The sequence below is a fragment of the Phyllostomus hastatus genome, unplaced genomic scaffold (genome assembly GCF_019186645.2).
Source record: "Phyllostomus hastatus isolate PE091 unplaced genomic scaffold, TTU_PhHast_1.1 phas_scaffold_1066, whole genome shotgun sequence".
Lineage (NCBI taxonomy): Eukaryota > Metazoa > Chordata > Mammalia > Chiroptera > Phyllostomidae > Phyllostomus > Phyllostomus hastatus.
In genome coordinates this window covers 28,549,504-28,689,593 of record NW_025334004.1, presented here as the reverse complement: position 1 = coordinate 28,689,593, position 140,090 = coordinate 28,549,504, and the positions used below count along the sequence as shown (strand labels likewise).

The window sequence follows — 140,090 nt, the reverse complement described above, 5'->3', positions numbered from 1 at the left end:
TGCTTTTGCAGCTGCCCCACCCCCAACACCGGGTATTTCACCAGATCACCAAGGGTGAGCACCCCTCAGGTGACCCCAACCGTGGACCCGCCGTGACCTCCATCGTCCCATGGTTGATCCTGGGAAGCTGCCCGATTTCCACGCCGAGGGCGTGCGTGCAAAGCTGGCTTGGAGTTCGGCGGGTGCTTGGGAGGGAAGGGGGCTGTCATTCTATAATCAGGTGTTGTTTGGAACTCACAGGCTCTCTTGCAGGCGCCCCAGTTCCTGGGGTTGTGTTTCGCCACAGACACGGTAGTGGGCTGTTGGGAGCCAGCCGCACGTTCCCAGTCTGGCAGGCGGCGGGAGAGGTCCCTGCTGGCCCAGCGGAGCACGTCGCAGCAGCGTTGAAGGGGAGCCAAGGCGCACTTGACTACACGACTGCTGCCGCCGCACACGGCTACAGCCAGGGCTCTGTGCTGTGGCTGGGGAGAGGAAACAAACCCATCGGCTCCAGACCTGGAGGACCATCCATCTTGCTCCTTGCCACGCGGAGACCATACACATGGGGGCGGGGGCTGTAAAAGGACCCCCCGCCCTCGTTTTGCCTTGCCCATGTGACCTGAAAACTAGTTGAAAGAGCTTCCATCCGGGCTCTACATGGGCTTCACATCCATCTGTGCGACGGAGGGACCTCATCGGGGCATTTTCTGATTAAAAGGCTCTGGAATGTTCTTAAGAGAATTCCAGAACCTCACGGATACTTTAAAAATGTCACATTTCATAAATAACTCAATTAGTAATTTTTAACTAATGGTTCAAGTTGGTGGATTACCAAGCAAAGATTCCCAAGTCGATGGCTGCAGCTGTTGGCAGACCCAGGGATGCTCAGATTCATTGTGGGAACATCTGAGATGCGTCAAGACCGACCTGCAGCCCTTCCGTGTGCACCTGAGCCTTGGGGGCTGGGAGAGGCCCCTCCCCTTCCCAACCTGCCCCCCTGCCCCGGCCCTGGAGGAGACACTGCTTGGAGGGAGGATAGAAGAAGAGCTATCAGGAAAGCAGGCAGGATGTGCTGAGTACCAGACAGTAAGACCTAGACAGCATAGGATTGAGGACTTGCCAGGAAGCCTGCATGGAAGAGGTGGGCTTTTACCTGGGCTCTGGTGTGGGAGTTGGAGGGCTGGGGTGGACGGGACGAGAATGGAGTGGGAGACAACAAGCACTTACAAGGGGTGCAGCAGACGGACAGATTTGGCTGGTGCATGGGGTTTGCCTGAAGGGGCAGAGCAGGACCAGACAGGACACGAAGGATGGGCCCAGGTTGTGGGGCATTTAAAGCCAGGCGACAGGGTTCTGGCTGGTGCCCTGGGTGCAGTCAGGAGCAGAGCTCCGGGGCCCCCGCTGTGCCCTCGCTTGCCCCCTTCCCTGGCTCCTCCATCTTGGCACTGCCATCCACCCAGTTGCTAAGGCCTCAAGCCAAGGAGTTGCTTCAGTTCCGCTGTTTTTGGCCCTCCTCCCCCTCCCGCCCCCCTGCAGCCCATCAAGAGTCCTGTCATCTCTGTTTTCAAAATATATTCCAAACTCAGCCCCTGTGCATCCCCTCTCCAGCCCCCATGCCGCTCCAGCGCTCCATTGTTCCTTGGCCGGGCGAGCACAATGGCTCCTTCACTCTCCCTGTTTCCATCTCCCCACGGCGGCCAGCGGCAGCGGCGGGGAGCGAGCCTTTCAACTGTAAATGAGACCGGGGACAGCACGGCTCTCCCACTGTCCTGGCTCCCCCAGCCCCTTCACACTGGGGGTGGGGGTGGGAGGGTGAACCCCCAGCTCCCTCCCCAGCTGGTACAGGCCCGCAGGACTGGCCCAGCCGACCCCCTCCCCCCCTCCCTTCCCCGTCTCTGTCCCTTTCCCCATCTCCGTCCCGCCTGGAGTCACAGGGCCACATCCCCCCTTGGGCCCACCACAGGGCCTTTGCACTTGCTGCAAACGTTGCCCAGATCTCTCCTCCCCACGTTCTTTCTACTGCCCACAGTTTCACTCTTCAGGTCTCTGCCCGGACACCCTGCCCTCCGACAGCCTTTCCTGAGCACACCCTCCGGGCGGCCCCTCCCGCCGCACCCAGTCCGTCTGCACCCTTGACCCTGTCGCTTTGCCTCCACGGTAGCTCTCACTCCATCGACACCTCTTTTCCTGGTGACGAATGCCAGTTTGGGTTCTGCAGGCACACAGAAGTCACCAGCTCTTCTTGTCATCCCAGCCATCCAAACCTCAGTTCTGTACACGCGCCTACCTTCCTCGGGACAGTGCTCAGCTTGTTCAGAGATAAGCTTCCTCCTTGCCTTTGGAAGCATCTTTTGCGCACACTTCTTAGGCACTTGATCTTAAGCTCTGTGAAGTGCCTGTACTTTTTCTTGCGGGTTTCTGGCACGGCAGGATCTCTCTCCTTCTCCTCTTCTGCACCCTCCGTGGTCTCAGCCGGAAGAGAGCGGTGCAGGCAGGGCGGGGGGATCTTTAGGCACGGCCAGGAGCCTGAGGGAGGTGGCGGCAGCTGCCGGTGATGCAGAGAGATGTCGGTGTGACTGTATTCCGTCTGTCCAAAATGTGTGTGTTGAAGCGCTAAACCTCAGTGCGGCTGTATTTGAGATTGAGGGCCTTTAAAAAGGTAGCTGAGGTTAGAGGAGCTCGTAAGGGTGGGCCCCTAGCCCAATGGGACTGGTGTCCCTATGAGAAGAGGAAGGAAGGAAGGACACGTGGGATGCACCAGCCCAGGAGACACAGCGAGAAGGCAGGCACATGCAAGCCAGGGAGAGAGGCCCCGGAAGACACCAACCTGCTGACACCTTGACCTTGGACTCCGGCCTCCAGGACTATGAGAAAATAAATATCTGTTAAGCCCGCCTCCCCCGACTGGCCTGTGGCACTTGGTACAGGCTGCTACGATGTGGTTTGTTAAGCCAGTGCTGGCTGCGGGTGGAGAAGAGCCTGGGGCAGAGCAAGGTGGGACGGAGGGAAAGCGGGAGGGACCACAAATGCGTGACTGGGAGTTGGTGGAGGAGTCCAGACGGGAGACAAGCCAGGTGTCACCGGGAGTGCCCACAGTGGGGCATGGAGATCAGGGGACAGCTGAGGAGCTGGAATGGGCAGGGCTGGGACACTGGGACACTGGGCAGATGTGGGGTAAGGAGGTGGCCCGGGAGGCAGGTAAGAATGTGGGCCTGCCCGGGTCACTGAGTCAGCGAGACCTGGCAACACCAGGCTTCCTTCCATCCCCACATTTCCACGCGGACTAGGACGCGGGAGCAGGGAGGTCATTGTTCTGAGACTTCCTCCCTCTGGCGGTGCGGCCTGGGGCCCATTGTTCCCTCACAAAGGGGCAGTGATCAGTGGGTTGTTTGCAGCCTCTGGTGCCAGTGCGAGAGGCTGCCTCCTTGCCCCGCGCTCCGCCGCGTGGGGTGCCAGATGGTGCGTGGCCTCGGCTCTCCCGTGGTAGCAGAGGAGAGGCTGGGGCTCGTACCTGAGTCACAGAAGAGGCATTGAAAGGCTGTGGGCGGGCCGGGGAGGCCGAGGACCAAGCCGACAGCACTGGGCTGGCACAGGCTGCTCCTGGGCCCATGGGCAGCGTGTCTACTTCTCTGAGCTTCAGTCCCACCCTCCTTCCTTCCACCCCTTCCTTCCCTCCCTCTGCTTCTCCCCTGCCTCCCCTGTCTCTCTTCCTCTCCCTTCCTCTTCTCCCACTTCCCTTGCACTCTCGTCACTTGCAGCTGCCCAGCCCGCACAGCAGGCGTCTGTGGCTCCCCACCCTCCGTCTTCCCCTCCAGAGCCCTGACCCCCACGTTAGCTCCTCTCCGGCCAGTGTCCCCACCCCAGCGCCCTGCACCCCTGTCTCCAGACCAGCCCTCGCCTCTGTCTTCCTCCCATCAGAACTCACCTGTCCCGAGTCCCCCAGCCGTCACAGCCCTACTTCATGGATGGATGGCTCGGCGCTTGGCTCAGCGACTCATTCACCAAACTCAGTTAACCGGTCCATCTGGTCTCCCTGGGCCTGGTCCATCCACTGGGGTCACTGACCTAACATCCCTCTCATGTCAGGTTGGCATTGTCGGGGCTCTTCCCTGTCCCGATCCCGTGGCCCCAGGTCTAGAGGGGGACGTCCTGTGGCTTGGGGTCTGCCCCATGTCCTCCTTGGGCCGAGCGCCCTCACTCTCCTAGGGGCCCACAGGTGTTCCGCCTCCTGGAGCCCGGGGCCAGGGGCGGGCATGCTCTCCTGGTGGGGGCTGGGCCGGAGGTGCCCCCGTGGTCTATGAAATCTGCTGCTGGGAGGCTGCCCTTCCTGCCCCGTGGGCACAGCCAGGCTGCCGGGGCGCTCAGCCGTTGGCACGGGGATCCGGTGTGGAGCTCCGGCAGGGGGCAGCGTGTGGAAAGGGTGGGAGTTCGGGCCTCCCCTACCCTGCCTTGGGCTCTGCTCTCGGTCATGTGTCGACTGTTAGAGTGACTTTGGGTATCACGTTACTGCCGCACGGGCTGCACCGTGCTGCGGGGGGTGGGGAGGGGGGCTAATTCCCCTCCTGGGGCCACCTGGGCCAGGCCCTGCGCCATCTGGTCCCCCAGCTGCTGCTCCAGCATCTACCAGAGGGCGGTTACCAGAGTCGCTGAGAACGTGGAGTGCGCCCAGGCACCGGGAGGATCCTGCAAGTGGAGGAGAATGCTCACCCCGCCCCAGGGGAATGTGAGGGGTTCGCACCCGGCTCCCTATGGCGAGCCCTGCCCGCCCTCCGCTCCCTGCCCCCCGCCCCCGCGCCCTCAGCGGCCCCAGGGCCCTGGGCCTTAGCCCTTTCCTGGCAATTAATGGGGCAGCAGTTTCCTCCAGGACATGGGGTGGAGGGCCAGGTATCATGGATCTTCACAGGAAGAGGAAAGTTCTTGGAAAAGGAATCAGATGCGCATCCCAGCTAGGGTTTCAGGCCCTGGTGTGTAGGGTGGGTGGGACCGAGCCTTGACCTGAGACTTTATAGCGGGGGGTGGGGAGGGGGCCGGTGGGGAGGCAGGTGGGCCGTGGAGGAAATAGCCAGTCTGAAGCACGTTTGAAAGCTCCTCTTCTTCACACACAGGGCGGAGGGGCTGCCCGGGCAGGCGGGAGTGGGTGAGCGTTCGGACAGGTAGCCAGGCACAGGTGCTGGGCACAAGGATGGCCGCCTTGGTTGGTGGCAAATGGAAGAGGAGGCACCGGAGGGAAGGCCAGTGAGAAGGAAATGAGGGCTTTCTTCTCAGAGCAAGAAGTCCGGGCAGGGGAACCACCTCTGAGGAGGAGCTAGCTGCCCCCAGGAATCTTCCGTGGAGCGAGTGGTTCGCAGGTGTGTTAACTCAGTTAATTCCCACAGGATTAGGCACGGGCGATGTTTTATGCCCATTTCACAGATGCAAAACCCAAGGCCCCTTTAAGGATGCAGTCATTCAAAGCCCCAGTGTGGCCACCATGAGACGGAGCCCGGAAACATATCTGTGAGCCGCCTGCATTTTCCCCGGCCTTCCAGGGGATTCCGAGGCTCGCTGTGCTAGCCACGTGTCCGGGGTCGTGTGGTGCCGGCCATTTTACAGAAAAAGGACCATTTTTTACTCTAAAAACTGAGACGTGGCATCTAGGCAAGCTCCACAGAGAAAAGTTGTCAGCACCAGATGACCTTCCAGAAGTGTTCTGTGGATCCTTCAAGCAACTAGTTCCTGAGCACGGCCGATGGGCCGTGTTAGTACCACGTGGACCTGGCCTGTTGACGCAGCGCCCGGCATCGGGTAGCTGGTGGTCAGTGGGGGCTCCAGCAGAACCAGGGCCGGGCGGCCGTTCCCGTATCTGCTGCCGTCCCCGTGAGGTGAGACCTGGGTCTTCGCAGGACTCCGCCGACCCAGGGCTTTCAGAGCTGCCGCACCCTGGTCTGGTGCCGTGCAGACCCCAGGCCAGAACCCAGATACAGAATACCGGCAGCGGCAGTTTAGTGCTCGCCGTGTGCCGGGCGTTTCCGAACACGCTTCCCACGTGTCGCCTCCGGAATCCTCCCAACCAGCCTGCGGGGCAGGCGCTGTTAGTGTTCACATGTACAGATCGGACATTAGGGCACAGAGAGGTTTGGTGACTTTCCTTGATCACACAGCCGGGAAGCGTTGTAGCCCGAGATAGAAGCCCAGATGGGTTTGTTTTCTTTTTTAAACGTTCTACTTTGGAAAGTGTCAAACATATGCACAAGCAGAGAGAGTTTCCTAATGCACCTCCGTGAGCCCATCGCCCGCGTCAGCCCCGACCAATACGCTACCGTCTTGTGGCAGCTTCCTTCCCCACACGCTGTGGGTTTCTAGAGTAATTTAACCCTGGACATCATGCCATTCCACCTGTACATAGGTAAGTTTACGTAGCAGGCGAGGACTTTTCTTTTTTGTGTGTGTGACCATAATACGATCACCACACCCCCAAAATGATTCTTTATGTCATCTAATACATCATCCATGTTCAGGGTTTCCTGATGCGCCCCCCAAAATGTCCTTTTGCAGGTGGTATGTTTCAACTGGGGTGCAACCCCCCCCACACTGCTTTTGGTCAATGTTTTTTTAGTTTCTTTGATCTCTAACCATTTCCCACTTATTTCTCCCATGCCATTTACTTGTAAAATATTCTGGCCTTTGCCGGTTGTATCTCGGTGGTGTCACTTCGCATGCCCCTCTGGCCCTCACGCGTCCTTTTGACTGGGAGTTGGAACGAGAGGTAGGACTCCACTCGGCTCCAGTTTTCTGGGGAGACTCCTTCCCAGACACCATGCCTCCTCTCTGTCGTGCGGGCTGGTGGTTCAGTTTTTAACCATGTGAACTTGGTCCTGAGGGTCCAGGTCGTCTCAGGTTGGTCAGCCGGTAACATGGCCATCCCCCCCCCCTCGTCTCCCAGCTGTCTTAGTGGCCAGCAGTCACCAGGGAGCGCTGTCGAGGCCCATTCCCTGGTGCGGGACTGGGAAATGACGATTTCCTGTTCCTCCCATTGCAGTCTGCGTCCGCTTGAGCTTCCTCCCTGAGGGGCTTGTCCACATGGATGGCTCGCTGGCATAGGCAGGTTGACCTCGCTCAGGGTTCGTGCTCTGAGTCTGTGCTTCTCAGACGTTCGCGTGTGCTCCCGTCCCCTGAGGCCGTGTGAAAATGCAGATTCTGACTCGGTAGGTCTGGGGCGGGCCTGAGATGCTGCGTTTCTCATAAGACCCCGAGTGACAGAAACGCTGCTGGCCCGCGGACCGCACCCTGAGCAGCAAGGCCGACCGATGTCCACTGTGGCTCTCCACTGCATTTTTCCGACGGGTTCTTCCCTCTGTGGAATGAGTGGCGGATCTGTGCACGGACAAGCTGCCCAAACGCTGAGCTGTGGTTTCACACCCTTGTGAAGGCTACGCCAGTGGTTTGTAAACCCCTCTCTCCCTTCAAAGTCACCTCCCTGCTTTAACCTAAGCTCCAGAATGTGTTGTTGTGACTTTGTTGTTATAGCTTGGAATTTTCTGCCCCAGCTGGCATGACTCAGTGGATTAAGCACCAGCCTGCGAATCAAAGGGTCGCTGGTTCCATTCCCAGTCTAGAGCACGTGCCTGGGTTGCAGGCCAGGTCCCCAGTAGGGGGCGCACGAAAGGCAACCACACATTGATGTTTTTCTCTCTTTCTCCCTCCCTTCCCCTCTCTCTAAAAATAAATACATAAAATCTTTAAAAAAGGATTTCCTGAGAAAATTGACCCGTCATATACTGAAGGTACAATTTTTAGTGTGTGTGTGTGTGTGTGTGTGTGTGTGTGTCACATTTTATTAGAGGCCCCGTGTTTTCCTAAGGGAATGACGGCTACTGGTGTGCCAGGAGCAGAAAAGCCATCTTCCGGCGCCGAGTTTCTGCAACAGCCGAGGACCTGGCCAGCCCTGTGTCCAGGCCCCGTCTTCTGTTAGCGGTAACTGGGTGTTGCTTTGGGGAGCTGGCTCCCTGAGGTGCTCTGCTCTCACTTCGTCAAGGGGTGGGCGGAGCAGCCCCTGAGTTTGTGAGTTTAAGTGTTGAGTAGAGTGACATCAGGATGAAGCTGGTTGGGGCTGATTTACTTCAACCGCAGTGCTGAGAAGGGTCGGAGGGATTCCTGGCCAAAGAAGGTGGAAGGATATACGCATCCCCCCTAACTTCTAACGAAATAAAATGAGGAATCCCCTCTGTGTCTAGAAAAGTCACGGCCTTGTGAAGAACCTGAAAACTGATGGAGTGCGGCTCCTGGGTCCAAACCTATATCTTTCCAAGAAAAGAAAATGTGGTGAAACCCAGCATTTTTACTAATACTCTTCAATTCAAAGAGAAATGGGATCTCTGGAAGACGAGGCAAGAACAGGCAGCCCTGTGAAAAGATCTCTTGAGCTTGGAAGGGCCTGAATGTCACCTTGAAACCCCGGGAGGGGCATTGCCAAGGCTCACCATGTGCAGGAGGCCAAAACCCACAGACACGCGACGCGGCCTTGGCCGGATGGACCAGACCTGGACGTGTGGCACTCAGCGGCATCCCGAGAGAGAGAAAGGCAGAGAGAGAGAGAGAGAGAGAGAGAAAGAGAGAGAGAGCGCGCCCAGGCTTTCAAGGAAAGGTCACTGGCCAGGCTCCCTACCTCATGCCCCGCCCCCTCCCCATCTCGGCGTCCGTAGTGTAGAAAAGAGGGGCGAGCTTAGTAGAGTGCACCCCCAGAGTGGAGCCTGCAGGCAGGGAGCCCCAGCTCATGTGAAAAGGGGGTGGTCACGGAACATTCTCCCACTGTTCAGAGTAGAGAGGTGCAGACAGAGCAGTTCATGCAAACACCTTGCAGCAGGCAACAGCGAATGACGGAAGTGAGACAGAGCTGGCAACAAACAAACAAACAAAAACAATAGGTGAAGGCCCTGCCATAAATGACAATATACTCTGGAAACTACCTATGAACATTTTGAATGACAGAGGAACTTGATAAGACTATGCATGTAATAAATCAAGACCTCACAAATGAGATGGTGCAAAATAATTAGGGAAATTTTAAAAGATTTCAGGCCAGAGGAAACACACTAGGTTTAAAAGCAACATTGATGACAATACAGTAGTAGAAGTAAGGGGTGATAAAGGCACCCCTGAAACACCGGGTTATGGACGTGGAAGGACGGCTGAGATTATCCATTGTAAATACACAGGAAAAAGGCGAAGATGGCAGTGGATTACAGTAGGTCACAGGAGGAGATAATAATAGCTGTGGGGGACAAAGATGACCCAAGATAATGGTAACCGATATCTCTGAAGAAGGGACCCAACCAATGAAATCCGGGAAAACGTACCCAGGGAGAGAAACCCTCAGAGATAAAGTGCAAACCTTTAGATCAAAAGGGCATCGGGAAAACATGATATGTAAGTTCTGACATTAAGCTGTATCCTGGATAAGCCATTGAACTTGGAGGATAAACAAAGACTTCTCAGACAGAAGCCGACGAAGGGAAAAAGTCAGGTGTCCCGGATTCATTAAGTGAAGACAATGGAGCAATGTCTGGAAGGTTCTGAAGGAGGGAAAGCAAAATCCAAGAATATTAAACCGATGCGAGTTGTCATTTCAGCCAAAGAACAGCAGGCAGACCTTGGAGGGGGAAGAGGGCGGGGCCCACGTGGTCTTCTGGGCACGAGCCCAGCCAACCGAGAGGGCGAATGCAAATGAAGGCCTCGGGAATAAAATGCACCACCAAACCCTGGGAGGTGGGGGCACGTGAGTTCCAGTGTCCAATTTCTTCTAAGAATAAAAACAAAAATCAAAATTAAAACAAAAATTTGAAAACAGTTTAGTGACTCTAATTCATGGCTTTTAATCACCGGTGTTTTAAAACTTTGGAGGAATCTGTAAGAATGTATGTATTTTTAAACATGAAAACACAGCCTCAGCCTTTGATGGGCTCATCTGATTTATTTAAAACATTTTTTGGCATTGATTTTAGGGAGCAAGAAGAAGGAAGAGAAATAGAAAGAGAAACATCGACTTGTTGTTCCACCTATTTATGCATTCATTGGCTGATTCTTGCGTGTGCCCTGACGGGGGATTGAACCCGCAACCTTGGGCATATGGGGACTTATGCTCTAACCAACTGAATTACCTGGCCAGGGTGAATGATTCATGTTGATTAAACACTTCTTATAAAGCACACGTATAACACTTTTCCAGGAACAACGAGTCTTTTTTAAAACAACTTGAGTGCTTTAATTAATTGGAAATTGGAGAATGATTCCCTCTCACTTACTAATGTTGCAGTGTTTCACTGCTAGTGGTGCTGAACGTTTTTCTGTGCCTCTGCTAACCAGCGATCGAATGACCTTCGCCGAAGTGTCTGTTACGTGATCTCCCACGTCGCAGGCCTTTGTATGTGCTCTCTGCCTGCGCCGCCTTCACTGTGCTGCTGCTTTGCCGCAGATACTGTTTCCCGTCTTGTTTGTATACTCATCTTTATGATGAAAATAATGTTATTCTAAATAAGGCATGAGCATCGCAGAGAAACCCCATAACATAAATAGAAGAAAAGAGAAAAGCCACACAATCTCACCAACTCAGAAACAGCTTCACGGCTTCCCTTGACACCTTGGCAGACGCCATCTTTCCAGATGCTTCTCTATATAAATAGCAGCTGGGACTTCTTTTTTTTTTTTTTACAAAGTGTCACAATACCACACTGTATTGCAATATGGTGCAATACATTGCAATATGTATTAACTTCCTAGGAACATCCTCCTTGCCCTTAAACGTTCCCCTAAAGTTTAGTGGTTACACTCTGCTTTGTAACTTGGCTCCTTACTTTTAGTTGATTCACTCTTGGCTGTGGAGACAGTTTCCCGTCTCTCGCTGTTACAACCCGAACTGCAATGAAGGAGCTTTATAAGAAAGTTTGTGTGCACGCCCTTGCTTCTTTCCACATAAAGTTTTGGGACAAAATCTAAACACATTTTGAGAAGATGTTTAACACGTACCACAAACTGCCCTCTGAGAGGACTGACCCAATTTCAGTGCCACCAGAAGGAAGTAGGTGGCTGTTTTTGTCCCCGCGACTTGTTAAAAAGGCATCCCCTGGGTTTCTTCAACTGTCTTTCTTACTGGTAAAGAAATAGGGTTTTCCTAGCCATTCTTCACTTCCGTCCCAAAGATGAGGCTGACTACACAGAAGGGTTCTTGCTGGCAAATTTTGAAAAACTGGTCCAAAATTCTATTTCTCTGTGGGCTTTGCTGAGGCTGGCAGTCCAGGCGGGAGCTCACAGCAGCACCTCCCTGTGGGTTCCCACCAGACCGGCCAGCCAGGAGCACCGAGTGAAAAGGAGGCGACTGTTAGACGGCGGAGGAGAGCCTGCGTTCTGCTTGAGAGGAGACCTGCGGGGGACACTCTCCTCTCAGGATCCACTTCATAATGTCACAGAGGGACGTTTACTCCAAAACCACGGAAGCCACGCCAAGGCCCCGGGCTACAGGTGCCCTCCATTTAGAGAGCTGGCATCTCGGCTCTGACCCCAGGGCGCAGGTTGTGAAAAGGAAGGGGCGGGACTCTCCAAAAGACACAGCGCAAGGTGGGAATGCCCCCGGCCAAGTCCTATATGGTCTCTGTTTCCGGTTTTTGAAAGACAGCTGTTGAAAAGGAGCCCGAACTATGTATTTCCCTGCACATAAGCTCTGTTCGCCCTTCTCCCTGGCGCTGACCTTGAAGTTGAAGATGTCAGACAGGATGCCCAGCCTGACTCACGTGATTGATTGGTGGCCGTGGGGAGGGCCCACCTCGCCCTTCACGTGGGCCCCTCCCCTCCCGTTCCCTGGCCCTTGGTCGCGCCAGCAGTAGCGGGCTGGAGAAAGGCCCACATGTACGAGTTCTGGCTGGCGGGGCAGAAGGAAGCCGGAGGAAGGCTGGGCTTGCTGAGGGCCCCCTGGCCACCAGAAAGGAACAGAGGAGTGTTTGTTATTCTTTAAAATGTGTCTCTTAAGCATCTGGCAAGTCACCGCATATGAAAGTAGTGCACGTTCCCGAGGAAGGAGGGTTTGGGTGAATAAAGCTGCCTATTCACGGGTTGGCCCCGCGCGTCTGACGGGGACAAGGGTCAGAAGGACGAGTGCCTGCGTGACAGTTGTTCCCGGGGAAAGTGTCTCATGCGCTGCCAATCCGCATCCTGGGTGGGAAGCTGGCCGAGGCCCCCCCCCGAGTGCTCGGCAGCGGCAGTGCCCCCTCCACCCAAGTCACCCAGCGTGGAGCCACTTTCCACGATTGACTCGGAGGCCCAAACTTTATTTCTTTGCTCTTGAACTCAAGTGGGGGTGTTGGTTCCCAGCTTCCGACCTGAGTAAGGCCGCTCACTGTGTGGCTGTGCCACCACGGGCAGGTTGCTTGGCCTCTCTGCGCTTTAGTTTAAGCATCTGTCAGGAGCAGAGGGTTGGACTTGCAACTGTGAAAACCTTGTTTACATCGGGGGTTGATAGACGCTTTTTTTGATCTAGCTTTTTTTTTAAGATTTTATTTATTTATTTTTAGAGAGGGAAGGGAGGGAGAGAGAGAGAGACATCAATGTGTGGTTGCTGGGGCCTGTAGCCTGCAACCCAGGCATGTGCCTTGACTGGGAATCAAACCTGCGATGCTTTGGTTCGCAGCCTGTGAGCAATCCACTGAGCTACACCAGCCAGGGCTAAATCTAGCTTTTGTACAGCTGGCAAGAGAAGAAAGTTTTGTTATGTTTTGAAATCATGGAAAAAGCCAAAAGAAGAATGTTTTATGACGTGCAAAAATTGTATAAAATTCATATCATGCTCGATGAGATGAGCCAGACACAAGAGAATTGATGCTGTATGATTCCACCTAAAGTAGTCCGATTTTGCAGGGACGGAGAGCAGAGCGGCGGTTGCCGGGGTGGGGGAGGGGAGGACGGGATGGTAGAATTTCATGCGATTGGAGCTGCAGTTTGGGAAGGCGGGAACATCCCGGACGTGGGTGGCGCTGACGGTTGCACAACAACGTGAATGAACGTAACGCCGATGAACCGCACACTCCTGTCTAGTGTAAGTTTTACGTTATGTCCACTTCACCACTATAATAAAGCGTACATGTGTGTGCGGGGCTTGGGGTTACACCTGGCAGCAACACGCTCTCGGTGAATACAAGCCCTTTGTGTACTGGAGGGTGACACCGGATGACAGTGAACTGGGGCAGCACTTGCGAATGGAATGGGTGTGCTCGCGTTGGGCCCCAAATCTATCGCGCACACACGAGTTCCCAAGGGCAGCATTTCCCGGACTGCGCATGCTCCCCAGGCTTCTGGCTCACCGACGCTCAGCGGGAGCCGATGGGTATTGAGATTTTCCTCCCCGCCGAAGGGAGCCAACACCGAAGGAACAAAGGAACGTGCTCGAATTCTTCCTAGTCCCTGGGACCCTGGTGGCCAAAATATGGCTCCGCCCCCCACAGTCCCGCCCAGCCCTTCCTCAATAAGACTCAAGGAACCAGCAGCCCTAACCGCCCCAGGGATGAGTTCGCAATGGGAAGGCATTGGCCAGCCCGTTGCTTGGTTTCTTCTAGTGCTAGGAGCAAATAGTTTCCTTTAGAGACATTTAAGAATGTTGCTGCTGCATAATTAGTTGTCTTAAAACCTGCCTCTCCAATGCAGTGACCTCCTATTCTCAGTAAGCTTTTCCCATCTCTGCATTTGGTTTCCGAAATAATTACATTACAGCTAAATTAAGAAGGAGTGATCCGTTTATTGCTTGAAGAGGCTTAATACGTTTCTCCCAGAAATGTATGTAGGACCCCAACAGTCCTTTCTAGGCTCTGGGGTGGGCAGGGAGGGCAAGAGTTCTATAAGACTTCTCCTCAAGGTAAAAAAAAAAACACCTTTATCTCTGTTCTTCTTCTTTTTTTAATCGTCGTAAAGAAACACACATGGAGAAGCCCTGGCTGGCGTAGCTCAGTGGATTGAGTGCGGGCTGCGAACCAAAGTGTCGCAGGTTCGATTCCCAGTCAGGGCACATGCCTGGGTTGCAGGCCACAGCCCCCAGCAACCGCACATTGATGTTTCTCTCTTTCTCCCTCCCTTCCCTCTCTAAAAATAAATAAATAAAATCTTTTTTTTAAAAAGGATCCCTTTTCTTTAAAAAAAAAAAAAGAAAAACGACACGCACATGGAGAAAGCCAGATGGAGCCCAGCATTCACGTGTCTTTACCCAGAGAGCCCCGTGCTCGGAAGCTGACCAGGACGGAGGCCGTGCTCACACGCGGCTTTCACGAGGGGTGCTCACGACCACCACGTGGACGACCACCACGTGGGCTGCACCACCGCAGCTCCCGTTCCAGCCGCGGGGTTTGCCACAGTCTGTGACCACCCCCGGAACCGCTGGGCCGGAACTTCATTCCGTCCATCAGCATTCTCCAGAAGGCAGCTTTCTAGCTGGGGGGGCTCAGCCCCGCCTTTTCCTGGCAGCCTCGCCAGGAAAGTGGGGTGTGCCTTTTGCCCCAGTCAGACCCTTAAAGGCCCATTTGCGAGCTGAGAAACTCTAGCCTGTTTAAAAGAAACTCAGTCCATATGTAACCCCCCGACAAGACCCAGGGCGTGCTGGAAATTAAAAAACGATGATCACACTTTGTTTGGGGCATGGGAGGGGGGAGTGGAGGGGCACTGGATATTTTATTCTTAGTAAGGAAAGTCCTGAGTAAGGCGCAGATCTGAAAGAAGTTCTGTAAGCACTTTTACAGGCAGCATACTAAACGGACACGTTTGGGGGGAAGCGTGGCAGTAAAAGACCGAGTTCTTTTGTCACAGAGGTGAGCTGACTGCCCGCAGTTGCCAGGGAAAGGCAGGAGAGGTGAGGGCACAGGTAGACATTGGGGGGCGCCGAGTGGACGAAGAGTGTTGTGATGTGTCGTCGGCAGGGTCCGTGTCACGTGTGCTGCGGTATGTTGGCAGAGGCTGGCAACTGGCTTTCCCAGCCGAAGAGAAAGCCCCGATTTACAGAGGTTGCCACTCCCGTGGTGTGAATAGTCCTGCCACGGGCAAGTTCAAGCTATCCACGGGAGCTTGCCAGACGTGGCCTTGGCAAGGGACGCTCGCCGCTGGCTCCTGCGAGTCAGGAGGCGCCGGCTGCCTCCGTCGCAGGCGCGAGAGAAGCGGATTCTCCAGGGTTTGAGGGATGAAAACGCACAGGAGGGGCAAGGCCGGGGGGTGCATCCGCGAGGCGGAAACTGGCTCAGTTATTCAGGAGCAGGGCCGTCGCTCAGCGTTTCGCGCTGGAGGTGGGACATGTCGGCAGGGACGTTTGGGGCTCCTTCTGAGATTTCCGTGCCTTAACAGGCAGAGGGCGGGGTCACGGCTAGTTCTCGCTGGACTGGCAGCAATGTGACAAACACTGGGCACAGTCAATGACAGTCAGGAGCTCGGGTGCGAGAGGCAGTGTCCCCCCACTGGGCCGGGCACAGCGTCTCTCTGTCAGGCCCCGTGTCTAGGAACAGACAGAGAAGCAGGTAAGTATGTGATGGTGGAGATGTGTCCGGGGGCAAGGTGAAGGACACTGGACCCCGACCGGATGTCTGCGCCGGGCACCGACCATCAGGACGGTCGGGGAGCTCTGAAACAGGCACGCCGGAAGGAGACGTGGGAACCAAAGGAAGCGTCGCTATCACAACCGACATCGGCGTGCTCACCACCGCTCGTGCTGTTGGAAACCACCGCTGACGTCTCGCACGTCAGGGGAAAGGGGCCCCGGAGACCACCTGCAGCCCCAGCACCTGCACTGACTGCCGTGTGGCCTTGGGCAGGTTTCCTAACGTCTCTGAGGTTCACTGTCATCCTCTGCAACACGGGACCTTGCAGAACTGCGGTGACTGAGCCCCTCTCCTCCCAGTGCCTCTCAGTAGGGCTACTGGCGTTAGGGCGAGGGGCTTACGTGTGACCCTGAGTCTGGGGTCTGAGCGGATGGGACCCTGACCCTGCATTTTCCTGACAGGCAACGTTACCTCCGGTTCTCCTTAACCTCCACGGCACTCACCAGCTGCACGTGTTTTCAGCAGTCACCGCAGGGCTCTCACGTGCCTGGGACAACGGCCCTGGTGGACGCCTGCTATTCTGACATAATCAGTCATAGTGGCCTGTTTGCTACCAAAGTGTCCCTGATTGGGCAGTGATGTGTATTGTCACTTTCCCTTCTTTTATATTTATGCTTGTTGATTCTAGAGAGAGAGGAAGGAAGAGAGAGAGAGAAAGAGAAACACTGATTTGTTGTTCCAGTCATTGATGCATTCATTGGTTGATTCTTGTGTGTGCCCTGACCAGGGACTGAACCCACAACCTTGGTGTCTCGGGACGATGCTCCAACCCACTGAGCTACCCGGTCACTTTCAATAGTTAACATTTTTTTAAAGATTTTATTTATTTATTTTTAGAGAGGGAAGGGAGGGAGAAAGAGAGAGAAAGAGAAACATCAATGTGCGGTTGCTGGGGGCCATGGCCTACAACCCAGGCATGTGCCCTGACTGGGAATCGAACCTGTGATGCTTTAGTTCACAGCCCGTGCTCAATCCACTGAACTACACCAGCCAGGGCTAACAGTTAACATTTTTTAAGTACTTACTACCTGCCAGATAATGCGCTCTATCAATATGATTTCATGTAATGCTTTTATTTTCAAGCTGCTTTATTTAGTCATTTTCGCTCGTGAAGACCTATGTTGAGAGGCGGTAAGCTCACGAAAATAGTGACAGAACAGAGGCTCAGACCCAGATCCTGGGTCCTTCCGACGCCTATGTCTCCGTTTCTCACAGCCACCACGCTTCGCTGCCTCGGCCTTGTCCAGCCCCTGCACATATAGTTACAGAGCGCCGGTTGTTCCCTTCTAGCCCCGTGGTTCAGAAGAGGTCTCCAGGAACAAGTTCAAAAAGCTCTGCACGTGAAGGTGGTTCTTGCTCGTACGTAAAAGCGGCATTAATTAGTCCCGTGCCCACGGCACACACATGGGAGGTCTCGGCGCACGTGTACGGACGGGGCACCTCCAGACCTCAAGGAGCGCGGCAGCGAGTGAGATTTGCCTTTTTAACTTGATGCTTCGGGGAGGCCGCAATAATGTGAAACATTAGCTTAAGTAAAGCACCAATTAAGTAGGTGTGTTTGGCGCAGGGCAGGTTTCTGCTTGATAATTGTTCTTTATCATCCGCAGATGTGGGTCAGATTCCCAGCGATGCCCAACCCTGATGCCAAAGAAAACCAGGGAGCCCTCCCAGGGTCTTAAAGAGACAGCGCAGCCTTTTTGGGGGCCGCTGGGTGGCTCCACACAGGGCCTTGGAGATTAAGGGCAGAAACGAGGGATCGAGTGGGGGGGTGAGGGGGAAAGGCGGGACCCACGGCCCCTTCAGGGGAGCACCTGTGTGTCAGGCACTGTTCTAGACACGGGCTTTGCGTGATGTTTGTGCAAGGCTTCTCTCTGACTCCCGGCCACTGTCTTTTTAACTGCACACCCATTCCTGTTGCACTGAGTGCCTAGGACGAGAGGCCGCGCTGGCTCTCCAGGGCTTCCTTTAGATCCCCAGCACAGAGTCCTCATCAGCGTATTTCAAGGCTGGGCCAGCTCCAGGCTTCTAGATCTGACTGCTTGCTCCACTGGGTTGGCCAAAAGGTTTGTTTGGTCTTTCCCGTAAAACAGCTCTAGGAGCACTTAGCTGTCTTCAACTTCATTCGAAACAATTTTGCTAGATTGTATTGTGACAGCTGTCCTATCAGCGAGCATTAAAAAAAAACTTATCAAAATTGGTGAATTTTTGTATAGCCATTTAAACATTGCAGATAGAAGAAAATATGCAACATTTTTAGCATATGATGCTTTATTATCTCAAGGAAGGTAAAAATGCAACAGAAATGCAATGAAAGATTTGTGCCGTGTACGGAGAAGGTGCTGAGACTGATCGAATGTGTCAGAAGTGGTTTGCGAAGTTTCTTGGTGCTATTGACATTCTGGCCAAATAATCCTTTGCTGTGGGGCTGTCTCATGCACTGGAAGATGTTTAGCAGCTCCCCTGGCCTCTGCCCGCTAGAAGTCAATAGCGGGAGACAGCCGACACATTCAAAATACCCAAATCAATGAAGTTGTTGGTGAAGATGAAAGTGTGCCTTTCGTCTTACGGAGACAACTGCACGGCCCTTTTGGCCGACCCAGCAGAAATGTGTGACGCGCACAGACTGACTGGAGGGGTGCGGGCTGGTCAGGGGGTCCTCCAGTCACCGAGCACTGTGCCTGTCGTACTCATTTTACTGGGGAGACACCTGTCACTAAAATCTGGGGCGGAAACCCGACTTCGAGGACATCCGTAACGGTGGTGTTCATTGCCCCGAGCTTCCAGATAAGAGGGTGCACGGCCATGCCAGCCCGAGGTCCCCCACCAGGTGCTCGTGGGGGCGGGGTTCTCCCCCTGCCCCTGCCCCTGCCCCTCCCCTCCCCCGACTTCTCCGGCCAGCGACCTCCTCGGATGAGTAAGGGTTTCATTTCAGAATGGAGACTCCGCCTGAACTGACTGGGCCAGTGAATCACTCGAACAATGGACTTGGGAGTGAACCCCAAAGGGGCAGTTTATTTTTCTCCCTGGCCAAGTGTCCATTTACTGGTGTGAAACTCAGACAAACCTTGGCATGGCATTTGCTGGCTGGGTCATTTCATTGCGTGTGGGACTGTGTCAGTCAAACACGGCAGCAGACCGCGTGAACGCCCAAATCACGGGTTCACAGTGTGCTACTCTCTCGGACGGGACGTTGCAGCATCGAAATCGTTGTGGCTTTTTATTGAAACACAGAGCCAGGAACCTGACTCGCTTTTGCAGTGCGGGCCTGCTCCACGGCCCCATCCCCACTTGTAAGGACGCATGGAACGCCTGTGTCCCCAGCTGACGGGGACATCTCCCGTTCGCCGCTGTCCCCTGGCACCCCCCGTGCTCGATAAATGCTGACGGAGTGACTGAACAAACAGATCCGCAAGCCAGTGGAACTGCCTGGAGTGTCTTGGTAATTTATTCCGTGCTTGTCCACACAAGCCTTTTTATCCAATGCTCCACCACCTCCCAGAGAAGCCTTGATGTGGAGACAGACCGTCTTTTCGGTCTCATTTTGATTTCAAATCTGCTTTGGGAACAGCTCGCAAAAGCAAGTGGAAGAGTATGCAGGGGCAGCTGATGGGCGCACCGTCTGTCACGATGGCACGGTGGCGGCCCGGTGCCCCGGGCTGCCGTCCGCAACATGGCCCGGCCCTCGCGTGCCCTGGAACAGCCTTGTGCTGGAGAAACTCACGTTCTGGAAATCTGGTGCGGGTTTCACAGTCCTTGTTTGGGAGGCAGTTAGGGCTGTTTCTGACGCCTGTACCCATCTCCCACTGCCTTTCTAGGCATGGATAGGACTCTGGGGTCTGTAGGGCGTCCGCAGGGGCCCAGCTCAGAGGTCCCTGCCGGGCTACGGCAGTCCCTGCAGTGTGCGTGTGTGCGGTCAGGCAGGGATGGGAGAAATGAATGAAAAAACGAAAGCACGTGGGGGCTTCTCGTTTCCCACACGCCCCCATCTATGTAGATGTACATTACTGCAGGTGACTTAAACCCTAGACTTAGGCGCCACTTTATTTAGATCACTGTCGCATAGCACACAGGTGTTGGAAAAATCTGTTTGGAGCTTAGGACTGAAAGGTGCCGACAGGAAGTGGGTTTCTCGTCTGATCTCCCTCGCAGACGGAGGCAGGCTTCGCCGTCAGTGGGGGCTTCCTGTCTGCACCGGGCGCGCCCCAACCCAGAAGAAGAGCAGGAAACGTGGCCAGACCAGGACAGCCGGGCCAGGGAGGCACAGGAGGCAGGGAGGCACGTGTCTCGGCTACGGAAGGAAAGGCGGCCACATTCTCCGTTTCGGGACCCTGTGCCTCCAAGCCATTGGCCTCCCTGCCAGTTCAGTGTCCACCCAGGACATCCAGGGCGTGACTGAACCTTCCTCCCAGGCTGCTGGGAGTCCCTGGCGCACCAGCTGGTGTCTGCAGCACCTTCACGACGCAGCCCAGTGGGTGTCTTCTCCAGCCCCTGCCAGCAGCCACCTGCGGCGGATTAAAGATGGCTGCACATTCCCCACCGCTCCCCCCGTTAATTGGGGGAAGCCTCTTCCCACCGCCCTTGGACTTGGGCTGGGCTGATTGCTTGGATGGATGGGATGTGACAGAAGAGGTGCCGTGTGGCTTTTCCTGACTCGGGGTGCTCCTGCTTGGACCCCCGTGCTGTGCTGTGAGGGGTGGCCATCAAGGGCACTTAGGACTTGTGTGGACAGCCCACCTGAGCCCCCCGAGGACAGTCGTTACAAGCTGCCCGCCACATGAGCGAGACAGTGGTCATCCCAGCCCAGTTAAGCTCCCGGATGTGTGCGGAGGGTCCCCCACCCCCACTGCCCCCCCCCTCCAGCTGAGCCGAGTCAACCTGCAGAACTGGGACCGTAGCCCCTGCCTGTTGTTGGAAGCCACTGTGTTTTGGGATGGGCAACAGGGGATTCCTGAGACCCCCAAAGAAGGGCTTGCTAACGAGATTTCTGAGGGCTGGGAACAGGTTTTCTCCATCTCTTATAAAGTGCCGTGTTCGGCTAGGATACACATTTCCAACTAAAACCGCACCTGGTGGGAGAGTTCTTGAATGTTAGCGCCAAGGGGGTCCCTGGAAACTTTGTCACCCACCTTTCATTCCACAGGCGGTGACGTTCCTGGTCCCAGTGTCACCTGGCAGTCCCTGCTCTCACTCCGGCACAAGAGGACAGAGGCAAGGAGGTGGGCAGACGTGGGGGGTCTAAGGTGCCTCGGAGTCACGACAGAGAGGCAACCCCAGCTTAAAGGCCCCTGGTGGCTTCTCACCTGGCCTCCCTGACCTCACCTGCTGTAGGCGGAGCAGAGGCCATGGCCACCTCCAGGGCCATCGGCAGGGTCCCCCGGCTTGTGCCGCGGGCCCACTGGGGGGTTCCCTGGAAGGGTCTGCTGCCTGGACTCCCCCTCCCCCACGGCCCACAGGATGCATTTCCTCCGAGCGGAACTTGGACACGCAGGCCCAGAGGAGGGGCCCATGAACTCCATTTATTAACCGGCTGAGAGGAGAGTAGCCGGGGACCCTGGGCCTCGACGCGAGGGAGAGTCAAACATCGCCCCATCTGTTTATTTTCTCAGGTTTCCGAGCGAGTGTGTATTTCTGCATGTTTAGAGATTGGCAGCCCTGGAAAATGAAGTTTATTTATCCACCAGATACACATCATATAAACAGCTGCAGACGCCCCCACCCCCAACCCCCCTCCACCCCCACCATGGGGCTGCGGCTCCCCACTCTGCTTGCTGCGGGCTCTGCCCTCGGCCAGGCTCGGGGTGAGGGGCCTGTGGGGGGTGAGGGCCTGCATGCTGGGACCCTGGGGGGCCGGAGACCAAGTCTGCACTGCAAGTGGAGGTGGCTTCACAGTCCCGTCTTACCCACGCCCTGGGCGAGGTGCTCTCGATGGAGAGATGGCCGGCCGGCCCCGGGGAGACCCTCCTGCAGGAGGTGAGAGCCTGCAGGGGCACTGTCTTGGGGGGGGGGTGACACTGGTGACTCCCCTCGGGGGCACCGTTCCACCCCAGGCGAGACTGCCTGTCTCTCCCGTTCCCTCCCCCCCCCCAGCGACAGCTGTCCCTTGTCCTCTCGGCTCTGCTCTCCTCTGTGCTGGGGGAAGAGTGTTTCCGGGAACGAGGCAAGGTCAGGATGCTGAAGTGTGTGGAGGTCTCCTCCGAGAACTGCTGCTGAGGCCGGGGCCCGCTCTGGGTCTGCACGTGGAGGCACTAAAAAAACGGAGCGAGATTCCTGGGCCGCTGATGGAATCTCTCAAGCCTCTCCTCCTTTGCACTTGAAGGCGAGCCGACGGAAGAATAATAAACACGCGGGGTGGAGTGGGTAATCAGCCAGGACCGAGTCTTGTGTGCAACGCAGACCCCCCAAAGAATGCTGGCCCCTGGGAGGCTCGCTTGGCAAGAGGGTTTGGATGTCACTGTTTTTTTCCTTCTAGGAAGAGCGGGTCACGCTTACGAGATGGATTGTGATCGGACCCGGGTAGGCAGAGGGTGAAGCTTCTTGCCTGAAAATGACGCTTCCTTCTGAACCCTCCGGCCACCAAGTCAGCGCCTGGCTTCACATTCACTCCTCCCTGGCGGGGTGCAGCGTCGCATCTGCATTTCCAAATGGGAGGCCCCCTGGCCAGCCAGCTGGGCAGCAGGGTTTCCAAGGAGGCCCAGCCTCTCCGTTCTCCATCTTTAATTGGCCTAACCTGACAATGGGCGCAGTACCTGAGGGGCCGACTTCTCGCACCGGTGGGGCTTGAAGCGTGGCCGGGATGTGAATTTTGGCGGCCCAAGAGAAGGGAGACGGGGTCGCAGGAAAGGAGAGAAGCCCGAGCAAAGGGCCGGGTTGCAGCTGAACTAGAGGCGGGAAAGGAACAGGCAGAAAGGCGGGTCTATTTCTCAGGCTCCGCCCACCCATGCACTGCTGGCCCTGTCCAGGCCCACAGGGACCCGGAGTGGTGAGTCTAGACTTGGCTGATGCCAGCAGCTGCTACTGGTCAAGTACCGGCCAGGGTGAGGCCCCATGCTCGGTGCTCTCCTGGCACGACCTTGTGCTGGGTGGCACTGCGTCCCTCCACGTGTAAGTTGAAGTCTGGCCCTGGTATCTGTGAACACGGCCTTATCTGGAAGTAGAAACTTTGCCTATGGAATCCGGTTAAGATGAGCTCATTAGGGTGGGCCTTCATCGATATGACTGGTGTCCTTATGAGAAAGGGACAATTTGGGTACAGACATTTGGAGAAGGCCAAGTGATCGCGGAGGCGGTTATTGGAGGGGTGCCGCTGTAAGCCACAGAATGCCACAGAACGCCAGCCACCCCCAGAAGCCGGGAGAAGAGAGAAAGGATTCTCCCCAAGGTTTCTGAGGGATGGTCCAGCTGACCCGTGATGTGGGACATCCAGACGCCTCAACCATGAGACAGCGCATTCCTGTTGTTTTAAGTCACCTTTGTTTCAATAGCCTGGGAAACGAAACACCTTGCTTTACCTCTGACTCCATTACTCCGTCTGCGGAAGGCAGAACATCACGCCCACCAAAGACGCCCACTCTCTCACCCCCAGGACCTGGCCAAGGGACACCAAGAGAGGGAGGCCAGCTGGGTGCACCCACTCTGATGACATAAGCAGGGAGAACCTTCTCCGGCAGGAAGCCGAGAGGTGCGGCGGCAGAGGGAGAAGTCGGAGGGACTCCGGGAGTGAGTGGCACCTGACGTGTTTGCTGTCGCTGGCTCTGGATGTGGAAGGGAGCTGAGAGAGGAGGCCCCGTCCCGCCAGGAGACAGCGCCTGAGCTCCGTCTGCGGCCCCGAGGACCCCCGTGCTGCCGACAGCCTGTGTGCGCCTGGGAGCGGATTCTCCCCCCTGAGTTTCTAGGAAGGAACGTGGCTCTGCCAGCAGCTTCATTTCAGCTGAGCCCACCCAGCCCTCTGAGCGACGGAACTGTGACACGGTGAGTCTGTGTTGTTTCAAGACACTCAGCCTGTGGTGATTTGTTACAGCAGCAGTGGGACACTAATACTCCACCCATAAAGCAGAAGTAGCAACCGAGGCAACAGAGAGAGGACCCGAGGTAACCTTCTCCCAGTTCAGAAAGCTGCTCAGTGGGAAAGCGGGCATAGGGGCCCAGCTTGGACTGAACCCAGTACCCGCTGCTTACCTTTCTGAAGCTGAAGGAACTAGTGGCAAAGGTGGAGGATGGGTAAACTGAGCCCAGATACAGAGAGTGTCACTGGACGTGACATGATGGGTTGGCGGAACGGACAGGAGGGAAGGGCAGTGAGGATCTGTGATCTCCTGGGCTGGTGAGTGGGCGGCAGACACGGGTGGGGTCCAGAGAAACTGCCAGGCACGCTGCAGGTGGGAGCAGGAAGCCGGCCCTGAGAACCGGAGCCCGGCAGCAGAGCAGGGGCCAGCCCTGGAAAGCCGCCAGAACAACAGACCGGATGTGCGGGGGCACGTTTGTAGCATGAGGTTTGTCTGCTTCCATATTGGACTGAGGATGGTCCCCGCATCTTTGCAGGTTTTGTCGGGCAATCAGCTCCCCACAGGAGGGCAGAGAAGGCTGCCACCCCAGGCTTTGTGGCCAGCACCCCCACCCAGGGTCACACAAGCCCTGGGCCGGAAAGCAGGAACCAGCAAGACCGATGAGACACCATTCCTTGGGGACATGGCCACTGGGCTCTGAGAGGTGGATGGTGGCCAGGGTTCCTCCCGAGGGCAGGCGCCAGAGGCCGGCTGCTGGGTGCCTGTAGTGACTGGTCTGTTGGGCTCGCAGTAAAACTGCCTGTATCCTTGCCTGGGGGAGGGGCACTCGGAGATCCTTCAATGTCCATGAAACTGGACAGCCATGCATTTCATGCTCACACGTGATGACCACCCATCATGGCATCCCGACAGCACAGAGGTGACACCGTGCTTACTGCCGCATTCAGGGGGAAATGTGGCTTTATAGTAACTATTATTGTTACCACCAAACATTCAAAAGCTCTGTCAGCGCATAGATCAATCACTTCAAAATAGGCCCAAGTCTGCTGTGCGGGAACCCTGGAAACCAAGTCCAGGGGGAGAGTGCTGCAGGGTTTCCAGTCGGGCCTGCCCTGCCCACGTGTATTGAGGGCTTTTCTGGCGTAGGCCAAGGTTGAAGAAGGCAGCTAGTTCCCAGGAATCTCTGGGGAGAAGCCCATCTTCCACCCTGGCGAGGTAACTCGGTTAGAGTGTCATCCTGAATACACCAAGGTTGCAGGTTCAACCCCCAGTCAGAGCCTATGTAAGAACAAATCAACCGCCTGGCTGGCGTAGCTCAGTGGATTGAGCACGGGCTGCGAACCAAAGTGTCGCAGGTTTGATTCCCAGTCAGGGCACATGCCTGGGTTGCAGGCCACGGCCCCCAGCAACCGCACACTGATGTTTCTCTCTCTTTCTCCCTCCCTTCCCTCTCTAATAAATAAATAAATAAAATCTTTAAAAAGAGAGAGAACAAATCAACCAACGAATGCATCGGTAGGTGGAACAACAAATCAATGTTTCTCTCTCTCCCAAACTGAAGAAGAAGGAGGAGAAAGGGGCGGGGGAGGAGGAGAAGGAGCGGCCCATCTTTCTTGGACTCGCCCCAAGCAGCCTGCTTGCGGGACTGGTTTCTGCCCAGCGCAGAGTGGTCATGGGAAAACCAGAACACTCGGTTCAACCTGAGTTCCAGGCAAACAACGAGCAACTTTTTCACGTGAGTATGCCCCACGCCATATTTGTTCATGCAACATGGGGGAACACTCACACTGAAAACATTATTCATTATCTACCTGAAATTCTGATTTCACTGGGTGACCTGTTTTATCAGCTAAGTTTGGCATACCCCTCACCCAGTGGTGTGCTGAAGTGGCGTCTTGTTTTACTTGCACAGCATAAGGCCAACAAATATCTCAATCCCTCGTATGATGCACACAGAGGAATTTCACCAAGAAAATGGATGGATCCATTCCTTGTCCCCAGAGTACAGGACAAAACGATGCCTCCCCAAATAAAACAAAGACTCTGTTGATGGTCTCGAGGAGCTAACCCTGGAATGAATTTCTACGTGGTATTGTGAAGGGAAAGTGAGCAAACAGTCTTCCCTAGACAGCTTGGGCTGCTGCTGCTGGGATCAAGACTATTAGAGAGGAATACCGAACACGGTAACCTCCAATATTCACAGCCAGCAAGTAAGGACACAGAGGCTCAGGAAGGCCGCATGACCTTTCGCGCAGCAGAGAGAACTAGCAGGAAATAAGGCCAGGATTAGGACAGGGCTACAAAGGGAGACGTCTGAGTCCCTCTAGTCTGGAAACAATGCCGGCTATTAAATAAAATGTATCGATCATTTGCTATGGAGCCAGGGCCATCGGGCAAGCCAATCCGTCCTAACTGTGCTTTGGCAAGCACCGGGGTCCCTGCTGCAGGCACGCCTTGACGCTGAGCGCTCACCACCTGCACAGACCGAGGGACTTCAGGCTGAGGCCAAGTGCAGGCGGGATCGCCCTTCCTTCCGGCCAGCCGGGTCACTCCTCGAGCGCTCCGCGGGGTCTCCCCAAGCCCTGGCACTGCGCATCTCCCCATCCACCCTGTGCGCGCATCGGACGCCTTCGGCCACACGGGGGCGCCGGCGCCCGCCGCTCGCCTCCCCGCGCGGAACCCCGGAGAACAAAGGGAGCCCGGGGACCTCCCTCACCTGGAGCCACCTGCTCCCTGGGGGGCTGGCCCGGGCGCCACGCGGCATCCAGCCCCCGGCGAAGGAGTTAATTCTCGCTCAGCGCTGCTTTTTAGAATCTGTTAAAAAGAACTGCTTGCTTCCCCCTTGACGGCCTTTCTCCCCAGGCTGGGGACAAAATACAAGAGCTCCGGGACTCTAAAAGGGTTACTGCGCTCGTGGTTTTACGATGCGTCCTGCGCTGTATTCCCCGTCTCCTCGCCGAGTCCGCCGGGATCCTGGCAGCATCACCTTTCTCCCCTTTGGTTTATGAAAGTGAACTTCTTTTCACTTTCCTACGCTTTCCTACGCTTTTCATTTTCACTACGCTTGGACAACGTAGACACGCAGCGTCGGGAAACAGTGTGACGCACCAAACGCAGAAACCAATATGGAGGAGACATATACCCTGCAAACCGGGTCATCGCAAGAAAGGCGACTTCCACCACACTGCTGGGTCAGCCCGGCCCTGAAACAGCGTTTATTCTCTCATTTCTAACTATACCTCATCGACTCCCTGCAGGACCCTGTGTGAGTGTACCCGGAGGCCTTGATCGGGAGACCCCCAAAGAGGCTGAATTACAGTCACCAATACTGAACGCGTATCTGTGGCAAGCCTGTTGGGCACAAAGGCGGCCCAATAAACTGCGGGGGACTAGCCAGGCAGGGTGCCAGGCCCTGGAATCCGGAGACAGGCTGGGCTTCCCTGGGTGTTACAATTCAGTGGTTCCCAGCTGACCCCTCTCCCCCAAATTGTTCCCCAAGGTCGACTTCACCGGGGCTTCCCTAGGCTTTGGGTCTGCTGGGCTTTCCCCTCCACTGGATTCGGGGCTCTGAGTGCAGGGACTTGGGTCCCAAAGGATTGGAGGGAGCTGCAGTCCTCACAGAGGGGAACTTGGGGCCCACGGATACTGGCACGGAGGCCAGGGCTGCTTCCAGCACCGACCCCCCCCCCCCACGCCGCCCTCAACAGGAAGATGATGCTTCAAAACCAGCACACCTTCCTTCCGTCAGCAATAATGGTGTCTTTGTCCACCAAAGACCTGTTCTGGGCATCTCCGGCACGCTTCCCATCTGAGCAGTAGAGTTCTGGTCCTTAAACCCTGCTGGCAGCCCAAGATGAGGGACCGCGTGTGGATATTGGGGGAGAAAGGCAGGAGCAGTTCCTGAGGGTGTCCCTGGCTGTGATCTTCTTGGAGGAGAGAGGGGAAGCAGGGGGGAATCTCCAGTGAAGTCCCATAGAATGCTCTGCCACAGTGGCAGTTTCCTGGCATACCTGTGACACCCAATTTGGTGGCCCTAGCATTGTGTGGCACTGAGCACTTGAAAGCATGTTGGCTGCCCTGGCCAACTCAGTTGGCTAGAGCATCATCCTAATACGCCAAGGTTGCGGGTTCGATCCCAGGTCAGGGCACATACAAGAATGAACCAACGAATGCATCAATAAGTGGAACAACAAAGTGATATTTCTCTTTGTCTCTCTCTCCCTCTCAAATCCCACCCCCCATCCCCCTGCACAAAAGCCTGTGGCTGGTGCTACTGAAGAGCTGAAGTTTACGTTTTATTCAATTCTAAATTAACTTGAAATGATCACACTGGCTACTGGCTGCCAGATTGGACAGTGCCAGCAGAGCTCCAGGCAGTGATGGTGGGCGTGGGTGCGGAGGGAGCAGAGGTGGCCACAGGATATAACGGTTCCTCTCTTCCCGGTTTGCACAAGAACTAAAACCACGTGCATGTTTCCTCTCCAGTCCGCTAGGAGGCGCTGTGGTGGTGGAGGTGGTGACTGCACATTGGGGGTGGTGGGAGGGCTGGGAGCCTCAGCCAGGCAATGATATGCCATCAATTGCCCTTAAGCAGCAATGGGACAGGGATTAGAGGACTTTCCCAGTGGACCGGGGTTGGCGGCAGGGTCGGTCCCTAGGCTATGGTTTCAAAGAACTGTAAAGTGGGTGTTGACTTCGGGCAACGCGGCCGCTCTTGGGTGACGGGTGAATGAAGGACCACCTCTCAGTTTCTCTGGAGACAGGGGATGCTTGGAGGGGCTGGAGATCATGGACAGATTTATCTTTTCATCTCGAAGAAGGAGACCTCCCTTATGCAAAAGAGGGTGAGGCCAAGGCGGAGGGAGCGAGTTCAGTGAATTTTCCAGAATTTTGATGACGTCGGGATGAAAACGCAGGTCTTGGGCGCCCAAGCCTGGTGCTGCTTCTACTGCACAGTGTTGCCTGTCAAACGCCCTGTGACCTTGGGCGTTGCGGACATCACATCCGTCTGGTTTGGCCAATCAGTGAACTGGTCAGTTTCCCCTCCCACATTCCGATTGGCAGAGGCTGGGCAGGAACTTGCAGCAGGGTGTGGGTGTGGGGGAGGGGGATGACCAGGGACCATTATTGAAGTCAGAGGAGAATGTCCCCAAATAGCCCCCTTCCCGCTCTCTTTTTATAACAGTTTCTGCTTTCCTTGAACCAGAATGCAGTCGAGGTCCCCGAGTTGCCCCTTCACTGTGTTTCGAGTACCAGACCTGGTCTCCCAGTCGTAAACAGCATATATGTGGGGCCGATTGTTCGGCTTTGATTTCTCAGCCTTTAGCAATTTTTCAGAATTCTCCATTTCCATTTGTTTTTATATTATCACTCGGAATCACTTTATGAACCACAAATGTCGGCCTTAAGTCTTCCTTTATTTTGAAGGCTGCAGGTGCGTGAAGGAGATGTCTACCAGGTTTATGCACCTGAACTTGAAGCTTCTTGGAAACGCAAACTCTCCCTGGAGCACTTGGAGAAAGCACTGGACTAAACCCACAGTGAGCGGGTAGCCGCTCTCTTGAGAGAGGAACATTTCGGGAGGCGATGAATTCTGCTCCAAATGTTTCGATTTGACACGGAGTGGAATCACCTAGAAAGGGCCCCTCACCTGGCACGGAGTGGCGAAACAGGTTGACTTGCTCTGGTGGCCACTGGGATGAATCCCAGCGGGGCCTGGAGACCAGATTTCTGGTTTCCCAGCCACTGACTGGGGGGTGGCCTTGAGCCCCTCAGGTCCCCCCCTCTCAGCCCCACTTTCTTCCCTAGTAAAATGTGGGGTTGGTGTGATGGTTTCACACACACTTCCTCACCTTGGGGCCCCGTCTCCTTGGGAGGCTCATCCACGTCACTCAAGCCCCTTGGAAATCCAGTCAACTGTGAGGGCAGGGGCATCGGGCCCATTTTTACCCAGATGTTCCTCTTGTTCTTAAAAAAGCTCTCCTTGGGGGGAGGGGGATAAGCTGTTCACCAGTGTTAAAACTGCCTTCTGCCTGGCATCGCCCCCATCTCCTTTGCCTGCCCCCCCCCCAAGGACTGCCGCAGGGGGCAGTGGGGACTACTGAGCGTTGCACTGCCTTCCATTTGGTGGCATTTGATGGTTCAGGCTACCTGCCCAGGCCCCGTCTCAGCCCAGGTGAGTCTTGTGTAGGCACCACCAGGCCTTTCAGCTGGCGCAGCGGGGTGGGGTGGGGGATAGGCAATTCAGAAGTCACTGGCCCCACCCTGTTTTAAAACCAGGTCCATAATGACATGCAGGTGGCATCACTGGGTTCTAGGGTCTTCACTTCAGGCCTCCCAGTGGTCCCAGGAGGAGGAATAACAAGAACTAATACTAATGAGCTAATAGTCATCATTGGGAACACGTGGCCTTTCCCATGTGCCAGAGAGTTTCTTTAGCACCAAGAGGGGCATCCGAATAAAAAAAGTCTTGTCCAACCTTAATTCACTCAGTCCTCTTCATGATCCTGTTAACTCAGGACAGGTACTATTATTTTCCTCATTTGACACCTGAGAACATGGAAGACTCAGAGACATGAAGTCCCTTGCCCGAGGTCACACAGGACCATTGAGTGAAGGGAGCCACACCTCCTCGGTTGGAACCGAAGCCCTTTCGCCTCAGAGTGAAGCAGGACTTCTAGAAGGACTCTGGCTCCAGGCTTTGAGATTCAGTTCGAAGTTCAGAATCACCGGTGAAGTTCAGTGCCGGGACCCACGATCCCGCCTCAGTGAGAAGCCACAAGTTCCCAGGAGTGCCGACTCTTACCATAACCCCTGGACTGTTCCGTATTTCTCCTTCCAAATGCTTCTTTTGTGCTATGCGCTTTATTGAGATGTAGCTTAAAGCTTCAAGAAAGTCATAGTTCTGCAGAGAGCGCAGAACCACATTAGAGGGGCTCATTAGCACTTAATTAGCCTTCATTCATCTAAGGCAAGGAACAGCCACCCATTAACAAACAAATTATTAAAGGAGAAACCCCACATCTTTGAAGGGGAGAGGTGCAGGCCCCACCCCCTTCCCCCGCTCCTCTCCCGTCACCAATGGGCTAGTGGCACCCTTGGTCCCTGGGGACTGCGCACCACTGGTGGCCGGGTGTCACTTTTCTCCCATGCATTGGTGTATCATCACTAGAGTAAAAAAAAAAAGGGGGGGGCGCGTCTTGAGGGCTTTTGAAAAAAAAAAGGAGGGGTGGTGACTACTCAGGACATTTTGTAAAGGGAAGAAAATGGTGAAGAAAAGGGTGCCCAGTGGGGGGTGGAGGGCCTGTGAATGCGGCCTTGTCTGGCGGGTCTTTCAGCCGAAACCTGGTGCTGGCACTCGGAGTTCAGTTCAAACTGTCACCTTTAGTTCTCGCGGGCTTTCCTGCCTTCGGCCCCGAACCTCAACAGATTGGGGCTTATTTACCTATTCACGCTCGCCGTGGAAGCTCATTAATAGGCTTATTAGCAACACCATTCACGGGAGGCCATGGGCACAAGGGGTTCGAGCCACTGGAAGAGGGACGAGAAAAAAAACTGTAAAGAGATTATTTTCTCATTCAGAAGCCTCGCTGGTGTGAAAGCCGCCCTAGACCCTCTGAGGTTACTTGAAGCCTAAATATGATGACAGAATTAGGTGTTTTTAAAAAAATTCCAAACATGCTTGTGCTTTTCTCCAAACGGAGGAGTTTGCTGTTGCAGGCCACACTCCCTCCCAAGGGGACACTCTGAAGGGGGGAAAGCATCTCGTGATGGATGGGTGTCTTTTCTTCCCGGTGAAGAATGAATTCTGTAGACTGCGCCTGGACGTTCAAGTCCATGTTCTTATTTGTCATTTTCAGGGGAAGGCTTCCTTGTTATTCAGGGGACACAAAGCTCTCGGTGGCCGGGCTTAGGGACGAGGGCTTCCTGATCCGGTAATTTATGTGAGAATGTGCTCACAGCACTTTCAATGGCTGATGGATATGCCGTCCCAGGATGGGAAAGGATCTGCCCGAGACACTCGAGTTTCCCATTGGTGGCGAATGGAAGGATGTGAGGGCCGGCCTCTGTTCCGGACAGGCGGGCGTTCACAGCTCTCTTTGTGACCGGGGGTCTGAGAACTTGTCAAGTATTTGTTCGTTCTCAACAACCAAGGTGGCAGTGGGTCTCGGAGGGTCCCCTGGCTGAGGGGTCCATTCACGAAAAGGTCTGGGACTGCCTCGGGTCAGAAGACTTGGCCAACGCATGCCCCCAATCATACGGACTGATACTTTTGCTTGAGAATCAGACCGTTGTCTGTGCTGTCAATTCTCCAACAACGCAAGTTCATGTCCATGTACTTAAAGTCTTTCAATGGATTTGACATTCCTGGCTTTTAAGTAATGTAGGTAAAACCTTTCCTGTGATGGCTCGTGAAGAGAAATGATTTTCCAATGATGTGGCACCTTGAAAAAATATGTTAGCCCCTGGCTGGTGTAGCTCAGTGGATTGAGTGTGGGCTGCGAACCAAAGTGTCGCAGGTTCGATTCCCAGTCAGGGCACATGCCTGGGTTGCAGGCCCCTGCCCCCAGCAACCGCACATGGATGTTTCTCTCTCTCTCTCTCTTTCTCCTTCCCTTCCCTCTCTAAAAATAAATAAATAAAATCTTAAAAAAGAAAGAAAAAATATGTTCATGAACGTTAGGACACGTGTGCTGCTGGTGACCCATGAACAACCGCATTTCCAAGGGTGGGAAGAGCCGAATTTCCAGGCCCATTTGGTTCTCTCCGTCCACCTGTCTGTAGGCCTCGAGAGCATTCTAAAGCACTTCTGGGTTTAATGACCTTTTCGGAGGGATACAAATGAAAGCTTTTTTTTTTTTTAAAAAAAATCTATACTGTTCTCAACCTAAGCATGACTGCTTAGGAGCTAGATGACAGAGGAGGGAGAGAAATTATATGAAAAAATAAATGATCCCGCAGACACAGTCAAGGAAACAGCGTACACAGAAATAGGAAATGTGACCAGTCACAGCCTGGAGTTCAGTGGAAGAATCTATCAATAAGATTCAGAGAGGGGAAGTGATTTGCTTGTCATTCAGCTGCGTGGAGTAGAACTGAGTCTTTAGACTCTTTAGGATTTCTTTTTATTAGTCCAGATATATATTACTAAACAACACACTTTGAGTGGCAGGTTTTTACTTTTTCTGAGAGAGTCATATGCAAAGTCAGGCTCTGCCAGTAACCAGCTACGTGGCCCTGGACAAAATGCGTACCATCTCCCGTCCTCAGCTTCCTCATCGGAAGCTGAAACTATTACTCTGAGGGGTAGTTGTGCTGGTTAAAAAGAATATTCTATTCAGCATGACCTACCCAGAGGAGGGCCTCCATAAATACTCGTTTCTTCTCTCATTGCTATTGTTTTGAAGGGCAGAATAGTGAATGTCCTGCAAACATTTCCAAGTTGCTTCCTCTCCTCTCCAAGTTTCAGTTGCATTAAATTTCTCCCTCCAATTTCGTGTCGAGGTATTTTACAGTCTCTTTAGGGTTAGGGCACGCATTCTGTCATTTGTCTTCTGACTTGAAACTAAGCAACGTAACGCAATCGCCGGCAAACCGTTGGTCAGTGTAACTGCCGAGGAACGGGAAGGGACCGGGCCTGAATCACGGAGGATGCTGCCGCATCTCTCGTCCCGGATCGTGGCCCGATCGTGGCCCGGCCCCTAGTCTTCCGCGCTGCCGTCTCGGGCGGCTCTCGGGCCTCCGGAGCCGCGCAAATCGGGGCGGCGGGGCGCGCGGCGCTGATTGGCAGAGCGGGCGCCGCGGTCCAGGAAACGTCTCGAGTTTCAGCGGGGGCGTGACCCGCCGGGAGGGGGCGGCGGCGGCTGCAGCGGCGCGGGCGAGGCGGCGGCGGAGAGCGCGGCGGAGAGCCCAGCGAGCGGGCGGGCTGCGGGTGCGGAGCGGGCGAGCGGGCGAGCGGGCGAGCGAGCGCGGCCGCCACAAAGCTGGGGCGCCGCGAGGTCTGCGCGCGGCATAGCTGGCCCGGCGCGGCGACTTCTATCCAGGCTGGCGGGGCCCGGGCGCCCCGAGGCCGCAGCTTTCCTGCGCGTTCTGAGCGTTCGCAAGTTGCGAGCAAAGTTTGGTGGAGGAAAAGCCAAGCCTGAGTCCTTTCTTCCTGTCGCTCCCCAAATCCGTGGGCAGCCCGCGGGCGTCATGCCCGCGCTCCTCCGCAGCCTGGGGCTCTCGTGAAGCCTCGGAGTCTTGGCGCCGGCGAGGACCCCAGAACCACTTTTTCCTTTTTGGAGTTTCCCCAGAGCTTGTCGCTGGCTCCATCCTGATCCACGCCGGGCGCAGGGGCAGAACCGATCGCCGAGGAGCGTTGCCATTCAAGGTAATCGCCGTGTCGGGTGCCTTGGGGATTCTCGCCAGAGGGGAGAGCGGGCGCCGTGGGCGCCCGGGACGCGGGGTGCACCGTCTCCCGAGCCAAAGGCTCGGGGGACTGGCACTGGAAGCTGCTCCCTGTCCCTCCCTCTGTGGCTGCATGGGTGATGGCGGAGCTGGGTGCGTGCTGGCGGCCGGGGTTTGGGAAGTTCTACCTCTACCACCCCCATCCAGATGCTGACATCTGCCCCTGCCGTTGGCTCCCCCCTCCCTGTCAAACTCCCGCGGGCTCAGCCCCACCGGCCGGGCGCGGTCCTCCGACCCCAGAGCCCGCGGACGAGCGGCAGGGCTGCCTCGCTGGTGGCACAGCCCCGCAGATCTGGGGCTCAGAAGGGCATCTTTGGGGTCCCTTATTCCAGAGCCCGGGGAACGCCCACCCTGTCCCGTCTAGGCCCCGGCGGGAAACCTTTCCCCTGGAGGGAATCGCTGGAGTTGGGCGGGCAACATCGCCGTAGGGTGCGCGATGCTATCAGGGCGGCACCTTTGCGAGCCGGAGCTGCTTCGGTTCTACGACTTCAGTGCCCGGCGCCCCGCGTCCGCAGCGCGCCTGGGGCTAGGGGGCGAACTGGACCGACTTTTTCGAGTTCGCTGCTTGCTGCCGCTCAGAGATGTCGAAAGCGCAGGCGAGTTCTAACTTGCGCGCTCATTCTTTCAGCGACCGGGCTGCGCTGGGGAATCCGCCGAGGGCCCCGCGAGACGCTGGCAGCGACTCTCCCGGCCCGAGGGCTGGATGCAGGGGTCCGGCCCGGGGGCCACGGGGCTACGCGGTCCCCTCGCAGCCCGCTCCCTCGCAAACTCTTCTCCCGGCCTTCCTTCTCGCTCGATTCAATAAAACCTGCCCTTAAAGGCAAACCTGCTTTCACACTCGGGGCACCCATTATGTGTTTGGTGTGCAACGCTATCAACATTTAAAACCCTATTGTCCCCTTGGTCCCAAATCCCTGTAAATCTTCCTCTGGCCTCGACTCATTTTCATCTGAAAAGCCTGTTTAGTTTGAATAGAAAAGCAATCAGGCGCCCCTCTCCCTTTCCCTGGAATGTCAATTAAAATGCAGATTTCTTTGAGCTCTTTAGCGCCCAGAGAAGGGGGGAAAAACAGGATATTCCAGGCAAACAAATGAAAGAAATGCTACAATGAAGCCGAGTTGGTGGTGGTGAGAGCTGCCGCCAGTTCGCACGGGCTTGCCCGCATTCGCAGAGCGCTGAGGGCTGTTCTGGGTCCGCCTGTATTTTATATGTGTGTTTCTTGAGATTTCAGTCTGTTGAGGAAACTCCACCCCCCCCCATTAGACCCCTTGATTGCTCCCTCTCCCGTTCAGCCCTGGGGAGCAGGGCAGTGCCAGGGCGGCTTTGAGCCTGGAGATAGATCTGCACCCTGGGTGGGGACCTGGCGCCCCCCCCCCCATCCCCGACCCCATAGCACTGCTGACTTTCCTGCTGTGAAATCTCCCAAGAACAAAGCGCAGGAGAACGCCGCATGGGCAAGCCCTCCGGCGGACTGACATACCTGCTTAGAGGTGGAAGCTAGTGAAGGCGGGCACTGTGTTTTCTTACCTTTTTGGAGTTGGGGGGGCGGGACTTTGGGAATGTTCTGGTAAATTGAGGAGCCTCGGATAGCCCCAGCATGGGGACCACTCCCCACTCAGGTTCTCTCGATTGCCACTTTGCCTGTCTCCCGGGGCAGGCTTGTGCCGAGGGTATCGTGGACCAGGGGAGCGGGTGGTCGTGAAGAGCCATCCATCACTGGGAGGATGACAACTCCTCCCACGGCCGGGCTGAGAAGAGAGTTCCCTTTCAAGGGGAAAAATAAACACGCTGGGGCTTTCACTGAGGCTCAGACTCCAGGAAGGATTATGGTATTGAAGGCAGGAAGCCGGGATTGTGGCCGCCAGCGGCATGCTGGGCCTGTGTTCCCAACACCGAGCCCCGGGATCTAATTATCCCATCTAGGAGGTCCTTCCGTGCTTTCGTCCACTCCAGCGAGGGGTCGTGCGGACCTGCTGCCTCAGGCCTCCGCCTTCCGGAGGTTTGGAGAGGGGGCCGCCGTGGGGCCTGGGCCTGGAGGTGGCTGTGATTCCAGTCTCTGGTGCAGTCGGATGGGATGAATGAATGGCTTGAGGTGTGGAGCCCAGGCCGCTGTCCACCTTGCCCTGCGGAGAGCAGAGAAGGCTCCTCTGGGGCCGGGGCGGGTGGGTCAGGGCTGGGGCAGCTGCCTGGGCTGAAATCTGCTAGGAGTTAAGGTTGCGGGTGAAGTTGTCAGAGGCAGAAAATTCCCATGCATTCTGGAAATGCTTGGTAAATCAGTGAGAATGTTTGTGTACTTACCTCCCACGTGTATGTGGAAATAGATGCGGAATTATCTTCTGAGGCTTTTCGCTTTAAGAGGAAAGAAAAGTTGGGAGGAGGAAAAAAAAAACAACCCTTGCAGCTATCTGAAAACACAGGGCGTGTATACACAGATGCACACACACACACACACACACACACACACACACTCTTTTGCTGGGAAGCACACCATTTCACGTGTGCTGTCTTTGAAGCAGAGGTTTTTTCTCCCTGGAGATGGTGCGGCACCCTCTTTCTCCCCACGCATTTTAGCCTCTAGTTGTGGCTAAAAGCAGCCGTTTCTCTTACGAAGCTTTGGGGGGGTGCAGGCAGTGTCGACATCCCCTGTCATAATTCGAAACATCAAGCTGGCATGCAAAAAGCATGGGTTGAGGAGGTTTTTATAGGAAAGGTCTCATCCCCCTCCCATCCCCCGTCTTAGAAAATGTGGTTCATTCATAGCGTTCACAGAACCTGATTGTTTTAATCAAATTCGCTCAAGTCTGTGTGTTTCAGCTCAACCCTTAGTAATTGATACTGAACAAATGCAAAAGTTCTTTGAATATGTTAAGCTTGGAAAATTCTCTTTGCCTTGGGATTGCACGGGTGAACAGAAGGCTGGGGCGTGGAGCGCCCCCTTGTAAAATTTCCACTCTGAGATTTTAGCCAATGGGTCAGCACAGTGCAAGTCTCTGGCCCAATCGCACACTACGCCAGCCATTGGCATGGCATCGTCACGGATAACTCCCCGCATTGTTTACCAGAGTTCGCCGGGGCTCCGTTTTTAACCCCCTCTGTGTAGGTTGAAGACCCCTGGGCCCGGGCTGCCCTCGGCCACCGTGGAGGGGGGTCTGGGGCTTCACGTCTCTCTGTAGATCAGCTTCTTCCAATGCACCGCGGTTCCGTGCGTACCCCGTAAGTGGCCGCGTGGTGCAAGACTGCAGACTGTTTCCGCACTTGAAAATGAATCCTGACAAGTGTAAACTGGTGGGAATTTCTGGTAGCTTTCCTGGGATTCTTTACATTTTCCGGTCCTCCTTTCTTTCCGTACTGCAGTGCAGCTGGAGCGCCCCGCTCAGCTCCAGCCCCGCAGAAATAATTCTGGAAGCTGCCTCCCCGCCCTGCGGTTCAGCCTTCCAAAGCCCACGTGGCCGCCCAGGGGACGTGAACGAGGCTGGTGATGCCAACCCGAGCCCCGTTAACTCGCTTTTCTCGTTGCCCTTGAAATGAAGGTCACGCGCTTCTGCTCTCGGAGGGCGGCGAAGGCGACGTGGGGTAGGACAGAGCACCCTCTGCCTTAACTGAAGTGGCCGCACGGGTCTGTGGCCTGCGTCCTCTGTCCTGTAGCTACGCTTCCTGCCTCAGTTCCTAAACAGTATGCTCTTACCAAGACCAGCCTCACTCGTTTCGTGGACCTGTGTGGTGGAAAAAACGCCTGGGACTCGGAGGCGAGGAAGGCAGGCACTCGCAGATAACGGAGAAGCCGGTTCGAGCCCCCTTGGGTTTGATGAGCGGGCGTTGGGGAGGACCGCACTGACTCGCCGCGTCTCTTTCCTCTAGAGGCTGCAGCAGAAGCCGCGGCAGGACCATCGGCGGCAGCGGCGGCAGCACCGTGGTCCCTGAGCCCACCGCAGGCTGAAGGCGTTGCTGGCGGTCCATGCGCGCAGGGGAAGTGTGCAGATGGGATTAACGTCCACATGGAGATATGGAAGAGGACGGGGCATCGGCACCGTAACCATGGTCAGCTGGGGCCGCTGCGTCTGCCTGGTTGTGGTCACCATGGCAACGTTGTCCCTGGCCCGGCCCTCCAGTTTAGTTAAGGATACCACGTTAGAGCCGGAAGGTAAGTTATTTAATGTCACTCTGCAAGTACCGTGTTGGTTTTGGGATTTGTCTGGGGAAGTGGCACTTAGGTCCGGGCCTGGTTTAGAACCAGCTGCCCTTGCGTCGGAGAGGCGTCTTCTCGGAGCGAGGGAGAGGGGTCGCTCCTCCTGCCCCAAGTCAGGAGTTAGGAGAGAAGGTTCTGGATGCCAGACTGCAGGCAAGAGTGTTGGGTTTGGTGCTTTCTCGGGGTGCGTGTTTCTCTGTGCTGGGAGGGGGAGGCCGGCCGTTCGCCTTCCTCCAGCGCCCAGGCGAGCTGTGGAAGGAAGGGCACGTGTGTGATCAGGGCCAGCTGGAGCTCCCTGCGGTGGTCGAGAGGCCTTCCCGCAGAGAGAGTCTCGCTTACGCTGTGAAGAATTGCCATTTCCCGACCCAAGGAGCCACTGAGGGAAATTGCCAACAGCTGAAATGCTGACGTTTTCGTTTCATTGTCTATGGACAAAAACAAGCTTTTGAAGTTCAGCCCAGAGATCCTTGACATGTTAGATTTTTTTTTTTTTGAGAGGGGCCTTGTGATTCACCACACTTAAGCAATACGTCATAGAGCAGCGAAGTCTATTTTAGGTAAATGTGAGAGCGAGCATGCCTGGGTGTCTCCCACACCTGCGAGAACTCCCGGCTCCAGCAGGGCACGCGCTGGGTGGGTCGGCGTTGGGAGTTTAATTTGCAGGGCCTCAGGGCAGGCTGTGAGCACAGTTGGGGCCGAGTCACTCAACTGGGCAGACCGGACCCTCTTTCCCAGGTCCTTGCGTGCCGCCGGCAGCCGAGCCCCTACTCGGCGCAGCGTGGAAATCTGTCATCAGCAGAGAATATTGGTGGCCGCGTTATTTTTTGAGTGGTAATCCGAGAATAAAGCGGCAGATCTCAGCACTCATCGCCGCTTAATGAACCTGAGTGCCGAGAGCCCACCTGGTGCCTGCCTGGTTCCGGGCGCCCGCCGGGGTCCCGGGGGGTCGGGGGTCAGCTCAGCTGCTCTGGGAACGCACCCCGGGAGGAGGCTGCAAGAGGACAGGAGAAGCCCGTCCAGGACGGGATGGGAAGGAGGGTCCCGAGGGAGCCCCGCCCCCACCACGCGAGCCCCATCGTGAGAGGACAGGACAGGTCTTCTCCCAACCCGGAGGCACTTCGCTGCCCAGAGTGGTCAGGTGATCTCGAGGGAGACCGGCGCCCTTCTTCCAACACAGGTGGGGAGGCTTTGAACAAACAGGTGTGGTGACCTCGCAGTGGCTTCCCCGTCTCCAGGAAGTGGATCTGGTGAGAGTCGGCGTCCCAGGCTCTGTGGCGACACCGGCGGGACTCCCTCCTCGCGACGTTTGCTGGGACACAGGCGCAACTGCGATCCGCCACGGTGATGCATTTTCAAAGGGCTTAAGAGGTGCCTGGTGTCCGAACGCCGTGCCTGCACTTCTTTAGTTTCGCTAACAATTAAAGTGGATGTTTCCCTAATTGCTGGCGTTCCCCTGAGCGCGTCTCGGTGCACAAGGAGGCCGCTGAGCCGGGGTTTCCAGCGGTGCGGGCCCAGCTACGGCCCGGGTTGGGAAAGAACTGTCATTTCTCATTTAGACTTTCAGGGCAGCATTATGGGGAGCTGGTTTCAGCGTAAAGTGTAAAATGGTCCTGAAGGACTGCTTTTATCGTCTTTAATTATTGAAGAAAGTTTAAAGTGTGTGTGTGTGTGCATGCAGGGAGGAGGAGGTGAGGGTGGGCGGGGAGAGACGGTGGGCAGGGACGGTTCTTTGTGCAGAAATTGTGTCCAGCAGTGTGTGGTTGACAGCTGGTCCCCCCCCACCTGGGACCTGAGGATGCCTCTGGGGCTGGGGAAAGGCCCACGAATCCCCTACAATTGTAGGTCATGTTTTCCGATGTCCCTCTGTGCGTTTTTCTGGGTTCCTAGTTTCTATGACGTTTGCATCGGGGTTGTGAGGGGTTAAAAAAAAAAAGGAAAAAGGTTCCGTGGAAGGTATAAAACCTGCGAAGAGGAGGCTTTGGAAACGCATACAAACTCCTGGACCTCCGTCTCTCTCTCTCTGTTACCTGAGGGTTTGATCAGATGATCTTTAGGGTCTGTTTATTGATGTCACATGAGTATTAGTATCCTCAGAAGCCTTCTGACCGCCTTCCTCCAAAGGTTGCCGGAGCAGAAAGAGCGGTCGGCCCAGGGCCCAGGGCCCAGGGCCCAGGGTGGGGCATCCAGTAAGCCCTCGGGACACATTTTTGTCCTTTTCCCCGGCGAGCTCCCTGTCAGTGGCCACGAGGCGAGTTGCTGCATGGTGGAGGGGCCCTCCCTGTGTCCAGGCAGCTGTGTTCGCTTCCTCCACGGTCTGCCCTGGGCCGGTCTGCTAGCCCAATACTGGCAACGGCCCACAGGAGCCCCGAGACGAGTTCTTCCATCCCGGGAGTTGTGCTTTGGTGTCAGAGGTGGTTAGGAAGGAAATCAGTTTTGATGAGTAAAGAGTTAGTAACAACTGGAAGCAGGAGGCCTGAGGTGCTTCCAGTTTAGGCCGTGGTCACGCTGAGTCTGGGGGATGGGGGTGGGGGGAGGGACGGGGTGGGGGGAGACACTGACCCCCCCCCCATCCATTTACGCCCTCCTTGATACTGTAACTGTAGCCTTGGTCAACAACAAGCTCAGCCTTGACCTTGCATTGCACAAGGCCTTATCTTGGAAGACTCTGTGGTTTGGAAGCTAGGGTTAGATAATGCCGATTGGGCTCGGACGCCAGAGAAAAATGTGTCCAAAGAAGAAGGTGACTTAAGTCCCAGGAAGGAGCCTGAGCCCTACCCTAGCGGACCCTCTTCTAGTCAGCTCGGCTTTGTGCTTGTATCGTGTGTCATCATATCATACCACGTATCATATCATATCACCTATCATCATATCATGCGTCACATGTCATCATGTCATGTTGAGTATCATCATATCATGTCATCTGTCTTCTGGACACTTTCTAAAATGGTAACAGTAGGGTTGGTTCTACTCAGCTGTCTGAAGAAAACAGTCCCTAGGAGATTTTAACTGTTAATATTCCAAATAAAAAATGGATATTTTCAATCGGTCATTCATCGTAGGGGACCAGCTGGAGGGCGAAAACTCAGTTATTGAGGCAATGGAGGATAGTCCTCAATGCCAAGTCCTGTTCCCATTGATTAATAGCCTAGTTATTTAAAGGACAGTCGAGCCTGATTGCCCCGGGGAGGAGGCAACTCTTACTTTCCCCGTTCTTCCTGACTTTGTCACCTACTGGGGTTAATTAAGTCATTGTTGACGTTAATGACATCTTTGTTTACACCAGCCCAGTAGGAGCCAAAATAAAAGGGCTTTTCCAGCCCCAAACCCTTAATTGCTTTCCCACCCTTCACAAAGTGTGATTCTGAAAAGCAACGACCTGGGAAGAAAGTAGTTTGCTTGTTGTTGTTGTTGTTGTTGTTGTTTTAACCAGTTTTTTGGGGCAGCCTTCTAGGAGGGGATGCTGTCCCGGACCAACCTGAGCTGGTCCAAAGTTTACCAGCCGAGGGGTTGAGTGAGGGGTCCGCACGGAGTCCCCCCCCCAACAAGTCAGATTATTCCAGTATGGTTTATGCCCTTTGTAAGAGTATTGTAAATGCCATAACATCAGCCATACGCATTTAATTGCAAGTTAAAAGAAAAGAAGAAAGAATATATCCGCATACCAAGAGTGAGTGATTTAAAATAATCTTCTGTTTTGTATTATCTGCGTCTTTGTTCCTCAGTGCGAGTGTTAATGTTCAAGAGCTGACTGTAACTGGATAGTTAGCTTAGGGACAAGGGCTTATTCTTGGTCAATTAAACCAAACGCAGGCTTACGCAGTTAAACACACAATGAGGTACACATTCCTTATTAGTATATAAAGTATTTCACAATTCATAGACAAAGAGCTGTGTTTAATATTACTTCTAGAGCAAAAATTTGGCAAGCCCAGGGAACCGGTATGTGTGTATACTTTCTGTCCTGGCTCCCTCCGACCGAATTAGGTGTGTTCCGTCTGTTTGTTTTTAACCCCTTCAAACACCGAGCGCCTCCTCTGCGACCAGTGCCCCCCCCCCCACCCCGCACACCATCCAATCAGAGATATTTTCAATACTAGACTCAACGAGTAATTACACGGTCGTGAAATAACCGAGGTGGTGTCGAAACAAGACACGTTTTCTTTCATGTTCACATTCTCCATAAAATGTATCTAGCAGCCCCTCCAGTTTGCAGTCTGGTGCGGTGTTTACTTACCCCCGGAGGGGGCAATTGTTAAAGGGCCACCACCCCCTCTTATCAGAGTGTAGCCTTTAAAGGAAAGGGCGGGAGATCGGCCGTGGGGTGCCCGTGTGTCCGACGAAGTAGGAAACGTCCGTACCACGTGGCACCATCCTGGTTGGATTCCCAGCGAGGGGACTCACCTTGGTAGGCAGTGAAGCGATCGTGTTTTTGAGAATGCGTTAGACTGTCCCTCGGGCGGCTGCGACCCGGTGGGCTCTGTGTGGCTGGGCACAAATGCCCGTGGTCTTTTGTTATTACCCTGTGCTCCTCGGAGGATGACTCTGGCCTTAGGTTTTGCATTGCTTTTATACTTTCGCTGTGTCCAGGTGGGATGCACGGATAGACGGCTCTGCTTTCCCAGCTCTCCTGGCAGGGAAAGGCTTGACGTTGCTAACCCCGCCTGTCACACCCGAGCCCCGCCTCCTCCTCCCTGTCTCGCCTTCTCAGCGTAGTTCCTTTTAACTGGCAGGGACTTGTTGAAGCCTATATAGTGCTGAGCGTCAGGCCTGACGTATAAAGGGCTGGAAGTTTGGCCTTAGCCGAGAACGTGGGTTTCTGATCATTATATCCAAGATGAGCAAACCCCTAAGGACTCAGCTTTGACCCGAACAGGAGCTCTTGAACTGGAGTTTTTAAAGCTATGTATAACGCGTGTTCCGTTTGGGGGAGAACGTTTTATCTTCACGGGAAGCCTCAAGGCTTGCTGGCAGCCTCAGAGTCCCCACGGACTGGCCACGTCCTCCTGCTTCCCCGGGCGAACGCGGAGTGACCCAGCCAGGTGTAGCTCTGGCCTCGGCGGGTGAGGGAATGTGAGGAAGGGGTAGGGAAGGGGCCAGAGGTCAGGTTCTTGAAAGAAGTTTGTTCGGGCGAGCTGCTGGGCTCTTCTCGATGACGGGCCAGCATGTCCTGGACGTGCCTCCGTCCGAAATTGACAAAGGCCACTTTTCTAGGGCATGATGGGAAATCTAACACGGTAGGCACACCAGTGGTGTGTGTGGTTTTCAGGCTTCCGCTGCACGCCCCCCCCCCCCATGTTAACTTCAGGATTTTGCCCTTTCTGTATTCATGCAAAGGGATATTTAATCCTTGGGACAGACCCTCAAAGAGCGCCTGTCCAGTGAAATAGGCACGCTTGCAGGTTTCCGGTAATTTCGCTGCGGGGAAGCTTGCCCCACGATGGATGGCGTTTTCCCATGGTGTGTGTGGCCACGCCCCCTTCCGGACTTCCGCCACTTCCTGGGAATTGAATATTAAAAACCTCGGATCGGGTTGGACGTGACTGCGTCAGGGAGCCGAGCTGCGGCACGCTCTTTCCTCGAACCCCTGGTCCAGCCGGAGAATGGCGAGTCCCAAGTCACGACCGAATGCAGTGCACACATATGTAGGGTTTCGGGTTATGGTGAGCGTGTTTTATGAGGGGGTCAAAAGATAGGTCACAAGGAAAATGCTGACAGATTCAGGAATGGCGACAATGGATGTATTTATTGGTATGATTTATACAGCACCTTGCCTTGGAAGAGAGAACTGGAATGTATATCCTAATGTTATAAATGTTTCAAATTCAAAATTACTCAACTCTTTAAAAGACCAAGAATCCCTTATAAAATGAACCTAAATGCTGCATCCGAAGTTTTAAAAAAATATATAAACGAATACAGTCATTTTGAAAGGCATGCGACGTGCTTTTTGGGCTCAGGAGCTCACAGAAGGAACTTGGCCTTGGGAGCCGGGCCAGTTGCGTTTGCGCCTCTCCACTCTCTCCTGGTGCTGTGTGACCTGGGACAAGTTAGACAACCTCTCTGAGCCTCCCTTTCTTTACAAGACACGGGCTGATACTGCACCTGTCTTGAAGGGGGGAATGTAATGGTTAGATGCAAATGGCATGTAACCCCCCCCCCCCGTGGTGGGTGCTCAGTGAATGATAGTTTCCGCTCTCCCCTACCCCCCTTCCTTATCAAGGTAGAAACCTGGTACAGGAATTAAAGCCGACCTTTGAAAGGTGTTTGCCCTCCAGTACGAAAAGATAAATCTACAGTTGCATTAATTAAAGTAAAGAGAAGCTCTAGGCCTTGGATTTGTTCAACTCTTATTGTCTTCTTGGGCGTTTGCAATCTGCCAGGATTCAGAAGTGTGGTCACCTTGCTGCTTGCAGTCCGCACGGTTCAGGGTTGACATTCATCCCCCCCCCCCCCCCCATCGCCAGCCCTGTGAAGAAAGTCTGTGGCAGCTATACAGCTGTACAACAGTAACAGGACACATCCTCCTCCTCGAGGAGCAGGGGGTTTTGGCAGGGAAGAGTTTTCTGTTTGAGGCTTCCCACGGGTTCCCACGGGCTCTCCTGAGGCCCTGGGAGTGTCGGGGGTGAGGTGGGTGCAGCAGCGTCCTCTGCTTTGGTGGTGGTCAGTGAGGGGTGCCCCACGGCCTGCGGCGGCCGTCCCCGCTGTTTCCTCCCGGGCTGACGTCCCGGGGTCAGCCTGCTGGCCTGGTCCCTGTGCCCAGAGAACTGGGCTCCCGGTCTGCACGGAAGGAAGGTCAAGGGAATTGTTCCAGGACCCACAGTGCTTGGGCGGGGGTGGGGGCTATGCAATCATTCAGATACCGTGCCCCTGTGGGGATTTCTTGGGAGGACGGAGCTGATGGCAACGGCAACTCTCTTTACTGTTTATAACCGTTAGTTTGCTGTGTATCATGTGCATTTTTTTGCCCAAGTTTTTGAGGGAAAAATGAGGATACGCATTATACATGGGCACAGTAACGGGCATAATAACCCCGTGGATAATGCGCACGAAAGCCGTGGGTGCGCCTCATACGCGGCACACACGGTAAGTGTGTTCCACGTGTCAGATGCTGTGCTGGGTACCTCGCCATGCACCATCTCTAGCTTGAACATTCCAGCCGGCCCCAGGGATTCCTAGCCCCATTTTGTGGACGAGGTCACTGAGGCTCTTGGGGATGATGTGGTTCCTTCAGGACCCCATGGTTAGCAAGGGTGGGCCCAGGCCTTCAGGTGAATTTATTGGTGCAACGAAAATTTCCCGTTTGACTCCTCCTCTCTCCTGAGCTGGAGGGTCTCTTGTGGCCCTCTTTCCTAAACCTGTCATGCCCGTGCCCCCTTCCCCCAGCAGAGCCACCCTGTTCCCCTAAAGATGTTTGAAGAAACATCACAGGCAATAGAAGCGTTCCAGTTATCACCACTCTGTGGTTCGTCTGGAATGGGCTGCAGCGGTGGGTGTGCCGCTGACTGGTTAGAAGCCAGCCCTCTCTGCTGCCCAGGAGACGGGAGGCAGCCTGCTCTGAGGCCCCGGTGGTGGTGACCCAGGCTCAGCCGCATGGCAGGGGTTCAGGACAGGAGGGGCTGGCCACAGGCCTCTGGATGTTGGCTCGTAAGCCACCTCTGCGGAACACAGGCGGGTCACCCCCACTTTTTCCTGTCCCGACTGCTTCTGGCGGTTTGCCATGGGTCCTACTAAAGTTCAGCCTTTTTGATTGTCCCTTTGACTCCGTGTCAAGTTTTTCCCTCGGCGTTTCTGGTTTGCGGTTGGGCCCACGCCCGCCTGCACACACTCGTGAGCCTGGAGCCACGGGGATGACAAGTGCGCACCTGGCCTTTCTGGTGTCGGGGACGGGGCAAGGAAGAGAAGGGAAGGAAAATTCCAAGCATGAGAGAGCAGAAGGGGCAACAACACCCACACTTCCTCCAGCCTCAGCCAGGAACGGCGTCCCCGGGGGGAGAAGGGGCTGGGGAGAAGAGCCCATTTTTCATGCAAACAAAGTTCAGTGTGGTAGTTTTAAGAAAAGCGAAACGCCGAGTGGTTCTAGTTGGGTGCAGAGGGGGAGGGAGCCGGTTGGGTCCCTGCACTTTGCCCTGGGTCACGGGCACGGTGAGCGGCCCCGGGTCACTGGCACGGTGAGTGAAGACACCCAGGGGTCACCAGCGTTGCGGGCCACTGTAGAATGTTTGGCTGGAAGAGACAGGGCAGCTTTCCCTCCTGACCTCGCGGTCCTGGTGCAGCGACAGCTTCCGGAGTTGGGCAGGGAACACGGGGTCTTCGGGTACAGCATGCCGTTCGGGCCGCAGGACAACAACAACTCCTGTGGCTTCTTCGAGCGTGTTCCCCCAGGCGAGGTTTTCGAGACCCTCCTTGGGGCCAGTCCTGTGGGGGTAGAGCGGTGAGCCAAGAACGGTCTCAGTCCTCTTGAGTGGGGGACACAGGCATTTGTCACGTAGCTGCAGGCAGGAGGGCCAGTCCCAGTCCCAGGCGAAGGTGCTGCGAAGGAAGAACGTGGCGGGTCTCACAGGGGCTCGGGGAAGCCCCAAGGGGCCAGAGTGCTGGAGAGGAGCGAGGGGCATCAGAGGAGCCTGAAGAAGTAGGCCAGGCTTGGGTGGGCGGGGCATCTGTGCCACATTAGAAATTTTTATGGGCGCTCCCAGGGGGCTGGTCTTCAAGGAGGTGGGTGCCTGCCTTAATACTTCAGCAAACTCACCGCGCTGCCTCGGCCCTAGTCAGCACCAGCCAGGTGATGTAGGCTGCCCCGTGCCCCGTCTGGGAGATGGCACTGCCGTCTGCTGTCAACGTGTTACTAGAGGTGCCCGCCCTTACGAGCGTGCCAGCGGAGCAGGTGGTCCCGGGAAGCCCGCACTTGCAGTGTCCTGTCAGCCTGCTCCTCCATCGTCTCTTTCCCGGGGCAGCAGTTTCTTGCCAGGCCAGGGAGGTGACCTGAGGGCGGGGAGGCCAGGGGACCCAGGTGGACCTGGGCTGGGCAGTGATGCAGCTTGCCTCTTGGAGGCCTCTCCTGGGGACCCTCTTCTCGATGGACGGTGCTTCCAGTCTACGGGAAGCCAACCCAGGTGCTTGGGAGGCGGGAGGACCCTCCCAGGTCAGGTGCCCCCCAGGCTGGTTTTGGAAGGGACCCCACTGAGAGCCAGGGGCTCTTCCAAGTTTGTTTTGTTTCTCGGTGCTTTTACCTCTTTGGAGCTTTTACCTCTTTGCGAAGAAAAGGGGGCCTAGGGCAGGGAGAAAGGTTAGTCCGGGTGGCGCCTATCTTAATTTGAAACTTCCTGAATTAACGTGGTTTCAGTCCTCTGGCTCAGGATCCCCTGGGGGGGGGGGAATTTTCCTTTTCTCTGCAAATCGCCAGGAGAACAAGCGATCCCTGTGGCTCCGACCTGCCTCTCTGGGCCCTTTGGGGCAGAGCCAGCTGTGGAGGCGCCCCCTCTGCCTGCCCTCCACGGGGGGAGACCTCTCTGAGAGGTCATTCTGGCAGCTTGCTAAAGACCCCTCGGGCCATGCGTCTGCGCCGCCGCCGTGAGCCCCAGCACGTGGCCAGGCCCAAACTCGCCTTTGCCTGAGCTGCCAGATCAAACCCATTCAAATGAGGAGGGCCATCTGTTTCTCAGCATCCAGCTGCTGTCCCTTCATTTGCAAATGGCTGGGATGCGGCTGGGGGGAACCTGTCGGGGCACATCTGCCAGCTCTGAGTGAGTGTCGGCACTGGGTCCCACTGGGTCCCGCGGAGAGAAGAAAGGCCAAGCCCCTGAAGTCAAGGCGCAGAACAATGTGCCCCGAGCCGCCCCCCCCCCCCCGCCCCCACTGAAAAAGCAGGAGGCAGTCTTGCCCTCTTGGCATAACTCTAGCCCCACCCCTTCCCTTTTCCTTTGTCCCTGGGGCTACTTTAAAAGTATTCGTTGCTTCAGAAAATTCTTAACTGAGGAGGGGCCGTTCCTTGGGTGGGGGAAAACATTAAATAGGATTTGGATGTCAGTCTGACCCTTGAGGGGGTTACAGGGCAAATGTATCCACCGAGTACACACATCCCTGATGGACTGCTGATTTATTAACTTTGGAGAGAGGAGGAGGAAGGGGAGAGAGAGACCGATGGATATTGATTTCTTGTTCTGCTTGTTTATGCACTCACTGGTTGATTCCCGAGTGTGCCCTCGCGGGAGACTGAACCTGCACCCTTGGTGTATTGAGGTGACGCTCCAGCCCGCTGAGCAGCTGGCCGGGGCTGACTACTTGTGTCGGTACTGGGCAGGCGAGCTGTGCACAGCAGCGGCTTCTAGGAGCCGCAGGTGACACTTAGTGTGGAAAAGTCCCTGGAAACTTGCTTCTGGAATGTGGTCAGAGTGCTGGTTTGGGGCACGCTCCCCGGACAGCAGGCTGAGCACCCCACGCGCTGGAACCCAGGTCCTGGAGCGTGTGGGCTGTGAGAGGCCCCTTGGCCACCCGCCCTCTGGGGTTCGGGGTTCAGGGTTATTCCCTGCTTGCCGTGGGGCTGTGAGAAGTCAGCCCTGAGCCCTGCTGGGATCCTGTTCTCAGGGGACTGCTGTGGGGGGGAACGTGCCCCCCACACAGATACTGTCAGGTTTGTTGGCGGGGTGACAGTAGTAGATGGTATTTAACAAGCCATGGGCCTCCTCCCTGAGTGAAGAAATCAAACAGGTGCTGTACAGGGGCGTTGATAATGACGAGCCTCGCGAGATCCTCGGGTGTTTAGTTCTATTTGGGAACATTCCAGAAATCTCTGCTTAGGTAATGCATGTATATGCGATGTGATAGATTTGTTCATTTGAAGAAAACCCTGTTTTAAAGTCAGAGGGATGCGCATCGAGGTTCCCACGTGGTTGGGAAAGACAGCCTGCTGATCAGCTAGTGTTAATCTGCAGCCCGCAGACAGAGACCTGGGCCCGCCCCGGCCCGGGCCGAGCTGCAAGCAGGCGGGCAGGGGACCCCGGCTGAAGCGAGGGCTGCGTCCCCTCAGATGTGCCTCCCACTTGAAGGTTGATGAAGACCTCCCCAGGGAGCCTGTGGGTTCGTCCTTGTGGCGGTGACCTTGACTGGCTGTAGGCTAGCCCGTTGGCGTTTCCTTGTTCTGTAAAACCAGGACGCTGAGGTTCAGGGGTGTGAAGGGGCCGCCCAGGTTGATGGGGTTCATCCCAGACTCCTCTCTGTGGGTGCTGCCGCTGACGGCCATACGCTGTGGCCCTCGAACCGGGACCATCAGCATTTTCTGGGGACTCGTGAAAACTCCAGCATCCCGGACCCCACCCCACGCCTGCTGACCCAGAAACTTCAGGAGTGGAGCCGGGAAGAAGCTGGGTCACCAAACTGTCCAGGTGGTCTTCGTGCAAAATAAAGTCTGGGAGCGCTGCACTGATCCCCCTGCCCCCTGAGGAAGCCCTCGGTTGGACTAAACAGGCAGGCGAGGGAAGAAGACCGGGTTTGGTTGTGTAGGTACTCGATGGAGGGACGGGGCCCCGAGTGTCTTCTTAGAGGTGGGAACCAGGAAGTGTCACAGAGGAGGCGCCATTCGAGCTGGGCTTTGAAGGCTGAGTAGGAGCCTGCCAGGCGGGGAGTTTCGGAACAGGGGGCGCAGGGGGAGGGAACAGTGCTTGTGTGGGCAGGCAAGCCCGGGGTGTGAGGGAGGGAGCGTGGGGGCGGACCTGGGGCCAGCAGCAACCACGGCCTCAGTGTGGGCGATGCTCCTGGGTTTTACCCTGCCGGCACGTGGAGGGGTCTGTGCTCTTTCTCTTCTTTCCGTTTCTTTCTTTTCTTTTCTTTTTTTTTTTAAAGGGGAGGTTAGAGTCACTTTTCAGAAGTGAATGGTGGTCCACTCTGGTGGTCCATAGTGGACCCACGGGCTGGACCATGAGTAATGGGCTAGGGGACTTGGCGAGATGGTGGAGGTCTGGAGCAGACAGTAGACCCTGCCCTTGCTTGCTCCTGAGAACTGTTTCAGAGGTAGAATTAACCGGGGCCGGGATGTGGGGGCCGACGGGATGGTAGGCAAGAGGGAGAGCAGGGGGGCGTCAGAGCCGACTGGTAACTGCTTGGGTGGATATTTTGTGCTGATGCCAGCAAGAAAGAGGCAAGAGGAGGCGGAGGAAGAGGGAGGAGGCTGAAGGTCTCTTGCTTGTTTTGGATAAGACTCTCTGCAGACATCCAGGTGATCCATTCCCTGGGGCAGGTAGAAATGTGAACCTGCAAGCAGGGGCTTGAGAGGCCTTGACAAGGGAGATGAGGGTAGGGGAGCTGCAGGGGTGGAGGAGGAGAGCAGCGCGTAGGGGAAGGACCGGAACAGCTGGCCGGGGTGGAGTTCTCTGCGTGTCCACAGATACAGGGCGGGCAAGGAGGCTCCCGGAAGGGCAACGAGACCTCTGTGACTCGTTCCTGTTTGTAATGTGCACACGCACACACACACACACCCCACGGAGAAAACAGAATGACACCGGGCCGTCAGGCACTGCACTCCACGGTGAGACTCTAGAATTGGAACAGCAGGTTCCTCCTGCCTGGCACCCCATCTTCCCACGCTGAAGGCCTCGCCGGCGGCTCTGCTTTCTCCCGGGCCGAGCCTGCTGCCGCCGGGGACTGACGGTCTCGGCGAGGAGGCCTCCCGGTGGCCGACCCGTGTGCTGGGCGCTTTCCGTGAGCGGTGTCGTTTATCACAGCCCCCGGCTTGCAGGTGAAGAGCCGTGACGTGGTGGGAAGGTCGAGGGGCTCGTCCCAGGTCACGTGATTTGTTCCCCTTTGGAACTCGGGTCTGTTCTGAGTGTGTGCTTCTGACGTCGCAGCCTGTCCTGGCCTTTTCAGGAGGGTCAGCGGGGAGGGGACCGAAGCGAGCCTGAGGCCCTAACGCTGCAGGGTCCATGGAGGACCCAGGGGGCGGCTGTGGGAGTCGGAGGAGCTTCTGACGAGATGGGCGGTTTACCACCGTCTGCGTGGGGCCGAGTGCTGTCGTCCGGGCTCACGGGTGCCAATGTGCTCCAGGTCGAGGGTCAGGTTTTCAGATCCGGAGATCCCCTGTATTCAGTCACCTCTGCAAGGCCACCCTTGACCTTAAAGACTGGGTTGATAAAGGTCAAGGCAAATCCTCTTCCTTCCTTGGACTCCTTGTGAGGCCCAAACCCCGCCCCCCAACTCCCTTCCTGCTTGGGGGGGTACCACAAGGGATTCCCAGGGGCCCCTGTAGGTTGGCAGGGCTGGCGTTTCGATGAGGGGGTAGGTGTCCCCTAGGACAGTGTGCCCTTGGACGCCCTGAAGATCCCAAGAACTGCCAGCTTCCTCTGCCCTCTCCGGCGAGCGTGTTTCTAGAAGGTCGGAGGCTCGGGGCCCAAAGGGCCAGGCGGCCAAGCGTCTCAGACCCTCATTGCGCACCAGACCTGGGGGTGCAGGGCCCCTCCGACGTAACTGCCAGCCCCACGTTCTGCATCCCGGGCACCGGGTCGTCTCATGGCCCAGCTCGTTGGGAAATGCTTTGCGAACAAAGAAGGGGCTCAGTGTGGAAGTTCTCGGTCGAGCAAAGGGAGGAGCATCAAGGGATTTATGCCGTCGACACTCTCGCTGTCTGAGTTCCGGTTGCTCCTGCGGGGATTTTGCTCTTGTGAATGTGAGAGTTCGGTGCAAGTGTGGTGACCGGGAGAGAACCTACCCTCCTGTTCTCTCTCTCTCTCTCTCTCCCCTCCCTCCCCCCTCCCTCCCCCTCTCCCTCTGTACCCCCCCACCCCACCCCAGCTGAAAACGTCAGGATCAGGGATCAGGCTGCTGACCAAACAGGGCCTGACTACTCGGTGACCCCCACCCCCAAATGAGTGTGTTCGTCAGCACGGCGCTATTTCTACATTTGTATTTTCTCTCTTCGAGCCTGAAGAGCTGTTTGCCCCGTTTCTCAAAGACAGACCTAAATTATATGACCGGTGTGCCTAAATATATAATTTGTAATGGTTACCATATTGGAAGCATTGGCCACTATTCCAGTCGATCATCAGGAATGGGAGCGGGTCTGGAGTTTTCTCTGGGACAGTCAGGCTGCCGTGGCAGAGGTGGCCATTAGCGGCGGTCACGGCCCCGTGATCCCGACCGGGGGGGGGGGGGCGGGTTTAAGTCCTGACGTGTGTCCACAAGGCACCCTGACGCCCGGTGTAGGGGGAGGGCAAGCGCGGCGGCCGCTCAGCCCGCTCGCTGACCTGCGTTCCATTGCTCTGACTTTCTCGGGTCCCGTCCTCCTGCTGGCAGCGTTTCTCGAGGTGGAGACCTTTCATCTTTTATGTTGTGCAGAGTATGAGGAACAAGTAGTACCTATGCCTTATAAGGCCTCCGTTTGATGTGAGGGTTTTTTCCTCCTGCCAGTCTGTTCTTGTAGAGGGGGAGCTTTGAGGACGGCTGAGCCGCAGCCGCCGGCTCCGTCGCTGTCTTCGTTGCCCGCGTGTCTGCAGGGCCCCCGAGCTGGGGCCCTCGAGGGCTGTCCCTTCCAAGTTCATGGTGGGCACCTCCGTAGCTTTCTCTCTCTCTCTGTTGGTGGGTTTTGATGCCAGCGAGGCCAGAATGTGCCAGTGAAACGTGGGGGGTCCTCTCTTCCCAAAGCCCCGACGCTGGAAGTCATTGACAAACTGCTGCAATGCTGGTTGTCTGTCTATCTGTCCAGCCTCCCTCGATGCCAGGGGTGCCATGTACACGAGAAGTCTGTATTCCACTCCCATGGACAGAACACTGGGTGCCGGCCAGGTGAAAAGTTCCTCCCAGGACTGGGGCGTGGCCGCTGCAGGCCACCTGGAAGACCAGGAGGGTGGCTCTGAGTTCCCCGGAGCGGGCAGCACCCACCGCCACGTCCTTGCCAGGGGTTTCCCGCACCGTGACATCGCACCTGTCCCACACCAGGGACATCGGCAGCTTCCTTCTGTGTTTCTTCTGTCGGGACACGGGCAGCCCCACAGCGGGGCCGTCCGCTCCTCTTGCACCGGGCGGCCGAGGATGAGGGTGGCGCTGGGAAACTGAGGCTGCCTTGTGGCCCCCGCCCGAAAGGCTCCGCCAGAGCTGCCGTGGGAGCCCCGGGCCGTGCAAGGGCCGTGCCAAGAGCCCAGGGCTCGCTCTGCAGGCCATGCCCCTGCCGGGGGGGGGGGGCGCCTCTGCTGCACTTGCACCTGCCTGGCGCCTCGCCCTCTCCCCCGCCCAACCCCCCTCCCCACCCAGCCCCGGCTAGGAATCTCTGTCTGGATTTCTATTGCTTCCTCCTTTCTTCCCCTTTCCGCAGGAATGTGTTGAGGGTTTGAACTCCCTTGGCTTTCTGAGAGGGAGGTACCTCCAGGGAGGCGTTCTGGGGGTGACCCCAGTCCACCCTTGAAGCCGGGGTCCCCGTTTCTTAGCTGCGATTAACCTTGACACCTGAAAGGACACCGTCCCGAGGAAACCCCAGAAAGGGCCTAACGCGTGGAACGGGATGCAGAGTATCGCCCCCTCGCACAGCCTGCCGTTGTCTCCCCAACAGTTTAAATCTGCCGTCCGCTCCCCGCGAAGCGGTCGGACAGGCCGGACGCGGGGTTCCCATCTGTTCCCTGTTTGCGCTCGGGCGCCATTTCAAAAACCACACGGGGAGAGTTTATGGGCAAACATTATAAAAAGTGACAGTGCAAAGTGCTGCTATCGCTGGCTTGGCAACGGAACGTGTTACCTGAAATAGCTTACTGTTGCAGCCCGTCTCCCGCGCCGCGGCGGCGGGCTCGGGGTGCCACCGGCGAGGCGTTCGCGCTCAGCCGGGTGTGGGCGATGAGCCGAGGAAGCCACCGCCTTCTGGGTGTCACGAGAGTGCTGCTCACACACGCACACGGCGAGGTTTTGTTTCCCTGTGTATCCACACTGGAGGATTCATGCAGCCTGTGGCTGGTGACATCAGCATGACATCACTGCAAGACATGAGGTCATGGCCTCTTCTACCCTGATCCCCAAAGGGACTTGTTTGTCTAGCCATTTCGGGTAACAGGGACAGAGAAATGTCCAAACCTACACTGTGTGTGTGTGTGTGTTCTGGCTTGCTCACTGCTTTTCAAATTTGAATTTATCGCATGAAAGTTACGTAGGAACATGTTTTCTGTCTGTCTGTGGAAGCCTTGGAAGGAGCATTTGCTGTGTAGCCAAGGGGCTTCTGGAATCTTCCCTCCTCGTGCAAGCAGGGCCGGGGGAATTGTCAGGAGGTGCGCTCCTTGGGGGTTTCTCCCCGCTCCCCTGCATCGGAAAGGTTAGAAGCATGACGTGGCACCAGAAAAAAGTAAATCTGGGCAATGTTAATGCTGTAAAAGGCATTATTTAAATCTCCCAGGGAACCCTCAGCTTTGTGTCCACTGTCACCTGTTACACAGTAGGGGGGGCGCCTCTGTGGAGGAGGGGCGAGGGGCCGGCCTGAGCAGGCCAGGGAGGCTGCCGGGTCAGGCGGACGCGGCATCGCTGATGTCAGAGGGGGCTGGCGCTTCGTCTCGGCACCAGGGCAGGGAAGTCCCGCCGCACAGGCCGTGAGTGGCCGGGCAGGGACGCCACCTGAAGGGTGCAGGTGCGGGAGAGAAGCCAGAGCTCCCAATGGCCGCCCTGGGAGGGGGCGGGACCAAGCTGCCTCCGCTGAGCTGTGCGGGGTTCGGGCCAGGCCTTTCTGGTGTTCTGGGCACCGTGGCCTGAGTTGTCTTTGAGGCAGGAACCTGCAGGCTGGGTGGCGAGGGAGGGGACCGTGGTGGCATCCTGCCCCTCCCCTCATGCACCCCACTCACCCTTCCGGACTCTGCGTCTTCCTGCTCATCTCCCTTCCCCTCCTTTCTGTTGCTTCCGACGGCTGTCTTCCCCCCAAGACGCCCTTGAGGTCCTCCCGAGAGGCACGGTGTGGCTGCCGGCTTCCTTCTGCAGGGTTCCCCAAGGACACCGCAGACCCCCAGATAAGCCTTTTGTGAAGTGGCCACTCAGGCGAGGGGAGAGCGTGCGCTTTCTGAACTGACCGCGGCAGCAGTTACTGGCTCGGTTTTGCCAAGGAACGTCGTTCTCTTAGCGATGTGTTTTGGGGAATTGTTTACTGTTCTTGAAGCTTATCTTTCTTTTTTTTTTTTTTTAAGATTTTATTTATTTATTTTTAGAGAGGGAAGGGGGGGGGAGAGAGAGAGAGAGAAACACCAATGTGTGGTTGCTGGGGGTCATGGCCTGCAACCCAGGCACGTGCCCTGGCTGGGAATCAAACCTGCGACACTTTGGTTTGCAGCCCGCGCTCAATCCACGGAGCTGTGCCAGCCAGGGAAAGCTTGTCTTTCTAATTGGAGACCTAGGTAACAGTTTTGACCTGGTTTTATTGGAAATAAAAACCCACTTTTAGTGCGTCAAGGCAGCTTACCGGGCCATCGAGACGGGAGCCCGCCGGGAAACTTGTATCTATGGGTGGACAGATCCAAGTATTCCCCGGTTGTCCTCTGAAAGGAGTGGCGCTCAAGGTCATGGTGAGCGGGTTCAGCCTGGAAGAATGACAGTGGCAGTGACTCTCCTGGGCCCGGTGAGTTCTAGTTTGGAAGATCAGGTTCGCGTTGGTTGGCTCGTTGGGTTCTTACAAGATGTGGTCCCAACCCTGGCCGGTGTGGCTCACTGGATTGAGCCCTGGCCTGCAAACCCAAAGGTCACTGGTTCGATTCTCAGTCAGGGCACATGCCTGGGTTGCGGGCCAGCTACCCAGCTGGAGGCGTGCAAGAGGCAGCTGATCGATGTTCCCCCCCCCCTTCCTCCCTCCCTCCTCCTCTCTCTAAAAATAAATAAATTCTTTAAATAATAACAATAATAAAAGACGTGGTCCCTGCCCTCCTCCTTCAATCCGCAGGGGCCGGTGTCCTCTTGGCGATGCTGGCCCAGCGGCTCAGGCTCACTGGTTTCAGCAAGACTTGGAGGCTCACCTGTTTCAGGTGAAGGAAAGGATCCTCACTCAAATGGTTTTCTTTAAAATCAGAGAAATCACAACCCCACCTTTGTGGGGAGAGATTTTTCTGCCCCATAATTTCAACTGTCTTGCTTCTCTCTTCTGCTTTTTTTTTTTAAGCAATAGTTACTTTTTTAAAAAAGATGTATTTATTTTTAGAGGGGAGGGAGGGAGAAAGAGAGAGAGAAACATCAATGTGCGGTTGCTGGGGGCCATGGCCTGCAACCTAGGCATGTGCCATGACTGGGAATCGAACCTGGGACACTTTGGTTCGCAGCCCGCGCTCAATCCACTGAGCTACGCCAGCCAGGGCCTCTGTTCTACCGTTTAAACAATCTTAGCGCATTCCTCTGCCTCCACGACACAGGGACGTGGCTTCTCCTTCTCCAGGGCTGGGACGGGGGCCGGTCGGCGGCACGGCTCCCGTCTCTCCTGTCTCTCCCCGTCTCTCCCCGTCTCTCCTGTCTGGGGAGAGAAGTGTGGCCATGTGTGTCCACCTGCTTCCCTGCTCAGCGATGGCTTGGTGACCCGTTCTGACTCAGAGGAAAGCCAATGCCACAACATTCTCAGTGACTGGTAATCACACGAAGTAGTTGTAATAAATACTGTTTCATGACCCAGGCTAACTCCTGTAAATTCGCTCGAACACTGTGGGTGCCTTTCCGTAATTAGCTGTGGGAAACGGGGGACCCGAATGACATCTGGTCTTTGCCTGAACCAGCTACTGAAGTGGTTGGACCAGGTGGCCTTTTGGGCCCCGTCACTTCTGACACTGCATGAGGCTGGGACTCAAGGATGCGGGGAGACGGTCTGAGATTTGGGGTCATTCCCCATCCCCTCCTCTATCTCCTGCTCTCTGTCCCCACCTTTCTTTCCCTTTCCCTTTCCTGCCCAGTCTCCAGAGTCGGAAAGCTAGCTGTTGGTCACTCAGTTCAATTGCATCAGGACGAAAACAGCCTCGGGGCTTTTGGCCCGAGGACATTCCAGCTGAGTTCCCAGCAACGCCTTTCTAAGGGCACTTGGCCCCTCGCTCCTCTCTGGCGAGGCCTTCCCTGACCATCCGATGGGGATGCTGGCAAACTCTGTGTCAAGGGCAAGACCCTAAACGTTCGAGGCCTTTGTGAGCAACTGCTCAGCTCTGCCATCACAAAGCGACAGCAGCCCGGCACGATGACCACGGACCATTTTCACTGGGGAAACAAATGAGCGTGGCAGTGCGCCCGTCAGGGCGGGGGTGGGGGGGGTTCGCCAGCTCCACCTCTGGATAGAGCCCTCCCCCCACCTTCTCCGGGGGCGCCGCTGTCTGGCTGTATTCCCCCTGACACGTATACGACCACCTCCCGCGCCTTCTGTTTTTTTGCAGATTTTATATTTATGTCTGCTCCCCTCCGCCCACTGGAATGAGACTGTTGCAGGGACTGTTGAGTGCCGGGGCTGTGTTTGTTCCTTGTTGCTGCCTGAGCACCCCGAGTAAAGTGAGGCTCATAGTAGGTGTTCAGTAAATGATTGCTGAACGAGGAAGAACAAACTTGAAACTGAACCTGCCTGCCCGTTGGGCTTTCCGCCCTTGTGTGGGGGGCCACGGGGGTCCCTGTTAAACTCAACTCCTGTTTTCTTCCTTTTGTTGGGGCTGTCGTTTTCTGTGCACGTTCTGTGCCACACCTGCCCCTCCTTGGGGTGCGTGCCTGCGGAGGCGCCCCTCTGGGGGCCCTGGCCGTCGTCCCGTGGTGGCTGTGGGTGGCGGTGGTCAGGTGGTCAGGTGGTCAGGAGGTCAGGAGCGATGCCGGCGCCAGGTGCCAGGTGCGTGCAGTGCAGCCCTCGCCGATCCTTCAGCAGTGGGGCCGAAAGGCGAAGCAGCTTCGTTTCGATCTGATTTGGGAGATGCATGCAGACCACACTCAGAGGACAAGCAACTCTGATGTCGTCCAGATTTGGAGCCGTCCCAGAGCCAGAAGCCTCTGTGTTTCCCAGACCTGGGACTTCGGGTGCCATTCACAGTTCTCACCTGGAGGAGGACTGGGTGCCAATGGATTCACGGACTCGCGTGGGTCCCAGCCGGCGGCTCCGGCTGTTCCCCTTAAGGGTTCATGGTCCCTTGTGGCTGCGCACAGAGGGTGCACAGCGCCCTCCAGCCCTGCATACCTGTGGACTGGGGTTCTGTGTTCAAGGCTCCAATCTGAGCCTTGTATCTCCAGGGACAGCCCCGAGGGAGGGAGGGGCAGGGCGCAAAGGTGGCCGCTCGTCCTGAGCCCTCCCTCCCTCCCTCCTGTGTCTTGGTGTCTTTTCAGAGACAGGAAGGTGGTGACCCACTTCCCTCCGGGTCGGGGTGACCGGTGGCAAGCCTCACCCAGGACTGGGGACTGAGGGGTTTGGGCTTTGCAGGATGAAATGCGTTTAGCAGGGCGGCCAGGAAGGAAGCGCTGGCCCTAAAGGGACACAGGCAGAGGCCCGAGGGGGCTGGGACCCAGGGTGTGTGGTGGGTGTGGGCCTTTAATGGTGGGGAGGGTGGTGGGGGGGCTTGGTGTTGGCGTGCAGTGCACTCGGTGGATTTGTTTCAGGGTCCGTTTATGTACCATGGAGACTGCCCGCTCCCTGCTGTCTGGGGCATTTTACATTTTGTTTCTGGTGTTACGAGCTCTAGGCTTTTATCATTGTTAGGAAAAATAGCTTGCCCCAGCTCACCCGGCACCAAATTCAGTCTTCTTTAGGCCAGCGGCGCTCCAGTCTGAGCCCGAGAGCCCACGAAAACCCAGGCGGTGGTTTTGTGGAAGTGCCCACTCACTGGTTTTGAGTTGGAAGCATTTCAGGAAGCCTGGCTTTGTGACCACAGGCAACGTGTAGCTCAGTAAGTGGGTGTGTGTGTGCACGCACGCACCTGTGTGTGGACACAGTCCTACAGCCATGTCGAGTGAAGAAGTTTGTAAAACGCACGTTCTGACACGTAAAAAACCACCGCGCCAAGGGAATTTCTCCAGGATCCCATGGCAGGCCCTTGCCGGCGGGCTGCGGATTGGCAAGGGACTTAAAAGTTTTCTTGTACAGGAGCCTTCCCTGTTGGGTCCCGGGGTTGTGGTTAAAGCCCTCCGGTGTGGGGTCACTCAGCGGGCATGGGGTCACTGGGCGGGGCCACTTCTGCTGGGGGCTTCCTCTGGTTCCTGTTTCCGATGCTCCGCTCTCTGCCCGAAGGAGGGCCGCTCCTGGCTTCCTGGGGGTCTCGGTGGTTTCGGGGGGAGAGGCCAGCCTTGCCCGGGCCATTTGCAAACGAGAACTGCTCTCCTGGGGACACGGGGGCCTCTAACTGACCTGTGTTGGATGGACGTTCTCTCCTGCTCCTCCTTTCCCACCTGTCTCCATCTTCTCTCTCCCACCTTTCTGCAGAGCCGCCAACCAAATACCAAATCTCCCAACCAGAAGTTTTCGTGGCCGCGCCCGGGGAGTCGCTAGAGTTGCGCTGCCAGTTGAGAGACGCTGCCATGATCAGTTGGACTAAGGATGGGGTACACTTGGGGCCCGACAATAGGACAGTGCTTATTGGGGAGTACTTGCAGATAAAAGGCGCCACGCCTAGAGACTCCGGCCTCTATGCTTGTACGGCTGCTAGGACTGTAGACAGTGAGACTGTCTACTTCGTGGTGAATGTCACAGGTGAGTCGGCCTGCGAGCCCTCTGCTCTCTCTCCTCTGTAGCCGTTTTCTGGGTCGAATGTCACTGGGCAGGTGACGTCCTAGTGGGGTGTCTGCTCATTGGGCGCCAGGCCCAGAGCTTCCGCAGTCTGTCACATTTATCTGCTTCTGAAGTTCTTCCTGGGGACCTGGTGTATCAGGGAGGCTGGTCATTGGAGATGACAGGGTTCTCATGTGCAAGGTGATACTTGTAAGACCGCACGCTTTTCTAGAAGAACAACGCACGTCCGGCCCCACCCCCTGCCACCGGCACCCGTGGCATGTAGAATAGAGGAATGAAATCTGGGTGCTGAAGGTTTCAGATTTCCTTGATTAAAGCTGAGTTTCTCTCCTGGATTCTCCTTTCATGCAGTAAGCGGGGCTGCCCGGGCCCCCTGCTTGCTGGCCGAGTTTAAAGTTTTGTTTTCACAGTCTCAGTAAATGGTCGGAAGACCACACAGGACCGAGTTTTCCTAGGGACTAATAATTCCTTCCTCGAGGGAGACCCCCCGCGTGCTGAAAGGTTTTGCTGGAAAGAATCTTTGGTTAGCACTCAGCCCGCGAGTTTGCTGGGGACTCGAGTGCCATTTGCAGCTTAAAACCCAGTTTCTGTATGTCTAGCTTTGTAGAGTGTTTACATTAGTGGGAAAGAAAGTGAAAACCATTGAGAATTGTAACACAGACCAACTGTCTGCGTGGAGAGAGAACCGAAGCCGCGGAGACCATCCTAACCGAACTCGGTCTCGGGCTTCGCGAGTGGGTTCTGGGCTGCCGCCGCCCCGCAGGACCGAGCTGTAGGTGCCGGGAGCCTGTTGCCCGGCAGACACACAACCATGGGTCTGTTGTTTTGCACGCAGATGCCATCTCCTCCGGAGACGATGAGGACGACACCGACGGCTTCGAGGATTTCGTCAGTGAGAACAGTAACAACAAGAGTAAGTAACAGCTGCCCCCGGAGGTCCCCGCTGGAGAGGAGAGCTCGGTGGGACGCCCTGCCTCTAACCTGTCTTCCTGTCGACTCTTCGCAAGGCCCCGCCCTTGACCCTCCTTTCTCCGCTGTGTCTGCTCCCCTGACTTTCAGTTCTGAGAATAAACCAGTGTTGCTGTACACCCTCCGCTACTGTCCGTTTGTCCTTTCTTGTCGTGTCCGTAAACCACTCTCCTGTGAGCGCAGTTACAACTTTTCTTTCCTCGGTTTTCTCTTTCCCTCTGGTTTCTCACTGTTTGGGGACACGGCAGGCCCCCCCCAGAACATCCCGGTTTTCTCTGTAACCATCGATGGTGCTACACTCACCCCAGGGATACTCAGCTGGTGGGAGGGGATTCTTCTTTTTCTCCCCGCTCTGGGACGCACTGGGCCGTTCGTCCTGGGGGACAGTGGGCCATGTTTGATTGTCACAACAGGGGCGGGGGTGCTAGCGGCGTCCCGTGGGTAGAGGCCAGAGGGGTTGCTAAAAATCCTACGATGCAGAGGATGGTCCCATGACCAAGAACGACCTGGGTGGTGTTGAGGGTGAGAAGCCACGGCTTTTAAAATGCTGCCGCATGCTGAGCAGAAAGAAGGAAAGTGTGCCTTCCCTGGCTGATAGAAAAGGGGGGCGATGAATGCTGTTTGCTTAGTTAAGGTCAAATACCAAGCACTGACACATAGGAGGCCTTTACTTGATGAGTAAGTATGGCTGCTCGGAACTGGCAGCAGCTACGGATTGGCGCCTGAGTTCAAAGCCTGCCACCGCTTCCAAGTTGGGTGACCTTGGGCAAGTCGTGGAACGTCTGTGCCTCGGTTTATTCAACTGTAAAATGGGAATAATAACAACATCTGATGGGTTGTTACGAAGAGCAGATGCGTTCGTATCTGGACAGTGCTCAGGAAAAGATTTGCGAGTGTCCAATAAAGAAGGTGATACGGAGCGTTGGTTGTATTTTCCAGTCCCGTGGCTGGCATGGTGGCCCCAAAGCCATGCTGTGCTCGCCACTAGCGTTTGTTGCTTAGATGTATATTCTACGTTTCCTCAAAAGGATTTCAGTCCGTGAAATCAATTTAAACAAGGCCTAAATAATAAAGACAACTAGTTACTGACACAGGCCCAGGGTTTTTAAGGGGAAGGAGAGAACGCCAGTCTTGTCAAACACCTGCAGTCACGTGTTTCTTCTTTCGTGGGAACTGGACTTGTCCCTGCGTCTGCCAGGTCCGAGCAGCGTGGTCAGGAAGGGAGACGTTTTGGTTTATATGGTCTTATAGCTTCTGGCAAGAGAAAGCGTGGGGCTCGGTTCCCTGGCGTGCATCCCTGAGAACTTAGGAGAAGTGAAACTTCTCAGGCCCCACCCCAGACCCACGGAGTTCAAAACCGTGGGGGTGAGTCTGATGCACCCTGAAGTGGGAGGACCCCTGGCTTCGGGGTTCACGTGCACGGATCTGCCTCAAACAGGAGTGCACTGTCCGAGCAGTCGCCCATAAAACGGTGGGTAATGAGGTGAGTGAGGGTGCTTTCCACTGTGATTTGTGCCTACCTTCTAATGAGGCTGTTATGTTTTAATAACAACGCCCTGGTGCATCAGAAGACATCACTCGCTTCTTACTAGGTCTTTGGCTCCGGCAGGGGAGGCAGTGAATGACCGTGGCAGCGAGGACCAGGTCCTGCTGTGGGCAGCCTCTCTGTGGGCTGCTGGCTCAGTCAGCGGCCCCCAGCACCCCGGCAGGGTGGAGGGAAGAGTTATTCCTGTTTGATGGAGTGGGAATTCATGAATCAGGGAGCAAGCGGCACAGCCGCGGTTCCTGGTGGGCCTGTTGCATGTCCCATCACAGCGCCCCTGGTTCAGTGCCCAGGGTGGCGACGGGGGTGCAGTGTGGAGGTCGGCACTGCTGTCTGCAGCTCTGCAGCGGCGCCCACACGCGGGCACCATTGCTGCTGACTGGGAGACGTCTGGCGCCGTCAGCTCGGTCGTGTTGGCGTGCCTGGGAGCTGTGCTGTCCTGCCGGCCCGTACCATGGCCACTAGTCCTGATCAGTAATGCCCTGACACAATGCTTGGGAAGCGATAACATGGGACGGCAAGGTAGAGGTGACATAACAAGCAGGCCGAGTGACCGGAACCCTGTCTCATGAATCGGAAGGATGACCTGCCTCGGACCTGCAGCTCTGCGCCCCGGACTCGAGCCCCGACTGCCCAGTGCCCAGGCAGAAGGGCCCGGTAGCGGAATGCCCCACTTCATGAATGCCAGCCCTCATCGGGTGACTCACCATGCCCTCACCTTGCAACCGGGGTTCTTGGTAATTAGCTCTCGGATGACACCGGCCCCGCCCCAAAAGGGGTGCTCAGCGGTGATTAAGGGCCGGTGTTAGCTGTCCCGGGGAGATACTGCTGTCAGGAGCCGCCTCTGGACGGTGCCTGTGAAACATTAGACGTGATTTAAAGCGATAGCCGGCGTTCTTCGCTGGCTACTCAGCCTCTGCCATCTGTTCGCGTGATTAGGCTGGTCTGATTCACAGGTGCAGCCTGGGGCGGCTGAGATGAAGCAGCTGCGGCCTGTGGGGACAGAGGAATGCCCTGGCCAGGGTCATTGGCAAGGCGGGGAAGGGGATGTTGCCATTACAACGATTTTTGCTACCTCCAATGTCAAATGCTTGACCCGATTAACAGGGAAAACTGTAGAAGCACCGCATTCTTGGCATTTCCAGCCACCTGGAAAATGCCCGTTGTCCGCTCGGATTCCTGGGGCGCCTTCTGATGGTCTGGGAACGCCACTGGGGCGTGTCTGAGAGTTCCTGCTCGGTGACGTTCAACAGACGGCGCGCCCGTGACCCTGTGCTGACAGTGACATCGCTGGGCTTTTCTGAAGATTTTTTTTTTTTTTCTCTTTCTGGGTGGGTCGATGTCAGGTCTGTATCTTGAGGCCTGAAAATACCTTGCTGGTTATTCGCTCGGCTGGTATGCTCGATGATGGTTTAACTTACTCTGGTGGTTCACTATCCAAAGGCAAGCCTGTCTGCCAGGTAGAGTTCTTCTCCGATTCTCTGCAGAGCACACAAAGCGTGGAGCAATGGCCAGAATGGAGGCAAGACGGTTGAATGTTGGCCATGACGCTGGTGTCTGTTAACACCAGGGCCTGACCTGGTTTCAGCAGGAGTGTTTGGCAATATTCAGTCCAGTCAGACGAAACCCAGGTCCCCCATGGGCTCCTGTGGCGAGTGTCCTCATTCCCACAAGGAGATCCGGCCGCTCGGCTTTGAGGATCGAGTTCTGCCTCTTCAAGTGCATCATCACGTGGCGTCTCAGACCCGGCTCCCCAGTGGGCTGCCTCTGGCCGGCGAGGACCGGCCCGGGTGGAGAATAAATACTTGGCGAAGCCACAGTCCTCACACACGTCTCCTTGATGAGGGGTCTCGTTAAAAACGGCCGTCCGCCTGAAGCCAATAAGCTGGTCCACAGCAGTTCTCGGCCAGAATGGGCTGTGTTTTGAAATGGAATTGGAAGCCACCTCTTGCCGGGACCCCTTCTCGGAGACTTTGGCGCCGGTCAGCAGCATCCAAGCTCTGAAGTGTTCTGTGGTTACAGCGTGTTTAATTTCGTCTTCTCTCGAGGTTTTTCGCACCGGTGGCCCCCAAGACCCGTTTTACCAAACAGCATCATCCATCACCGTCCTGCCGCCTAGGTGTCGGACCCCCCCCCCCCCCGCCGCATGCGCTGATTTCATTGGTCTAACTTTCCCCACTCTCCTAAGCCCCCTTCTTCCACCCCAGGTGTGAAAGGTATACTGAGGCCATGTTCAGCTGGTGACCTCACGTCTTACTGGTGCTAGACATTTCCTGGAACAGAACGATCCCGTGATGTCCTCAGAGGCCGGGCTGCCGGGAAGTGACGTCGCCGCACATGCCCCTTACTGACACACAGCCCTTCTCCGCACATGAAGTTGCCGGTTCAAATCCCGTGCCGTTTCAGATTTTGAAATGCCATCCAGGTTGCAGGTTTACAAGGTTCTGAGTCTATACGTTTAGCCAAGGAAAGCGCAATTTACGAGAACAAGTCCTTGTTCTAGGTGTCTTCCTGGGTTATCTGGCAGCGAATAAGTTGACGTGCATGTCCATGTGGTGGGAATGATCTTCATTGCCCCCAACTTGGGTGCAAGGGGTTTATGTTTCTGAGGAGCCTGAGACTTTGCTGATGGGACGATCATGACTGACAGCTCAGGGGGGCTTCTCAGCCAGAGGGGGTTGGTGGCGCCGCAGCTGTACGGGACTCCTGCCGCCGGAGTGGTTCTTTCTATCCAGCGGAGGCGGTTTCCCGTTTTGTTGTCATGCCTGTTGAGACCTGTAGCAGATGCCCGTACCTGTGTGTGTCAGGGAGAAAGGCAGATTTGGTTGGAAGTAACGAGGGAAAATGGAGGTTCTTGGCCTTGGGGCTTCAAACTCCTTTCATTGATGAATCTGCTGATAATGGTTTCTAGTCACCTTTGCTTCAATTGGGATGTTCACTTGGTAGACATTATTTCTAAGTTGGTAAAGGGTGGTTTCTTAGTTGTGTTGAGGTGTCCAGGAATTAAAAACAAACACACAAAACCAAAGTGCACAGTCTTCTTACATTTCTTTTTGGAATTCCTTCCTGGAATGGGAAGCTCATCACAAATGGGTCTGGATGTTTCAGCGGGAAGGCCAGCCGTGGGGTTCTGGCCGGGAGTCTTGAATGAACAGCTTTTCTCTCTCGGGCGGTTGTGGGGGGGGGGGGCTCCATCAGACAGCATCAACGACAGGGGGAGGGTTTTCTTTTGAAGGCGGGTCCTGGAAACTCCCACGGGGCAACTGGTGCCCCAGGGGACTCCGCCACTGCACTTGCCTGGCTTGTTTTCATGTTTTTCCTACCGAATGCCTCACCGGTCAGCAAGTTCATTGTTTTAATGAGATTTCTCAGAGCAACTCCCTCTCACAGTTACACCCTCACTCACGTCTCCATATTTTGTTAGATTTGTTTTCTCTTAACTTACGAAAACCTGAAAACAAATGAACTGTGGTCTCTTGCAAGGATGGAGGGGTGGGGGCGGGGGCTCCCCGAGACAGCCCTCCACCCCCGGGGTCAGAGCATTCAAATGTCCTGATTAGTGATATTTTTAAAGGCCCTAATTATAGACTTAAGACAGAGGCCTTAGTGGGGCTTTGGGGAGTTTGTGAGACTTAATCTAGGAGTTGAAACAGGCTGTGTTTTTTTTTGTTTTTTTTTTTTACTTTTTTTATTTTTGCGTCAATAAAAATACAGTTGGCAGTCCTCAGCGCCCACGGCTCACGTAAATCTTGAACTTTGGACTTAATTACCATGGGAGAGTTCAGAGGGCAGCCTGGAGCGGTGGAAAGAGCACTGCTCAGGGAGCTGGAGACTTGGTCTAGCCTCCGCCCGGCCTCTGGCCGAGTGACCTTGATCAAATCACTTAACCTTTTAGGTGACATTGATCCCATCAGCCGTTGGGCCAGATGGTCACTGAGGTCGCTTTTGGTACAGTGGTAATATGATTCCATGTTTTCCTTTAAACTGCTGGGCCGGGTTCACTCTTTCTGATTTCAGAGAGAGAGAGAGAGAGAGAGAGAGAGAGAGAGAGAGACCATAAGCCTCAGAGGCCAGCATTCAGATGTGTAGGGGATTTTGTAGGGGCGGGCGCAGCGGCCCACGTGTTCACATGAAGTTTAAATTGCAGGGTCAGAATACGTCCTCTCCTCCTGCCCTTTTGTTGACAGAATCAATATCTGCCCAGAACAGAGATACCTGGAAAGAGCGTTAGAACTGGGAGGGACCTTATCAAAACATTCAGTTCAGCTGCCTCGTTTTACAGCCAAAGCTTTTGACAGTTGCCCATCTGGCCCATCCAGCCATCCCCCTGATAGGCCACAGGCTACAGTCAACTCCAGTTGTACCTCCCAGGCGCCCTACCCTTGTTGGCCAGCAGACATCGGAAGGAGTATTTCTCAGAGTGGACACGGCCTGGTGATGCAAACTTACGTAAGTCACGGAGGCGGCCCCGCGAAGAAGGGGCGGTGCTGGCGAAGAAAGTCTGCGTTGAGGGAGCTCTGCGTGAAGAAGTCCCTGCTGGGTTATGCATGCGTCTCCCGCTCAACCAGCCGCGTCTTGGGACACGTCTGCTGGGTTGGAGTCGGGCCCTTCACTCTGACGGGTACACCGGGACAGTTTCGGTTCAGGAGAGGAGCGTGGCTCAGTGTACTCCACCTCCAGGACTAGATTTATTTATTTATTTTGGCAGGTTCTGCTCCTTTAACCTCCTCATTAGCATATGGTGACTAAGAGCATAGTTCTTTTTTTATAAATGCATCATCTTTTTTTTAAGATTTGTTTATTTTTAGAGAGGGAAGGGCGGGAGAGAGAGAGAGAGAGAGAGAGAGAGAGAGAGAGAGAGAGAGAGAGAGAGAAACATCAATGTGCGGTTGCTGGGGGCCGTGGCCTGCAACCCAGGCATGTGCCCTGGCTGGGAATTGAACCTGCGATGCTTTGGTTCGCAGCCTGCGCTCAATCCACTGAGCTACGCCAGCCAGGGTGGAGCAGGGCATTGTTCTTTTGCCGCATGTTCCATCAGAAGAGCCCAGAAGGCCAGAGCAGAGGGGGCCGTACCTATCTTCTGGGTACAGTTTGTCCTGCTGCCACGGGAGGGTGACCTCACGCTCCCCCTCTGTGAATTGGCATTACCCCTCAGCTCCTGTCTCCCCGAGGTTACGCCAGGGAAGGTGTACCAAGTGGGCACCATACCTTTCTTTCAAGCAACATGGTGTGGCCTTGGCTCGCAGGTTCCTTTTAAATAAAGTGGTTGAGTAAACGTGTACCAAGCACCTCCTGTGTGCTAAGGTGATCTCCACCTTTGTAGGTGGTTGATTTACACGAGTTCCTTCTCCAGATCACAGCTATGGATGCTTTTCCCCAGCCTGGGTATGAGAGAGGCAGAGGCGTCCCCAGGTAGCCTGGTCCTTGTTTCTCTCCCACTGCCTTGTGTTTTGGGGGAGCCCTGTCATTGCCACACGTCTGGGCTGCTGAAATAGCAGGAACTATTGAAGACAGGGCGAGTTTGCAGAGGACAGGAGGCCACTGATGAAGGAAACACAAGCACAGGATTCCTACAGTGTAATTATTTTTCTACACCTTCCAGGTTCTTCAAGCTTCCCGTAACACTGGTTTATCTCAGGAAGAGCCGTTGTAAAATAATAAAATCATTCCTCCCCTTCAGCGTTGTGCCCATTAAAAAATAATCCATGACCTCGACATCTCAGAGGCAGGCCTCATGGAAAAAGCGCATTGCGCCTGTGTGACGTCAGCACTCGCCCATGGCAGGGTGGGGCCTCGCTGTCACACAGGGAACCTCAACAACGTGGCAATGCGGCTTGACAGCCCTTTCTGTTTAGTCTCGACTTACGGGAGCGGAGGGAGAATTAGAGGGAGAGAAACATCCATGCGTGGTTGCCTTTCATGTGCCCCCTATTGGGGACCTGGCCCACAACCCAGGCGTGTGCCCTGACTGGGATTTGAACCAGTGACCCTTTGGTTTGCAGGCCCGTGCTCAGTCCATTGAGCTACACCAGCCAGGGCTAAATTTGGGTTTTGAGTGACAGCCCTGTAGGTGACCTGTGTCTACGTTCTTGACTAGACCAGGGCCCCGCCCACCCTGGACCTCTGAGACAGTAGCCCGGCAGCTGGGTCCCCAGACCACCTGTCGCACGGCTCTGTGACCCGCTTTGCACGAGCAGATCTTCTAGGTGTGGTGGTGATGATTGAAATTTCACCTCAGCGAAGTGGCCACCTGCCAGAGATTCCAGCAAAATTCTTCCACCCTCGCCCTGAAGTCCTTCCTCAGGTGCCAAGCCAGAGGTGCTGGTTGCCAGGTCTGTGCAGGCCTGTGGCATCTGGGTGATCCTGTGCGTGGGTTGCGGCCTCACACTGTCGGCACGGCGCAGCCCAGCGGGAGAGCCACAGAGCACCGTTCCCAGAGCCTGCGGCTACCTCCCACTTTTTGACACTTTAGGGAACATCAGAATCCCGCCTAATGGTCTGTAAGCACATACCTGTTGATTTCCTTTACGTAAGACAGAAGAGACATTCCACAAGATCCGCTATAACCGATCCTCTCTGGAAGCACCGCTACATTAACATTTAGCTGGTTCGTGTAAATAGGCTTTTGTGTTTACTTAAACAAATGACATGTGTGCAGACACCTGAGGGACGCTTTTTCGTCTAGGCCAGATTTGTAACCGTCTTTGTGTAGCAACAAAGCGCATTATTTATTCTCTGCTCTTAATGGTTTCTTTTTCGTGGCTGTGGCTGTGGATGGATTTTCCTAAGCAGAACCTTGTAACCTAAAAGGTGATGGGCATTGTTTCGGTCTGTGCCAGGCCCTGGGTGTCTTGTGCTGCGGAGGAATCGTGTACACCCCGGGGAACCCTGCAGAAGAATAAGCTGTGTTTCTGGGCCGTCGCCTTCCGAAGCCAGAGGGCTACCAAGTTGCCGGTGTGCCTGGGTTCGAGGAAAGAGTGCAGCCCCCTGCCTTCTCCTTCGGCCCGCCTCGCCCTCTCCTTCCCCTAGGCCTTTCTCTCTCTGGTGTTTGTGGGTGACCCGTTCTGCGTCACATTGCTCTGTCTCGGGTCACGTGGACACCACCGCTAGTGGAGGGAAAGGGCGTACAGCGTGCCCTTGTGAAGAGACCCCAGCGCCGCCTTCTACAGCAGGTTCAAGGGCAGGGGTGAGGCAGGTGGGAGTAGTGGGTGGAATTGTGGGTGCAGTTACTCCAGCTTCTGATTCTCCCACTGAAGCCTGACCATTAAGGGAAGGGGATCGTTAACCCCAGGAGCGAGCAGCGCCACCCACAGGACAGAGTGGGAGCCGTCTAAATGCACATCAGGGAGAAGCTCCTGCCCGGGCCAGCTTTCTTGCATCTGGTTTGTGGGCAGTGTGTGTGCTGTTGCTCCGTCTAATCTTCCTCCGAAATAAGCAGTTCTGAGTCTGCCTTCTAGAAGGCAAGTGCTCTGGAATGTTCTAGAATGTCCAGGGCCTCGTTAAAGGGTGCTTTTAGGGGGATACTGGGGTTTTTGGTTCCCTGCTTCCTAAGGCAGAAACGTACACGTGAGAAGTTAAGTGCTGTGTGAGATTTCAGTGGGAGTTCTGGGCAGGCATACAGGCAGCTGCATGCTTTTGGCCCGGGCTGGCCGGTGCAGGGTGTGGGTTCCAAGCCCGTGGAGCAGCTGGTTCTCACCAGCAGTGGGCGGGCCCGAGCGGGGGCGGAGACAGTGGGCTCTGGGGTCAGACCGTCTGGGCTCAAGTCCTGGCTGCATCTCTTCCTCCCTTTGTCACGTTGGGCAGATTAATTAAAATGTCTCTGTGCCTCAGTTTCCCTGTCTGCAAACAGGGATCACAGTATTGCCTGTCTTGTCAGACTGTTGTCAGGATGAATGTGTTACACGTGTAAGAGCTTTTAGGGCTCTGTTTGCCAAATGAGGGACATTCAGTCAGTAGTGGTCATTAGCTGGTGTTGCAGGCATGAATAATTTACGGCAGTATTTCAGGTGGATGTTGTGGCTGTCCTGTAGACAAACTGTCCTTCATTAGACGAATTTAAAAACCTCCCTCCTTTCTGGAGTTTAAAAGTCACTCATACCTATGACTTTGGGGCTGTGTAGAGGGCACAACTTAAAATTTTATCTGCAGCCGCCTATTAATTCTATCTGCCTAGACATGGTGGTAGAATTATGGCATGCACCACCACCACTGGAGAGAAAAAACACATTTTTGCATATAGAAAGTTAAACTATATTTGCTTAGTGGCTATCATAATAAAAAAAATGCCGGGGAAGGGACGGTGCCTTGGAGAATTCTGTCTGACCAGGATGGTGTTTGTTGTACTGTTGACGAACCTGGAAAGTGCAGCTCCCACAGATACACTGGCGTGGGTTTCGAGCACAGCTTGCTTTGACTAGTGTGTATGTGCGATCATTTCCTAGGTGTGGCCATCTAAACTGTTACAGTTCGGGAGGACTCAGCTGTTGTATGTGTTGTCACGGAGTCTATAAAGTAACCTTTAAAAACATGATTCAACCCACGTTCAAATTCTGGCACTAAGAACAAGGAGAGAAGGTACCTCGGCCACTTTTTCCTGCCCCTGTTAATAAACCTAAACCAGCAAGCAGTCCATGTCTGGGCGCCTCCAGCCAGATCCGATGTCAGAAAAATTTTTCCTGACGTAAATCTTACCCCCAGGGTTGGAAAACGTCAGATCGTTCGCACGCAGAATAAAATGATCGTACGTATGAGGAGTTGAGCGGTGGGGCCTGAAGTTCTCTGTCCAACAACCTCGTGATGTTGTTTTCCCAAACAGGAGCTCCGTACTGGACCAACACGGATAAGATGGAAAAGCGGCTTCACGCCGTGCCTGCGGCCAACACGGTCAAGTTTCGCTGTCCAGCGGGGGGGCACCCGACACCCACGATGCGGTGGCTGAAAAACGGGAAGGACTTCAAACAGGAGCATCGCATTGGAGGTTACAAGGTAGAAGAATGACGCTTTCAAAGTAGTCTTTGTCTCGCGTGTTGTATCTCTTCATTTTGCAAGTTGCCAGAAGTTAATCAGGAACTAGAAGGAACTAAAAACAACCCAGTGATGGGTTGGTAATCGGTCATTTCCATGTTCGCTACTTTAAAAAAAAAGCTAGCCTGGGCTGGCGGGTAATTCTCGAGTACAATCCCCATTTGCATTGTTCTTTCCAGGAGGCGCATTTGAGAACAGAGGGGTCGAAAGTTGAGAGTCTGTTTTCTATATGCTTTATGGTCTATAAAACTAAAACTGTGGCAGAATGTGAGGAGCGTAAGTGCGGTGGCCCCGTTTGGGCAGGATTGCATGAGCCGAGGAGGGGCCTGCCGTGGTGGCTGGAGAAGGAACTACGACATATGAAGAGGGCAGCCAGAGACGACAGAAGCAGCCTCCCTTCCCTGCCTTCCGCCCTCAAGGGTGCTCAGCAGCCTGTTACCGACCACGGGGAACTGTAGTCTCACCGCTTGCTCACTGCGGGGTGGGATCGGCCAGCACAGCTGGCTTCTTGGCGATGCCTGTGGATGCTGTTCAGGCCTCGGTTCACCCGTTCAGCAGATGCTGATTGAGCGCCTGCTGTGGCAGGCGCCGTCCCAGGCTCTGCGTCCAGCACAGGACCAGCTCGGAGGGACCCCTGTCCAGCGGGCAAGGCAGACAAAGAAAGCTGACGGTCAGGGCACTCACTGATGGGGGTGGAGTCAGAGGCGCGAGCTGCCCTGTGGACGTGCAGGGAGAGGTGATGTTGGCTCTTTGGGACGCTCAGAGAAAGGGAAGGATTCTGGGCTGAGACTGGAGGAAGGGTGTCTCAGACAGAGAGAGGCGGAGCTGCCAAATTGTTTAGTATGGAGTGGAAGAACTTGAAGAATTTGTCCCTGGCGGGTGTGGCTCGGTGGATGGGCGTTGTCATGCAAAGCTGAAGGTCACCGGTTTGATTCCCGGTCAGGGCACGTGTTTGGGTTGCGGGTTCTGTCCCTGGTTGGGGCATGTAAGAGAAGCAGCCGATGGGTGTTTTTGTCTCACATCGATGTTTCTCTCCCTCTCTTCCCCTCTCTTTAAAAAGAGAGGGAAAAGAATTTATTACACAAAGAAGACTTCAGGAACCTTATGAAATTCTTGGGTGCATTTGGAGCATGAATGCACGTATTAGTTACCTGTTGCTGGGTAACAAATCGCCCCAAGAGGTAGTGGTTTTAAACAGCCGTGTTTAGTATCACACGCTTCTGCCGCCAGGAGCCCAGGGGCGTCTCACCGGGCCTTCGCATCGAGGCCTCTCACGGACTGGAATCAAGGTTTCCGTGCAGGCTGGGTTCTCCTCTGTGGGATCCCGTGGGGCGGGGAGGGTCTGCTTCCAGACTCACCCATGTGGTTGCTGCCGGGACCACACTCCCTTGCAGGTTGTTGGGTGCAGGAGCCCTCAGCTCCTCCCTGGCTGCCCCCCGGCCCTTGCCACAGGGCCTCTCCGTGGCAGCTGGCTTCCCGAGGGTGAGCAGGCAGGAAGAGCTGGGGAGAGAGCGTGCGGGAGACAGCAGCGCCCGCCTTCTGGGACCTAGGCAGGGGAGCGCCTCCCGCCACTTCACTGTTTGCTACTGTGAAGCAAGTCGCTAGGCGAGGAAATGTCCCCAGGGTATGGCTATCAGGAGCCACGGGAATCCCAGGGGGAGTCATCTGAGAAACCGGCACTGTGGGTATGATAGAGGACGCTTCCACCCAGACCACAGGCCCTGCAGAGCCAGACAGGACAGAGCTCCGGGTGGCAGGGGGAGACCCGGAAGGGTTTTCTTGGTGCTCCTCTCACCTGCGTTTAACTCAGCCGACATCACCTTCGACGGCACCTGAGCCCCTGCCCACCACCGCTGTGGTTAAACGGGCTTCTCTCCACCCAGAGTGCCCTGCAGCCCTCTGCTGAAATACCACACGCGGTTACTCACCTTTAAAGAGTTGTTCTCTTCTGCAAAAAATGTTTGGCTTTTGTTTTAGCATTGAAAAATCGCCGTCTGGAAGCCAGCATCCAGGAGTTGGTAGGGAAAGCCTAAGAGCAAGTTTCTAAGAGCACATGTCGGGGGGGTTTCTGTGTGGCACCTGCTGGAGGTGGGTGGTGCCCTGACCCTGGGAAAGGGGACGCACCTCAGGTGCCTGCCACGACTCCTGCCGAGAGGAAGAAGCAGGAGGGTGATGTGTCGCCTTGTTCTGAGTTCAGTCCTTAGACCAGGTGCAGTGAGACTGGACGGCTGGCTTTTTTTTTTTTTCTGCCCCAAAGAAAGCAGAAACAAAGATTGCATTTGGTGATGCTGGTTGTAGAGGAAGAGCTACGCTGTCAGACGTCGTGGCTTCTGGGCTTGTTCTGACCACCAGGTGCTCTCTGACAGCGTAACGGAGGCAGTTCCCAGGATTTATTAATAAATATGTCTCAGCCCTGGCTGGCGTAGCTCAGTGGGTTGAGCGCGGGCTGCGAACCAAAGCGTCGCAGGTTCAATTCCCAGTAAGGGTACGTGTCTGGGTTGCAGGCCTTGACCCCCAGCAACTGCACATTGATGTTTCTCTTTCTCCCTTCCCTCTCTAAAAATAAATAAATAAAATCTTAAAAAAAAATACGTGTTAAGTGGAAGAAGGATGGTCAGAATCCCGGTGGTCAACATATTTCCTCCCTTGGGAATAAGTACCAAGGGCTGGTGATCAGCCTCTGGAAACTCCGGGTCTCAGACAGGACCAGCCTCATGATTACGGGGAAGGGGCCTTCTGCAGCTCGGAATCAGTGATTGGGAAGGTGCGGGGAGACTGCGGGTGCCCGATGAGAGCACGCTGCTTGATTTTGAACAGGTGCAGGCAGCTCGGTTTTAATTGCCGATGACAATGTTCCGCTGCACGAAGGGCACCCCTGCTCTAAAAGTGAAATGAGGAGCCGTCAGCAGAATACCTTTAGCCCGTCTTCGTGGAGGCACAGATGACCCAAGCGTCCTGGTTGCCTCCTGTTGGAGCCGTTTTCGGAGTTGACAGGCAGGTGGCATTTGAGTGCGTGGGAACAAACGTCATTGAGCCCAGAGGCCTCTGGGACTTGAAAGGGCAGGACGGAGATCTCTCACCTCCTGGGAGTATGCAGTCACCGGAAGTTTAAGCTGCGCGAACAGTCTGTCAGACCTGCCCCAGACCCCCAGTCCCTGAGGTCATGGGAGGTCAGAGAGACCGACACCCACCCACAGGCTCAGGCCTGCGCCGCCTGGCTCCCAGGGACCCTTCCTCCGGGCGTGTGCACTGAGCAGAGGCGGGAGCGTGGCCTCCGACGGGCGGTTTCCCCTCGGATGTCTCCGTATGAGCGCCATAAACTTTGCCTCCTACCTAAACTTTTAAAGAACCGTGCTTCTGCCCCTTTAAACTGAGGGGATTCTGTTTCAGACAGTTTGTAGTTTCCGTTGCTCAGCACGCCCCCCAAAGCCAAGCGACCCCGTGGACACGCAGGGGTCTGATGTGTCCCCATGCCCCTCACTTGTGACTGCTGCCCGCTGCCGCTGCAGTTAACGAAGGAGCAAGGTGTCAGGTTTTCCAAGATGTGTTTTTCCAGAAAGCCAGACCTGAGAGTTTCTGCAAACAAGTGTGTGTTATTCCTGTGATATATTTTTTTTTCCTTCCTACATCTCATCCCATAAACCACAGCGGTGCTCTGGCAGCCCAGCTGCCTGCCTTGCTCTTTCTACCTGTTTGTGCATCGGGCGCCTTGGCCCTCATCCATCGCCTTTCGGCTTGTTTTGAAATGGTGTGCGTACGTGGCCAATGAAGGCAGAAGGGAACGGGAAAAAATGCACGCACACCCACAAAAAAAATCAGAGAGAATTATGGAATGGGATAGAAGGCTCATTTTATTTAATTAAAATGACCGATAGAGCCATTTGGGATTCTGCAGTTTAGTCCTACTCATCAAAGAACTCATGCTGGGCTGTCCTTAGGCGATTAAGAGTGGAATCATTGTTTTTCTTAGCATGTGGGCACAGGCTGGTTGGACGTTACTCGTTTTGTAGCATGATAGAGCTCGACTTGAAGCGGAACGGTGCCTCCCTGGTCGGACCAGTGCCTGAGCCCCACAGGGCGCCCGGCCACCTGCCTCAGTGACTGTGTTTCAGGCCACCTGCCCTTAAAGTGACTGGATTGGCTCGATCATCTTGAACCTCCGGTTCCTTCCGGCTCCCAGACTGATTTCGTATTGAGTTGGTCAGAAAGTGCATTTAGTTTTTTTTTTTCCATAAAATAAAAGATATTTTTCATTTTCACCAAGAACTTTGTTGATTTGGATATTTTGACTATGTCGGCTGTCGCTATGTCGCTATTAGCTTCCAGTGGGTGGAGGCCAGGGGTGCTGCCAACCATCTTCCCGTGCACCAGACGGCCCCGCAGCACAGAGGTATTTGGTTGAAATGACAATGGCACCAAGAAAGTCTGCAAACCCCTTCTGACACATTTGATCAGCAACAGCACCTTCTCCATACACGACACAAATCTTTTTTTGCATTTCTGTTGTGTTTTTACCTTTCTTGAAATAATGAAGCACAATACTCCAAAAATATTGCATATCTTCTTCCGTCTATGATGTTAAAATGGCTGCTTCCCAAAATCACCCATTTTGATATGCCACCAGTTTTTTTAAATGCATGCTCATAAGAACAGCTGTCACAATGCAATCTAACAAAATTGTTTTGAATGAAATTAAAGACAACTAAGCACTGCTAGAGCCATAGTATGGAAAAAAAACTAAGCTTATTTTTTTTGGCCAGCCCCATATCATGACCATGATAGGATGCAGCATTGACCATTTTTCATCCTAAACGGCAGCACGGATTTTTTTAAAAATAAAGAGGTTACCTTATCGTTAGATATTTCATGGGACTCTGAACAGTTATTACCGTTTAATGCAGAAAAGCAAGGAGATGACTGAGATAATTAATAGACCACCTCAGTTCCCAGCTCCTTCTTAGCTCATGACTTAGACCCAGAAGGGAAGAGCATTCTCAGAAACTGCCTTTCACGCCGTTACTCAGCGCATGAGAACCAGAGAGACCCTGGGGCAAATCCCTCCCTGGAACTGGTGCTGGAGCCCCTGGCTTTGGGCACCCGGGCGTTCCCACAGAGCCCCTCGGCAGAGCAGGGCGCCCTAGTGTACAGACTGTTCCTTTCCAGTTATATTGCAGATCTGAGAAAAGACAGCTTTTAAAAAACTGCTTTCTCATAATCAAAACTGAACCGGTTGCTTTGGTGAGTAGGTTCATTAGATTTACATTGTCTAGGTTATTTAAATAGCATTTTAAAGACTAAAAAAAGTTATTTATTTTTAGGCAGAGGGGAAGGGAGGGAGAAAGAGGGAGAGAAACATCAATGTGTGGTTGCCTCTTGCGCACCCCCTATTGGGGACCTGGCCTGCCACCCAGGCTTGTGCCCTGACTGGGAATTGAACCAGTGACCCTTTGGTTCGCAAGCCCGTGCTCAATCCACTGAACTATACCAGCCAGGGCTCATCTTCAAGAAAGACTTTTGATTCAATGTTATGCTTAACCCCAGAGTCTGCTTATTTGGAAATACCACTGTTAACGTACTTGTCGATATTTTGATATTTTGTTCAGCTTTTCTTTCAGCATTTCAGCTTCAATCCCAGATCACGAGGTCTGTGATGCGGAAGCCAGCATGGATTGACCATCCTACCTGTGTCTTGACTGCGTCACCTGCCCCCAGTGCTCCGTGCACGCGGTCCCCTGCACAGCCCAGAGAAGTGGGCACTGTCATTTTTTGCCCCTTTTAATAGATGAGCCTTGTCACCTAGCTCCTAGCTGCGGGAGCTGCTGCTTGGGCTCAGGCAGTTTTGCGCTGTATTGTACTCCAGCTCTTACTAAATAGCTCTCCTCACATGCGGGTCCATGTGTTATGAGATCAGCTATGATGAATGAGAAGCATTTCCCAAGAGCGTGTTGCTATCAGATGGGCCAAGGTGGACTGTTGTGCGCAAACTTGGGGCTATTTTAATTATAGTAAAATATACATAACATAAAATTTGTCATTTATTTTTCAAACTTTTCCACCTCCCCCAAACAGAACCTCTGTTATAACGCCAGTAAGCCGTAATTTCCCGTCCCTCCTCCCGCTCCACGCCAGGCCCTAGAAACCCCTCCTTTACTTTCTGCCTCTGCTCTAGGTGTCTCCGGTGGGAGCACAGGGTGTTTGTCTTTTCGTGTCTGGCTTATGTCACTGAAGACGTTCAAGGTTCAGCCAGGTCGTGGCGTGAATCAGAGCTCCGTTCCATTTTATGGCTCAATGATACCCCGCCCCATGGGAAGACCGCATGTTGTGTATCGGTTCATCTGCCGATGGATGGACGCTCAGGTCGTTTGTGCCTTTTGCCCGCTGTGCACGGTGCAGCCGTGGACATCAGTGCCCACACATCCGTTGGAGTCCTTGCTTTCCGCTCCTCGGGTCCTCGGGGGGGGGGGGGGTGGGACTGCACTGAGCACCCTGCACGCACTCTGCCCCCAGGGCTCCTTGCTGGGCGTCTGCAGGGAGCCGACAGCTCCCAGGACAGCCTTGCCCTTGGCCGTCCACTTCCCGTGACCTCTGGAGGGTCCATGGATGGTGAGCTGAGCGGAGGGGAAGAGTCTCTCCCGCTGCCCAGACAGAGCCCGCCCCGCCCTGTCCTGTGGACACCTCCTGAAAAGCAAACTTCTTGGCGGTTAAGCATTAAACAGGTGTTGGCTCCCTCCCCATCGGCGTGGTGATAAGCGGCCGTCGGGGCCACGGCCCTGGACATGTGTAAGCTCAGTTCTGGCGCGTACATCCAAGGAGGGGGGGGTGGCTGGGAATCCCCAGGCACCTGCTGGCCCCCGGGGTCTGGCCTGGGAGAGGGAGAGGTTTCATGTGTTGTGATGGCAGTTGATCTCTGTCGCGTTGTGGTCCATGGGGCGCCTCGGTGAAGGCCTCGGGGAAAGGGCCTGCTGCCTTTCTGGGCCCTGACACCTGTGGAGGGAGACCTTGGCAGTGCCCGTCAGCGCACGGACACAGCGCTCATCGGCTTGGCACAGAGCATAACTTCCCTTCCAGCTTCTGGATGTTTATTCGGCTGGTTATCGAACACCTGGGTATTTGGAAATGTCTGGATTTTTTTTTTTTTTGCAATGTGGAATCCAAACTTTGACCTTTCACCTAGGTGGTTTGGTGTCCTCATACAAATGAAGTCCACATTCCCAGTTGTCACCTGAAGGTAGCTGGGGGTTAAACAGGCACCTTGGAAGGTTTAGGTAACACAAGAATTCCAAAGAAAACCTGTCTGGGCCACCTCTTGTCTTTGCGGTGATGGGTGTGGAATGTTGGAGGAATCTAGTTTTCGTGTCACCAGTCAGGGAGTCTCGGCCGTTTGCTGCAATCTGCTTTGTTTTGGCATTGAAATGTTATTTTAAAAAAGCCTTTAGTGAGTATAGTTTCGAGGCCTCATGCTTTCATTCTGTTCCTTGGCAGACGAACCTGAGGAGGAGTTCCACGGAGACGGGCGGTGGGCGGGGCTGGGAGGGGCTGTGTCAGTGCTGGCTGGTGCGGGGCTCCTCCCCTCTCCGGCTGGGGGGGGTGCGGTTCCTGCCAGGACTACGTGCTCTGTGGGGGCTCCACCGCTGCCGAAGGGGGGCCCGGGGAGCTCTGGGGCGCTGTTTTTTGGTGTGTCTGTGTGTGTGTGTGTGTGTGTGTGTGTGTGGAGTTTTTGTTGGAATTTGAAATTGAAAATGAGAAAAAAGGAAATACTTAGAATCCTACCACTTAATTATGTAAAGTATGTTAATACATTTTTTTTCTCTCATTTGAACTGTGCTTGTACAGACATGCTTATAGATTTAGGCCTATAGACACCATAGTGCTGTGTGTGTGTGTGTGTGTGTATACTGTTCTTACAAAACGGGAGCATGAATATTCATATGTATATGCAGCCCACTTATTTTTCCATTTCTCCATAACTGTTGCTGTCTTGCCGGGTGGGAACATAAGACTACCTCGTTTTTTAATGGCTGTATGCTCCTCTGTCGGGATGAGCCCCCATTCGTAGAGGATGAACGCGGTGTTTGAACGACTCCTCGTCGGGTGCCTGGGTTTTACCGCTCCACCCAGTGCCCGCAGCAGCAGTCTTGTCCACGTGCCTTAAGGTCGTCTTGCTGTTTTCTCGACAGGCTAGGTGTCACGAGGTAGAATGAACTGGGTCGGAAAAAAAATGTGTGTTGCTAATTTGAATAGGCACTGCCGAATGGTTTTAGAGGAAGGCTTCTCTCCCTTTATGGCTCCTTTCTGTATCTGAGTCTCTGTTCGGTTACCCTCCCCAAGTCCTCAGTGGCGCTGATCTTTCTAATTTTTGTTAATTAGCTGGTGAATAACAGGGTCTCATTATTGGTTTCATTTGCATTTCCTTGATGCTAATGAGGTTCCCTGTCTTTTCCCGTGTTTGTTGGGTATTATTTTCCTCTTCCGTGAAAGCAAAGCTGGTTTATGTGCCCTTGACCCCACGGGCAGAGAGAACGGAGCGCTGGAAAGCTGGGGAATTCAGAAGAACACGTTGAAGAGGATCTTTACTCTTTAGTCTCGGGGTGCTTTCTGCAGGTGTACACGGAATAGTTACTGAACTGACCCCAGACTCTTTGTGCCTTTGCTCTCTGCCTTGATGGGGCGGCTGTGGCTAGCTTTCACTTCTCCTTCAGCCACCACCGTTGAGGGCAGGATGTCCCCTCCAAAGTTATCAAGCAGTCCCCTTGTAGCTCTGAGGCCACCCATTGGGAAAGTGCCACAGCTCATAAAACTGGGGATTGGCAGTTGATTATGTCAAGGTAGCCTGCTGGAGCGGTGGTGGAAAAAAATAAATATTAACAGTCCTGCGTGGGGCAATATTGATTGAGTACTAAGGTCTCTGGAAGGGGCAGGAACACCTTGTTTGGTAAATATGTGTCTCGTTGAGAAAGAATTTTTTTTTTTTAAAGCAGGTAAGCATGCCTTTCCACGCCAGGAAGTGGCTCCCATTTCCCTGCATAGAATACCTAATGACAGGACCTGCTCTTTTTTTTTTTTAAAGATTTCATTTATTAATTTTTAGAGAGGAAAGGGAGGGAGATAGAGAGAAACATCAATGTGTGGTTGCCGGGGGTCATGGCCTGCAACCCAGGCATGTGCCCTGAGTGGGAATTGAACCTGTGACACTTTGGTTCACAGCCCGCGCTCAGTCCACTGAGCTACGCCAGCCAGGGCTGAGAAAGAATTTTGTAAATGTTAACTTATTGGTGCCTGCAGTGCGTCTGCAGGAAGTAAATATTCGGGAGCACCTGCCCTTGCAGAGTGCTCTGACGTGGAAAGCGATAGCCCCAGGGAGAGGCTGGGCGGCCCCGAGGCCCTGGGTTAAAAATGGCAGTGGTATCGGGTGCAGGCCCCCTGTGCCAAGACTTAATGTCTTGGGCAGAGGCGGACGGTGCTGCCCCTGTCCGTTGAGGTTCAGCTCCATTTGGAATGCTCCGTGTGCCAAGTGTGGGTCCAGGCTCGAGAAAGACATCGACTGTTTGGACGGGGTCCAGAAACAGGCACTAGCCCTGATTAAGGGCTTATGGGCATGACATTTGAGTAAGGGCTCAAAGAACTGAATATTTACAGCAGGGCTTAAAGGCTGGATCATGGGGCTCGGTGATGTTGGGGCCTGTGGTTTCACCCCCGAGTTGCCCATCCATGTGACTGGTCCCTCCGAGGCCAGGGGAGCCCCATTCCTGATGCTCCCGAGAGCCTGGGGAGGAGGAGGGTCTCGCTGTAGCCCACTGCCCTTGAACTAGGGAGCTAGCACTGCCTCCCGTGCGCTGAGCTCACAGCTCCGGGGCAGCAGCACCCAGGGGCCAGGATTTAGAGTCTTGATTGTGCGGGAACACTTAGCACCCGTATCTTCTCCTTGAGAAACCCCTTGGATGCTTTCTGCACAGAAGATGCTGACCCTTCCTGAGAGGAGACGCCTCTTGTTTGGGTTCTGCCACAAGCCGATGGCCCGGCAGGAACAGGGAGCAGGTCTGCTGCCTTCAGATTCATTTCACCGCCAGACACTTCACCTGTGACGGTGAGGAGGTGTGTCCGCCATCAGCTCCCTGGCGTTGGACTCTGGAACTACCTCCATGGTTATCTCCACGGAGGGCTGGGCGACAGGCAGCAGCCGATGCATAGTGACTGACTGTCTGCTCAGAACTCCGTCTAAATTCATTGCTTGTGCTCTTGATGAGAAGACTCCAGCCTTCCCCTCACCCATGATCCTTCCCAGGACTGTCGATGATGAGCAATGATGTTATTATTATTATTACTATTTTAATCCTCACCCGAGGCTGTGTTTGATTTTAGAGAGAGAGAGAAACATTAGTTGGTTCCCTTCTGTATGTGCCCTGACTGGGGATTGAACCCACAGCTCTTTGGTGTGTGGGATGATGCTCCAACCCACGGAGTCACCTGGCCAGAGCAGTGGTCTCATTGTTATTATTTTTTATGTTTAATATTTTGTTTTATCATCCTGGTATTGCCTTTTATTTTTTCTAACTTTTTATTTATTGATTTTAGAGAAGAAAGAAGAGGGAGGGAAGGAGAGAGAGAAAGAGAGAGAGAAATATCAGCTTGTTGTTCCATTGAGTTATGCATTCATTGGTTGATTCTTCTTGTACGTGCCCTGACCAGGGGTTGAACCCGCAACCTTGGTGTCTCGGGGTGATGCTCTAACCAACTGAGCTACCCAGCCAGGGTGATCGTGGTTTCGAGCCCCACCCACGCTGCAGTAGCGGCGTGCGTGGAGCTGACGCCTGGCACGAAGAGGGCTGTGCTCTGGCCGCCCCTGCAGTGTTGCACCCCCGCGGACACTGCTCTCCAAGTAGACAGCTGCTCCGATGACGGGGCCCTCACGGGACGGCTTTGTTCCCCGGCTTAGCTCCTTGCATCGCTCGTGTGCTCGCGAAGGCTCTGCTGGCATTATCGGTTTTTATGTGATTAGGGCAGAAGCACTTGCAGTGCTTGGGGACTCATTCAGAAGGTCAGTTGGAATTCCTGAGCCAATAGTTAAAATTAGCAGGCCCTGGGTTTTTTTTTTTTTTTTTTTTTCCTTTTCTTTTCCCCTTTCCATTTCTCCAGAGTGTCTTGTCCCAAATACCTTTAAAGAATGATCTGGAATGAGAGAGAAATATTAAAACCTTAAACCCAAAAGATGAAATCTGCATTTGGTCCTCATAAGGAAAAATCATGCTTGCTTGAGAATTTGAGTCGATTAAAATATTTTAAAAGCAAGGTGGTGGCGTCCGAGTCCCGTCTGTCTGCGTGTTGACAGACCTGTGGGTAGGAATCGCAGCGCCTCATTTTCCCATGTGCTGCTTATCTCTGAGACGTCTCAAGGAGTTTATAAACAGATGGACATACAACTTAAGTTTCCTAAGGATTCATTGCTCCCATATTTGGAATTCTGAGTGTATTTCTCGGGAATAGGTAGCATCTATTCAGCTCCCACCAGAGATGAGAGCTGAAACTTCTTGAGACTTCCAGACAACATCTGGGGGGCCTTGGGGGGGGATGGGGGGGAAGGAGAGGCTTTCCATCCAGAAGGAGGTTCCGGAAACAATGACAGGACCTCCCTCGCGGGCTCTTGGGGAGAACTGAATCAGCCGAGGCGGGAAGGGGTGCTCCAAGCAGGACCTGGCGTACAGAAAGTGCTCCCCAGTGTTGGCCGCACTCGGTTCCTGGTGCCGTGGGGCTGAGCGGGCGAGCAGCGTGGTAGCTCGCCTTCCCTGGGCTCTGCTCCTGAGCGGGGCTCAGTTCCCGGCCCCTCGGCTCCTCTGGACGGAGCCCCCAAACCTGGGCCCTCGCAGTCTCACGGCACACCCTCTTGGGCATCTGAACACGTCCACATCCGCTTGCTTGACTTGCACCACGATGGCGATTGCCGTTTCTGCTTGTCACCATCCTGAGCGCCCACTACGAGGAAGGTTTCAGATTCCGGGGAGAGTCTTCTCTTTTCCCTCCACGTGTCCCCCAACTTTTCAAATGAAGAAAGCAAAGTACCTGACCGAGCTCGTTACGTGACCACCTCTGCTGCGGTCTCTTTCAGGTGCGAAACCAGCATTGGAGCCTCATCATGGAAAGCGTGGTCCCGTCCGACAAAGGGAACTACACCTGCGTGGTGGAGAATGAGTACGGGTCCATCAATCACACCTACCACCTCGATGTCGTTGGTGAGTCTGCATCCCCCGCCCCCAGAGCGGCAGCTATTTATTCACCAGCCTGCTGCGCTCGACTCCTTCGGTTTAAGGAGGGTCCGCCGGTTTTCCTTCTTTCTGAATACACGCTGTCGTGTGAGAAGGATGCTTCTGCCATCTCACAATGTTCTGTTTCCTGATAAGCCAGGCTGTGCGTGTTCCGCGTGATGCTCTTGGCTCCCGAGCACCATGTATAAGACGGACATGGTTTGAAACCTGCTGACGTTCCTGAAGCTGAGATCGCTCTGACAGATGTTCACGTGCGCAGGGAGAGGGCACGGCTGTGCTCTAGGAGGACTGGTTGTTAAAAGAGAGGCACCATTAGGCAAGGAAGGGCAGCTGTGTGATGCGGGCTGGAGAGCCAAGATGAGCCTGCCAGTTATGATGACTGAGCTTGCCGCGGGCTGGAGGAATTCTTCAGTTCCATCAGGAGCAAGTCATCAGGCACTGCCAGTTCAGCGTCTGTCCAGAGCAGCCGTTGCTTCCGTGAAAAGGGAACTCTGTATGTGGGCTTCCACATACATACCTTTTCATCAATGTGCTTTTTAAATTAAATGTCTTAGGACCACATAACCCATATCCTGGGAACTCAGACTTCTTCCAGCCTCGCCCATTACAATGGGGTTTGTCATAAACGATCAAGAGAGGGTGTTTCTCTGTCTTGTGCGAAGATGGATAACATATGGAACTAGGCGGAGGACCCGTGTCAATGTTGCAGGGATGCTGGGCTGAGATCTTTTTGTGTGTGTGTGTTTGTTTCTGGTAGAAGCCATTCTTTTCTCTGTCTTGGCATCTGCCCTGACTCTCCATCTCCAGTCACCTGGCCTGGAGTCCTCACTGTCGGCCACCCAATCGGATTGTCCATTTCCCCGCGCCGGTTGCTGACTCTTGCTGAGGTCTCACCCCAGAGCTCCCCTTGACTCATTTTGCCAAAGGGCTTTTCCCTTGGTGATTCTGCAGGGCTGGGCCCACGCCCACTGTGTGTCTATGAACAAGACTTACTTCCATCAACAGACCACAGGCTATCTGTAGGGAGACACCTCAAGATACTTGCATTGCCCGAAGAGCCATTGAAGAAGCTTTCCCAAAGCCTGCTTCACCAGAGTACATGGATGTGGTTAATTGAAGTTTTAGGTAAACTGAAAATTAGGCAGAAAACCATTTTGATCTCCTATCAAGTCAAAGTAAACTAAAGCCATACGAAACTCCGTCTTAGAAAGCATAGTACGGCCTTAGTTCCATTGGTGTGTAGGGAGTCGGTGAAAAAAGTATTTGTAACATTTCATGTGGGTTATTGAGACAGTTTTTATGCAACAGAGGCCCCGTGGATATCCCTAGAAGACAGAGGTGTTTATGGGATGTCTCTCGGGGGCGGGGGGGGGGGATCACTCTGCACAGAGACCCCACAGAACGCACGCGGAGCGGTCGCCGTCAGGACGAGAACACACTGGTTCCCGTAGTTCCCGGGCACTTCGGCAGCGACGCACTAATAGTGACGTACTAGAAGTCAGTCGTTCAAAGAGCACATGACTTAGAGTTCACTCCGGGGCCTCGTGCCTCCTGAATTGGACGTGACAGCCTTTCTGTTCAAGGGAAGAAAAATTGGGGGCTAACCGCTCTAAATGCCTAATCCCCCAAACAGGTCATTTATTGTGGGGATCAAACAGCCGTGCTGCAGCAGTGCTGGGGGACCACGGCTTCGCTTTAGGCCCACCGATCATTCCTTGGCGCTGGCTGAGGCCGTTCCGGAGTCCGGAGTCCCAGCTCGGCCGCCTGGGCCCGGGGGCTCTTGCCCAGAGCAGGTTTTAGGTTGAGTTGTTATGTAAAACACTCAAAAGCCCCTCACCCGACCGCCCCTTGGAGCTGTCTGGCAGCTCTCCTCTCTGTCTCTCTCTCTCTCTCAAGCCCTGCGATCTCTCGTCGCGTTCAGGCCTGGATGGGAGTCGGGCTGCTGAAGAATGGGGTTGTGCTGTCGAATGCTAATCCCCGGGCAGTCAGTCGGTCTTGATGAAAAGAGTGCGTGATTCAGCGGGGCGGTGCACAGGCCGCGCGGCGCGCACGGAGCAACGCGGAGAGAGGCCCGATTATGTCACCGGCTTGGGAGCTCGCCCAGGGAGACGCGGGCCAATAATGACACAATGCTGGTTGGGAATATCCATTAAAGCTCAGCCCTAATAATTTTCCGAGCCCTGAACCCTCTTTATAAATAGAAGCCAAAAGTCAGTAGAATATAAGACGTTTCAGGAAAGATGGAGGCGTGAAATACTCTCATCTGTGCTCAGAACCCCGGTAATTGCTTTGAGAAGCACCAATAAAGTAAGAATTGAGTCAGCGAAAGCGTCTCACAGAGACTCCCGGGGCTGGCAGGCAGTCATTCCGCACGACTCGGCCGTGGAAACAAAGGGATTCCGGCTGGAGCCGTGAGGCGCTGGTGGCCCACAGGTCCAAGTTCAATCCATGGCTGTGCGCTCACAGCTTCTCGGCTGCGTCTCTGTTCTGCAGACAATCAGGCCGGACCAGCGAGAGTTCACATTCCCCAAGGTTTTATTTCTGTTGCTATGATACCTAGGCTTGTGGTTCAGATACAGCGAAGCATCGGAACGGGGGAGAAGACCTTTTTATTGAAATTCTTTCTCGGCGAGGCATTCCCATGAGCACTTTCATGTAAAAGCCGTGTAATTTAAGTGACATGCTTGTGTTGGGGAATTAAACAGGGCACCATTGTGGTGTGTGAGGGAAGCACTTTGGTCGGAGGGAGAGCCCTTGTAGGGGCCTGGCGTGATCCTCATTAAAATTGACACCATTACTTTTCAGCCATTTACTCGCAGGGGAAAACGAGCGTGAAGTTCCTCATGTCGGTAATTGTGGCGCTAGTGAAACGGGCTCCCCTGGGAGAGCCGGCTCCGCCAGGCGCTACGTCTTTGCCCTGGTTTGTCGGTGAAGGAGGTCGAAGCGCTGGACTCTGGCCGGGGCCCCGCCACCCAGAGGCCGCAACCTCGGATAAGTCACTTAACTTCGGGCTTCATGATCCTTGCGTGTCAAGCGTGAAGGACTCACGAACGTTAGTAAAAGACGGCCCGGTGTGCATTGTGGAGAGGGGAGCAGGTCCGGCAGCCCACACTCCGGGGCAGCAAGCGAATCAGACGGTTCCTTCGCTTTCCTGAGCCTCTCTTTCCCCTTCTGGAGCACTGCACTGCCGGCACTTACTACCTCTTTCCCGTGCTGGTTGTCTCAGGGCCCTGGGGCTCCTCTGACAGTGACAAGTGACCGCAAGCTGGGTGGCTCGGAGCAACTGAAATGGATTCGGTCTCAGTTCTGGAAGCCAGAAGTCTGAGGTCAAGGTGTCCCCAGGGTCGGTGCCTTCTGGAGACTCTGGGGGGAGAACTCGTTACACGCTCCTCCCAGTGTCCGGGGGCCAGCGGGGTGGGGCTCGCAGACGCCTCCCTCTGGTCTCTGTCTCCCGGTGTCCCGTGGCCGCTTCTCCGTGTGTGTCTCCGACCTGCCTCCGTCTTTCTCTTTAGGGACAGCTGTCATGGGTTCAGGGCCCACCCCGACTCCATCCAGCATGGGTACAGCTGCAGATCCTTCGTCACAGGGACCTTGTTTGCTAGACAGGGCCACGTTCTCGGGTTTAGGGCTTATCTTAGGGGGCCACAGCTCAACCCATAACCACGGTGACGGGGACTCCATTGGCTGAACAGATGAAAATACCAAGTTGACACCTAGGTGGCCTGCCGTGGGCGTCCTCCCTGCCAAACCCAGATGCTTTTTTTTTTTTTCAAAGATCTGTGGGAATTTTTTATAAATAATTTTTTATTTTTCAGTTACACTTAACAGATTACTATATTAGTTTCGAGTGTGCAACGTAGTGATGAGACATTTATACACAAAGCGATCACCCCCGTAGCTCTCGTACCCACCTGACACCAGACGTCTTCATTCATTTTTCTTAGACTCAGTGCAGAGTTTACTGGACTGAATGCCACGGTGGGGCCAGCGGGCAGTGACCCGCGGCCAGCGTTCGCGTGTCCTGCAGAGGTTTCCGCCTTTGGGCTGCCCTTGCAGTGCAGACGGGGTGGCTGGTCTCACGGAGGAGGGTCGGCGTGGTGGCCGCCCCGGGGCCAGGCATCCCCTCCGGCTGTGTGCAGATCCCTCCGGCCTCCCCGCCGGCCCGGGCTTGCTCGGCAGCAGACCAGAATGGCGCCGTCAACTAGCCCTGGACATAAACCCGCTGCGACTGGGCTGCAGACATGATGGGACGCACCCTGCACGCTCGAAGGAATCCGTCCCCGCGCTGACCCCTCCCAGGTGTGTGTTCCAGAGGAGAGGAGCGTCTTTCTCCCGGGCACTGACTGCTAAGCCCGGCTGTGGGCTCGTGACACCTGGCACCGTGGTTCTGGCAGCCCGTCCCAGTGGGAGAAGAAGTCCCGTCAGTTGTTCACACTCGGGGCAGGGCAGCCCCCACCCCAGGGAGACAGAGGCCGCAGTGTGATCCCCGAGCGGAGGGAAAGCGAGGGACCCAGGCAGCGTGGGGTCCTCCAGCCGCACTTCTCCAGTCGGGATTTTGGGCGCCTTTCTGGCTTTGGCACCAAGTAGCGTTTCAGTAAATGAAGAAGCGGTGGCCTTGTTGATTCATCAGCGGGTTTACTAACGGAGGTGTCGAAATTAGGGTTGTCCCTGCTCACTCGCTCCCTACGGAAGACCCCCGCTCCGCGTCCTAGGTTCCGTCCCACCATGGCTTCTGGACAAAGCTGTGGTTTCCCTGTGCGACGAGGGGTGGCCAGCTGGTAGCAGTGACCTGCACTACACCGTGCACCAGAGGTCGGCATGCACCGACCGCCTGGCCCTCGCCTTCCGAGCTGCACTGTGTGTGCGTTCCCCATGGAGTCCCCCCCCCCACCCCCCGGGCCTCAGCTCCATGGAGCCAGCCCCTGGGGCTCTGAACTTGAAGCACCTTGACCTCCCGACTTCCTGGCCCAGCCTCATTTACATTTTCCACATTCATGATCTCGCCGCCACATAATTCTTTTCCGCGTCTCCCTCCGCGTGTGAGACCGAGGGTTGATGCTGATACCCTCAGCAACCTGAGGGTTGATGCTGGCTCCGCAAGCCAGCGCGAGAGCTGTGAAGTCTAGCGGCAGGGAGACGGGAAGCCAGGCCACGCCGTGGCCACATCGAACACCTCTCTAAAGGGGGCTGCGGAGCCCTGGAGCCGGAGCTGGGACTGGGTAGGAAGCAGAGTCCTGGTGCGGCTTCTGTGGCTCCAGCTCCACTCCCTCCTTCCTTTCTGACGAATGCCCCCTCCTCGGCCCTCGAGGGGCTCCACCCACGCTGGATAGCGCCCCCTGGAGGTTCCGCTGGAGGTGACTTGGGAGGACGGTTCCAGTTCTCTTTCCATCCTTGGCTAGCCTAGCTCTGCGGCCTTGCAAATCACGGAATGTCTGAGCCTCAGTCTGTCATCTGTGCAATGGGAGTGATGACACACTTCCCTTGTCGCCCTTTTGGGAGGACAGTGCTTTTAAATGACAGTACCGCGTGGTCGTTGGTGGCTGTCGTTGGGTGGTCCCAGACCTCTCGGATCTCGAGGCTGAGACGCAAGCACATAGCTCAGCCCTGGTTAAAGGAGGGAGCATTCCTCTCCATTCTTCCAGAGATTTCAACACTTCCTTCGGTACCTGCTGTTGTAATGAGCTTCTGGTTGCTACAGAGCAGCAGCTTTTCGTGCCTGTTTCACAACGGAGATTCCAGGGGGCAAAAGCAGGCCGTTGGGCGGCTGCGTCGCCCCAAGCGCACTGACCGGCTAACGAGGGCTTTCCTGCAGGACAGCTGGGGAGAAGTGACCCCTCGCAGCCGCTGAGAGACGGTGGGGCCTGTGGGTGCCAGCCCCTGGGGTTGGGGTGGGCACACTCCAGCCAGTGGGGATGGGGCATGTTAGAACTCCGCAGTGTCAGCATTTCAACCCTGTTCTTTGCGAGCGTCCATTGCCCTCTGCCCCACAGTCAAGAGGAAGGAGGCTTTATCGATTGCTTTGTGTTCTGGAAGGGTGCCTGGCTGAGGTGGCTGGGCAGAGGGGCGAAGATCTGCCTCCTCGTTGACATTGGTGTGGGCAAAGAGGATGTAGAAGTGTTACAGACAAGTTAATGTCTTACAGAGTTTTGTAAGAAGAGGGTTTCGTCACCATACCTGGAAATAATGCAGGCGGGGGCGGGGCAGAGAGTGCCGCCGCTTTCAGAGCGTGGGCAGGTGAGCTTGGTGCGAAGATGCAACTTCACCGGCGGCCGTCACAGTGCCTGGGAACGAGCTGCGACTTCGTAAGATTTCTCTCAGCGTGTGCTGAGTGGAAATGATGGAGAAACAGTTCAACGAGTTACTTATATTTGGAAATTTGTGGTTCTTAACATACTGCAAACTTGGAAGCAAGAAGCCTTCGGAGTTTCTCTGGAACCTCACTCGTGCAGCTTCAGTGAACCGTCGTCACCTCGATGGAGAGGAAGACCCCCTTTGGGACCTGTGGTACCCACTCTCCTTGCACCGTGAATGTCGGGATGCCATCGTGTTCTTGCCTTTTCAGAGGGTCCGTCCACCAGTGCCCTTTTATGGGTTCCCCATCCTTAGACGCCCTGCTGCCGTGCTCACGGTCTCAGTGCTTGGTTTAATTTCACCGCCAGGGAGCAGGGAGGGCAGACATGACCCGATGTTGTGATAGGGATGTGGCCCCCACTTAGAGGGCAGGCGAGTTGGAAAGGTGGCTTCCAGAGCCACTGTCATCTTCCACCACTGTGAGGTCACGTGCAGGCGGGAGGTGGGGAACCCGATGGCCGAGCGGAGGGTGCTGGTGTTGCTGTGTGTGTGCGCGCACGCGCGGCAGGGTGGGGGGTCTGTCCTGGGAAAAGGTACTCGAGGAGGTGAGAACATCATCGCTGTGGTCTGGAGGGAAACAGAGCAGAGCACCGTAGCGGGAATCATCTGTGTTGACGGTAGTGTAACAACTAATTATCTTATCTTTGCAGCCCCTGCACGTCACCTAGAGCTCAGGTGGTGAACACAAGGCCCGAGGGTGGAATTCGGCCCTCCGCCTTGTTTCTACCCGGGGGGCAGTGCTGAGCTCTTGCTTAACTGTTAGGGAATAGTGAAGTTTGTAGTTCTAAAATGACATTTGGCCCTTTGAAGGCAACCTGGAGGCTGGCGTGGCCCCTGGTGAAATGAGGGTGACACCTCGGCCTAGAAGGTGATAGATATGATGGTCAGTTGAGTGAAACAGGCCTTGCCCTTTTTAAGAGTTCTCACGTCACAACCCAGAAGACCCCGTACTGCCACATGAGAGGGTGACAAGTAGGGACAGAGAGATCCTGGATCTTGACACTTTTTCTTCCTTTTTCCCTTGTAGGATTTCCTCCTTAGAGGATCCTCTCAAACGAGGCCTGTAGGGATTCTGTCCCTCCCAAATCCGTGTCCAAATCGAAAGGTCAGATTGCAGAAACAGGCATTGGCTGTTATTCTGGAAGGATCTTTCGGAAGCTGTACCTGATTTGAAAAAGGAAGTCCTTGTCTCGTTGGGTGCAGTATGCACTCTGGGCTGAGCTAGGAGAGAGGGGAAGGGTTCGGTCCTCTCCATTTCGCCTTTTGGCCAAAAGAAACGAAGACACCTGCCCTGTGGGTTTAGGCATCGCTGACGGTTCAGCAGGGCGTGGGCTTGGACTGTGGGGGCTGGGTTTCAGGTCAGGGCCCTGTGTGAATGAGCTGGCGACTCTGGAAGCTTCTCTTCGGGTGATGCCTGGCGCTGGGACTGGCTACAGTCACTCTTAATTTTCAGCGACTGAGTTTGCCGCTAAGAAAACACATGAGGTTTTATTGTTGCAAGTTCTCCTGTGGTTGCAACCAAAGGGAGGCATTTTTTGTTTGCTCAGATGGGCTGGAAGCTTTTGCTTCTGCTTGGACCACCCCAGGGGCACCAAAGAAAAAAAACACCTCCAAAAAAGAAAACCTCTGCAAGATTAGCCTGATGGAGTTTTCTAAACTTCCTCTGGAAATGAGACTTTTTATCTGTAAGTGGTAAGAGTTGAAGAAACCCGTCCACAGTAGTGCTGTGGACATCTCCATGTCCGTGCCTCTCTGTCCGGACTTAATTCCTATCCGTGACCCGTGTGCTGCTGCATCATGGACACAGCATGCTCTGTTGAATCATTCTCCTGTTGGTGGATATTTGGGTTGCTGCATCTTTTTGTCCCCCAGTTACAAAGGAGGCTATCATGACAAGTTTGTGCACACCCCTCTGTTGGGCATCTGGGTGAATATTTTCCCTAGGACAGATTTCTGGAGATAGACTAACCGGATCCTTTTTCATAGATCTCAGCAAAACCTCTGCAACCTAAAGAGCTTCATTCTGTGCGCTGCTGTCTTTGAGGACTCCCCAGGGGTCTGGTTTTTAGCTTCTTTGCAGATTGTTGAGAGAAGATGCTCTAGTTCCGAGTTCAGCCTTGGTAACCTGAGGGTTGGTTTAATTCCTGCCTGGACTGTGTGTTGTGTGTGTGTGTGTGTGTGTGTGTGTGTGTGTGTAATACTCTTCCCGTGGGGAACCCCAGCTATGCAGACACCAGCTGATACATTTTGCATTCCTGAAAGATGTTGCACCCGCTGCAGCAAAAGGTGGTGGTGGTGTTCGAGGCTCTGGCAGGCAGCCCCCCAGGTCGCCGCCCTCAGCTGTGTTTGCCTGATCTCCTCAGGCGGGAGCCTGGGGCCCCCAGTGCCAGAGTTTTACATCAGTGAAGACCAAGCAGAATGTAGGGAGGGACCTGGTGTCAGGGGAGAGAAAGCTCTCATTTGGTGAACTGGACAATGTAAATATACTTAACCCCTTGGGAGGGCAGGTTTGCTGTGACCCTAGGAATATATCTTGCCCACTCTGTCATGCATATTGTCACCTTTGCCTGGTCTCTCTCTCTCTTTAAAAGATTTTTTTTTTTTCACTTAGAGACGGGGAAGGAAGGGAGAAAGGGAGAGAAACACTGGTCGGTTGCCTCTCTCCTGTGCCCTGATGGGAACCTGGCCCACAACCCAGGCATGTGCCCTGACTGGGAATTGAACCAGTGACCTTTCACTGTGTGGGACAGTGCTCAATCAACTGAGCAACGCCAGTTAGGGCTGTCTCTCTTTCTCTCTTTTTAAAAAAAAATTTATGGCAGAATACACCTAATATAAATGTATATATGCCTAATAGAAAATGTTTCGTTGTAACCATTTTTGAGTGTTTGGTTTAGTGGCCTGAAGGACATCCCCGTGGCTGGCCGGCCGTCCCCACTCTCCGTCCCCAGAGCTCCCGGTCGTCTCAGAAGGAAAGGCGTTTTTGAACCTATGTTTGGCATAACTTCGTGGTCACCAGAGAGTCTTCAGGTCCAGTTGAACTTGTTGAAGGCACGGCGCCCCGGGCATCGCAGACCTTTGGGGTGCAGATGACACACAGCCGTGCCCCTGTGGTTTGCCCAAGAAGGCCTAGATCGACACCCAACTGGTAGAAGCCACTCAACCCCCAGTCAAATAATACTGCTTATGGCATTAAGGAGGGAAGGCGCTTTGCCCCCGGCTGCGGCCTTCCCAGCGCCCTGCCTCCTGGAGCGAGCGCAGAGGAATCGTGGTGGTGTTTGGCTTCGAGCATTTCACAGGGCGCAGCCTCTGTAAGTCTCTGAGGGACTTCAGTGCCCGAGGGAGGACACTTCGAGGTGCTCCGGACAAGCTCATTTCTCAGACTTTCCTCTCTGTGCCGAGACACCTGTGTTTTGGAGGAAGCTGGATTCCCAGGTCAATTCCACAGGACTTTCCCGAATCAGGTGTCCAGGCAGGGGGAAGATGAGGTCAAGCCTAGGCTGGAGAAAGAACCAGCGAACCAATCAGTTGCTACGAAAATGCCCTTTTTCTTAAAAAAAAACCAAAAAACCCAGGTGCGTAGCATCCCAACCCACCTGTCTGTTCTGGAAGATGACAAGCCAAAATCTCTGGGCGGGCACTTGGACTCTCTTCTGAACGTGTGCTCCTCCTCCTCACCCTGTGTCCTACCTTCGCCTGCTTCTCCCGATGGTTTTCTGTTCCGACCTCCTTTTGTGCCCGTCTCCAGGGGCCGGGGAAGGCTCAGGGAACGCCAGACTCGGAGCCCAGCTAGATTAGCCTGTCTGGTTTGAGTGCATGGGGCAGCGGCTTGATAAAGCAGTGAACTCATTCTACTAATTGTGGTTAGTGGGAGGTCTTAAGCAGGTTCCTGGGATCCTCCGACTTCAGAGGGCTGAGAGGGGCCTCCCCTAATAGCCCTGCCTCCTGCTAACTGGTTTAGTGTGTTTTTAGGCAACAAAAGCAACCACCGCCTTACTCTGGAGAAGGGGGGAAAAAAAAAGGCTGGGCTTTAGAAAAAGAATTCTTGGTGGATCTTTCTCATCCTCCAGATCGCAGTGTTCTTTCTCTGGGCGGCCCCTTGGAGTTGCCAAGAAACTGCCCTTTTAGAGGAAGGGTAATTAAATGTTGGTTTTAATTTAAAGGCAGGGCAGGCAGAGTTCTCTGCGCACCTTGAATGAATGGGTGTCCAAGAGCAGGCGGCTCGCCGTTACCTGATCGATACTGGGCCCTGAGAGCGACTCTGGGTGTTTGCCTGCCAGACGCACAGCTTTGAAACGGTCCTTTGTGGCCAGCACTGCTTTGCGTACCTGTTGGGGGAGAGGTAGTTCAGAGGAACAGTGTGTGCTGGGAAACCAGCAACTCGGCTTTGATTAATTTACAGGTGTAATTTAAGAACCCGGTTCTCCTCCCGACCCTGGAAGCCGCAGTCCCCCCCCAGCCTGTGGACATGAGGCCTCTCTGCTCGCTGGCCATTTTTTATGGCCTTGGCCGTGTCAGAGCAAAAGTTGTAGATCTCTTATGAGCAAACATGTTATGTCCAGGGGAGGACTGGCATGTCGTAAAGTTTCAATGGTCAATTAACAATGATTTATTCTTTGTCACTCAGGCATTTTTCTCCTCTCTCTCTCTCACAGCAGAACTTGAGAGAGTAGGTCTTGATATTTAGGCTCCAGGCAGCTGGGTCTCTGCTCTAGCAAAGTGGATTCATTTGGCGCCCTTGACAAAAGGGAGTGAGAGAACGCGGGGGAGGGGCTTTTTCTTCCAGCCCTTCAGTCTGTGTTTGCCATGCCTCTATTCGGTGGAACCTCATTCCAGCCGTGCAGCCAACTGTCCCATCGGCGGCGGCCACACCCTGCGGGCTGCTTTCCACTCCGTCTTAATTTGGAATCCACACCACGGGGCCCGCAGAACCGCCGCTGTAAAGGTTCCCATCCTCCTAGGTCCAGGGACCGAGCATCTGCAACCTGCAGAACTCCGAGTGCATGTTTTTAAAAACTGCAGGCAAAACTCGGGCGAGGTGCTCATCGGCTTCTCTGTTTGCCGTGTATTTCTTTCGCTCCCCTATAAAAAGAAAAGTCTGTCTTCCGGAACAGCTGAGAGTTACACGTGCTGCAGGAGAACCTTGCCCAAAACTGTGAATCCCGGTGGAGAAGATGGGGTGTTTGTTAGCACACGGAAGGAGCAGAGATGAGCAGGCGCTGGGTGGGATTCTCCCACCCAGAGATACAAAGCATTGACCAGTCTTTTTCTGTCAGCCCGCCGCCCCCAGGCACTGCAGGCCTGAGGGGTTCGGTTCGCCCACGCCCTTGTGAGGCTCTGGGTGGCACATGAGCTACTGGAGGACCTCCATGCCCCCAGCCCCGGGGGGCCGCCCGCTCTGCCCGCCTCCGCAGAACCTGCCGCCCAGCCAGCTCCCCTAGCCGCCGGCTGCACCCCGCGTTCCCCCCAGTTTTTCGGAAGCTGAAACGGGAGTCCAGGTGCTGTCATCCCCTGCTGCTGACGGCTGTTCTGAACGGTCTGACGGACACCGAGGAAGCGCGCTCGCTGGAGGAGCTGGGGAGAGGAGCGCCGTGCTCCGCGGAAGCTGGCACCTGGGACCTTCTCCAAGATGTTCGGGGCAGAGAATAAGGTTGCAACGGAAATCAAAGCCTGATGTGGAGAAACGAAACATGAGGCCTACTGACTTTTTAAAAACATTTTAAATAACATTCTCTAAGGTTTCATTTTATACCAAAGGCAGCTGTAATAAGTTTTGGAAGACGGTGTAAGGTTTCGATTACAGAGGGATCCCCCTTACAGTCTCTGTACCCGAAGTGAGAACGGGCTGAGGGGGGGGGGAGGGCAGTGGTTCAGAGGTTATTTTGTAGCAGGTGAGACCGTTTGAGAGGATGAATTCAAGACTGCAAGCAGCCAAGTTCGGCATGCTGTAATTTGCAAATGCAATAGCATTAGACCATCGCAAAGTTCTTTTTTTCCCTCTTCAAATAGTCTGAATGGCAATAACTGAAGAACTGGAGCTCGGCGACACGTTGAGCGCAAGTGAAACAAGACTGCGGCCCTGTAGTGGGCTGGCCCCCGCAGGGCCGCCCCAGTGACTCCACGCCCTGCTGAGGGCTGGCGCGGGCCGGGACGTGGGGCCGGATGAAAGCGCCCATTGTTCGCGGGGCATCGTGACTTGGTATTGCATGCACAGTGTTTGCTTGTGAAAAGCTCTGTTCGAAACAAGCGTGTTTAAGAAAGGCGATGTGGTTTGAAATTCCGTCGATCTGGCTTGTGACATTTAAGATTTTATAGTACCTTTGTCTCTAAGGATAAATATTTAGGTCCACTGTAAATATTTGGATTCGAACACGCAAACACGTAGCACGAAAGTGGGAAACGGGGCCAGAGGGCGGATGGGGACCTCAAATTCCCTTCTCTGCGGGGAGGAGTAAGCCACCCCCCTGTGTCACAGCTACAGAGGTGCAGTTGGTCAGCTTGGCTGGCAGTGTCCGGCCCCAGGGGACAGCCCCTCGTGCTGCTGAGTCTCTCGGGAGAAGGAGGGGTGTACGGACTTGACCTCCGTGCTTCTCCCATGGACGGGGGCGGGCCGGTGGGGGAGCAGACCTCCATCCCTGCCAGCCCTAAGCCGGCCGGTCTCTCCAGGCCCGACGGGGGCAGGGGGGGGGGGGTCGGGGGGCTCACGGTGGCCCATTCCTGGGACGCTGTGTGCACCAGAGTGTGAGGGTTTCTGGCAACGTTTGAAGGGATCCCAGCTCTGCGACCTGCTCCCTGCAAAACTCAGGAGCCTCACCTTCTTCTAGGTTCTTGTTCAGCCTGTGCAGGCGATGATATTGGGGCAAATGAGTGACTTTTGCAGGGCTCCGCCATCCTTATCTTTTTAATCTGAAAATGTAGGTAGGCAGCTGTGAAGTGATGGGAGATTCTAGAATGCAAGAACCTTTTCCTTTTCTTCTTCTTCTTTTTTTAGTTTTTAAAGACCAGCAACAGGCTTATGCAGTCAAATCAATTTGCATATGGTCTGGCTCTTGTCCAACACATTCCACTAAGTGACATTTTAAGCTGAAAGGCTCCAGCGTAGAAAGGCTTGGATATCTGTCATTCTGAGTCACCATTCCCGGGCCAGTGCAGGGGAGGCCAGGTGCAGCGGGGAGACATCCTTGGTGTCTTGGCCAGCCGGGGGGTGCGGAGCTCTTCCTGTCCCTGCGCGGTTTTTGAAGGGGAGGTTCAAGGCAGTGGGACCCACTCCCTGGGAAGGTAGAGGAGGAGGAGGGTGGCTGGTCCCCGCAGGGGGGTGGGGATGGGCTGATGTGTGTGGACGTGGATGGTCAGTTGGGTGGGTTGGTTGGCTGCTGACCCCGCTGCCACGCAGGAAGCTTCCTGTTGGTTTGCAGTGCGGGTGCCTGGTGGGCCAGGTCGCCCAGCTGGCTGGGCTGCTGGGAGTTGGTCCTTGGGAACCCCGGTTTCAGGGGCTCTCACGCCAGGACCCGGCACCAGGATTTCCGCAGAGGCCACCTGTACATCGGAGAGAGACCTTTGCAGACGTAAGACTAGAGGGGGGTTGTGCCTTGTAGAGAAGCCTTCTCCTGAGAGAGAGAGAGAGAGAGGGAGAAGGACAGGGAGAGGGAGAGAGAGAGAGAGAGAGAGAGGGAGAGGGAGAGGGAGAGGGAGAGAGAGGTCAGGCAGCGGCTGGGGGTGGGACACAGTGGCCAGCCCACCCCGCACGGGGCCGCCTTCAAGGCCGTCTGAAACGCCGCCGGGATTCGGGGACTGCTGTCTCTTCGTGTGTGTCACTCGGTGCCACATCTGCACAAACCACGGGCTGCTTCCTCGTGCAGCCAGCGCTTGGCACACGGCAGCACTTAATATTTATCAAGGAAATGACCGGAGGGGGAGAAAAGAGAATGAATAGAGTCAATTCCACAGCAGAGAGAGAAACCCGTTTGTTCGTTTGGTCCGTTCATAACCCTGGGCTTTAGCTTTTAGTTTATTTTCTTTAAACACACGTGATAAACGTCATCTCAGGGCATCTTAGAAATGTAGTGGGAGACGCTGTGGGTATAGGAGCCACTGTTGGTATTCGGGGCCACGTTCAAGGAAGTCTTGTCTCTTGCTGGTGGTGTTCGGCTTATGGTCAAGGTGAGTTTCTGATGTTCCCCCCAGCAGCGTACGTGGAGAGGTACCCATACCCCGGCCATTTTTTTTCAGATTGTCAGAATAAAGCTTTTTCCCTTGCTCATGAGGTGGCCTTGGACTACCAACCACTTGAGACTTAATACCTTCTTTCCTCAGTTTTCTGAATAAGGACTCTTTTTATAGGGTTGCTCTCTCTCTCTCTCTGTCACCTTTGAAGTCATTTTTTTGTTATGCGTCGGGTGGCCGTGTTATTTCAAAGGAGTCAGCCAGCAGGCTTGAGACCTTTTTGGCTCGAGTTGACAACCGGCCTTCTGGACAACACAACTTATTTATTCGTCCCCCCTCCCCCCGCCCCCACTTCCCCTCTGTCCCCTGTCTCCCTCAGAGCGATCGCCACACCGGCCCATCCTCCAAGCCGGCCTGCCCGCCAACGCCTCCACCGTGGTTGGAGGAGACGTGGAGTTCGTCTGCAAAGTCTACAGCGATGCCCAGCCCCACATTCAGTGGATCAAACACGTGGAAAAGAACGGCAGTAAATATGGGCCCGATGGGCTGCCCTATCTCAAGGTTCTGAAGGTGAGCACTTTCCGAATCCGTCGGTGCTGGCTTCGGAACGCCGACCGGCGGGTGTCCCAGATGGGTTGGGCCCCGGGTTCCTGGATTCCCTGTTGAATTTGGGAGAAGACGGTCCGTTTATTGGACGGGCCAGCATAGAGGGTGTTGGGGCAGTGGGAGATCATGAGGCTTGCTAGTGAAAATTCAGAAGGGAACTGGAACTTCAGGGTGGCGGAGGGGACTGCTGGGGTTGGGGGCAGAACAGTTCAGTTGTTTATCAGCCCTGAGAGCTTTGGGGAGATGGGTAGGCTCAGCTGCCCGTCTATAGAAGTGGGGGTCGTGCTGTCATCTCCCCTCCAGGGCCAGTTGGGCCGGGTAGATGGGAGGGAGTGGCCGGAAAGAACTTGGTAAAACTCCAGGCGTGGGACCGATGTTTATTGTAAACACTGATGTTGTTTTAACCTTCGTATGACATGAAGGTCAAACTGTCATAGCCACCTTTTAGAAACAGTGTAGATTTTCCTTTTCAAAGAAACCCCTTAACCACTGAAACTCATTCACGTTCGATTTAGACAATAAACTTGAGAAGGTGGTTATGAACCTACGAAACGTCAGATAAGGAGAATGTCTCCTTGGCATTTCTTACTTGTTTCTTGCAAGTCCCTGTTTTAACAGCATCAGCCTCTTTATTTTTTAGATCTGTCTTGCTGTTGAGGATGGTGATGGCAAGCTAAGCCTGTGCCACGTCTTAGCCCACCCCCACGCTTGTCTCCCACACTGACTTGCTCATTGAGAAGGCCCTAGAAAGAAACAGCCTTCCCATAAGACCATAGGTGGTTCAACTAACAACGCTCCCCTCGCAAAGGTGTTCTCCGCAGCCGAGAACACGGAGGGTGCAAAGAGTGGGGGAAGGGCGGCTAACCCGGGGAACGGCTGACCCCTTCTCGGTGTGGATCCCAGCCTCTCACCCCCATCCACCGGGTTGCTTCCGTTGTCCACCGTTAACTTACACCATCCTTCCGAAACCCGTAGCCCTTCCCTACCGCTGTACACAGGCAACGGAAGTTGTTCTCTCGTGGCGTGTTGGTGGTGGGACCCTGGACAGGGCAGAGTCCTTCCCGGTTGGCCGTTACATTGTTCTCTGTGTCTGTTCCAGCACTCGGGGATAAATAGTTCCAATGCAGAAGTGCTGGCTCTGTTCAATGTGACTGAGGCCGACGCTGGGGAGTATATATGTAAGGTCTCCAATTATATAGGGCAGGCCAACCAGTCTGCCTGGCTGACTGTCCTGCCCAAACAGCAAGGTAACAACGTTTTTCGTTTTTTTTTTTTTTTTTTTTTTAAATAAGAAGGCTGGCTATAGAAACTGGAAAGACTTGGTGCTTTGGGAGACCGCAGGCAGCTTGTAGGGTAACTCTGTGGACGCGGTATATTCATCATAATCTTCCTTCGGTGACGCAGCTGGTGTGAGGCCGGCCGCCATGGAAAAATGCCCACGATGTTCCAAACGCTTGCTCTCGTTTCTTCTCGAGATGGCCACCCCCACCCAGTGTTTAAGTCATTTCTTCTAGTACGTCTTGTTTGGGCTGCACCGTTCCTGTCATTACTGCCCGTAAACACCATTTGAAACACTCACCTGCACGCCTCTTGAGTCTGCGGTATTTCGGATCAGCAGGACTCACGTGGCCCCGCGCCCCCGGTTTTTAGAGAAATACCGGCGTGGTCCGCCAAGGCATCGTTTCCTTGGCCCTGTGACTAGTAACTCACCAGACGCCGTCTTTGACCTTGCTGTTTCAGATTCGGGGGTCGTCCACTTAACGGACGTACGGCCGGAAGGTATGGAAGGCAGCAGGTCGACTTTCTGAGTTTGTCGTGACTCATGTTCAAATGCTGATGTTCCAAAAAAAAAAAGGGAAAACGCCCAGTTCCTTGGCCACCAAGATCAAGCCTTCTTGCATTTTGTTTCAGTGCAGCACCCGCCGCGGTGGTTATGTAGGAATAAAAGTAACCAGAGCCTGGTCACCAAGGTGGCCTCCTACCCTGGCCGGTGCCCACGGGGCCAGAGGGGTGTTCGGGGGATCCCCCTGGACTCACCTGCAGGATTTTGACAACGCAGTTACTGCAACACGCCCACCCTTTTCTCAAGGTGGGAGTCTGCAGCCCACAGAGCCAGGACCCAGCTTGGCTTTTGGGGGGGTGCCCTACTTTTGGAAAGCCACCCTAAATCCAAAGCAGAGCAAAGCCGTGGCCCAGCGAGCGGACGTCTGTGGGTCGATTTTTCCATGTGTGTGATTGCATGCCTGTCTAGGTGGTGCAGCTGGTGTGGTGACGGGCCTGTGGAGGTGAGCTGCTCCGTGTCGCTCCGTGTCTCTCGGTTGTGGGCTTTGTGGATGGGCTGTGACCGGAACCTGCCCACGGCCGGCACCCGCCGGAGCCCCCGGTGCGACGCCTCGTGGTTCCGTGGCCCCCTCCACAATCCTTCCTGTGTCCTCTAGCCGTGTCTCTTGCTCCCCTTGTTTTCTAGGCCGCCGGTGTTAATACCACGGACAAAGAAATTGAGGTTCTCTATATTCGGAATGTAACTTTTGAGGATGCTGGGGAATATACGTGCTTGGCGGGTAATTCTATTGGGATATCCTTTCACTCTGCATGGTTGACAGTTCTGCCAGGTATATACTGCTCTTTCTCTCCGTGGTTTTTTTTTTCCTTTTCTTGGTTGATTGCCCTAAAATTAACACAGCTTCTGTTCTCAGAAATGGCCCCTTTTAGCCTTGCATAAAGACTTTAAAAAATGTTTAAAACCATCCCCCAGGGATAGAAATGTTGCCTTGGAAATTCAGTTACAGTGTGATCCCGTACTCCCGTTGACGATCGAGTGACACGTCACCCTGGAAACCCAAAGGGATCTCGTGTTTTCAGCGAGTCCCTGTGTCCGTGTATCAATCCGCCCATCCCCGGTTCTCTTGAGAAGTTGAAATTACTTTGTAAACTTCAAAGTAATTTTTTTGCTCATTTCAAATTCCATTTTGCTCAACTGCCCCATGTATTTTTACTCCATTTCCCATTTTTAATGAGATGTCAATAGATGGATGGATGTCAGGGTGCCCGGGGAGAGGCCCCCGCGGGTAGGGTGTATACAGAAGCAGTGTGGCACCTACCTTGGGAATTGGTGGCTTGCTGCATGTGGCAATAGAACGGGCTGTCAGTTTGCTTTTGCTGCAAAGCATGCTCTTGCCTTCGTGGGCTTGATGTGATTTCCGCCCTGCAGAGAAATCAGCATCAGGGAAGCCCTGTTGCCTAAATATTGCTGCTGCCTGAATCTTTAACCGATATCTCTATCCTGGTCAAACGTTCTTGAAAATCACTGTCTCCTTTGATGCATCTGCCGCTTTGTCATTGCCATTGTGAGACCGCATAGACTGTGTCCGCCCCCCCCCCCCCCGCCCAAGCCATGAATGCCTTATTTTTAGAGTACGGTACCTACCTGCATGCTTATTGTATATGTCGTAAAAGTGAATTGATCCTTTTATTTTGTGCTGTGCTGCCGAGAGTTTTGACTGTCTTGCAAGCATTTTTCTGATTAAAATGTGTAAGCTTTAAATAATACCATTGCATCTATTTTTTTTTCTTTTGTTGTGAATCTTCCATGTCAATATCTGCTTTGGAACAGTTGAGATGCCTCTTATATTGAGCTTGCTTCTACTGGCTGTACTGCATTCTGCAGGTGGCTACTGGGCACTCTGTAACCAGGGTGCCTGACAGCACCAGCCCATTAACTAAGAATGCAGCTTGAGAAAAATACTGTTTGGAAATTCACTGCTTATAGGTTGACCATTGAGGACTAAGGAGGGAGCAGACTTGATTGGAAGTTGATGTGAGAACATTCTAACTTGAGTAATTTTACTCACACGTAAAACCATTTCTGTTTTTTCTTTAAAAGTTGTGATGTATCCGTATAACCAGATACACAAACATTTTAGTAGTTATTGAGAAACATTACCACTTATGGTGCAAACATAATGATTCTATAGTATAAGCAATTCTGTCTTCATGTTAAATGAATGCATTTGTTTACTATTAAAGAATTGGACACTTTTTTGGGCCAACCTACTAGATGGATATTTTATTTCATATGGAACTGTGTTCGTCTCTGGTAAACCAGCCTGTCCCATCTTCCTTTGGAAATGCTTACCCCACATAAGGTGGGGGCATTGTCCCTTGGGGAACAGAGTGGGCGTTGTTCACGTTTAAGAACGTGGCCTGCTCGGAGACCAGCGTGGAACACAGTCCCGTTACTGTGGGTGTGGCCGGCTGCCCTATTCTGCCCAAGTGTCTGTGGCCTCCTCGCCTGCCCTTAGTGCCAGGTGGCAGCCGGCCTCTATCACCATCACTGGGGTGCAAGGCGCACCGAGGCTGTAGACAGTGGCCGCCTGGGCCCCGGGGTGGAGCGAGGAGCCCCGGGCCCTCCCCCTTCACTTGGGAGAGGCTCGCGCGGCCGGCCCAGGCCCGTGCCACTCCGCGGCACCAAGTCATTGGGAAACCCCGTCCTTGGGGATGCTCATTGCTGCCTGATTCCTTCGGTTGTGCCAGGATGCGCCCGGCTGGCATCCTAACTCTGTGGCCTGCTTCTCTGTCCCACCCCTGTGACCTGCAATGCAGCGCCCGTCAGAGAAAAGGAGATCCCGGCCTCCCCAGACTACCTGGAGATAGCCATTTACTGCATCGGGGTCTTCTTAATCGCCTGCATGGTGGTGATCGTCATCGTGTGCCGGATGAAGACCACCACCAAGAAGCCGGACTTCAGCAGCCAGCCGGCCGTGCACAAGCTCACCAAGCGCATCCCCTTGCGGAGACAGGTAACAGAAAGTAGATAAAGAGTTTGAAGAAATTTACTCTTCCCGCACGCCCCAGCCAGCTCTCCGGCCTGTCCCTCTGCTTCGATTTCCCCGCTTCTGTGAGCCTCATGGGGCGAGCCGTTCCAGCGTGCTTTCTTGTGACCATCCGACGAGTGTTCGGTCGGGGCTGGGAGAGCGGGGCACTGACGCTTCGGTGGGGTCAGCGGGGTCCAGGTGCCCGGGCAGGAAAGCGCAAGGGCGTGAGACTCAGAGGGCGGATCGGCAGGGCTGGAAACAACACGGGGAGGCAGGGTCTCGTGTGTGTGTGTGTGTGTGTGTGTGTGACGACCTCAGGAGCGGCGGCCCCTTTGACGCACGGGCCACTTCTGCCCCCTGGGATCTGGTGCTTTTTTGTTTGTTTGTTTCTGAGACAGGTTTATGCCACTAGTTGGAAAGGGAGGGACTCTAGGTTTTTGGTTTTTTGTGGGTTTGTTTTTTACTTATTTCTTTTAAGTCAAGGTCAGAAACCTGTGCCCCAAACTGAATCTTGGCTCCACTGCTCTGATGTGTAAAGTGGAACTGTGCGCATGCACTGCGTTGCTGCTGGTTGTCTGTGAGCGCGGCTGCGGTTCGGTGCCAGGGCGATTCCTGTGTGGAATAGGCAGCAGATTTGTCGTCAGCCTCGTGCGTGGGCTTTGGTGGTTCCTTTTCGCTTGTGCGTGCCTCCAAATTGGTCTGACTTTGCGTTGGGGAGACGGAGGAAGATGCAGAGCCTGAGGCCAAGCCCTGCGAAGCCGATGGGACAGGAAATGTCTCTGCCCTCTGCCCAGGAGGGTGGAAGCAAAAGACAGATGTGAGAGGAAAGTGTTTGTAAAACAGTTTGGAACTTGGTTCTTTTCTTTTCTTTTTTCTTTTCTTTTCTTTTCTTTTCTTTTCTTTTCTTTTCTTTTCTTTTCTTTTCTTTTCCTTTTCTTTTTTCTTTTCCTTTCCTTTCCTTTCCTTTCCTTTCCTTTTCTTTTCTTTTCTTTTTTCTTTTCTTTTCTTTTCTTTTCTTCCCCTCCCCTCCCCTCCCCTCCCCTCCCTTCCTCCTTCCTTCCTTCCTTCCTTCCTTCCTTCCTTCCTTCTTAGAAACGGCAAATGGCTAATGCACTGGCTCTGATCCAGTGGTTTATTTTGGTAGAACTTACAGGGCACTTGTTAAAATTGTAGGGTCTTCCGTCTCAGCCCCAGAGCCAGGGATCTGCATTTTATGCGAGACCGCAGGTGATTCTGCCGTGGACTCGGAGAAACTGGGTTAGCCCCGGCCCTGCCCCTCCTGGGCCTTGAGGTGGCCTTGCCATCTTCCGGACGAGCCGTCAGGAAGGATTAGGGACCAGGTGGGCAGCGGCAGGTTTGGCACGGAGCCGGCCATTCTCAACCCCGGCTCCAGGCCCTGGGCCAAAGGAGTCCTTGCCGACTTCTCTGCAGCCAGGGTTCAAGCAGGCCCTTCTCCACAGGAGCTGAGGGCGGCCTTTGGGGTGCGCGCAGGTGCAGGCGATGCTCCAGTTGTAATAAGGAGGAGGGGAAAGGGGTCCCCGGGGATGCCCCTACAACCAGGAATGCTGTCGTTATTAAAATGACACCCTTGTCTTTCCTGAGGCTGGAATGCAGTGATGGGGCCCCTCGCCTCACTCTGGGAGAGTTCAGTCTGACTCCAGTATGGCCAGCGACCTTCAGGTGGCCTGGCTGCCCCTGTCCACCCTCCCCTTTCCGGTGGCCACTGGGCCATTCTTACACCTAGCGTCATGAACCCCGGCCTTGGGGTAGAACGGGGAGTGGTGGCCCACCCGTACCAGTGTCGGCTCCTGACAGGGAACAAGGCTGCCTTCAGGAGGGCACCTGTGAGCCGTGCAGCCAGACCATTGTCTCAGAATTATTTTATCGTTTTTTTTCCCTGCCGCTGTCAACATGCTCTTCTTTTTGCTTAGTATAAAAAAGGCAGATGCCCTTAAAATGCCCTTGACCCGGCCCTGGGCCTTGTGTCACGTCTGTCTCCACCTCCGTTGGTCACTTTCCTACCCACCCCCCGGGGACCTTGAGGGTTCCTCTTCCTGCTTTCTCCCTCCCTCCTGCCTCCTTGTGGCACAACTTCCTGAGTGCTCGGTCTCCCCCAGGCTCCGCGTGAGATGTGGCCGGGGGGACCTTCGCCAAGGGCCCCGGGGTTACGGGGCGGTGGGGGGTTCATTTGCCCATGTTTCGGGGGATCAGGTCATATACGCAAAGCAGAGGAGAGTGGGCAAATTCCAGCCCCCAGAGGATATGTCTCTGGGAGGTCTGTTTGTTGGGGGGAACACATCTCGCCCCTCCTGAGTGTCCCCATGGGATGCGCGACTCCTCACAAAGAGCACTTGATCAGTGAGCACGGTCCCGCTGGCGGAGAGAGAGATGCCTATCGGGTATCTGGATAAAAGAGGTTATTGGACTGTGGCTGGAATGGAATCCCCAGCAAGGCCGGCAGATAGGTTGATGAAAGAGAAAATACCACAGGGATGCCAAGCGTGCCTTTACCTGGCGACAGGTGAGCCCGTAATCGGATGCCTTGGGGATGGCTCGTCCCCAGGCATCGACGAGGCCGCTGGTGTCGCCGTGTTGGCCCAGCCCCCTCTGTCACACAGGCTGCGATCTGGGCATTTGGGGCGGAGTCCAAATTCCGTCTTCTCGGCCCTGACCCTCGCCCCTCCCTGACACGCACCAGACAGCATGTCACTCAACTCAGTCAAATAATTGTTTTTAGGACAAGGGAAGTTTTCTTTTTTTTCTTGATTCCATGGTGAGTTTTTCCTTCTTGACATTTACGAATCTGCACTGAGTTCACCGGCGCAGACATGTCAGTTCATTCTTTGTCAAAAGTCTTTTTCTCCGTGGCCGAAGAAGAGATTCCTTGTGATCCTTTCCCAGGCACCGTGGGCTTCTTGAGACTCTCCATGGCCTGTGGCCCTTGGAGAAAGAAACAACTTTTGGGGGGGGTGGCACGTGGCATCTTTCTGTGAACCTGCAGTCAGTGCCCAGGGCTGGGACACCACGCCAGCCGCTCCCTCCTCTGCCCGCCCCCCTTTGCCACCGCCGCGGAAAGGGGCCCAGCCAGAGCCAGCCCAGAGCGGGCTGCGCGTGGGCAGCGTGGCCCTTGCAAGGCAGCCCCCGCACACCCACGGGTTAAAGACAGGGCTTCCCTTTCTGTGCTTCCCACGAGTCAGGTGGGTGGGTGGGGGAGGGGTGCGGAGGGACCTGAAGGCATTTGTGCAGGAGGCACGAGGTGGGCTGGGCCCATTGTGTCGGTTTTTCAGTGAGTGCCTCCGGGTCTCGCTCTGGGGCCAGAGGTTTCCGTGGGGCAGGGTAGAGACTGGACTGTCTCCACGGGCAGAGGAACCCGTTTCCTGGGGGAGGAGACACACACGCACGCGTGCAGGGGCCTTTCGGTATTTTAGTTTTCCCTCAGACTTTAGTGTCACGTTTTGGTCGCTGATACAGTAGGTTGGAAACCAGAGGAGAATCGAGAGCAGTCAAGGTCGTGTTTTATGACAGATCATTTGAGGCCAGGAGTCTGTTCCCAAGGGCGTCACGGACAGGACCAAGGTGAAGTAGGGTCAGCGTGTGTGTGATTCAGGAGCCAGTGCTCGGGGTTGGGCATTAGTGGCTGTTAAATACACCAAGTTCCGTGACGGGCCGTTTTCCTTCTAGAAGCTCGTTTACGACCTAGCAGCCAGACATCGTGATCTCTGACCGTGTCCCGTGTTTCAGCCAGTCAGATGGTCTAATGGGAGCTCGCTGGCTCCAGAAAGCGTTTGGGTAATGAGTGTGGTCATGGATGGCTTCACCGGGAACCTGCCCTTTCCTGTGGGCGCCTCGCCCTGCCTGGCCCCCGGCTGGCCGTTCTCTCTGCCTGGACAGAACTTGACTGAGAGCTGACCTGGAGTTCGGCTGGTGTGACCTTCTAGAAACAGCCAGTCTGTCCGGCACATGGGAGCCCTCACTCTGATAGGTTCGCTCCGAGTCCTGGGTGAGGCAGAGACCTGCGAAGGGAGGACAGCCAGTATCTGGCAAACTACCTCATTACCTGCACTCTGTGAGGGCGGGGAGACAGATCCAAGCCCGCAGCCCCTTGAGCCTTTGTGTCAGTCACCTGGCTGAGGTGTGGGGGGAGAGCCTTTGGTTCGGCTGGAGGGGAGTGGTGGGCAGGGCTCCGGGGAAACACGTGGTAAGTCCAGGGCCTTGCGTTCCGGTTTGGGAACGTGGATCCCCAACCTGGGTTGAGTTTCTGTGGCCAGCCGGGGGTCTGGGGACGTGGGTCAGTCCTCGGGAGTAAACACACAAACGTTCCTCACCCCTCGCCCTGGCATCTCTGCCGGCCGTGTTCTCGGCGAGGTCCCCGCTGGCATCTAGTGCAGAGAGGTAACACAGTTTCTTGGTGGCCCTTTAAAAAGAAAAGAAAAAAAAAAAAGAGAAAACCACTTCCTTGCTTAATCTCCCATATGTGCCGTGGAAATACACAAAAAGCACATTTAGTTAAAAGCTTGATTTATGGCGCAGGGTGAAGGGGTTCCGGAGAGCGAGGGGGCCGAGTGGAGCCTGCAGTGCACGCTGAGCCGGTGCCAGCCAGGGTCTGGGAGCGGGAGACAGTTTACTTTAGAGCGTTCGCGCGGGTTGTGTATAAATAACTTCGTTATCACCATCAATGGAATATTTTTAAATTGGATAAACAGGAAACCCTGGGATGGAAAAAAGAGTATCTGACAGGGAAGATGATGACTTTGTGCAAAAAAGAAAGAAAGAAAGTGATAATCGGATAGTGCTGACTTAGTCACGGGATCCGGGAACTCCTCGAGGGGCCCTGGTGTGGAGCGGAGACATGGCGTCCGAGCCTCGGAAGGATCTCCCGCAAGAGGGCCTGCCAGCCGGACCTGCGTGCACGCCCCGGGTAACACGGAGTGAGGGGAAAGCCAGTTGTGCTTTGCAGCCCCGGAGGGAGTTTTACAGGCACAGTAAAAGTGCATGGAGGTGAAGTTAAGGTCCACCTCCGTAGAGAGGGCGATTGAATTCTGTCGTTTCTGATACTTTGGGCATTTTCTTACCTCTTCCCCTGCTTGTTTCTGTGTGTGTGTGTGTGTTACAGAAGTTTTTTCCAGATTTGTCCATTGGATGTAAACCTCTATACTTACTCTGAACAAAATCTCCATAAGTAGTTCTTCCCCTAAACACGATTTTTAAATTTTAGTAATAATGATGGCAACCGCGTTTGTAAAGATTTTCCATCACAAGCTTCCTCGGAAAAACCTTGTTGAGACCCTCCATTTGGGGGAAGAGATACACGTGTGGGAACTGTTGCCAGGGGGTGGTGGGTGAAGAAGACCCCTCTGGGGTCCCAGGCCGGCTGCAGAGCAGTAAACTTGCCACCGCATGTTCAGTTCCTCTGTGCTGCCTCCAAGCCACGTCTGTTACTAGGACGTCCTGACGCTGCAGCTTAGCTCCCGTCCTGGGGCCGCTCCCAGGTCCCGTGTGGCTCCTGGGTTTGCTCTAGCATTTGCTGCAGCCCCTGCCCTCCCTGGCTGAGAGCCGAGGGCCTCACTCCCAGCCCAGCAAGGCGTGGCCTGTTCTGCAGCCACCTGGCAGGCCAGCGGGTCTTCCCGCTTCCCTGTGGTGCATGGTGTAGCAGCATCTCCCGTGCAGGGCAGGCCTGGGCTCTGGGTGCTCCGGGTCCCCCAGAGGGAGGTGCCGCCATACGGACCCTTGAATCTGGGCAGCACGTGCTTCTAAAAAGGTGCTAAGAAAAGGGATTGTGACGTTGGTAGCAAATATTAACGGAGCTGTTAGCCAGAGCCAGGCTCAGCACTACCACCGGGCAGGGTGACCGAGTTTCACCCCACAGTCGCGGTGTGGGGAAAATGGCTCCACTTTCCTGCGGACAGGTAAGGAATCTCCAGCTTTAGGACGGTTGAGAGACTTCCTGAAGGGCTGGTCTCAAGTTGCCGAGTGTCAGACCTGGGATGGGGTCCCCGACAGACCCATGGGTGCAGGTGGTCAGGATGTCACCACCCCGTGCGGGGTCCCACTCACAAAGAGTTACCAGAGGAAATGCGTGTCGGGGCTGGTGGCTCGGCGGGGGGCCGTCACCGGGGTCCCCCCAGGCAGGGATCAGAGGTGCCACTGAGCCCCTCCTGGCACACAGGACAGAGATGAAAACAGTCATCTCGCCATTTTTAACCGACTGGAGAATCCAGTATATTTTAAGCATATGCTCCTGGTCCCCCCCCGCCCCCCAGACACATGCCTCGGTTCGGATCTTCATTAGTCTAAAAAACGTTTTTGTCAAAAAACTACTTTTTAAAAAATGTAAAAGAGTTGTATGCATGGTACTAAAAAATGCAAAGGGCCCACAGAGTTCTGAAATAGACATATTCTAACCTCTCCCTCAACTCTTGATTTTGCTACTTCTCGATTTTAATGCTAAAACCAGTGCCCTCCTATTTGTAAAATGATCTCCCCTCGTGTATTTTCTGTCATGGTATCAGGTTTCCGTTGGAAATGGCAGCCCGGGTTTGCGAGGGAGAGAAGCGAGGTTTTCCAGATAGGGCGACGTTCGCGGGGAAGGACAGGTGTTCTGGGGCGGGGGGGCGGGGGTCCAGGCTCCGCCTCAGGAAGGTCCATCATCGGTTTGCTTGTCTGCACTCAGTCTTTGCTCCTTGCTTTAAACGGGGTTTGCAGGCACAGCTGGGGAGGCCCGTTGACCTTGGCCATCCTGCAGGACGCAGATCCGAGTTGGGCAGGTGAGCTGCTTTGGCGGGTCATGGTCTACCTCATGCTCCAACTGTCTTGGGCCAAAGTCCTGTTCATGGTTTCAAGTCGGGTGGTGTGCAGGCGGCCCACGATTGGCCCAGACTGTGCAGGGACCCTCAGAGGTGGCCCTCCTCATGGTGGGCTGTGCCCACATGACCCTTCCTGGGAACCAGCCCGGGGCGGCGGCGTATTTGAGAAGTGACCGTGTTCTCAGGCGCAGACTGAGTAAGATGGGCGAGGGTGGCCCCGCAAGCCGCCGGGTGGGAGAGGAGCTTTCCCCGGGTGGTTGTGAACAACGGCGTACTTTTCTTTCCCTGACTCTTCGCCCCACGTGTCCAGCCCACTCGTTTCCGAAGCCGAAGTTGACAAGAGGCCGTCGGTTTTTCACTGAATGGCCCAGATATCCACCAGTTCCCGGAAGGCCTGGGGAGAAGCAGGGCCTGCGCCCTGTGCCTGGGGACCTTGAGCAAAGAGGCCCTGGGAGCTCCTGGGGTGCCTTTCACATGCAAATCCTGCCCGGAGTTGGTTCTTGGAGATAGACTGTCCAAAGGTTTATATGGGATTTCATGGCCAGTGGTCCCCGGGGAGACTGATTGTCTGGGGCTCCAGCACAGGTAATGCCAGGGGCAACAGGGAAGCCCTTGGGGTCTGTCTCTGGTCCTCAGATAATGTCTTGCAGAATCAGGATGGAAAGCGGGCACGTTTTGGCCCAACTCTGTGTACAGGTGTTTGAAAGCCCGGTCTTAGAAACACGTCAGTTGGATGAAAGTTTGTCCCGTATAGACGGGAGGGCAGAAGAGTTGGAATCCGGTGCTTCTGGTCTTCCATTCGTGTCTTCGACCCCCCCCCCCCCCGCCCGCCCCCAAGTATCTTCCTGCCTGAGAGCTGACCGTCTGGCTGGGCTCTGGCCGGCGTCCAGCCTTCCCAGGTGGAGCCAGGATTACATCTGCGTGTTTGCGTTTTGTATCCAGGTTTCTGCTGAGTCCAGCTCCTCCATGAACTCCAACACCCCGCTGGTGAGGATAACCACTCGCCTCTCCTCCACCGCAGACACCCCCATGCTGGCAGGGGTCTCTGAGTACGAGCTCCCGGAGGACCCGAAGTGGGAGTTTCCGAGAGATAAGTGAGTACTGCCGTGGGCACCTCCCCGAGTGGACGGACACTCGGGTGTGCATGGGGGTATCGGGGTGACGTTTCTTTCTTACAACCCCCAACTGCCAAGGGCTCGCTGTGAGGATGTCAGAAAAGAATGAGGTTGTATTGCCAAGTAACCAACGCTCAGGAAAGAATTGATTCTCTCTCTTTTTTTAAAATAGTTTTTAAAACAGGAGCTTCTAAGGCGTGGCTGGTCCCCCAATGGGGTGGCACCTTAATTAGCGTTTTGTTCTTTCTAACTTTCTAGGCGAGTCAAACCCAGTCACGTTGACCGGAAGTAGGGTTACCCCATTTGTAAAAAAAGTTCTGGGATTCCGCCTTCAGGTTACCGCGGACACGACTGTTCTGTCGTTCGTTTCTTTGGAGAAGTTAGGTGGAGAAAGTCAGTCGCCTTCCGAATCTGCATCCAGTGTGCTGTTTTCAGGGGTTATTAACGTAGCATCGGGCTGAAAAGCTTCCGACACGGAACCTGACATGGAGTTTCCTGTGACCCATAGCATTTTCCTGATTGGATGGAATAGGACAGGGGTGTCCGGATCATGCTCAGCCCAAGCGTGGCCACCTGGGCTCTGCTGATGAAGGCACCGGAGGGAACGGCTTCTCTCTTGCTCCGGCTTTAAGTCCCTGTGCTTTGGGCTCACGTCACCTGATGCGGTGGCCTGCAGTGCTGTAAAGGGAAGCTCACGGCACAGCCCTCCCAGGACTGAGCGCAGTCCTCGGCTCCCAGGAGTGTGCGTCTCCTGTTGCTCCCCTTTAGGTGTCGGTGAGCTGCGAGCTCTGTCTGAACCGCAAACCGCAGCGAGGTTGCAGTGCTGGGCATAGGGTTGGGAGGGGGGGAGGTCTCGGGCTCCCAGCCTCTGTCTTCTAGGCAGGGACCCAATCCCAGACCCACCTTCTGAAATGGAGCCCCTTGGCCACGGGAGGGTCCTCTGGTGGTAATTAGGGTCCGAACAGCTTGCGGGTGACGGGAGGTGGAGGCTGCTGACTCCGCAGCTGCGTCCAAGCAACTGGAATGAGCTCCCGACTCGCTGACGCCCACCTACTCTGTCTTGCCCTTCGCAGGAGCGCCTCGAGATTCTGTCCGAGTGTTTAATTAATTACTGTAGACGAATTCACACACGAATCTGGAAATCCTACCGAGATAAGCTTTTCTAGAGACTAGCCGATGAGCTCTGGAAGGAGAGGCAGCTTCTACGGCCCCTGTCACTTTGGTTCACTGGTCCCCACACCGGTGTTCGTTCCCCAGCAGCCAAAGTAGGGACACTAATTAATGTGCACCATAAGCGGGAACCAAATCATCGCACAGATAGCATGCTGTTAGAGTGTTGGTGGAGGTAATTTCCAATTTGTGTACTGTAGTGAAAACACCATTCATCCATCCATCCATCCATCCATTCATTCAGGACTTGTGTCCTGAACATTTGCAAGGGAGGCACCAGAGGAAAACATGAGGAATGGTCTCTTTACCTGTAGACTGTGAAGGGGGTGTTTCTCCTGAGCCCTCCTGGCTCCCTGGTTTGATTACACAAGCGGGCAGGTTCGTATGTACATTCCTGTGTGGATAAGACCGGGCTGGAGAGCTGGGACCATTTCGTAAGAGACCGCCGCTCTCAGGCTCAGCCTGTAGCTTTTGCCACCTGTGACACGGCCGTCAACAGTGGGAGTCTTGTGTGTGCTGAACTGTGCGCTCCCACTCGAGGGGACCCCGAGTGTGGAAAATCTGAGCGCGAAGCATTTCAAAACACTGTTCAGCGCAAACGTAGGTGGAGCAGGTTTCCAGTGAATGAAGGCTATTTAGGAGCAGTTTATTAGATCGGGGGCAGAAGTTACACAAAGGAAGGATTGTTACTCTTGTAGTAGCAGGGCAATAGGACATAAATTAGCCATTTTTCCAATGCAAATGTTTGTTTTCTGCCAAGACATTAAATTTAATTTTAGTTCAGCAGAGAAACGGAATGACCTCAGCGTAGCATACGTTGCCCTTGGTTTTTTTCCTGCTCAGCTTTTGCAAACCCTGGTGTACTTACCATAAATACTGTTTACACTGAGGTCAGCTCAGTGCTTTGCTTAAGTGAAAAACCACATTCGTACGTATTTCAAAGACGGCCTCATTCCTCTGGTTTCCGTAATGCCCAAGGACAAGATACGGCCGTTAACAGGATGCGCGTGGAGCTCCTGAGCTTAAGAATTTATTTTGTTGTGTTCCCTTTGGATTTTCTTTAGTGTTAATTTTGGGTAGTCATAAGGATTTCTGGATTGTTTTGTCAAAAAGAAAATTCCCCCAATTTTTCAGATTTTTTTTTTGCCATTAATGAAAAATGAGAGATTCCTTGAAATGCATTTAAGATTCATATCATGTATCTTGGCTGCAGAACGTGACCATAAAGCCCACTGGTGTCTGAGTGACAGCAATTTGAGAGAAAGACGAAAAAGTAAGAGCAGCTTGAAGGTTTTCCTTGAGACATTCTGAACGACGAGTGTTCACTATAACAAGCTCCTCCTTGTTAGCCCTTCGGAAAGCCGACTCCCTCGTCCGCAAGGACCCCTCCCGTAAAGAAAATAAATCCAGGCTACGAGTGTGAAATGTAATAGCGGCCCCGCCGGTAATTGACATGCTCCGAAACGTCACTGAGAAAAAGGACTCGGGCGCGCGCGTACCCCGCGTCTCATTAGTTCCATATGACAGATGCCCCGTGCTCTGCAGGCCGCTGAGAGATTTTTGTATTTGGCTCTGGAATTTCCCTCGCTGCGCCCTTCGCCAGAGGCCGCGCGCTAACCTCCTATTTACACATCCAGGCTGACGCTGGGCAAACCCCTGGGGGAAGGTTGCTTCGGGCAAGTGGTCATGGCTGAGGCAGTAGGAATCGACAAAGAGAAGCCCAAGGAGGCCGTCACCGTGGCGGTGAAGATGTTGAAAGGTGAGCGGGGAGGGGGCGGGGCCCAAGGGGGGTGGGGGGCGGGCGGAAAGCCTTATCAAGAATGTTCCTTTTGTGGCCTGTGAACTCTGTCGTGGCAGGGGGTCAGAGAGCACATAGCTGACCCAGGGGTGGAGGGGTTTGCAGTATAAATCAGCATCTCGGACAGACTATTTATCTTGAGCTGGGTGCACTTTTAAGAAAGAAAATCCGCTTTTGTCAACAGGGTAGCTGCCTTGATTGCTGTTCTTCAGCTCCTTGTGGTTCTTCCTTCCCTCCCTACAAGGGTGGGGCAGAAGCAGGCTACGGTCGTGTGTATGGAAAATGCGACAACACTTAATAAATAGTAATGCAAGAACAAACTCTGTGTTTCATGCACACACAACTGTAGCCCTGCTTTCCCCCCACCATGTATTTGCATGTGCTTAGAAAATACCAGCTCACATATAATTGGTTCATTGAGATGAGTGTTGGTATGTGGGTTTCTGGACCCAAACGTTCATTGACAAGCTGAGGACACTTGGCTTTTTTGGAGGGAGTAAGGAGGCTTAGGGAGAAGAGATCACACCTTCCCTTCTCTTTTGTGGGAGGGGCTGGGCTGGGAGGGGACCAATAGGATTGGCGATGGTGCAGAGCCTTCTGGGATGTGGAAACAAGTTGCCTCGTCCAGTGGCATTCATGGGAATCTGTACAGTTCTGAATTCATCCATCCAACCCTGCACCGTCCGCACGTCCAGGGAGCTGCAGCCCCTGGCCGTGCACCAGGATTGAGCAAGGGGTGGCCCAGGCTTCCCGTCTCTCTCAGCAGAACTTCTGATCTGGGTTGTGGAGCTCAGTGCTACCTGGGGACATAGCAGAAAGGGAGGGCTGGGGGTTCTTTTTTTTCCTGTTCCGCCCGGGTCAGCCCTCCCTGTTAGGATGGAGGAGGACATTGGCCCTGGAGCCTGGAGGAGAAAACACCCCGAGCTGAGAGCATTGTGAGCGCAGGTGGGCCTCCCCCACGCTCGGCAGGAGCTTGGGTCTCCCCTCGGCCTCCAGTCAGTCGTGCTGCTCTGCCGTGTGTGACCCTGGGAAGCTTGCATCCACGTGGCTCGTAGCCGTGCCCGTATCTCACCGTTCTAGGCGGCCCAGAGTTTTCCGTGTCGAATTAGCTGTAAGGGAGGCCCTTAGGGAGAGTCTTGTTACCTTTTAGAAGCTCGATGTGAGCTCAGGGACCCGGGACTGCAGCCACTCTTGCTGGAGATGGTAGAGCTGAGGTTTATAAAGCGTGAGTATTTTAGAGATGGACGGCATGGACCTTCACCCACTCAGGATGTGCCTGTGTGTGGCGTGCACACACACATACACACACACACACACTTTTGCACACAGTTGTGGGGTCGCCCCCACCCCCACCCCCAAACCCATCTGTGAATGCCCTGAGGGCCGTGCAGGCCGGAGTTAGTGGCCCTTGGTCTGGGAAGCTCTGCAGTGACGTGAGATACCTCGTCTTCCTCTCCGGATGTTCTCACCGCTGCTTTCGGGCCCCGGGAAGTTCAACGTGGTTTTCTGAGGCATCTCAGGTCTGCTAGAGGATGGAATCATGTCACGTTGCTGTTAAAATGCCCCCCACTTGTGAGATTCGCTGGAAAAGAATTGGCCTTAACATCAGAGGCCTGTATTCATTCCAGTTCTGACTTTCGACCCCGCTGACCCCAAATTAGCGGCTTGACACGGGTCAGGGCACTTCCCCGTCTGGGCCTTTGCACCCGACCTGTGAAACGAGGGAAATGGTTTGGAAAGTCTCCTGGTCCTAACATTCAATTTCATGCTGTTTCAGCCAAGTGCTGGGCAGCTAGCAGTGGTGGCCGGTGGGGTAGGGGACACGCACTGATGTTTCGTGTGTACACGGTGCCCGTAGATGATGCCACGGAGAAGGACCTTTCGGATCTGGTGTCCGAGATGGAGATGATGAAGATGATTGGGAAACACAAAAATATCATAAACCTCCTCGGAGCCTGCACTCAGGACGGTGAGTAGGAGGGAAAATGCTCTCGTCCCAGTTCTCTGTTGGGAATTCTGAGTCAGGGTTGACGTCATCTGGGGAACGGCTGGACTTCCGGGGTTGCTCCTAGGGCATCTCAAGTGCGTCTGTTGGGTCGGCCAAAACGTCTGTTTAGTCTTTTCTGTAAGACAAAAGACACATTTTTCATTCTTACCAGTAGCTGTGTTGATTTGGATGTTTTGAATATGTCGAAATATCTGTCTCCCGCTATTGACTTCTGGTGGGTGGAGGCCAGGGGGCTGCCCACCTGACAGCCAGCCAGCCCCACGGCAGAGAATTAATTGTTCGGCCAAAATGTCAGTAGTACCAAGAAACTTTGCAAAACCACTTCTGACACGTTCGATCACGTCAGACACCTTCTCCATACACTGCACAAATCCTTTTTTGCATTTTAGTTGTGTTTTTACTTTTTTTTTGAAATTAATAAAGTATAATATGCCAACTATGTTGAGTATTTTCTTCCATCTTCAATGTTAAAATGGCTGTCCCCCTAAAATCACCAATTTTGATGTTTTTTAAAAAAATGCACGCTGATAGGACAGCTGTCAGGATACAGTCTAACAGAATTGTTTCAAACAAAGTTAAAGACCGCTCAGAACTGCTAGAGTCATCGTAGGGGAAAAAAAATACTAAACAAACTTTTTGGCCAACCCAATGTAAATTCTCGTCCAGCTCTTCCTAGGAAGGTGTCCCTGGCCCTGGACACAAAGGGGACTCTGGGACCATTCCTGGGGGCAGGGGAGAGGTGGGTCGACTGTGGATGAGGGGCCCGCAGGGTTCCGCTCTGTGCAGGGCACGACCCAGAGGATGCTGGGAAAAGGCAGTCTCCTGAGGTTTCTGTGTGGTGAGTGCTGGGAGGAGTTTCTCAAAACCAGGTCCTATGTTTTGGTTGACACGTTCTCTTAAACGGGGGACCGAGGGAGCCCGGTCCTGCCGTGGGCAGCGGAGGCCGGGGCTCCCCGGGACCGCGGAGAAGAGGGGAGAGGGATGAAGGGACACATTGTCCTCCTCCGGCACGGAGAGGCCCCCCCCCACCCCCCTGCTCCTCTCATCGAAGGGCTAATTGGTGCTTCGGGAACCCGTTGGGCCATCGTGAATCAACTCGAAAGCGCCCCCCTTCGCCCCCCAGCAGGTTCTCTTTGAGGTCTGTGCCCAGGGTCAGGGGAGTTTCTCTGTGGAGGGCAATTGTAAATATTTTTGGCTCTGTGGCTGCTGCTGTAGTGTGAAAGCAGCCACAGAAATGAGTGGGCCTGGCCGTGAGCCAGAACAATCTAATTACAAAAACAGGCGGCGGGCAGGAGCTGGCCTGCGGGCGGTAGTGTGCCAGCCCCTGGTCTGGGGCGTGGATGGAGAAGTGGACGCACCTGGGTGCGCAAGGCGCTGTGCGCGGGAAGGCTCCTTGTGCACTGGTTGGGACGGCCAAATCTGGAAGCAGCCTGTAGGGGGGATGAGCTAAGGGGTGTGTGTGTGTGTGTGTGTGTGTGTGTGTGTGTGTGTGTGTGTGTGTGTGTGTGTGTGTGTGTGTGTGTGTGTGTGTGTGTGTGTGTGTGTGTGTGTGATATGGGATGGATGGGCATGCATCAGAGGTGCTGCGGGTTCGGTTCCAGGCCACCGCAGTAAAGCGAGCGACGTGAATATTTTGGTTTCCTAGTGCATATAAACTTTGTGTTCACACTACACGGTAGCCTGTTAAGTGTGCAGTAGCACACAATTGTACGTACGTTAATTGAAAAACATTGTATTGCTAAAAAAGGCCAGCCATCCTTTGAGCCTCCAGCAAGTTGTAATTTTTTTTGCTGGTGGGACTGGCCGGGCGCTGGTGGTGGAAGGCTGGGGTGGCTGCGACTTTTCCTCAACGTCAGATAGTAATGACCTTGGCCGCACGGACGGACTCTTCCTTTCACCCGAACACTCAGAAGCCATGGTAGGGTTCTGAATTGGCCTAATTTCCATATTGTTGTGTCTCAGGGAAAACGGGGGCCTGGGGAGAGGGGAGGGAGTTGGGGGCGTGGCCGGCTAGTGGAGCCATTAGAACACACACGGCACTTAGTGACTGTGCCATCTTCTGTCGGTGTGGTGCCCCAAACCATCATACTGGCAACATCAAAGATCACCGCTCACAGATCACCACGACAAGTGTCATCGTAACGAAACGTCTGAAAATGGCGAGGATCACCAACATGTGGGGCAGAAGGAGCCAATTTGTCGGAAAAATGGCGCTGACAGACCTGCCCCACGCAGGGCTGCACCGAGTTCCGTTTGTGGAAAAGCGCCATGTCTGTGAGGTGCCGTCAAGGGCAGCTCCATAAAAAAACGAGGGGCGCCTCTGTGCAGCCTCAGAGGAATGGTGTGGATTTAGCTCCGTCAGCCTAACCAGGCTGCAGAAGGATAACGTGCCGGGGAAGGTGTTGTAGAGCTACATACCTTTATTATTCATTGATGAGATTAAAATGGTACACTGTTTATTATTGACACATATATGCACGTACAGTAGTTAAAATGAGCTACAAGGGGCAAAGGTACTCAAGCCAGTGCCTTCCAGAGGACACAGGTTCGAGAACGGGAGTGACCAGGGAAGGACGCTCAGTGTCTCTGGTTAATTTCTCTTGATCAGTTACTGGCCATCGTTTGGGGGAGATTAGAAAGCAGATGTTCTGTTCGTGTGTGCTTTGCTGTGTGTTTAAATGAAAACAAAGTAAAAGACAGAAACAAAACTGTCCTGGGTGGTAGTAACTGTAAAACTGCTTTGCTGAGCTGGCCGAGGGCAGATTTCTGGGTTCGCTGCCTTGGGGAGCTTGTCTCATACCCACACCCCCTCCCCCCACCACAGGGCCACTGTACGTCATAGTCGAATACGCCTCGAAGGGCAACCTCCGCGAGTACCTCCGAGCCCGGAGGCCGCCCGGGATGGAGTACTCCTATGACATCAACCGCGTGCCCGAGGAGCAGATGACCTTCAAGGATCTGGTGTCCTGCACCTACCAGCTGGCCAGGGGCATGGAGTACCTGGCTTCCCAGAAAGTGAGTTCTTCACATTCTCCTCGGTTGGGTGGATGCCAGTGTGAAATGTCTTTGAAGGAAACAGGCGATTTGGACGTGCTCGTTTGCAGAAATCAAGCCCTTGCCTGTCTTGTGCAGCCTGGAAAATACTGCTTGCGTTACTCACACCGGGGTTAAAAGCCAGAGCAGCCCAGCAGTCCTTTAGAGGCACTGCGGAGCTGAGTAGATGCCTCTTCGCTGAGACAGGGCCGGCGTGACGGTCCCAGGAGTCAGCCCTGCAGGTAGAGAACAGCTGGTCTAGGGCACGCTGCCTTTAGTTCTTCTGGCTTGGGGGCGTTACTTGTCTCATGGTGACTGAGATTTTGGCTATAGAAGTCTGGTGTTGTGCTTATGGCTTTGAGTCTGAAATACACTAAAAATAAAGATCAAGAGAAGGGATATTTTAGGAACACTGAGTCCCGGGTATTAGCTGGGTTTATTTTGTCTGATTTAGCAGGATGACCCTGTGCGGGCAGAAGTAGGCCGGGTCCCCTGAGGTGAACCCCCTGCATTCCAGGAATGCCGCTTGCAATGGAACTCCAAACATCTGAGTTATTCCGAGAGCTGGGAGCCAGGTGCCCAGATGTCCCCGGGGGCATTTAGTATGACTGGAGACTCGTGGTCAGCCTTCACTGGGGTGGGTGGGGGGGTTGCACAGCTGCCTCCTTGGGCACAGCTGGGGTCCCCTCCTAACTGCACTGCAGCCTCAGGAATTCCTCAGGTCCCCAAAGGAGAGAGCGGGCGTCGACCTGCTGTCACCTGGAGTCCAGGTTGGGTCATGGCCATGGCAGTCACGAGTGAGCAAGGCAGCCTTGGCCAGATCCCACGGTGCGTAGGGTGGGGGTGGGGGCCGGGGCCTCAGTCCCTGCTGCCTGCAGCTGCATAGGGACACGGCCAGAGCAGCCACATGTTCTGTGTCCTGTGTCGTTTTGGTTTTTTCACTCTCAAGGGAGTCCAGAGTTGAAGACCCGTTCAGAGTTTTCCCCGTAAAGTCTCTCAGTGCGTAGACATCAGGGAGCGCAGGCGCCATTCTGTGCTCCGCAGCGGCGAGCACACGCAGGTGCCCTGGGGCGGGGGAGTTTGCCGCCGGAAGAGCCTTTGGCACGAGGGAACAATCAGATCCAGAACATGGGACATGTGATGAGATGTGGCTTCACATGTCAGCATCACAAAAGACAACACATGCTGGGGAGGCAGTTCTGGATGCAAAGACAACCGCGTGTCCATGTGTGATCCCGGACTTGGCCCTGCCTGGGGTGGAGGCGGGGGAGCAGCTTTTACGAACGACATTCAAACAAGGGAGATCTGAACACGGACCGTGCGTTCGGTGGCGTCACTGCCAGTGTTAAATCCGGGGCGTGGAGACAGTGGTGTCGTGTGAAAGTAGGAGACACACGCTCAGGTACGTGGGTGTGAAGCATCAGTGAGGTCTGCAAGCTCCCTTTTAGTGGTTCACTATAAAAAAAGAGAGAGAGAGTGTGTGTGTGTGTGTGTGTGTGTGTGTGTAGGGGTTGGGTGGGGAGAGAGAGAGAGCCAGTAAGCATACCAAGCGAGTGACAGACGTGAATCTTCCTTGTTCCATTTCACTCTTTCTGTCGCTTTGAAATATTCCCAAATAAAACCCTGGGGAGGGTGGCCTCTGTGCAGCTGCCTGTTCGGGCCCTCTGGTCTCCAGCACCCCGGCCCTTCTCTGCGGGAGGAGGAGGAAGGTGCTGTTACGGATGCAGACAGGCAGGGGCCTGGCCTGACCGTTTTAGTAGCCCTCGGCGAATATCCCTGAGCTTCCTGATTCGGACGCCTCGGGCCCTAGGTCAGGCCCTCATGTGAAGTGGCCGGGATGGACCGTGGCCTTGACCTCATAGAGCAGGGGCCGTGGGTGCCAGCAGGAGAGGTCAACCATAAGGGTGGGGATAAAATCAGTGTGTAAGAAGCTGAGAAAAGTTCTGTGGAGGAAGCCAGTGACACGGGCTTGGGAGCAGTGGGGAGGCAGGTGTGTTGGGAGGGAAGGTGGCTGGTGGGCGCTCCCGCGGAGGGACCCATGTGCTGGGACGGGGAGCAGGGGGAGGGTGTAAGATGTGGCAGGAGACAGGCGGCCCCAGCTCACGGAGGGTCTTAGAGGCCCAGGCCAGGGCTCTGGACGGCCCTCTTTGCACCGTGGAGCTCACTGTGCACGGCCAGTTGGACGCTCCTTGGGGATGGTGCCATGGGCCAGGGCTGTGGCGCCAGAGACACTGGAGAAGTATGTGGATTTTGGAAACATTTTGTTCTCGGGATGGTTCATGGACTGCTTAGGTAGGACAGGGAGAGAAACGGGTTAAGGATGACTCTTGCATTTCCAGCTGGAGAGATGGGGTGGTGGTGCAGCTCGTCAGGATGAGGAAGAGATGGCGGGTGGTCAGGGGCAGATGGCCGGGAGAGGTGGTATTGGAAACGTAGTTGTGTGTTTAGAACACGTCTGAGAATCGTTCGAGGGCAGGTGTCGACCAGGGAGCTCCAGGCCGCGTGTAGGGAGCCAGTGGAGGAAGGTGGAGTTTTGAGCCCCGGGAATGGTGGAGGTTGTTTGAAGGGGGCGGGGCAGGGAGATGGGGACTTTAGGTCTACAAAGTGAGGGGTCGCATACCTGGCCTTTGGTCCTCCATCCACCACCCTTCTCCCCGCCACCAGTCCCGCTCTCAGGTAATCCCTACCTGGCTCTCTCTAGTCTGAGGGGAGGACCCCTGAGATGCCCTGGGTCCGACTTTGCTCACTCACGGGAGGGGGATGGGAAGAAGGGCCAGTCTTGTGTACTTAGGGCTCTGCAGGGTTCCAAAGCCCCTGGCTGATGGCCGCCTGCGACTTAAGGACCTAGAACAGGTTGAAGTGGTGGGTGAAGGTCTTAATGGTCCTGCGCAGGGAACCAGCTTTCATAAACGGAGGGGGAGGGCTCGTTCCTGGAGGTGGAGTGTGCAGAGGCAGGAAGGAGTCCCGCCTCCCCACACCCATTGCCTCCCAGTGGGTGGTGATAGTGGGCGGTGATAAAGCCTGATAGAGACCCGCACCTGAAAGGGAAGGGCAGAAAGCAACAACAGGATAGACCTGGTGGGTGAGCTCTCTGGCTCCTTCCTGGGGGAGCGTGACTGAGAATTCAGCTCCACGGGTCCGCTCCACAGTGGAGAGCAAGCAACTCAGATTTCTGCACGGGATGGGAATTCGGCTTGACTTTATTTTCCTTTCCTTGTGTTTGGTTCCCAGTCCCTCCTTGCTCAGCCCCAAGGGTGGGCTTTGGCGTTTCCTAGCACCCTGGTATGCGGGAGGTGGGTGCTAGATTGGCCCTCGCTGAAAAGAGGGTGGAGGTTGCTGTCGTGGTGGTGAGTCTGAGTGGAGCCCTAGTGTGTGGTCGGAGTCCAGCGTTGGAGGCTGGATGCTACCGACCACACGCTTGCCAAACGCACAGAGCTGGTGTCAGCAGGGAGTCCCTGCCCAGAGAGTTTGGCGCGGGGCTTGGAGGTTCAGTGTGAAGAGGCCTCCAACAGCAGGAATGGGGTTCCCCAGCGGCGGCTGGGGGCTCGCACGTTTCCTGCTTCCGTTCTGGTTGGGCACAGCATGCTGGGCGGGCTTTCGGCTTTCCCTTTTCTGATCGTAGCCCACCGTGCAGGGGGCCACGGATGCATCTGCGACGAGGAAATGTGGGGTGGGGCGGGCAGGAAAAAAATGCCTGATTTCTGTTTCAGAGAGAGTCGGGCTTGCTCCTCTTTTGATTGGCCGTTTCCTGGAGTGCCCATCGAAACAATCAGCCCCACTTCGCGCGATCGGAGGGACTCCCCTGCGTAGGATCATTGCCTTTTTCCGGGGCCCTGTGTACAAGCCCTTGCTAGGGATGGTTGCTCCCCTGATCATAACTTTTCCAAAGATGGTGGGGACAGTGATTGGGGCCCCTGGTCACCGCACATCTGATGAAATCTCGGTACCTGAATTGCAGTGCCGCTAAAATACGTAGAAAGCTTTCAAAGCATATCATTTGCAGAAAGGAAAAACAAAGCTATAAAACTAGACCTGAGACCGAAGAGTGGGTGTCGGGACTATAACTCAGATGCCCCTGAGCGGGCCTTCCCGCCTTTTGGCCCCCACCTGTGCAGCACACACGGGTCGGGCCCTTCGTGGGGGCCAGGTGTCGTGAGGATGTGGACAGGCAGTCCTCGGCCGTGACACAAGCCAGGACAGGACGTGGTCGGTTCTTTCAGAAACGCCCCTTGCAGGCAGCCCGGAGGTACAGTGGACCTAAGTTTTCGGGCACAGGGGGACCTGTCCGGTGGGCAGGGTGGCCGTCTGTGGGTGTGACGGGCCGGCAGTGACCGTGGCCGGGGATCAGGCGTGGGGATGCAGTGGCGTGGACAGATCGGAGTGGCATTTGTGGTGGACGTCAGCAGCACGTGGGAGGAATGTGTACAGGATTCTGGTGTATACATTTCCGACTGAGAGAGGCCAAGAGGGTGAGAATTAGGGTTGTGGAGACCTTGAATTTGAGGTGCCAAAGGGACAGCGATGGGGCAGTGTCCCCATGGCCTGGGTCCCAGGAGAGCCGTCACGATTGAGAGAGGGATTTGCGTATCTTTCGTACGTGTCTAAGAATTGCAGCCTCGGGGACACGTGGAAATAACACGAAATTGATGGGACAGTTCTTCTGTCTCCGAGGACAGAGGAAGCGAGGAGGTGGCCAAGGAATCGGAGAAGGTGGGGAGGGAAGAGGGCTGGGGTGGAACTCGGGCGAGGGTGGGCACAGTTTTCAGAAACGAGCGAGGAGTCAGTAGGGCCTGGAGCTGCAGAGAGGGCAAGGTCGAGGCAGACGAGGACGTTGGGGCCTGACCGGAAGCGCTTCCTCAGCTCGGGGGGGAGGGGGGGCCCAGGTGGGCCGCTAGAGGAGCGGCCAGGAGGGGGGAAGACCATGTGACGCTGGGCTTCGGCCCGCTCTTCGCAAGGTTCGGCTGCAGGCGGCGGGAGAGCGAGTGTCGGGTAAAAGGTTCTAGGATGGGAACCTGATCGAGCTCTCGTAGGAGGGGCGCCCGTGGCGTGGGTCGGCTGCCGATGAGAGAATGCGGTGAGTCGGCCTGTGCTCTTTGAAAGGATTGGGGCCTTGTCTTTTTTTAAATTTACTCCTAATTATAAAAGAAACACGAGTTTTTGACTTAAGATGGTACAAGAAATGAATATTTTTTATTTTTGAGGCAATTTAAAATGAGTTTTTCCCCCGCTCCGTTTCAGTGTATCCATCGAGATTTAGCAGCCAGAAACGTTTTGGTCACGGAAAACAACGTGATGAAGATAGCAGACTTTGGGCTGGCCAGGGACATCAACAACATAGACTATTACAAAAAGACCACCAACGTAAGTCCGTGGCAGTGATATGGTGGGAAGGGGGCAAGGGGGGCACGGAACGTTCCAGAAGAAAGATGACGGCTGTTCAGAGGTAGCAGCACTGATGAGGGAGGGCTCCTTCCTCTGCCCTTCCTGTCTGTCCTTTTGCCTTTACTCTTCCCAGTAAGCAGAGTCAGGCTGTATTTAAGAAACTCTCTGTGTCTGTGAAACTCGTGCGTACGGAATAGTCGGCAGCCTGTGGGACCTGCGTCAGGCTGTCAGGAACTTTCCCAGGGAAGACTAGAGCTAGAGGGTTCCTGGGCCAGTTTTGGTCCGGAAGTTGGTCAGGGTGTGCCTGCATGCCGGGGAGATCCATGATGACACAGGATCCGTGGCCATGAGTGACATTTTAACAATGTGCCCAAGCCTGGGCGTCTCACCGATGACGCGTTGGAGCTCATTGCTGCTCTGACCAGGGAAGATGATGAGCGTCAGCTTTTAAAACAGGGCGCAGGCTGGTGGAGCCTGCCCAGGTAAACTGATTCCAACATAACCGTTGGTTTGTTTCATTTCTTCCACGTCTGCAGGGGCGACTGCCCGTCAAGTGGATGGCTCCAGAGGCCCTTTTCGACAGAGTGTACACGCACCAGAGCGACGTGTGAGTACCTCGCCGGCCCCCGGCTCCTGCACTGGGTCGAGTTGCAGAAGTGGGGTTCCTTCTTTGCCTTCGTGGGTGCCGGCTGCGTTCCCCATGTTCACAGACGGTGCGGGAGCTGCCGAGGAAAGGGCGGGTTTGGTGGTAGGCGGGGAAACCCGTGCTGCGTTACTAATCTGCCCGGCCTCAAAGCGTGTGGGACTCGAAACCGCTCCGCTCCTCGCGTCCGAGCGGAAGGCCTGCCCCTTGAACTTGTTGACGACGTGCAGCTACACGGCTGCCGTCTAAGTTGCCAGGCTGTTCCCCACTCCCCTCATGAAGGGTTCCTGACACTTTCCCCCAGGAGGTGGTTTGTAAAACCTTCTCCCACCCCGGGCTTGGCCTCGGAGGGGGCGGCTCAGTGGGGCATGGTGCTGCTCAGGTGGTCTCTGCAGGGCCTGCTCACTCGGTACGTCCTTGGAAAACACTCTGATCTTGCCTTAGCATCCTGGATCCTTACAGAACTGCAGTGAAAACGATACACTGTTGCTACTGGGATACCCTGAAGCGTGCTGTCAGGGTCAGAGTCAGGGTCAGGCTCAGGCTCGGGCTCCAACTGGTGTTTTGGGATGGTCGATCCAAAGTTCGGTTGAAAGGTGTTCCCAGGGCGGGAAGCCGGGTGGAAGGTACGGAGCCTCCCTCTGTACTGTGTTTGCAAGTTTCCACGAGCCTGTGCTTACTCCAGAATAAGAAGTTAAAATCAGTGGAGCTGTTTTCTGAGTGAGCAGGACTCTGGGGCTCAGCACAGGGCCCCTCCGGCGGTCTCCGGAGGGAGGGGGTGACCGGGCGTGTGCGTCCTTGCAGTGAGCACACCCCCGCGTGTGCCGTGTCCGTGCTTTGGTTCTGCACAAGCTGGAGACCGTTGCGTTTCAGAAACCCCTCCAAATTGAGTCGGTGAGGGTGTGTTTCTGAGCCACAATGGCGTAGGTAGATGCAGGAACCTTGGCCCGAGCGCCCCCAGGATTTCAGCCTCCCGAGCGAGGCTCAGGAAGTCCAGCTGCAGGGGTCAGGTGCACATCGAGCCCCGGGAGACGTTCTCCCTCCTGTTGGAGGAAACTCCCCTGGGGCCCAGGGCTCCTCCGTCCCAGCTCCCCGGGGCCGACTCCCTGCCTGACCTCGGGAAGTCGGGAGCCTTCGTGCCCGCAGGCGCTCCTCTGGCCGCGCTGGGCATCTGTTGCCTCACGGAGTCAGCTTGCTGGCTCAGTTTCGCCCCTCCTGGGAGGGCGCGGCCCTGGGGTCAGGCACACAGGACAGTGGAAGAGCCGGACAGGAGCTTAGGAGTTGAGACTTGCATGTTGCTGACACCACATTTTCAACCAACAGCTGAGAGGGACGGAAGAAGAAAAACCCCAACTGTCCCAAACCTCCACCAAAAAGAGAAAAAGAAATGGGATAGCTTACCATCACTTGTCTATTGTCTATTGATGGAAAATTCCGTCGGAACGTCCCCGACGTCGTCGTGTTTTGGAGATGCTCTGTGGGGGCGGGAAGGGCAGCTAGGGTGCCCTGCAGGCGGGCACAGGCCCCAGGCCTTCGCACACACGGAGTGATGGGCGTTTTCTGATTAACGGGGCGCACCTGGCTTTCGGGGATCCCTGCGGGTTAGTAACGCTCTGTTCTCTCCCTTCTTCGTCGCAGCTGGTCCTTTGGGGTGTTAATGTGGGAGATCTTCACTCTCGGGGGCTCGCCCTACCCAGGGATTCCCGTGGAGGAACTTTTTAAGCTGCTTAAGGAAGGACACCGGATGGACAAGCCCGCCAACTGCACCAACGAACTGTAAGGGCCGTTGTCCGTCCCCCACGCCCGTGGGCCCCCCACGCCCGCCGTGCTTCCGACTTCTGTCCGATTTCTAGGGCCCCGATGTTCTGAGCGTGCTGTAGAGAGAGTCACTGAAGCTTTCTGGGCTCAGTCCCAGAACTGAGATAGATAGATAGATAGATAGCTACATTGACAGCCATGCCACCCATTCTAAGAGGAGGGACATCATTCTGAGGTGTATGCAGTGGGCTTTAAATCCCGGAGGCTGTCCGGCCGCCTGGCCAGGGCCCCTGACTTCACAGAGAGATCCGGGTGACCTGCCTGGGCCGCTGTGCTGTGCCTTGCTGTTGGCTCGCCTCAGGGTGACAGGAATGTACCTCCGGCCCTCCCTTACACACAGGCCGGAGAGCCATGGGGCTGCCCATCAGAGAGTGGGGTCAAAGAACTGGCACCGCCTCCCGTCACAGCATGTTGAGAGTGGGCGCTTCTGTAGCCTCTTTGTGACCAGTGGGAACTGATCTTACAGTGTGACCACATTGACCGCATTCCCCCAGAGCCAGTGCATGGGTGTCCGGTGACTTATGGTTTGACCCACATTTTAATGCAGAGACTCAAAAATTTGTCCAGGTGCCGTCCTTAGAGGGCTAGATCTGACTATTAAACCGTGGGCCGGTTTCTAGAAAAACCTGCCCTGCACTGTCAGTGGAGTTCTGTTGTGTTGGTGACGTGTGTCTCATGCTGCAAAATAAATGCTTTGAAAAGGACTCTGTCCTCCCTCCCCACCGAGATTCACTAGGAAGAGAGACTGTCCCGGAGCCTGCGGTCTGTGTGCCGTTTCACGGGGATTTTGTGTCTGTAATCCCAGCAGGGCTCCTTGGGGTGCAGTGGGCGTCTGATGAATGGCCACGTTTTATAGCACGTTACATAAAGGCATTGATTGTGCTCCTTGTCATCCCTGCTGCCTTCTTTCTCATATGGGAGGTCTGTCGAAACCCGTAATCAAGATAAGGCCTGGGAACCCGGGTCTATCCGAGAGTTAATCAGGAAGTTAATGGGCAGCCCCGTGATGGCAGATTAGTTCAGAAGAACCTTACCTTCAAGTTGTGGTTTTCAAACTTCATTTAAAAAAAAAAAAAAAAACAACTGAGAAAGCTTTGTCCACTAGAATTGTGAACAGAAAGCCCAAAGTATTAGGCCCAGATCCTAGAAATCCCTGTGATACTGAAAACACAGAGGCGTGCATGCCTTTCTCGGTGGTCTAGGCACCTGCCTCGAACGTTTCAGGCAGAGGTGTTTTCGAACATCAAATTGCCTTTGGGAGAAACCAAGCAGTGACTATTTTAGGAAAGCGCACAACCCCCTTCTAATTTGCTTGCCTGAAAGTTCTGATACATATTCATCATTGAGAGCACTTCTCCAGATTGCCTGTTAGGGCTGGCTGATAGCCACGAGCCCGGGGCTCGGGAGACGAATTCACCAAGGGAATCCGTTTTTTCCCCAGGTACATGATGATGAGGGACTGTTGGCACGCGGTGCCCTCCCAGAGACCGACGTTCAAGCAGCTGGTCGAAGACTTGGATCGAATCCTTACTCTCACGACCAACGAGGTAAGAGGCCCCTCCCAGAAGCCCAGGGGCCCTGCTCAGGAAGCAGGCCCACTCGGTACACGCAGACTCCCCCGCTGGAGTCTGCGGTGCGGTTTATCGTTTGTTTTTTTTTTCCACGGGGGTCAGACAGAGTTAAATGATGTGTTCTTCCCAAATCCTGGTTTTTCTCGGAACTGCGTTTCGAGAGTTCTGACTCACGGAACCAGACACCCAGGGCCCTACGTGAGGCTGCCCCTCTCACCGTGGCTTTTGGGCGGGCCCGCTCCAGCACAAGGACATGTGTAGGCGAGCAGGGAGGCGAAAGAAATGTCCAGCTGTGGGCGTGGGGTGTGCGTGGGAAGGAGCTCGGGTGGATTCCGCTCATCGGTGGGGGAGCCGCGGATGTCTGGGCACCGATGAACTCGGATGCCCTGAGGTCCGCCCCGGCCAGCATCCCTGCACCCCGTGGCCCGGGCAGCCTCCCTCCCTCCGTGGGCACGTGCATGTGCACCGTTTCTTACAGTGAGCGACGTCTGTGGCTTTTCGGGGAAAACGCATGCCTTTTGCTACGATATTAATTTTCTAGAAAATAAGCATAATCTATACCAGCTGTCACTCACTGTCTGAATTCAGCCGGGTGCACATGGGGTAGATTCTGTAACCAAGAGGCGAGCGCGTGTGACCGGGGCAGGAGGGATGATGATGAGCCCACGCAGGCCAGGGAGACCCCGTGACGGAGAGGAGGTGGTGGTGAAGGACTCTGAGACGTGCAGTGAGGACTCTGAGGCGTGTCCCTTCAAACAGGGAAAAGCCCAGACCAGCCACCGTTGTCCTGAACAACAGCAAAGGCCACGTTGCCTGCATATTCTAGGAGGACAGCAACACATTGGATTTCTTTCTAAGACCTTTAACAGTTGTAGAGGGATTTAAAAAAGATAATCAACTGTTGTGATACAAAGCCATAAGCCAGCAGCATTACCCTGTGAGCCTGACCGTGGCTGATAAAGGGAGAGATTGCGTTTAAATGAATACAGCTGACCTCCCGAAGTTGAAAGGAAAGGAACAGTTCAAGGAGGAGAAAAAAAAAATCAACTTTATTCTCCTGCCAAAATTGTTGTTTCTAGTATAAGTTCCTTTAACCCCAGACTTGGAATTCACTGATATTCCTATTTTTTTTTTCTATCCGATCCAAACATTTATGGCTTCATTTAGAGACAGGGAAAGCACTCAAGTTCCCTTTTAATGATCTTATGTCCATGCTCAATGTTCCATATTTATATGTTTACATTTGAAGTGGGCCCGTTCGTCCTGAAATTTACATCCAGTGCCCCTCAAATAAAAAAGCAGAATGCCGTATTGTCTAACGGATATAAAAATCGAAGTTTCTTTCCTTCTGAAAATCATTACCATATGCTCCAGAAAAGTGGTTCCATTTAGGACGAAATTTCATTTTTATCATTGTAAGCAAAAAGTGTCCTTTGATGTGGCGGGCCTGCTTGTTTCCAGTTGTGTGGTTCCTGCTGATGTTGTTGGAGCTGACACCTCCCCCACTCTCCGAGGGGGACTCTCCCTTGCCAGCCCTGGTGATAAATTATAGTGGGGCTTTTTGTCTTCCTAAACGCGCGGGGGCCAACATTCTGTGGGCTCCTTCCTGATCACGCTGCGGCTGGCCGCGCTGCGCTCTGCACTTTCTGCCCCCGCTGTTGGCAAAGCCTCGCGTCCCAGGACGGCCGTCGGCGTCCCGGGAGGGGTGGGAGCCGAAGACCCCCCGGGGTGCTCGCCCCGATGAGGCAGGGAGACCCCCGAAGCTCCCCGATGTAGAAATCTTTCCGTAGCTTCACAGCGAGGGTCTATAGACCTTTTCCGAGAAGGGCCAGACAGTAAATATTTTCAGCTCGGAGGGGCCATATGGTCTGTGTCGCAACAAGTCGACTCTGCTTTGCGTCGAGAAAGCCGCCCCAGCCGGCGTGTAAACGAATGTCTGTGTTCCGGCGAGGGCGTGATGGGCCCTCGTGTTTACATTTTATGGGGGTTTTGTCATTTTATATAATTTTAAATGCCATGAGATATGCATCTTCTTTAGATTTTTTTTTCCCCCCTGACCACTTAAAAATGTTAAAAACCACTCTTAGCTCATGGGCCATCCTCTATTTTCCTCAACTTTTATTACCAGTCCTTTGTGGGTTTAATAGACAAGAGTGTGTCCAAGGTTTTTGTGAACCTGTTTACATTTCGAACTCAGAGAGCTTCTGACAGTAATGAATGACAGCTGGGAAATTACCCGCTGAATGAAGACATATTCCCCTTAAATTATCCTAGAAAACGGCAATAGTAAAACGTAACTCATAAAATAAATATTTGGGGTCTGAACTATTTAAAGGGTCCTGGGAACCCGATCATAGGCTTTTCCATTGTGCTGGGGCTCGAATGTGAACCCTGTGCTCCAGCCAGGGGGCACCTGCAGGTCAGCCAGGTGCCTGCTTGTCCGTAGTTCGTCCTCGACGGGTTGTACAGGGAAGGGCAGCCTCGAGTAAAGGGGGCTGGGGTGTCCAGGAGGGCGCGGTGCAGCCGGGGTGGGCTGGGTCTCTCCACCCTCCAGGGGTGCCCCCGTCCGCCCCACCTCCCATCCTGGTGTCTCAGGAGCCTGTGTTTGAAATAAAACGTCTCTCTTCCCTTCTTTCAGGAATACTTGGACCTCAGTCAGCCTCTCGAACCGTATTCACCTTGTTATCCTGACCCAAGATGAAATAAAACGTCTCTCTTCCCTTCTTTCAGGAATACTTGGACCTCAGCCAGCCTCTCGAACAGTACTCACCTAGTTACCCTGACACAAGGAGCTCTTGTTCTTCAGGAGACGATTCTGTCTTCTCTCCGGACCCCATGCCTTACGAGCCGTGCCTCGCTCAGTTCCCACATATAAACGGCACTGTTAAAACCTGAGCGAGCCTGTCCCCCACCCGCCCCTTCCCCCTCCCCCGTCCCCACGCGGGCGGCAGCAGGGACCTAGCCACACTGAGCAGGGAGGCCAGTGCGTCCAGGAGCTCCTTGTCCCCGCTTGTATATATGGATCAGAGGAGTAAATAATTGGAAAAGTAAGCGCCACACATGTAAAGAGTTTATGCAGTGGGGAATGTGTCACCTTCGTGAGGAGAAGAGGACTGTCCCTGGGGCGAGGGACGGCCACGGGCCCCCACACACGCCCGTGACCCGCTGTGGGTGCTGGCTGTGGACCAGCCGGACTCGAGGCAAACCCGTGTTTTGCCTTCCTTGTGAATTTTGTAAGAATTGGAGAAAATATATGTCGGCACACACTTACAGAGCACAATGGCAGTATATAGGTGCTGGATGTATGTAAATATATTCAAATTATGTATAAATATATATTATATATTTACAAGGAATTATTTTTTGTATTGATTTTAAATGGATGTCCCAATGCACCTAGAAAATTGGTCTCTCTCTCCCTTTTTTTTTTTTTAAATATAGCTATTTGCTAAATGCTGTTCTTACACAGAGTTTCTTAATTTTCACCAGGCAGAGGTGGAAAGTACTTTTGCTTTCAGGGAAAATGGTATAACATTAATTTATTAATGGATTGGTAATATACAAAACAATTAATCATTTATAGTTTTGTGGGGGTTTTTTTTTGGTAATTTAAGTGCATTTCTATGCAGGTAGTATATCGGACTAGTTAATCTGTTGCTCGGACTTAACTAGTTATCAGATCCTTTGAAGAGAGAAATATTTACAGAAGATGACTAATTTGGGGAAAGGGAGGCTTTGAATTGTGTTTAAACTCTGCTGTTACGATTGTTCTGAAACCACCTCCACGCCCATTTCAAAAGAACTGGCTCACCAGGTGTTCTGTTTCGAGGTGCAGCTCTGTCATGGGGCCCCTGTGACCTTGAACTGGACTTCCCAAGACAAATGGGACCAGCGCTCTCTTAAAAAGATGCCTTAATCCATCCCTCCAGGATGGACCTCAGTTGAGAGGATCGCGGAATGTACTCCCAGCAGCTGGCCTTGCACCCTCGAGTTGCACAGTAATCAGATTAGCCTGTTCCCTCCACAGCGTCTCGATAATGGCTTCCAGATTTATTGGCGTTGGAGAAGCCTTTTAGCATCTTCACGACTCATCATAGAAAATTGAAACACTGAGTCCTTCTGCTGATGGTTCGGGAGATACGTCCATCTTTTTAAGGGATTGCTTCTGCCGGCTGCTGGCGGGACCTCCCCGACAGACCCTGCCGGACGCCGCCGGCCCCGGACAGAGTGGGGCCACGCCCGTTCTGTCCGAAGGGACCGCGTCTCGCTTCCGAAACACCTGCTCACTTCGCCATACCCGCGCCCCGCGAACGCAGAATACACTGATTTTACGTGTCAATGAAATTTGGAGAAAGTATTTAATAAAACCTGTTAATTTTTATACTGACAATAAAGATGTTTCTACAGATATTAATGTTAACAACACAAAATAAATGTCACGCAGCTTATTTTTTTAAACACTCGTGTCTCCCCCAATGGTGTCCTGGGCTCGGGGGTGTGGCCTCAGGGGTGTGGCCTCAGGGCTGCTCCGCGTGGTTGCAGGGAAGGCAGCGCCAGGGAACGCGAGTTCGGAGCAGACGGGTGACTTTGCCAGAGGGGCTGGCGGGGGCTGCAGTGCCTAGGATGGGGGGGGGCCCATGGGGAGTCGGAGGGGGTTGGTTCAGGCCCTGTCTCGGGGGCTGCAGGGGAGAAGGGGTGTGTGTGGGGGGGAGAGGTTCTACACCCCGCAGGCATTGTAAAAGGGTGGGGGTCTGCAGAGGGGAGATGCTCAGAAGATCCTGATCCGGGGGACCTTGAATCCTTTCAATGGGCTTCCTCGTAATGTGCAGAGAGAATTCGCTTCCAAATTTCAAAGGCACAACTTGGACAAACTCTAAAATAATTACTTGTGTCCATGCCGCTGAGACTCTGAAGAGAGAAGCAGTGTTTTGCTTGTTAACAAAGGCAAATCTGTGACCCTTTTAAGATTTGGTTATATCTGCTTGCCAGTCTCCACACCAGCACAGGCAGGCGGAAGCAGCCTGGCTTCTCCCGGACGCCGGCCACGCTCTCAGAACCTCACGGGGGCGTCGGGGATCAAAACGGGTCACCTTCGGGGTCTTCGTGGGGTGGGGGCTGTTACAGGAGGGAGAGCCTTGCCGGCCATCCGAGAGTGGTCTCCTGTCTTGGTTCTGCATATACCAGTCCCCTGTGTTGCCCAGTACTTCCTTTCCCTGGAGCAGGGTTCTGACCCCACCCCACAGTGTGTGATGTCAGTGAAAGCAGCATTCCATCTCGTGCACACGGGATGGTCACTGTGCGGCCCCTGGGTGTTCTCCCCTGTGGGATCCCCTTGCCCAGGGTGGAGGAGGGACTGGCCGGGCCCGCAGGTGTGTTTAAAGCGGAGTTTCACGTCCATGTTCATTCTCCTCCAGAGATGAGTGGTGTGGATTCCATGCTTTTGAGGCTGAAGGGGTAGGTTATGGCTTCTTAGCAGACCGTGTGGATTATAATCTTCCACTAACTGTTGGCCTCCTCAGTTTTAGAATTCTTTGGAGAGACAGATTTGCTATCGAGGGAAAGAAGGCGGAATGGTCCACGAGAGGTGGGAATACTACCTTTGTGCCTGAGACGTCGCCAAAGAAACAGAAGCGAGGCATGATAAGAATCCTGGAGGGAACACCCACCCCCTTCCCGTCCCCAGACCTAAGACAGCCATGGGAACTTTCGTTGGAATATAACATGAGTTCAGTTCATGCGCAAGGAACGAGTCGGGGGCGTCCTGGTGGGGGAGGGGCAGTGCCCGGCCCTGCCGTCCCCAGATGTGAAGGGTGCCCTCGAGGGGCTGCCTCAGGGAGTTCAGCTGGTGGCGACCTCGGGCAAGATGAGGAGGGCAGAGAGGAAAGGCATTCGGGAGAGTTCTCGGCGGTCCCTTGGGACCACGTACCTGACCCAGGACGGTCCCTTGGGACCAGGTACCTGACCCAGGACTCCTCCCACCTGCCCTCAGGGAGTGTCCCCCCGCCCCCCCCCCTCGGAGCCTGTGGGCAGGGCTTGGATCCCAGCTAGGAAACAAACACGTGCAGTGACAGGAAAACGTGTCGCAGAGACTTCACAGCCGTGGATGGAAGCCACCCATGTCCAACCACCGATTCTGGAAACAAGAAGTTGGGTTGCCAGCTTGAAGTTATCATTGAGGTTCTGGAAAAGTCGGGGGGTGAGGTGAGCAGAGGTCTCTGCTCTGACAGATTAGAAACTTGAGGTTCCCGAGGGTCACATGGCTGGGAAACGGTCTAAAACTTATCAACAAGATTGCAACCTCACACAGTAGTAGGAGAAAGACAGTGTGGGTGGTGGGTTGGGACAGAATCGGATTCGTTTGTGTCTTACGGCTGGGCGATACTGGACACGCCGTGGGTTCTACCTGGACCTTCATTTATCAACCGTGAAACTGGTGACCACCAGCCTCCTGGCCTTACCCTGCGGGCTACCTGGGGGAGCTCCGCCCAGCTCCGGCAGATGGTGCTCCACGGTTTTTTTCTCCTTAAGAATGTGTACATGTGTGATTTTTAAAAAAGTGTACTTACAAGGTCGCACAACGCTCAGCACCACCCCCAACAAGAAGTTCTCCACCAATGAGCAAGCACTCCCCACTCCCCACTTCTCTCGCCCCTGGCAACCGCCCGTCTGCTTTCCGTCCGCGGATTTGCCTGCTCTAGCCATCTCATGGAAACGGAATCGTACAGTATGCGGCGTTTTGTGTCTGGTTTCCTTCACTCAGCTCGATTTAAAGACTCGTCCGCGTTCCAGCGTGCACCGCTACTTCATTCCTTTTTTGTGGCCGAATCATATTCCACTGTGTGGCCGTATACACGTTTTTTTGCTTATCCACTCGTCAGCTGTTGAATGTTTGGGTTGCGTCCACTTTTCGCCTCTCAGGGATAGTGCTGCTATGAAGGTTCACGTACAAGGTTTTGTGCAGACACGTGTTTTTATTCTTCTTTTGGGCGTCTGTCTACCTAACGGGAATTGCTCGGTCACGGGGTAGCTGTTTAACCTTTTGAGGAACCGCCAGGTTGTTTTCCAAAGTGGCTGCACGATTCCACATCCTCCCTTAGCAATGTAGGAGGGCTCTAATTTTTCTATGTCCTTGCCAGTGCTTGTTAGGTGTCCATATTTTTTGTTATAACCTTCCCAGTGCGTGTGAAATGTCCTCCTAATTTAATAGTTGAGATGCCATGCATTCAGATCCTGGATCAAAGATACGCAATACCTTCCTGGGTTTTCTAGGAGAAGGCGTACTTCAGTTACGTGGCCTGGCTTTCGCACTTATAAAGTGGCCACGAGAACAAACAGGGCTCAGTGGAGCCTCACGGAGCGGAGGGGTGGAGAAGGGGATCCGTCCCATCTCCTTCCTCCTGGCTGAGAAAAGGAAGCCGTGCCCGGTGAGGCAAAGGGTGAGCGATTCTTCCTGGCTGGAATTCCTGGGGGCACCGCGACCCCGTGTCCCAGCTTTATTCCAAACAAAGCCTAGCGAGCAACCCACCAGGACTGTTAATGCACCATTGCTTATGCATGCGCTTCAGAGCTCTCCTCTCCTCGTGCAGCCTGCGTTGGGATGTTATTTATTTTTTGATGTTTTTGAAGATGAAGGCAAAGTTTATCTTCTCTCACGTTTCATGCCCAGGAAGCCTGGAAATGACTTGGCTGGCAGGGACCGCGAGGCCATCCAGTCTTAAGTGACATTCTGGAATGGAGCCCTTCTCGTGTCCTCTTTCCCTCGGGGTTGCCAGGGAGCTGGACGGGCCCCTGCGGATGGCCTCCAAGTCCTGTCTCGGGGGTCACAGATGGGGGGCTGTGGAGGACAGCACGTGGGACGGTCAGCGGCAGCCGTTTAGGGGCTCCCGCGGGCCTGGCCATCCTCTGAGGACCTTTGACGGGAAAGCTGGTGGGTTTCTTCTCTGGTGCACGGCCGCCTTCAGGGGCAGTATTAGGCTGGAAGTGTGTGCGCAGGTGGAGAGCCCCTTTCTGTGGCTCCAAACACCGCCTGCTTTCGGGCTGTGTCTTTCTCGTCTCCCCTCTCCTAATTCCTCGGTTGAGGGCACTGATCCTGCATCTCGCCTGTGCCAAAATCCTCAGCAAAGTATACTTGGAAAGGGGCAGAGGACCCTGATGGAGTCATCAGAATAACTCTGCATGGTACCAGGTGGGCACTGGGACTACCAGGAGAACACTCTGGAAAGTCTCTGCTTGTCTGACCCCCGTGCTGTACACCTGCAGCTGGTACAGAGCAGCAGCAACAACATCCGCCATTTGGGCTTACCTGAGACCTCACCTGGGGAGGCCCGAACGCAGGGCCCGCTCCAGACATGCAGGCACAGCAGCCGGTTTGCCTCCCTGTGGACCGATACAGACATGCACACGGTTGTCGAGATAGAGACACAGAGAGAAAAATGGGTGCGCGTGCAATTTATAATTGTCATTACTGAAGAAATTTATGAAATTGCGAGTCAGTCGTGAATTTCTTGAGGGTCATGTCTGCCCCTCTTTCTATAAAAAAAATAATACGTTTTAAGTCAGTAAAAATAATTATCAAAATATTTAAAAATCACGCAATGGTGTTTGCAACATTTAACCTGTTACATTCCTTTTTTTTAGGAAAATATTTTGTTTCTTTTTTAGAGAGAGGGGAAGGGAGGGAGAAAGAGAGGGAGAGAAACATAAACGTGTGGTTGCCTCTCGTGCGTCCCCTACTGGGGACCTGGTCAGCAACCCAGGCATATGCTCTGACAGGGAATCGAACCAGCGACCCTTTTGGTTCGCAGTCCAGTGGAGCTCAATCCACTGAGCCACACCAGCCAGGGCCCCTTTTTTATTTCTAAACAAGGATTTGCTCTATGCACACTGCCAGGCAGTGCCCCTATGAGCTTTCAGGGACAAAGCCGCACTCTCGGGACTGCGCCCACCCAGCTGGCAAGTGGCCTACATGCCCCTTGAGGCCCAGTGCCTACCAGCCGCAGCAGGAAGAGCAGACCCGAGCGGGGAAGCTCCTCTCTGGCTCCGCACGGGCTGTTGTTACAAGCAAATCAAAATGGGTACCGTGACAGAAGGAAATGCCACATGGAAAAACCCGAAGAGGCCTGACGCGGAGTTTGCAAGGGCTGTGATTGAGGGCTGTTCAGGGCGGTCCCACAGAATCTGCAGACACTGTGAAATTGCCATGTTACCGGACAGGGTGGGGAGGTTGGAATAAGTGTCCATTCCACGGGCAAGGTCGATAGGGGTTCTGGTCGACCACAGGGTGTGTGTGTGTGTGTGTGTGTGTGTGTGTGTGTGTGTCTCGTTCCTGAGCGTGCCCTGCAGGGGTATGTATGGGAGAAGACGGTGGGCCGCCCTTTATCGTTGCTCGGTGCCTTGACTCGCTGCCCTTCTGGAAGATGGTGAAATGTGTCTTTGTATGCGCTAACACAGCAGGAGAGGAAACCGGACACCTGGATGCCTCCCTGGCATCGTCTTGACTCCACACGAGACTCGCCCTCTGGGTGCTGTGCGGTGGGTTTGGATTCGACCGGGACGCAGAAGGTCCTGGTTTGTCGCTGGCTGCCACCCAGCAGTAGCCAGAGCCGTGAAAGAAAAAGGCCAAGTCCGAACGTTAAACCACAGAAAGGGCAGTTATGCCACTGGGCTGGGTCTGTGGTTGGGGCGGGGGCCTGCCCTGCTTTGGGGTGCGTGGACTAGGGGCGGGAGAGCTAAGACCCACGGGCCCGGAAGCCCGGCGCCTGCTCCTCTACGGCTGAGGGCCGAGAAAGGCTGTTACATTTTTAAATGGTTGAAAGAAAAGAAAAAAGATACAGCTGGTGACATGTGAAAATTATATGAAACTCAAATTTCAGGGCCCGTAAGTGAGGTTTATTGGCACGCATCCGCACACTCAAGAATGCATTGTGTGTGTGTCAGGTATTGTGTTAAGTAGTTACGACAGAGACCGCGTGGCCCACAAAGGCTGCAAGTACTACAATCTATTGCTTTTCATGAAAAAGTTGGCGACCGCTGGCTTAGGTAACGATGTCCCAGTTGGACCAGGCCCATGCAGGTGACTTGTGGGCAAGCACAGCAGCAGGTAACAAGCTCCTGAAACTGGGTGAGGCTCTCAAGACTGGGGTCCACCTGAAAGAGCGTTCTGGGCTGAAAGTCATAAAAGATAATACCCTTTGGCCAGGCGGGATGTTTTCAAATCCTCTGGAGACAGTTAGTGGCCGATGTGATGTGTCTCAACGGGCCCGCCTGGCGCCGTTTCTCCCCCGGAGCGCCGTGTAGCAACACGCCCGGTACTCTTCCAAACAGGGTTGCCACAGAGATCCGCCAACCAAAGGCTAAATAAACAATGTGGTTCTTCCAGAAGGAGGGAAGGGAAGAGGTTGACATTCGGAGCTGAAGGATGCTTGTTTGGCAGGAAGCGAATCTGATCTCTTCCAGCCAAGGAGCCCCTTTGCAGCGCGGCGGCGCCCGGTGTGCCTGGGCGGGGCTGGCACGCCACGCTCGGGGGGCGGGGGGGCCTCGCTTCCCGGCCGTCTTCGCCCGGTTTCACTTTCCACCGCTCCGGTGTTCTTGCACGCATGAAGACTTTCACGGACGAGAGAGCAGGCGCACATCCTTCTGGGAACCCTTCTGGGAACACAAAGGCAGTCAGTCCCAGGGCAGCTCCCGCTGGGGCCACCTTAGTTCACCTAGACACACAGCTCAGCGTGGCTTCTATTTGCTTCCCGATAGCTGGAGTGAAAAGCATCGCTAAAGGTCACATGGCCGCAGGCTTGACGTGACAACCGCTTGCTCCATAAATCAGCACGCAACTTGCCCACGTAAACAGATCCGGGAGGGGAAAAAAAAAATCTCCGTAGGCAATAACTGTGTACAGGTTATTGGAGACCGGTAATAAAAATGCTTGGATCCGGTTTCAGCGTTCCCCTTGTCTTCTAAACGAGGTTGAAAGCCAGTCAAGCACTAAGCCCTTATTTTTCTGACCCGCGCGCAGGAGAGCCTGGTCAAGCGCAGGAGATGTGAGAGGCAGGGTACTCCTGGGAAAGGCAGCCAGGCGTGTGTAGCTGGTCTGGGGAAGCGGAGCCTCTGGCAGAGGCCCAGAGTGAAAGCCTAGAGCCGTTCACAGGCCGGGGAGGGCTCGAG

General features: G+C 54.7%; 1 protein-coding gene across 12 annotated transcripts; it reads left to right on the top strand.

Annotated features, from left to right (window-relative positions):
* The first annotated feature begins 33,439 nt into the window (after positions 1-33,439).
* FGFR2 (fibroblast growth factor receptor 2) lies at positions 33,440-133,360 on the top strand. Of its 12 annotated transcripts, none has more exons than XM_045853821.1 (18): positions 33,440-33,944; positions 37,880-38,162; positions 59,557-59,823; positions 60,698-60,775; positions 71,190-71,359; positions 83,499-83,622; positions 98,549-98,739; positions 101,243-101,336; positions 103,378-103,580; positions 111,335-111,486; positions 114,315-114,436; positions 116,334-116,444; positions 119,308-119,498; positions 124,755-124,877; positions 125,435-125,505; positions 127,180-127,317; positions 128,801-128,906; positions 131,661-133,360. In XM_045853821.1, the coding sequence occupies exons 2-18, from the start codon at positions 38,000-38,002 to the stop codon at positions 131,823-131,825; spliced, it is 2,469 nt and encodes an 822-aa protein (XP_045709777.1). In that variant the 5' UTR covers positions 33,440-33,944; positions 37,880-37,999; the 3' UTR covers positions 131,826-133,360. The 12 variants fall into 12 exon arrangements, with proteins under 12 accessions (XP_045709777.1, XP_045709776.1, XP_045709773.1 ...); XM_045853820.1 differs by having other exon boundaries at positions 101,243-101,387; positions 103,378-103,574; XM_045853817.1 differs by having other exon boundaries at positions 101,243-101,387.
* The last annotated feature ends 6,730 nt before the right edge of the window (positions 133,361-140,090 follow it).

Bases quoted from the DNA above. Each gene is read 5' to 3' on its own strand.
- FGFR2 (XM_045853816.1), top strand. From the start codon at position 38,000: ATGGGATTAACGTCCACATGGAGATATGGAAGAGGACGGGGCATCGGC. The intron at 60,776-71,189 runs GTAAGTAACAGC...TTTCCCAAACAG, and splicing joins TGAGAACAGTAACAACAAGA to GAGCTCCGTACTGGACCAAC. The intron at 98,740-99,874 runs GTGAGCACTTTC...TGTCTGTTCCAG, and splicing joins CCTATCTCAAGGTTCTGAAG to CACTCGGGGATAAATAGTTC.